Genomic DNA, 110,489 nt, shown 5'->3' with positions numbered 1-110,489 from the left:
TTTGTAAATTTTAGCTTGATTCAAGCACAAAAAGAACTGAAACACTTCCTGGCATGGTTGTTTAAGAACTTTTTCTATGTTTCTTGGGATTTAATTACTACCAAGGGCTTTTGGAAAACCGTTTGGACACAGTTAATATTGGAGTCAAAATATATGCCGATGGAAGAATATTTTCGTGAATATTGTTTAATTTCCGAGACTGTTGAGCAATGTCAGCTGTGTCCTGGCGAAGGGAAGCCTGGCGCAGGGACCGTGCGGCCCAGGCCACGTGCACCGAGTGCTCTGCGAGCAGCAGCGAGGCAGTTCCCGCGTGCGGGCGGAGCCAAGCGAGCCGCAGTGTCGGTGGCGGAGCGAGGCGCGGCGGGACCCGGCGGTGCCTGCCCGGCCCAGCACAGCGCGTGGTGGAGCGAGCCCCGGGAACGCCCGACCGAGAGGGGCGGCGGCGGGCGGCGGCTGGCGGCGATGGCGGTGGAGCGGAGCCGCGCCCAGCCGAGACGCGCGCTGGAGCAGGGCACGGGGGAGTCGTCACTCGGGGGCCCGGCCGAAACGTGGGTACAGCGCCTGGCAGCGAAGCTGCGACCAGAGGAGGCGACGCACGGAGAACTGAGCGGCACGGCACGGCCCGGCCCGGCCCGCACAGCCCCGAACGCGGCCCCGGGAAGAGCGCGCAGGCACCAGCAGCCCCGACAATTCCAACACGGGAGCGACCGAAAGAGAGAGCAAAGACGCAGCGAGACAGAAAACAGCAGCCACTCGGAAAAAGGAAAAGATCATAGTAACTAAGATCTTAGGGATAGTAAAATGGTATAATGTTAAGCAAAATTATGGTTTTATAACAAGGTGTGACAACCAGCAAGACATATTCGTGCATAGAACTGCTATTAAAAAGAATAACCCTGAAAAATGCATCCCAAGGTTGGGAGATGGAGAAGTCGTGGAATTCAAAATTATACGAGGTAGAAAAGGGTTACAAGCATCGCAGGTCACTCGGCCTGATGGTGTTCCTGTAAAAGGCAGTATATATGCAAAAAATCGTAGTCATGTTAGACAATATGTCCATTGTAAGTCCCCCCTACAGTCTCCCTTTCCTAATCCCACCTTTCCCTTTTACCCTATGTCCTATTACCCCCAGTGTATTCCTAATCTGTTTTTTCATCCATGGTTTCCCTCACAAAACCATGCTTTTGCCAATTGTTTCCCCAAAAATCCCTTTCCAATGCCGAGTGGGGGATGAAAAGGGGGAGGGAAGAAGTTAAACCCTCTCCTGCCTCAGTTTCCCCACAAAGCATGCCCAGAGAGTTCTGTCTCCCTTTCTGTCAGCCCTAAGATGTTCCACAGAATCTGATTGGACATTTAAAGACTCAGGAGGGTGGCTTGTTTTGTTTTGAAACTGTTCTTGTTATGTTTATCCAGTTGTTTTCATTCTCCTTTTATTAAAATAAAACGGGTGAGGTGTTGGGGTCTCCTCTCCCCTGCCGTGCAGCCCTGGCAGAGGGGCCCTGAGGGCACAGACACGGGGTTTCCCTGCCCCTGCTCAGCCTTGTTCCCCATGGGTTGGTTTGTGTTCCCTGCGCGGGCAGAAGGACCCTCGGGTCCCGTGACTGTAACAGTTCCTGGGCAGAGCCCCGGCCATGCGGCTGGAGAAATAAACATCTCTGAAACAGCTAGCAAGAATCCGTCCATATATATTTCCTTTCCACGGGACTCCTGGTTTGATATATGCATGTTGCAGTATCCCCACTGCAACAGCTACCTTTGCTTATCAGGTGGCCGAGATATTTTACTTCTGATTCCACAAACTGTAATTTCCTTTTTGATGCCCTTAGTCCCTTTTCCCCAAGAAAATTTAAAAGTTTTATAGTAGCTTCTTTAACTTTAATTTCAACTTCTCCTGATATTAGAAGATCATCCACATATTGGATAATTTGTATTCCTGGGGGAGTGGGGAAGGTTTGTAGTGTTTCTCCCAAGGCTTGCCCAAATAAATTTGGGGCCTCGCAATACCCCTGTGGTAGTTTAGTCCATCTTAATTGGTTCTTTTTCCCCGCGTTTGGATCTTCCAATTCAAAGGCGAAAATATTCCGGCTTTCCTCTGCCAGTGGGCAAGCCCAAAAGGCATCTTTAAGATCCACCACACTAAACCACTGATGTTGAGGTGGAATTTTGCTTAAAAGAGTGTAAGGATGTTGGGGTTTTAGTTTAGTCTTAGTTTTTTTCCTGTTAAAGGCATTTTCTCCCATATGCATGTTGCTAGAGGACAAATAGCTGTACTTAAGAAAGACAAAGAGGGAGTGGGGCGGGCCTGGCTACTCCTTTGTCTACACCTGGGTGTGGGGTCAGTTCGCTCTGAGCGTCCGGAGAGAGAAGCTGCAGAGAAAGGAGCTGCTGTTTCTTTTTGGCCGTTCTTTTCTTCCTGCTGGAAACAACGCCGGGACCCCAAAAGCCGCTTTCCCTGCCCTGCTGGAGGCCGAGCTGTGGCTGCCCTGCCCCGCTGCTGCTTCGAGCTTTCGCTACGCTGTAGCCCTGCTCGCCCTGCCTGCCTGGGCATCCGTGGGGTTCTCCCATCTGGATACATCTCGCCTGCCACCCGGGATTTGTGCTCGTCCCTGCCGCTCCAGCCTGCCGTTCTAGCCTGCCGCTCTAGCCTGCCGTTCCAGCTTGCTGTTCCTGAGAGTCTGGGATCGGCTGCCCAGGGGTTTGTGAAGCCTTTGTCCCATCCCTTCCCGGGATCCCAGGCCGCCATTGCCCGCGTGTTTCCCGAGCTCGCTCCGGAGCGCCCCCTGCAGCCGCGGGGGAACCATCGCACCTGCCCTGCTCACCGGGAGCCGCCAGCGCCCCTGCCGGCTGCGAGCGGAACTGCACCCGAGGGGAAATAGCCTGACAGCCGAGAAGGCTGGGACTGGGTTTGTGATTGTTTGCTGCTACTGCCATGGTTATTGTTACTTTGTTTGACTGGTTATATATATATATATATATATATATATATATATATATATATATGTATATAGTAAAGAACTGTTATTCCTATTTCCCACATCTTTGCCTAAAGGCCCTTGATTTCAAATATAATAACTTGGAGGGAAAAGGGGTTATATCTGCCACTTCAAGGGGGGCTTCTGCCTTCCTTAGCAGACACCTGTCTTTCAAAACCGAGACAAAGGATTAGGAACCATAGGGTAGCAGGCCCGTGTTCTTTTGTTTACTTCTCACTGGATGCTCAGTAAAAAAGAGACTCCTTGAAATAAAGGTCTCAAAGGAAAGTGTTTCCCTTTGGATGTGTTTCCCAAGGGATGTGTGAAATGCAGGATTGCCGAGTGACAGTGTGCAGAAATTCAGTCATTCTTTGTTTGTGGGAACTGCCCTGGAGAAGGAAGTGAGTGCAAAAGCCCCACAAGCCCTACAAAAGCAGATCCAAACAGGCTGCAGAGCAGGGATTGCTGGATGTAGAGTGGAAATTCTTTGTTCTTCTGGTGCATTGAAGCAGTTGCCATTAGGATTTTATTTGGTGATGCAGTCTCCTGAATTTCTTCTTGTCGGAGTGCCCTTTTTGGGGAGGGGGCGTCACTTGTGGAAGAATTCTCAAGTATCTTGGTTTAGGTAAAATACAGTAACTAAAGTATTTTTTATATTTTTTAGGAAAAAGTAGTGCGTAGACTTCCTTTGGAATAAAGTGTACTTATTTAAATGTTTGAAAATCCCTATGTTGTGTGTGTCTGTCTGTGAGCACTCCTGTGTTTTACAGAACACGTTGCAGACTGTAAATAAAACTGCCAGAAAGGTGTTTGAGTCTTGTGGACTGGAAGTACCATTGAATGGGAAAGTGAATAAATTATTAACCAGCAGTTGCTAAGTGGATGCTTACTGCAAATATCCGAAATCTTTGTAGTGCTTGTGTGCAGGTTTCAGCTGGAGTTGCCCTGGCATTGCCTCACAGAGGGGCAGGATTGCTCCCCAGCAAGTTCTCCAGCCAGAAGTCCCTCTGTATCCGGATTATTTTTTTAAAAAAGTTTCGTTTATCTTGGCTTTTTCTTTTTTTTCCCTGCCCTTTCTGGTTACTTTGTCTCTCCATGCTCTTATTTTACAGATGAAGCCCTCCGCAGCCTGGTCAGAGCCGCAGCCTCCTTCACCTGCCGCTCCCTCACTTGCTGCTCTCGTGCCGGCTTAGGAATGTGATACAAACCCTGCTAGGCAGGAATTGTTCCGGGCCTCCTCTGTTTAATCCGCGCCGCTGCTAGCAAAGCTGCCCCTGCTCCTTTAGGGGAGCAATCGCTGCAGCCCGGCAGCAAAAGAGCCCCAGGAAAAGCTGTCCCCTTTCAAGGAGAAGCGCTGGGAGCAGAGGGGAGAGCGGGAAAAGGGAGCGACAGCAGCTGGGCGGGCGGGGCCGCATCAGCGCTGATCCCTGCGCGGGCAGGACTGCATCACAAATAGTCCCTCCGGGGATCACTCCGCGGTCGGGGTCGCATCACCGCTGATCCCTGCGCGGGCAGGACCGCATCACAAATAGTCCCTCCGGCGGATCACTCCGCAGGCGCGTCGCATCAGCGCTGATCCCTCCGCGGGCAGGATCGCATCACAAATAGTCCCTCCGGGGATCACTCCGCGGCCAGACCGCAGCACCGCGGGTGCCTCCGGCGGATCCCTCTGTTATAAATGGTATTGTGATGTTGGCTTTTCGCATGTTACGTCATTGTTATGAATGGATTGTGATGTTGGTTTTTTTCATGTTCCTTAATGTTAGAAAAGCTTTGCCTGGGTTCTGTAATGTAATGCTGTAGAATGTCTGTAGTTTGGGTGGTCAGTTTGGGAACGATGGGGAGGGTCTTCTCATTCCTGGAAAATCTTATCAAAAGAAAAGAACTCGAAACCAGACGGAATGGAGCCAAGGAAAAAGATAAGACTGTTAAGATGATACTCAGCGACTCCAAAGAATTAATGAATTCTGCATGATGGTGATGAATACGAAATAAGCGATGTACTTTTAAAGTGTCTTTTCCGTTGTTTTTTCCTGAGTCCAATACAGAGCTGGTTTCTCAGGGACCCACCAGGTAAAAGTTCCATTAATGACTTTCTATCTCTTAAAGGGAGTATTTCCTGCTTCGTCGAGGAAATTGTTCCCGCTGCGCCAGAGACACTCCTCTCCTATCGCTGTTGAACTCAGTACCCACCCTGCTGGTCTGTTTTCTCCCCTTATCCTTGTCCGATTCCACTTAATGAGTTCCATTGGGCTCAAGCTACTGCCTTTCCATGGCCATTCCTCTGTCATCAGAGGCCCTCCACAGACGCAGCAGTTGGTTACATTCAACTCCTTACCTATCCTTTCCCCTAATTCCACAAGCAGTTTTTTTTTCTCAATTTTGAGATTTCATTTTCTAAATTTTTGTTTGAGTTTCACATACATGTCTTGAATTGGAGTCGATACAGAGTTAGATTGTTGTGCTGGCTTTGCCTCTTTATTTACTAGTGGTTCTTTTACTAAGCTTGAGACTTTATTCCCAACAATATATGTGAAACAAATCCATCTTTCTCCTTTTGGACATTTACTTCCCAACCTGCTGTGAAAAACGAGGTTCACTCTCCTGTGAGAATTTAAAAAGTTTAATATAAAGACAATAAGAGAGACACAAAATAAAGCAAAGGGGTAACGGCCAGGTGCCTTGGCGCTCTGCCAAGAGCACACCTGATGCTCAGGGATAGTCCTTTTTATACCATTTTTACTGTCTGTTCTTTATGCATATTCAAACTTTTCCAAGAGCTGTTCTGCATGGCCCCTCCTCGGTTCTGCCTTTTTAGAGCATGCGTATTCTTCTGCCTTGTGGTTTTATTTCTTTTGATTCTTGGGCTTGGCTTCACCAGGTGGGAGTTGATAGTAGTGTGGGCCTCTTAATTCCCCAGACAGTCAGGGCTGATTGCAGCTTTGGGCCTCTTCGTCTCTCCGGGCAGAGCGGTGATAGCGGCTCTCGGACTCTCCTGGCCGCCAGTTCTCCAGGCGGAGCAGCCTTTGGGCCCCTTTGTTCCCTGGACAAAGTGTTGATTAGCAGCTTCTCGGGCCTCATCCTCTGTTCGCTTGGAGGTTATCTTACTTGCTCACACTTGCTAATATTCTTGCTAAAAAGAAAGAAAACTACATCCACACGGCAAAAGCATTTCTAACATTATATAATCTCTACCTTAATACTTGCGAGAAGCCAATATTACGAGATATGTTTATAACAGTAGCGATGGAGGAATTCACAGACCAGATCATATCAAAGGTTTGTATCTTTGGGGTTTTTTCCTGGGGGGGGGGGGGAAAGAAGGATTATAAAGCATTAAAAGCTTTGCCTATAGTCAAATGAAAATAGGTATGGCAATAAGCAAAATTTAGGTAAGAAGCATGACCAACATGCAAATGCCTATCCCTACAACATATATTTGAAAACATGAGGAGAAGAAGTTTCAGACAAGCAAGAATCAAAATCAGGAGGCAGAAAGAGGAGCTGGGAGACAGCAAATTACAGCATTATGTGAGACAAAAGGAAAAGAGGGATGAAAGCGTCTTCAGAGCAAGGAAAAATGAGAATGAACTGATTCTGTCTTGTTAGCAATGAAAAACTATGACACAGAAACAGAGACCTGAATTTCTTCATCTGATACTGCCTCTGCAAAAACACATGAGCTGGAGGGAATAATATTAAGATAACATACGGGAGCTATGATCTTCTCGGAGAATATTGACTGCAAAAGGCAGGCAGGAAGGAAAGAAAGCAAGCATTAGATGAGATTAGGAAGGAAGGCACTTAAGGTATGTAAAAGGTGGGAAGTAAGGCATACGCAGAGCAAATATCACCAAAGGTAAGAAAAACTGAGGCAGAGGAGGACCTGGATGTGGAACTGGGATTTGTGAAAGTGGAAAAAGGGGTATAACAATCTCAGTTAGTGGAAGTGATTTTCTGCACAATATCTTGGGAGGCAAGAGTTAACTGTACAAAAATTTAAATGTCTGGGATACATCAACATCAATTGAAAGAAATTATTCTTCCTCATCTAGGAAGAAAATGGGCCAATTTTAATATCTGGCTCCAAAAGTAAAACGCCACTACAAGCAAATGGCAAAAATTGGTATGTATGAAGTCTTAGCTGTAGTCATGACCTCACTAACTTACTGTACTTTTTTTGTACATTTAAACGCCTTTTGTAGAATTTTACAGATTAGTAAGAAACAGAAACACACAAGCCATTTATTATCTGAAGAGGACCAACCACAGTGACTATCAAATAGTGAAAAAATAATTCTTCTAAGTGACATTTTTGAATCCGTTTAGCTAGAAGAGATCTTGCCTTACACTACAGAGTAAGTGGTTTTGGCATGTAGATTTAAGTAAGGAACAGCATTATCTATGGTTCTGCCCAGTTCAGCCTCCTTTTCCTCATGTGTGTCACTCTGAATACTTAGACTTGTATTTGATCCATAAATAGTTTGGTCTGAAGCCATGATACAAAAATTAATTTTAGGCTATACATGTTACGCCACTGTGTCTCAACACCAAATTGAAGCAGACCTTGACTGGAATTCTTTCTTCATTTTCATGGTATCATTAGGTAAATATGGAACAAATACAGCTTTATTCAGTAAAACCTCTTAGTGTAATGTGGATCTTTCCTGTGCTCAGACAAAAACCACAAAATATACTTTGAAAGAAGAAGAAAACTCAAAGTAACTAACCTCGTAAGGAGCACAGCCAAAAAGCAAAGCTATGAAGAATACAAGAACTTCGCCCTACATAGCAGATCAAAAGACCCAAGTTCCTTTCTGCACTAAACCTTACTGTATTTTATATAAATGCAGTCAGTAAAGCACAAAAGGGATAAGGAAGAGAAGAAGATGGAATGGGAACACTTAACTCTGTACTTAAGAAAATTATAGGAAAAATAATACTTTTTAGTATTTCAGGAACTAGTACTCCTGCATTTAGCTGCATCTCTTACTAAATCTATAATCAGAAAACAGGCTGAAAAGACACACTTATAAGAGAGAGCTGCATAATAACTTGCCAGACAGTATTTTTATATCTCATGAAAACAATGCCTTGCAATAAGCTGTATTTTCAGGCAGAAATAAAAGCCTGTAGAATCACAAAACTGTCCAGGTGAGAAGGAACCTTGTCCAACCTTCTGTGGGAAGAAGAGCATAGATGAGACTAGCACCCTGTCTAAACCCTCTTGAAAACCTCCAGCAATGTCCCCAGGGAGGCTGTTCCAATGAGCGGTCGATGCTTCCATAAAGACTTTCTTTCTTATGTCAAGATGAAACCTCTCCCAGTGCAACTTGTTCCCATTGCCCCTTGCCATGTGGCTCCTTGTGAAGGGGCCCCCCTCAAGAATCTCACCCCTCAGATTTCCCCTAACTTCCTCTTATGGTAAAAAAAAAAAACAAAAAACAAAAAAACCAACAAACAAAAACAACCAAAAATCCTGAACATCCTAGCTAAGCAATCTAGGTTACAAAACTGCTAGGCTGATTTTTTTGTTTTAACGAGGATCAGTACAATACACCTGGGTTTTTTGTTTGCTTTCCACTTTACACCTAGATGACAAACAGGTGCACACTTTCCTTAAGGGTAGAAAACACAGCCTCAAGGGGATTGACCATGACCACCTCTATCAAAAAGTGAGAAATGAAAAAAACCCAACCCACTCTGTTTTAAAACACCGCAGAAGCCCCCCTGGGCTGCACCTGCTCCCTTCACCCGTGACTGACAACGATGGGAGAGAAGGGATGGAAGAGAATCCAGGGAAGTGATTCTTCACCTGTACTCGGCACTGGTGAGGCCACACCTTGAGTGCTGTGTCCAGTTCTGGGCCCCTCAGTTCGGGGAGGACATTGAGGTGCTGGAGTGAATCCAGACAGACAAGGGCGATGGAGCTGGCGAAAGGTCTGGAGCACAAGTCCTGTGAGGGGCAGCTGAGGGAGCTGCAGGTGTTTAGCCTAAAAACTGGAGGCTCAGGAGAGAACTTACTGCTCTCTACAACTCCCTGAAAGGAGGGTGTAGCGGGTGGGGGGGGTGGGGGTCTGTCGGTGACAGGACAAGGGGACGTAGTCTTAACGTGTTCCAGGAGAGGCTCCGGTTGGACATTAGGAGGAATTTCTTTAAACGAAGGAATGATTTGACATTGGAATGGGCTGCCCATGGAGGTGGTGGAATCAACGTCCCTGGAGGTGTTTAAGGAAAGACTGGACATGACACTTAATGCCACAGTCTGGTTGACACGGTGGTGTTCGGTCACGAGCTGGATTCGATGATCTCAGAGGTCTCGAGGATCTCCAGTCTAACTGATTCTGTAATTCCGTAGTCCTGTAATCGCCGCCCCGCGCGCGCTCGCCCCTCACAGCGCCGCATGCAGCCGCGCGCCACTCCCGCCGCCCGCTCCACCGCCCCCGCGCGCCCGAGCACGCGCAGTGCGGCCCCGGGCGGGGCGGCCGCTGTCAGGGCGTGCGGGCGTGGGCGTGCGGTGGGCGCGGCCAAGCAAGGCGGATCGGCCGCGGTGAGAGCCCGTGGGCGCGGCCAGATGCGCAGCGGGGAGGGTACGGGGGCGTGGCCAGACATGGGGGGCGCGGCCGACGGGCGCGGTGGGGTCAGGGAGGCGGGGGAAGCGGCTGAGCGGGCGCGGGGCTGCCGGCGGAGGCGGGTACAGGGACAGGGTGGGCTTCGACGGGAGCTGCCGCCGGCACCGGGAGGGTGCCAGTCATGGACGCCACCACGCTGGAGCTGGACGCGGTGAAGTTCGCGCAGCTGGCAGTGCAGCGGGACCAGAGCGGGCGCTACCAGGAAGCGGTCTTCTACTACAAGGTACGGCGCCGACACGCCGGTTCCCTCGGGGTGCCGGTGTCCCCTTTCCCTCCCCGGGCCGCATGGTGCTCTTGAGCTGCCGGAGGGTTCGCGCTTCCTCCTTCGCGCCCGGAGGGCCGGAGAGGGGTGTTCAGCACCCCCGCGGCCCGGCACGGCCCTGCTGGCGGAGAGAGACGCGCTGGGTCAGCGCGGCCGCCCCCGCCCTCCCCCGGCGGGTGTGCCCCGGGGACGAGCTGCTTGGCCCGGGGAAGGTGAGGCGGTGCCCGCCGAGACGAGAGCGGAAGGCCGTGCGTGCGCGTCGAAAGTTTGTCAGTCTCCGGAGGAGCCGCGTCCTTCAGGGCGGGTTGTGAAACGCCTTTTCCCTGCGTCCTATTTTTAGGTGGGAACGAGCGCTGTCCGTGTGCTGATGTTTACCGACAGGCTTAGGGGTAGCACTGCAGGTACTCTGCTTGAAAAACGGGAACGGGTGCTTCTTCCAGCTGCTGGAGACACAGCCCCTTCAGTGCTTCTGGGAAGATTCATCGTAACCTAAATACGTCTCTGCCCCGCTGGTTCTCCACTTTCATTCCTGGCCTCTCCCCAGGCCCTGCCAGGCCAGAAAGACTGACCAGTTTTATGCTGGCAGTGTAAGCGCTGGGCATTTTGGAGAACCACAAGTGGGCATAGTGCTGCTCCTGGGTGTGCAGCTCGGAGCAACGCTGTTGTACAGTCATCAAGTAAATAGAGAAGTCTGTGGTGAAATACAAGATGCTCAGCAGTAAGACAGCTTCAGCTCACAAGCTGTCAGTGACAGGTTTTTAACCTCGTGTGAGTATTCTTTCCGTTAGGAATCAGATTTCATTTTTTCAGTACAGTTTCAGGTTGGCTTAGCTAAGGCTATAATGAGGTTGATTCAGTGTCTTGCTCAATACCTGTAGGCTTACTACTGGTATCTAGTGGTTTTTGTGCAACCATTAGGCATTTTTCACCTATGCAAATTGTCTCATTTTGTTGTTTTATGTGTCTTAAATTTACATTAAAGTTCCATATCCCATTAACTTCTCACCTGCGAGAAGGGATCTCTTTAAAGCCTCTGTTTGTCCTTATCACAGTAATCATTCCACAAATTCCATTATCCTGACAAAGTCATTCTCTTCCATTAACTTGTTAATGGATCTGTAGTTGGCCTTTTATTTCATACGTACAAGGTATCTGTGAAATGTTTAAAAAGCATAGTGTTAGTATCATGCTGACCTATGCGTGTAAGTGTGAAAGAATAGGAAGAAGTCTAGAAGAGTATTTTTTTTTTTTTAACCCAGTTTTTAATTTTGTGTGGGCTAAATTTATATATGTAAACCGTATATATGCAAAAGTTATAGTTACCCATAATAACACTGATAAGCTCTGTGTTCATCAGCAGCACTGTGTGTGCATGGTCTGATAATCATGTGCAGTTCTGCTTTAGTACTGTGTATTTCTGTGTTTATCTGGAAGAAATTGTTCAGTACTATTCAGGATAAAAACATCTTTTTGTGCAAATAGTCGCTCTTGTATGCTTTTGAGCAGTGCAGGGAAAACCTTTTTCACATACTGTATACAGGTGATATTCTTGCTAAGTGAAAAAATGCAGCCCTGGCAGTCTTGGTGCACTTGAAGCTACACGAGACGAGAGTGTAACCTAGATATGTTTGGCTTTCCAGATGTTGCCTGAAGAATCACTGCCATGTTAGATTAAACAAAATGGTTGCAAAATGTCATTTATTATTTCAGGGATATTTTATGCTTTTTTTTTTTTTTTTTTTTTTTTTTTTTTTTTTTTTTTTTTAGCACAGTGCAAGCTCTGGCCTGTCACCAGCTCTCTTATCAATCGCTCTAAGCAGTTCAGAGCCCACTGGTGCAATTACTAAGCATGTGGGGAAAGCTTGGGTGCTGAACTGGCTTCTGCAGGAACTTGACCTTAAGGACGAAATATGGAAAATGGTACAGTTGTTGCCATAGACAACTCCAGAACAGACCTGTGTGAATGGAGATCCTGTGGCTAGCAAGTGCTCTTTGCTTTCTGCTACCGTGTAACTTTGATAGATGCCGAGATGAGTGCTGTATGTGAACTAGCTTAGGGCAGCTTGCTAATTAATGCTGCTCTGCAGTAATGTCAGGATCATATTCGGACACCAATGACTTCAGAAAAACTGCTGAAGGCTGTTGCTAAGTTTGGCTGTTGACCAGCCATTAGCAGCTTGCAGACTGATGATCAGTAGTTAGTAGTGTGGGATGCTACTCATGACAAAGAACAGTAGTGACATTGGAGAGATCATAAATGCTAAGTCTGAGTGTCACATCCATCTGGTCACTGGAAACAGCTGGCACGCTGGCTCCACAGGCACTCGGTCAACTGCTTCAGTCCTTTGCAGGTTTGATTTATAGAAGACTGTTTCTGTTATGTTTACATCTTAAAACCAGGCAAAACAATTGTGCTTGAAATCACAAAAACAACATCAATTATACACTGGTTTTGTAGCACTGGTTTGGAAATCCACATTTGTTCTTTGCATCATATGTTGACCACATACCTTTGTGATACAGCACCTGTTTTGTCGGTCTGTACTTGCAGTATGTCACAGACAAATATACCCATCCCTTGAGCACGTAGCTGTAGTGCACTTTTTTCCCCTGCAAAAAATAGTTGTGTGCTAGACCTTAGTGGTAGTTAATTGCTATATATAAATGGTACTTCTGCTTACCTTTCAGTGGCTGTGGATGTTTTATGTGATGTAATATGGAGATGGATGCTGGCAGGGAGCATGCAGTACTTGGTTCTGTGATGTTTCTCAGAGAAAGTATATCCTGATAACAAATACAGGCTGTATCAGGATCAGTTTTAAGCCTGGACAAACTAAACAGATGAATATGCGACCAAGTTGCTAAGCTTGACAAAAATAATGGCCATAAAACATACAAGGGAACCCTGGCCATGGGTCTGTGCTTGCCCTATGCAGGGCAGCCTCTGAGCACCATCTCTGTGAAGCAGCTCTCTAGTTACTATTCTGCTTTCTGCATTCCCAGCCTGTCTGCAACACGACCACCTCCTCTCCTCTTCTGCTGCTGGGAAGGCGAGCACTGCCACAAAAGTGGGGGGTTTTCCCTTGTCAATAATGAGGACAAAACAAGGTTTCTCTCCTCATTTTTGTGGGGTGACAAATGTTGATTCTCCATATGGTTCTGAGACTCTGTCAGCTCTGGCTATTTATTGCAACCCTGCCAAACCTTACACGTCTTTCATAAATTCAGTGGAGGGGATATACAGCGCATGCAGCTGAAGGCGTTTTTTCTTAATAGATTTGTACAGTATGGAAAAAGCCTTAATGTGGGTAATGTACTGTGCTTCTGAGCCAGAGGCCTGCACTCCCTCCTGGAAGGAGACTTGCATGCAGTATTTTGTATACATGCAAACATTTAAAAAAACAAGTTTGAAAAGGTAGGAAACCTCACATTTGTAGACTTTCCAGATTTGATAGCTTTATCTGAGTAGTAATAACTAAAAAAAATACTTTCTAAACAAAAATTATTGGTGTCTGATTTTGAAAAGCTTTTATATTTGTTTACTTTCATTATTACCAGATTAAATGCAAATGACTGGAATAGCTACTATTTTTTCATAACCTTAAATCCTCGGCTTTAAAACCAAACTAATTTCAGTGCATGCTTGAAAAGTTTTACTTAAAATCTCCTAATTTCATACATTATGATAGGAACAGGCCTAAGATCTGGTCTTACAGAACTGAATGTTTTTATAGTCTTACAGGTTGTCCCAGATGGGAAAAATTAAACGTGATCTAGCTTATAACTTGAAACATTTTCCTTTGAGCAGAATTTCCTTGCAGCCACTGAGTATTTTTGCAGAAAGCAAAGGGCTTGCTCTCATGCAACTCATGGCTGCTGTAGACCCTCTGTTTATGGTAAGTAATTTTCTAGGCAGCAAACATTAACTTTGTCTCGATTCTTCTCCATGCAGGAAGCTGCACAAGCCTTGATTTATGCTGGAATGGCTGGGTCCAACTTGGAAAATATTCAAGAAAAAATAAATGAGTACTTGGAGAGAGTTCAAGCTCTCCATTCAGCAGGTGGGTAAGGAGTTTTCTAATTAAACCACTGCTTAAATTAATTGAGTGGAAAGTTGTTTGCTGCTGTGAAATACACATCAATGGTGTTTGCTCTGTTTTCATTATTCTGATTTTCTTGTCCTTTGTGAGGAACCACAAATACAATGAGCACATCAGTGCTTTGAATTCTGATACATCATAAATTAAGTGGAGACTGACTTTCTAAGGACTTGAGTGTGGGTATTCTTTGCTTTTAAATATTCTGAGGAGCCACATCTGCAGAGCAGACATGAGAAAGTAATTAAATATGCACCAAAAATTGATCAGGAACAAGTCAAAACTGGCATCTAAACCTCAGCTGCATGATGGATTTGAAGCAAGTGGGTTCTGGTATTCATGTAGAATTACTAGCTTTGAGAGGGCAAAGGAGCTCTCATAAAGGTTTCCTTGTTTGATCTAGTTTCCATGTTTCTACTTAGACCAAATTCTCAAATTTTTGCATACCTGCAATTCTCAGAATCATAGAATCACTTGGCCGAAAAGGGACTTCAGCAGGCCTGTAGACCTGTGGCCTGCTCAAGGCAGGGTAGACATTCATGGTTGCTCAGGTTCAGACAAGTCCTAAAAACACGTAAGGATAGAAATTTCTTGATGCCTCTGGGACCCCAGGGTACAATTGTATTTCTAGTGATTATTTTTTAATATATATGTAGTTGTAATCTCCCCTGGTTTCCATTCATAACTGCTGATTTCCATTCCCTTTCTTCACACCATAGTGCAGAGCCTGAGTTCATTTCCTTGACAACCTTGTAACTCATGTTGGGTTCCTATTGGATCCCACCCAGACCATCTTTCCTCCTGGCTGGACAAGCCATGCTCCCTCCGTTTCTTCTGAAAAGGCCAGGTCCTGCACCCTCAGCCTCATTAGGGACCCAAGATTAGATGCAGTATTCCAGACAGAGTCTGCTGAGTAGAGGGTAGCGGTCGCTTGCCCCATCTCCTGCCTGAGCTCCTGCTGACACAGCCCAGGGTGCTGGTAGCCTTCATTGCAGCCATGGGCTTGCTGGCTGTGGCTCATCCAGCTGTCCCCAAGGCCCTTCCCCACCGAGCTGTACCCTGCAGGGTGTGAGTCTGTCCCAGGCACGGGGCATAGCATTTGGCCTGGTTGAATTTCCTGAGGTTCCTGTCAGATCATTAGTTTAGCTTGTCTGTGTCCCTTTGAGGAGCAGCTGTGTGCTTGAGTGAATTGATTTGGTGGGGTCTGCAGTCTGTCTTCTCCTTCAGGTCATTAATAAAGGTATTAAGTGAGATGGACACCTAAAGAACTTGTATATTGTCATAGTGATGTGTTTTCACAAATGATGCAATATTTTACGTAATTAAGCATCCTTGTTCTCAGTGTAGTATGAAAGAGATTTTATTTACATTATTTCACATCTGAAATATCCTGAAAGCTAACCTCTGCTTCAGAGAAGTGTGATGGTGTTTTCTTGTCCGTGCATAGATGTTTTTAGCAAAATTTAGAAGGATTTTGTTTCCAGACAAGAAATAGATATTACCCATCTGATTAGAGCTGCTAGTGTTTTGGTGGCATGTTCAGGATGTTTTTACATGTCTGCTGCTGTAAAAAGCTAAATACTTTATTTTTCATTCAGTTCAGTCACAGAAGACAGACCCTCTGAAGTCAAAACAACAGTTGGACTTGGAGCGCGCTCACTTCCTAGTTACACAGGCTTTTGATGAAGATGATAAAGGCAATGCAGAAGAAGCTATAGAGTTGTACACAGAAGCAGTGGAACTCTGTTTGAAAACAGTATGTTAAGCTACAGGTTAACTTGGTGGAATTATGTGATGGTAAGAAATTCTTCCACTCTCACAAGTGACTGACCCTAAAAGGCTGGCTTGAAAATGGAGTACCTGTATTTGTAAAAACTACCGTTTAATTTTTTTTTCTCACTGTTTGTTTTTTTTTTTTTAGTGTTTCTTCCAGTCTTTATGTTACTACAGAGCATCGTAAATTTATGGGGACTTGTGATTTTAATGTGGTTTTTCTCTGAACTGGATTATACTAAAAATTAGAAATATTCTGGAACCTTTTTCATGTTGATTTTTGCCTTGGAGCAAATGCCACAAACAGAAATTAAAAACTGTTAAAAATGAAGATGACTTGCTAATGTGTCAGCAATACTACTTTCTGACTACATTAAAGGAAGTCATTTAAGGGAAATTTGTGTGTATAACATTTTCTGAAGATGTAACAGTCTACTGATGCCAAAACTATTAAAAATACTACTTGATTACTCAAGTGTTCAACATTAAAGCTATTATGAGTCAATTCAAGTCACACTGAAATTAATAAAGATGAATTGGCCATTACATAAACAATGAAGAATATAATTACAGGTACTGCTTTTCTCCCTGAAGTCCGGTTGCCTTAACTAACTCATTACAAGAAGAGCTCACCATCATAATGTAACTCCACCAAGTTTGTTTTTCTTTTTCTCTTCTTTTCAATGTTATAATGTAAAAATATTTGTGGGTTGTTGAGGGTGTTGTGATACTGTTGCTACATACTAGAGTAATCCTTTCCTCTGCATTATGTTAACAGTTTTTACCTAGGCTAAAACCCCCTGGTGATACAGTGTAACCAGACCAAGAGTTAGTAGAACTGCTCTAGTTTTTCGCTTGAGCTGTTGGAGCAGAATGTTTTCAGTATTACATAGCATTTACTGCAGCAGCATGCTGCTTTTCCTCTGCTGTGTTCTTCCTTCTGTTATGTCAGTGCATGCAAATATTACTGAAGTTAGTCTGAAAATATCTCGTATTAACAGCTGCATTTATTGGGTATTTCATTAGGTACAAGATACTGCTGAAGTTTCTTTTAATCTTGACTAGCATATTCTTTTGCTGACATGATGGTAAGCTTTGTCTCTAGGGATGACCCAAAAGTACCTTCTTCTTCCCAGGATAAAAGGAGAGTGAAGAAACTCTGCTATCTTGAAGCTTTACTTCTGTCTTTCTCCTCAGTATATTCAGGTGGAGAGATGTGTTTCTTCCTTACCCTTGAAGTATTCAGAGAGCAGCCATTACTCCTCTTCTGTGGCTGATTCCTAGATGAGTGTGCTGGTGTTCAGTCTTCACTACTTACCTTCATAAATCTTTAAAAGTCTTTTCCAACCAGGAACTCCAGAGTGTAATTTATTTGCAAATGAAATTAGTTGCTTATAGAGGGTGTTTCTAGTTTTGTTTCTTGGGGTGAAAGTAGCTTGCTTTTTGTATCCTCAGTTAACCTCCCTGATGTGGGATAATCAGTCAAGGCACAAAGCTAGCACCTGAGACCTGCTTGTGGGTGCCACAGGAGAAGCCACGCCTCACGTTGTGCCTCCTGCAGATTGTTTAGCTGCAGAAGCCATGCTTCATCTGTAAGGAAGACAAAAATATGAACTGTCATAAATGACCTCCCAAATGGGAACAGAAGTTAACACTCTTGGTGTCCGCTTTGTTGCCCCGTCATAGATTATTTTATGCCTTTGATTGCAAGTTAAAAACTTGGTTCTTGAAACTCTATCTTGTTTGTTTGTATTTTATGAAAGTAAACATTTTAAATTTTTGTTCCTAAGTTACCATGATCATTATAACACATTTGGGGAAAAGAATTTGAACACATCCAAGCCCAGCAGTATATGCAACATTTGGTTGTGTCTTCTTTCTGCCAATAGTGTTTTCATACAATTAATTGTACTGGCAATTCTTTTTGTGTATGCAGTGTTTTCCATGCTGAAGAATTTTAGACATAACTTCCATTCTATCAACATTTCACTAGAACAGCAAAATGGTATTTGCTTACATAGTATTTTTTTATGCTGAGCTTAAAAAAAGAAACAACAACAAACAAAGCAAAACATTTGCTCATTTCAAAATGAGAATTGGAAGAAATAGCTAGTTACTCTTTGCTCTAATCTAGAAGTATGACAACTGAGCTTATAAAATGTGTTGGTGGTTTTTGGATGTGTAGATTTTCTTTTTATTTTGCACTTTAGGCTACTGAAACTTCAGAAGCAGGCCTCCAGTCCAAACTGAAACAGCTGGCCCGACAAGCACTAGATAGGTGAGTACTGCTAATGTTAGTAAACATAATTGCTGTCAGGTCTAAGTGCACTCTCTGAGCTGGATTCTCAGTCTAATGTGTTTGTGTGGATTCTGTGTAGACTAAGCTCCTGTAGAGTTCACCTTGGAGCTGGTTGCCAGCTGCTTCACTGCTGAGTGTAGCAGCTCTTGTTCCAACCCTCTGGGAATCTTGGGACACGCAGAATTTGGAAAGGACTCTGTGCTTGTTAGAACAAATGCACTACTTCGGAGATATAATCCAGAGTACTGCAATTATTGGCCTCCATAAAGATGCTGAATTCAGGCTAGCATGTAGTCAAGGTGTCAGTGTCTCTTCATAAGGAAGACAGCTTGGAAACTGGGAAACTTACCTTGATGACAGCAATCTAATTACACAGTATATGTGTAGTGAAATCTCTGTCTGAAACAAATTACGTAAGTTCAATGTACCTCTTTTTAAATCAGCTCTATGATGGTGAATCACAGGCTATGTTGGGCAAAGTTTCAGTATAAGCTGCGTTTTAGCCCTTCTCAGTCTGTGTTCAGAAAAAAATCCCAATATTTTGCATGTATGTGACTATGCAGAGGCTTAATGCAGCAGTAACAAAATATGGCTCCTGCATACACGGTGTTCAAGCACTTGAAATGCTGGGTTGTGAGAATGCCCATGGGGTTTTACTACTATTATACCTGCTAGGCAAAATAGATCTGTAAGGTATGAGAGGAAGCAAATCAGTTTTCTCTGTGTTTCAGTGATGTTGTTCTGAGATTCCACATAATGAACACTTACACAAAATCTCCCATTAGCTTAATTTAGAGGCAATAAAAATCTAATGAGTTCTGTCAAAAGTAGCTTGTATGATTTGGAAATGCTGTATTTTAATTGATTCGAGAACAGAAAAGTAAAGAAGTACCAGCATCAGAAATTGATTTTTTTTTTTTTTTTTTAAGAAAATGTGATGTTGGTCAACTTGGGCATTTGCTCAGTCCATTTAACATATGTGGGAACATAAACAAAGAAAATCAATAATTGAACTGTAATTATATTTTTATCACTGTTGTAAAGAAAATGCATTTTTTATTTGCTTTAGAGCAGAAGCACTGAAGGAATCCATGTCAAAGTCATCTCAGAAAGAAAAGTCAACTACAGCTAAACCAAATCAGCCAGTCAGAACATTCTTTCCATTGGGACCTGATTTTTCTCTAAATGATAAACCACAGACAATCAGAGCAGTACAAGCTAGTGAATCTCAAGGTCAGAGATACACTGCAGAGGAGATCGAAGTACTCAGGTAAGTTGGAGATTTTCCAAAATTAGTTCATGAAAGATCTGGCTCGGAGAAACCAAAGTGCAAAGTTGTTTTTACAATTATACAACTGCTACTTCACTTGAAATTGAGGGAGTGTAATATTTTATAAGCCTCTGCCTTCTGTTGCATGCAGTTCCTTTTACTTTGATTTTTATTATAGGTGTAATAAGCTAAATAATCCATAAAATCATTAGCCTAAATTGTGGCTTTTGAAAACTATCAAATATATAATGTTCAAGAGGTAGTTATCTTGTTTTCAGAAGCAGTGTCTTGTTTTTAAAAATTCATTTTGTTATTACCTTCTGCAAGTTAGTCTTTGGAAGATGATTGATAGGTTTGTAACTCTTTTTTTGTTTGTCTTTCCTATGACTTGCAGGAAGACTTCAAAGATTAACGGCATTGAATATGTACCTTTCATGAGTGTTGATCTGAGGGAACGTTTTGCCTTCCCTATGCCTTTTTCGTAAGTATGCTTCAATTACGGAACTTCTTTTTTTTAGTTTTGTTTCTTTTTCAAAACTTTCCCATATTTGGTATTTCTGCATTTTTTTTTCCCAGAGTTTAAAATTGTTTACATAGGCTTTTAAGCATAATTTAGGTGGAGATATTTAAATACTACCACTTCCTTTTTCCACTCTGAACTTAAAATGTTGTTGTAAGCTGATCCTGCTCTGTAGTGCTTTTGCAGTTGTGTCTTCAAGCCTACAAGGACAATATTATATTTGGCTTTTTGGATTATTGGGCTGGACTTTAGTCTGTTTTCTGATGCTGCTCCATGCTAATGAGTTTAGCTCTGTTGCTTGTAAAATGCAGGTGATAGCTGTTTCCTCTGCAAAGGGCTATTCCAAGGAAGAGTGGTATGTAGCAGCTAGACCTTCATTCATAAGCAATAATAATAAGCTAAGATTATACAGCCATAATAGACAAAGACATTGGGGTTGGTTGAATTTTTTTTTAACATTTTTGCCTTTTTCCCCCCCTAAAAATCACAAACTTAGAAACAGTGTTCTTTGAACTTGTTTTAAAGCTTTGTAATTGTTCTATGCATGGTTTGTACCATCTATCAAATATATATGACTGGACATACCATGGAAAGCTTTTCTAAACTGCTATTGATTTATTTCTACTTTTTTTCTCTCTTAAATCTAGTGATAAGTGTGGGAAGCTACCATTATCCCCCAAACAGAAAGCAATGTTTGCCAAGTGGGTGCGACCAGATGACATAACAAATAACCCTACGATGATCTATACTGTATCAAGTTTCAGCATAAAGCAGGTAAATTGTTCCTAAGGAGAAATGTATGCTGTTAGTGGTTTATCATGGGGGACTTTCTTGTTCAAAAAGGAATCCTGTCAGATGTGAGAGGGCTTTCCTTGGCTCTCATGAGATTAAATAAATAGAAAAAATGTTGCTCTGTAGGGGCCTCATGTTGAGCAAGCATACATTTTCTGCCTCTTTAATAGTAGCTTTGCTTCTTTTGGTTTAAATTGTCCCATTTGAAGGGAATTACCGACTGACTGTTTTCCTGCCCTTCACACACTGCATTCATCTCTCAGTATCTGAGTTATTAGTAAATGTCCTCACTGGTTTTGTTTTCTTTTCTTTATAGACAATAGTGTCAGATTGTTCTTTCGTGGCATCACTAGCTATCAGTGCAGCATATGAAAGAAGATACAACAAAAAATTGATCACAAGGTAAGTAGCTGTTGCTTTGTAAGATCTTTTCAGACTTATTACTGCCAAGCTTTCACAGTATGTTCTGTGACAGCTGTACACAGTAAAAAACAGCATTTGTTTCACCTTCGTCTCCCTGGGACTCCTGTGGTATCAGCACTTCTAAGCTGGAAGCCAACTTTATATTGAAACAAGGGGTTTTAAATCTAACAGCAAAAAGCTGTTAGACAAACCTTCCTAATAACAATTTTAAGTCAAAATTTGGAACAGATTGGGAATTTATTCACCATAGACATATTCAAAGAAAAAACAATTTTCAGTCATTTATACACACTCCAATATCCAAGATTTTTTATAGATGCTCTCAAAAGCTTGCCCAATTTATTGCATCATGGTATAGGTGGTTTGTTTCTTTTTTTGCTGCCAGAACATCTCATCTGTCTTTGTTTAATGGATAACCCAAGTTTTATCCAGCTAGACAGGGCTTTATTAAATTCGCTGTCCTGGTTAGATAATTGATGAATTTTCTGGGGTGTACAAGCCTATGAAGTTGCTCCTTTACTGTACCTGCAGTGTATTAATCAGGTTTTCTGGAGTGTATGGGCCTTTGACTCCTTAACTTGCTCAAGATAGCTTTCTTTTTCTATGATATCTTATTCATCTCTAGTTATATGATAACCATTAAACAATTCTTTATTGAATTTTGTTCTTCAACTGTTGGTTAAGTTCTCTAAGGGGTACGGGTTCATGAAGTTGCTTTCTGCAGGTGCAATGAGGTAATTTCTCAGGGTTTTCTACTGATACTCAGCCAACACAGATCTAAATCAAAACCAGCTAAAATCACGGTCAAACATTCCTTAACTAATTAAACATAGTTCATTGCAAAATTTTTTAAAAATCACAAAACTCCTGGCTAACTAAGATATAACTCACTGTCAATATACATATGTATACAGACACTGGAGTCTAACTTCAGATGTGCTTTGAGGAGTAATAAATAGTTTGGAAGGATTCTTTATTTTTTGGGGATTTTTAAAATATAAATTTTATTTATAATGCTCTGTAGTTTCATTTTCCTACTTTGTTAGCTGCTGTGCAACAGGTGATCCATTTTACAACTTGCTGTGGAATTAATGTTAGCAACACTATCTCAACTCCACTCAACTGGCATCCCATGATAAATGTACCTTAGGTTTTCTGGACTTTTCTGGGAGGCTCTTGCCAGACCAGTGTGTGACTGTTCTTGGATTGTTTTGTTTTAACCTATTCTTGTGAGAAGTGAGTTTGTAGTCTTTTCAACAGCAGCGAGTTCTGCACTGCCTTCTCCTTCAAAAGTTTGACTTGTCATTCAGGCAAATACTGTATTTATATTATAGATGTGTAAGTACTGTTTGCTTAATAGTAACATGAATTTGTTTGCCTTGCTTCTGTTTGAGAAACAATTAGGTTACTTACATTCTTTTTGCTACTATATTAAGTAGAAAGCTGCAGCAAGAGCAGGACCTGAAAAATAAAACCTATTTAAGCATCATTATTTTTACTAAATGTGAGTTGCTCTTCATTAAAAATTCCATATTTGTCTTCAGTGTAAATTCTGAAACAGACTGTGTTAATCCATCTTTTATTGTTGTAAGTGTATAGCCAAGTAATTTATGTCATAATTTCCTCCTTTTCCTTTTTTTTTTTTTACTGTTAACAGTATAATCTACCCTCAGAATAAGAAAGGAGAACCAGAATATAATCCATGTGGTAAATACATGGTGAAGCTTCATATCAATGGTGTTCCTAGAAAGGTAAATGTTTTTGGGGAACCTTAGTACTGTTATTGCGTAAGTCATGTATTTTAAGGCTTGATCTGCTTCACTATGAAGTGCTTGCATAGCAAAAACTTTAGGCAGGTTTTTTTGGAAAGTAGTTTTTAATGGTCAAACCTTTTTGAGATTAATTTTTGGTTTTGAAGTATGCAACCATATACTACTTCTGTCTGTACTTCTGTAGATGTTCATAAAAATAGCCTTACATCAAATTCATGTTAAAAATGCCTTATATTACTTAGCAGAATTGTGAAAACCAAACAGGAACAAAACAGTGTATGCCCTGTTTATGAATTAGATGTACAGTATTCCACTCCATCTTAGAGAGAATTAAAGAATGCAGAGGGGGGTGTCAGGAAGAATATAGATACTGAATGACTGTAGAGGAATCACTCAACTGATAACTCAAGCAAGGCCTTGCTTGACTACAGATTTTTAGTAAGAAGAGGAAATACCTGAAGATAAAACTTTGCAAACTCACAAACTACTTTATTTTCTTTTCAGTGCAATAAGTAAGAACATAAAAAATTTATTTCTTCTCATAATACGTAACTGTAGCACAGATCGTAGTGACTGATGAATGTTTATGAGAGTTCAGAAGTTCATGGTGTGGAGAAGTAGGGGGAAACTCCTCAAAGGCTCTTAATTTTTCAGATATAACCTCTGGGTCAGGAAGTCCTTGAGCTACAAAATTCCAGAGTCTGAATGTTTCAGGAAAGTATCATTTTTGTGTCTGCCTTGCTCTTAAAAATCTTCCCAAAATATCTCCTAATGGCTGCCTTTTGTTAGGATGAATGGCCATTTGCTCTCCTATGAAAAGGTCCATTCATTCCTGCACAGATAGGATTTGACCAGAGAATGTGCTGTGTTGGTAGCCTGTATTTGTAATGGACTAGTGCCCACAGGGAACTGAAACATCTATTCAGGGAAACTGTTTCAGACCACTGCAGATATGCAGTAAGAAACTGTAATGATGATGAATATATACTACCTAATTTAAAGAAGAAATGTTAATACTGTCACAGCTGCTGTTTTGAGTTGTTTTTCCTTTTCAGAGAGAAGAAGCTTAAATGTGGAACAAGAGGCTGTGAAAGTGATACGACACAATTTGTTTCCTTAAAGATAAATAAATATTTATTTCTCTGCTGGCTACCAAGCATCATCCATGTTCTGATTCCCAATTAGATGAGGAATATTGTTAGGCTTTCTTTACTTTTTATGCTTATAATTGCACTGAACTTTTCTGCAAGTGCCTTTTGTAAAGTACTACACACTGTATAAGATTGTACTGTCCCCATCAGTCAAGGCAGCCACTTACATGTCACCCAGTTAGACCAGTGCAAGTAAGAGCTGGCAACAGAATTTCTTGTTCACTTGGGCAGGCCACTGCAGGATTGATAGAGGTGTCCATATGTGAGAATAATGGTCAGGTCTGGCTGTGTCTGAGAAGCTTTGTATTAATGAGGGTCTTGGTTTATTTTCTAATTACTTTCAAAATACTTTATTAGCTTTATGATGATTTTTCATTCATTTCACACAGGTAATCATAGATGACCAGTTACCTGTTGATCATAGTGGGGAACTTCTCTGCTCATATTCCAATAATAAAAATGAATTATGGGTGTCACTAATAGAAAAGGCTTACATGAAGGTCATGGGAGGATATGATTTTCCTGGATCAAATTCTGTAAGTATGAGGTTATTTCTAAGAGGAAAAAGTTTCACATAGATAATAATGGGTAAAATAATTTCCTTCTAGTGAAATCAAAGTGAACAGCTTGGGGAGACAGGTATTTAGTTTGACATTTTCTTAAATTTTTTTCTGTTTCTTTCTTTCACAGATATTCTTAGCTGTACTTAATTAAATTATTTCATTGAAATAGAATGAGCAAGACATCTTGATGGTCAGAGTTAATCTTAGTTCTCAGACTTCAGTATTGATGCTTGTGGAGGGGAGGTGTTTATATACAGTCTAGATGGAAGTGTTGGGTGAAATCATACATTCTCTTTGCCCATATCAATACTGCTGGTTTTGGTTTCTAACCCTTTCAATAAATAGGGCAGTTCTCCCTCATTAGGTAATGGAGTCAGCTAGGAAAGGAACAGTCTAGTCATTTAGAAGGTCTATATAGAGGGAACAAGTACTTTGATCTGTGCAAGTTTGTTTATCAGATTGTTCCACTCATCTCCGTAAATGCGCATTGGGTTTCTATAATGTGGTTACTGAAGAAATAGTCATCATACTGCAGCTAAACTGACATGCACGTTATTCTTTAAAGAAGGACACTTTGCTGAAATGAGTAGCCCACATAATTTCTTACTTAGGAAGCCTTTCTGACTTTAACTTAATACTATTAAACTTGTCAGTTTTGGTTTTTTTTTTTATTTCATGGTGCTAATTGGTGTCTTGACAATCACATTCTTGGTGGGTATACTTGGTAATCATCACCTCTCAAATTATTATGGAGACAAATGTGGCTTTGTGTAAGGGGTAAATGTCGCACACATTTTTATGTGTGTCAGTGTCAAGCTGCTTTGTTTTGAAGGACAGAAGCTGGTGAGAATAACTGTGTCTTATTCCCATTGTCATCCTCTAACTTGCTTTCTGGAAAACCAGCTTGACTGGTGACATTTAATCTCTACCCTTCCTGTTCCCTCCACTTTCCACTGTATTCCAGCTTCGTTCTGTAATCAGGGTTACTTACAATCAGGCTGTCTTGTACTTGTAATTTCTCAAGTTCCCACCCAGCAGTGCTGGTTATTGACACTTCAAGCATTTACAGTCTCTGCTTTTGCTTTGAGGAGTACAAAGCACAAGAATAGGAAATAAGCAATATTTCAAGGAGTGGGGAGATTAAAGCATCTTTTTATGGAAATACATGTCAGTGTCAGCTTTACCAAAAAGAAAAAAAGCCCAAACCCTGAGCTTTAGAAATAAAACATAAATTATTTAAAATGCATATATAGTAGCATGGTTCCAAATAGTGCTTCTGACGTGTGCTTTAAAAGTCTGTAAATCTGTGAAATAAATAGAACGCATCACACAGTTGAGCATGACTGATGATCCTGATATGCTTCCATTGCTCTGGAATTCCAGTTTATTTCATCAGTTCATTTTCCAGCTTTTTTCTTTTTTTTTTTTAAGCTACTTGGAAATCTTGTCCTTATCTAATCAAAGGAGTTTTTGTTTGTTAGTCTTAATCTTGACCCTTTTATGCATAGAGCTGTATTGTAATTTATGTGTGCTTGATCCCTTTCAAGGGGTTATAAGTTGTGTACAGACATCGTATGTTTATATATGGATTATCTGTTCTGATTTCTTTTGAATACTTGCATTTCAGAATATTGATCTCCATGCACTGACTGGTTGGATACCTGAAAGAATTGCTATGCACTCTGACAATCAAGCCTTCAATAAAGATAGCACTTTCAGAATGCTTTATCAGAGGTAAACACTTGTTCTTTCCTAAGTAATTAAAATGCTTGCTGTGTAGTAGCTGTGTTACCACTCTAAAAGCAGTACAGTCACCACAGATACTTCGGTACTGCTACAAATTGTGCTTTATAAAACCTCCATGTGCTTTCTGGAAGAAGAAAAATTGACATATTGATGGCTTCGATAGAACAGAAGATTAAAATACTGGGGAATTTTGTGTGAGGAAATTCCTTATGTATAAATTAAAAAAAATAATAACCCTTTCCTTGATAAAGAAAATAGAATACAGAGCCAGAGGAGAGCAGTTTGGAACCAATATACCAGTTAAGTGTTTAAAAAGAAGAAGGATATGTGTTCTGTGTTTCCACACAGTTCCCCAGAACTATATTATATCTGCTGTCCTTAGCAAGCAGACATAATTCAGTATTTCTAATCATATCACAAGATTATGCCCCATCAGTAAATCTCCTGGAGGAGCACCAAAAGTCTATCAAAACTGCAATACTGGTCTTCAGACCTACCATAACAGCTGGATTTGATGGCCTTAAAGGTTCAAAATAAATGATTCTGTTATTTTGCTTATGATGAAAGATATAGCTGTAATTTATAAATGCCAGGTATACCAAGTACTTGGATTTCTTCCAAAATGGTTTTGTGCAGCCAGTGTCTTACGTATTTCAATACAGTAGAAGGGGATTATTCTGTTGACTGAAACATCTGCATCCATGCTAAAAGAGCATGACACTTTCTCTACAGTGTTTTTTCAGTTGGTTAGGAGCTCTCAGAGCTGTCAACAATTTTTCAGATATTCTGGTGTTGTAATTCAAAGATGTCACTGAAGTTCGGATGGGATCTAGCCATTGCAGCATCACTGTTGTTCACCTGTGCTAGACTGAAAATGTGTTGATCCATAGTCCAGTGATCCTGTAATCTGTCTAGGGACACTGGGTATGTACTTGGATTTTTAGCGTGGGCTGGAAACATGTTAGTGTGTTTTCACAACAGCAGTTGTTGCAAAATTAACAACTGCTATTCAGAACACTAAACTTGAATATAAACATCTGCAAAGGTATAGAAGCATGAATTTCTCATTCTTCAGAATCCTAGGGGTGTGACAGACTTGATAATTTGCTATATACAGTCATTGACTAAGTGTTGATGAAACCACATTTGTGCTCAGCTGAAGATCTGTGAAGAGTATTTTAAAAGCGACACAGGCTGAGCTTCAGGTTGATAAATGCTGAATGTTGTTTATGAAATTATATTAAAATAGTAATTTTTCATTTAAAGCATGTACTTAATTTGGAAAGAAAAATAATTCCACTTTCTCAAGTTTTTTTCAGGAGTGATTTCTGCTGGCAAAAAACCCCCGTATCCCAGTTTTTGTAAAGCAGGATCATGTTAATGGACAGTGTACAAACATGCTGTTGCAGTGTCTGGCAAATGTTAGATTGCAACTTGCAAGATTTTAATTAAGCTATTTTTTTACCTCTTTTTGAACAGATTTCACAAGGGAGATGTCCTTATCACAACAGCAACAGGGGTGATGTCTGAAGAGGAAGGAGAAAAATGGGGTTTAGTTCCAACCCATGCATATGCAGTCTTGGATATAAGAGAATATAAGGTATCAAGTGAAACTGAAGGTGTTTTGAAACTCCTGTTTGAAACCTATGTGTGTTTCTAGGTTTACCCCAGATGGGTAGCTACTGATTTTTTTGCTCTAATGGCTAATATAGTTTATTTTGTCTTGGACCCAACTGGGAAATTTCAGAAAACTTAAATGATTCTGTGTTTTCTTGATCCATATAAAAACCACCTTCAATTTGTAAAAATTACATTGACAAGATGAATTGACAGTTTTACTTTGTGGTTTTCTAGGGACTTCGGTTTCTTCAGCTAAAAAATCCCTGGAGCCACTTACGTTGGAAGGGACGATACAGTGAAAATGACACAAGAAACTGGACCCCAGATTTACAGAAATACTTGAACTTTGATCCCAGAACAGCTCAGAAAATAGACAATGGTAATAAGGTTTAAGAAGTCACTATCTTTTTGAGTCGTATAGATCTTTGTGGTGTATCCCTGCAGGAAGGTGGAAAGGAATGCTTAAGCACAAGGAGAGTAAAACAAATACTAGAAACTAAATAGTCCAAAAATTTAGGAAGTACCTGTGTATTTAAATGTGTCATTTCAGGTTTGTCTGGGGTTATAAGTAATCTGGACTATTAAATATATCTCAAATTCATTGACAAGAAAGTACCTCCTTGGTAAAGTATGCTGTCTCAGTATGTGGGAGTTCAGTGCAAAGAGAATGTTCTGATAACAAGCTGTGTAATGCTGCTTTTTAATACGTGAATGGACTTTTTGTGGGTATTTTTTTCCTCTCCAGCATTTTCAAATACGTATCAACATGCTTACTGTAATCAGTATTTAAATCAGTCTTTCTGCTGCAGAAGCTGCATTTTACTTTCAGAAAGACATTTCTGCTTCTTACTGTCCTAGTTGCTGTCTGCAGATCTCTGAGAGAGCCCTTTTGTTCAGTGACACTGTTTTTACAACACTATGCCTCCAAGTCCATTAGATTATAGCATTTTTTGATAAGCCTTGTGCAAATGCCTGATGAAAACTTTTGATTCAAACATAAAAATAGCAGCCCTGGATTTGTGACAGTTATGAGAGAGTAGCTTGTTATTTATTTACTGTTTCATTTTGTAAGTAATTTGTAGCATCTAGTTGTTAAAATTTTATATAAAATTGCATTACTAATTTTAATGGAGTTATTCTTTCTAACTGGATTTACGCTTTGGTTTTCTTGTTTTAGTGTAGTTGTTATGAGTGCTTTTTAGTGCTGCAAGATCTGCAACTGCCTATGTCAGAGACACAATTTATAAGGCTGCTACCATTTTAAAAGTTAATTCCACTAGGCATCTGTTGGCTTGTAGGCACTGTTGTTGGCTGGAGTTGCAATTAAGGGAGCTACGGAAAATTGGAATAAATGCATGAGAATGTTGTAAAGATGAAGCAAATTTAGGGTGCAAAGGCAAGTAACATAGGTGTTGGATGAAGTATCTTAGAAATACATTCAGACACACATGTTGATTGAATACTCAATTGTGCTGGATGACTACTGAAGTAGGTTGTTGAATTGCAGGAACCTGTTTGACTGTGTGTTTTATTTTTTTGTTTTTAGAAACCTAGGAAAGGGGAAATCAGGTCAGAATCACCTAATGATGTCTCTTTCAAAATAGCAGATTTTCTTGTATCCTCTGCTTAATGCTTGAGAATGACAAGCATTCTGACAGCTTATCAGAAAGTCCCTGATAATAAGCAGAGACTAATTTGTTTTTTCTTGCTTTAACTTGATATGGGGGACAAGTTTAAATTTAGCAATTTAGGCAGTGCAGACATTACTACTACATTTTGCAAAAAAATAAGCTGTATCATTTGCCCACAAAGAGACTTCTGAGAAACAAGTGAAATCAAGATATCTGGTAAGAAAACAATAACAGCATTTCCTTTTCAGGCATTTTCTGGATTTCCTGGGATGACCTGTGCCAGTACTATGATGTTATTTATTTGAGTTGGAACCCAAGTCTTTTTAAAGAATCTACATGTATTCACAGGTTGGTCCAAAAGATAAAATTTTTATTTCAAAATCTCAGTAAATGTTCTGATGTGAGGTTTCCTTCCTTCCATTCTTCCAAGTTACAGCTAGGGGCCTGAATTCCAACCCTGTTCTCTTGAGCCTGACTACACTTTCCCAGACCAGGCTTTGTTTTTGACTGCGTCTGTAACATCAGTGGAGCTCAGTAACCCTTGTGATGTTGCTGTGGAACTGAAGTTGTGTAACCAGATTCTGATCTCAGTCCCACATCTCCCTGTCAGAATAAAAATCAGATTTATGTGCAGTCCATCTCTAAGCAGTGACCAGACAGTGCTTAAGTGACCTAGTTATTATTTGAAATTCATCTTTCTGGCCAGTTGCAAGTGAGCTGTGCAGCGTGTGTTTTCTTTACAGGGTGTGTTCACTGACATCAGGGTAGTTTAACCAGTTCTGGGGTTTAGCAATTGTAGTTATCATAAGTAATCTTCCTTGCCTGCTGATTTGTTTTCTGAATGTGATACCTGTCTCTTACCAAATATCCATTACATTCAGGTTTTTTGTCTCACAGTTTGAGGATAAGTGCATGTGTCTCTGTCTCAGTTTTGGAAAGCAAGGGTTTCTATACTTTTTCACTCCACTAGACTGCACTTTGCCACTGCTTCCACACTGTCTCTGCGTGTGTTAGCTCTGCACAAGCTCCTTCATTCACAGTGTGACTGCTGAGCTTTTCTGTAAAGACTCCTTCCATCTTTGTGCTCCAATTATTTCTAAAATACACTGTAGCAAGATGAGATAATGTGTATGTCAGAGCTCACCTACTGGTCTGTCTGTCCTTACATTATCAGTGATTGTCATCCCTCTGTGTAGGGAAAAGCCTTAGCACAGTGGCCGTTACCATAAAATGCAGAGTAACGACAGTGATAATTTGAAGCTTTGTTAATGCAACCTTCCACACATGCTGCTCAGTTGTACAAGTGTGAGAGGGACAAGGAGACTTAGGTATAGCTGTATACACTTCTGTTTCCAGTGTGCCACACTTTTTGTTCAGTCATCAGCACTTTTGTTTTTTCACGCTGTATTTTTCTTGTTTAGACAATTCACAAGGCTGCAGGCTGATTCTGCAGTAGGGCACCTCAAAGATCTTTAACACTTACTGCAGCACACCCTTCCAAGCATGAAACAGGGCAAATTTTTAAATAAAAATTGCCTCAGAAAAAAAAAAATGGAGGAAAACACTTGGCAAGCTTTTGAAACTAACCATAGCTGATAGATGGATGGATGGATAGATACATTGATAGATAGATTTCTACAGTTACAAAGGCATAGATGTTTTTCATTTAATATTGGTGTGTGCAATCATGACTGTGCTTGTGTAGCCTAGGCTGCTTAAATGGTTCCACTTTTTCTGTGCTTTGTGTGGCTGTAGTCACCAGGCAGGCTGTTTGTATTTAGAATTTTTTTGTCATCATACATGTATTGTGGTGAACTCATTTATAAAACAAGGTTCCAAGATAATGCTTCTGATGTGACTGTGTTATGTAACCACTGCCATAGATGCCAGTAGAAAACTAGGCTCTGGTAACTTGTTACTGATAATATCTTGCTCTGTGTATTGTGTAGGATTTGGAGTTCATTTCAAAGCATAAATTAGTTTCTTACTGGTCTAATAACATGTCTGTATCACTTTCAGTACGTGGGATGCAAAGCAGGGCCCGGTGAAGGATGCCTACAGCCTGGCCAACAACCCTCAGTACAAGCTGGAGGTGCAGTGTCCACAGGGTGGTGCTGCTGTCTGGGTCCTGCTCAGCAGGCACATCACTGACAAGGTGCTGGTTCTGCACTGCGAGCTCTGCCACAGCTTCTGTAAATCTTTCTGTATGGCTTTCTCTTATTACTATGTTACTGCCTATGTTCAGGTGTGTATGCCTGCGTACATGTAGAATGTTTTAATTCAGCAGGTATGTGTACCTGCAATTGAAACAGACCCAGAGTAAAATTTGAGCTGACTGATTCTATTCCACCATAAAGGTTCTGAAGTGACTTTGAATCCTGGAGCCTGAATAAGTTAAATTAGTGGCTGTTTGTTTACTTCAGACATTTTAAAAAGAATTCTATTGGGTATCCCAATAAATACAAATATCAGATCATACTTTGTGGTGATCAAAAGGGACAGTAGAATGTATACTTGACTTTGATTAAGCATTCATTATGTTTCACAGAATTGCACAACTCTGATTTGTGTTTGTTTGTGGGGTTTTTTTTTTATAGGATGACTTTGCACACAATCGGGAATTCATTACAATGGTTGTGTACAAGACTGATGGCAAAAAAGTTTACTATCCAGGTTAGTGTACCTTAATTGTCAAGAAGCTGATGTCACAAATAAACAAAGAATTACACAGAATTTTTTGGAGAGGAAAGGCACTTTTTCCTTTAAAACCTGATGCGTCAGTAAGAGGTCAGTCTTCTGAAATCGTTGTTTTGCTCTGTTTGATCCCACTTAAAGTCTACACTGAAGGATTAGGCCATTCTACGCATGCTGTAAGCACTCTTAAGAGGTCTACGTAGTCCTGCTGACACTTATTTTGATGCAGCATTTTCTTTATTTTTTCTGTTTATTTTTCAGTGCCAGTAGTTAATGCTTAGAGGGAACAGATGTTATGTGTTAGTTTCTCTGATAGCATATTTATTTCCCAAATTTGTGAAACTATTTAAAGGTCTACAGCTTCCACAAAATGAAAATAATCAGGGTTAATTGTCCCATGAACTTGGCTTAATAAAGTACCTAAGCAAGCTTATGAAATACAGGTGAACACTTCAGCATATTTCCAAGTATCAGGTATGGAATGTTTAAAATGTTAAAATTTTATCAAAATCTCACTCTTGGTCATTATATGTCAGATTCTCTTCACCTTGAGGAGAAGGGGTTTGGCTTTTGGAGCTTTGCTGTAGCTGTGAAGCAGCCATGTATGCTTTATTTCAAGACACATAGCAGATCTGAGACACAGGCTGAGATACAGGGTGTAAAGGTAATGCCCAGGTTGAGTGGATAGACTGAAACTTTAGGTCGAGCTAATAAGATCATATTTTTATTCATTCTTTCCATCAAGTTAGAGATTACTAAGAATATCCCTTGGAATAATTCAGTGAAGGTGCATCTTAAAACAGGTGGATTTGGCCTGTTGCTTTTACAGATAGGAATCTCTTTAGAACCAAGCTTGCATTCAGGTAGCGGCTCATGCAACAACTCCCTTAGTAGCTTTTAAAGCTTTTTTCACCATGGAGTGGAATTTGTGGGACTTTTTCTATTGGAATGGCTGGCAAGCATTGCATTTTTCACATCTGATCTTGTTCAGTCAACTCTGTTGACCAATTCCCCTAGATCCAAGCTTCCCCTAGAACCCAAGTCTTTCTGTGAAAAGAGCTGCTGATACCTGAACAAATCATCATCTGTTTTGGCAAGAGCTTCTCTATGAGGAGAAGCAGATGCCCAAGACTTTCTTCTGGTGTTGCTGGTAGTTGTAGCAGTGCTTATTTTACACGTGTGTCTCACTGAAAACGTTCTTAAGTGGCCAAACCCAAACACATTTGTATAATAGAGGGAATTGTTCAATTGTGCTTGAAAGAGACAGTCTAGCAAGACCAGTAGCAAAAACAGAGTGATTCATATGTTTTGTCTTGCTACACAAACTTTTTTAAAAACTTCTAATCTCATGAGCTCAAACTTGTTTAAAGCCTTCTTCCATGGAAATAGATTGGTCAAGCTGCAGTATTATTTTTAACCATCTGTTAAAATGAAATGAGAACAAAGCAGCTAAATCCTTTGGCAGCAAGGCCGAGATTTCCCATTCCTAAGCTTCTTATTGTTTTATATTAATCCTTTCCCCTCTCCCATGTTGCTTTGTGGAAGATAATAAAAGGACTTGATCCTGGGCCTATTGAAGTAATTGGCTAGACTTGGTCCTGCCTCACTGAAATTAAAAGAAGTCTGGAAAGAACCAATTAGAGGCGAAATAACAAATTACACTGTCTAATTGTAAAAGCAAACATTTGGGATCTTTCTAAGTACCACATGGGCATTGGTATTGGGCTGCAACTACATCTGTGTAATGATCACAGGGATTTGAAGAGACAGGGAGAGAAAGCCTGTGTGATTTAGTTAAAGGAATTAACATGTTTTGAAGTATTGTTTATGAGGTGGCCAAAGATTTTGGCAGCTGTCGTTCTGGAACTGTCCAGCCGATGGAGAAGGAACAGACACTTCAGAGATTTTCAAAGAGTGCTTAAACATTCATTACCTTTCTCTTGAAATTTCAACATAATTACAGTAGGCTTCTTTGAGTAGTGACTTTGGTGGGAGATGGATAAGCAGTCCTTACAAGTCTTGGGATTTAAGCTGTACTTTTAAGCACAGAATTTGTGTCTTTTCATGTGTGATTGTACCTCTCCTGAAAACAGTAGCTGATGTTAAGACTGTTCTTTTTATGGGTAAATCTTGAGGCTCTCCTCTGTTCAGAGCACTCGGGTCTGTTCAGTCTAATCTTAGTAGTAAGTTTACCAAGCTGGGAGATTTTTTGGTCAGGGAAACGTGTTCATCCTTTTCTTTTTCAGCTGATCCTCCTCCATATATTGATGGTATCCGGATCAACAGTCCTCATTATCTGACCAAGATAAAGCTGACCTCTCCAGGTTCCCATACGTTCACCTTAGTGGTGTCCCAGTATGAGAAACAAAACACCATCCATTACACCATCAGGGTATGTGCTGTTGTTTCATAATGAACATAAGCAATTAAACTGTAAAGTGTCCTTTGTTTTTATATTTGAGAAAAATTCTTCTCAATCAGTATTGCTATTTTGGGAGGGAAGCTATGAATGATGGAGCAGAACCACTGGATGAAGTGTTTGGTAACGTTTTCCATTTGTAGTTAAGATATTAGTGTGATTTTAGTAACAAAATCAGCTGAAAGATACTCTTATTTCTTAGAATAAAAAAATATCTATCTACAGGCAGATCACTGGCTCTCGATATATCAAAAATAAATCTATTTTAGATCCTGGTTAAGATGTAAAGTTTTTTTGACTTCTCTAGGTCTTGACTTAGGATTTGGGTTTTTCTCTTAACTACTGAGTCACATAATGATCAATGCTAGATTTTTTTTTTTTTCCACTGAAAAAGAGTAAAATGCAGGTTGTTTCCATTTTGCTTTTTTGTTGGGTTTTTTGGGAGGTTTTTTTTTGGTTTGTTTTTTTGGGCGGGTGTTTTTCTGTTTATTTGGTTTGGTATTTTTGTTAAGAAATTAAGAACTAAGTCTTAGTCCCAGCACTATTCTGAATTTTGAGTTGGACACAGGGTCATCTGATGGGTAATATGGGCATGCAGGGAACAAGTATCTAAAAATGTTGTGTAGGCAATTCTTCTTTTTTTTAATTTGTCGTGATTTCATTTAAAAAGTGCAAGATAATGTGTGACCTGCTGCTTCTTTTACAATGCAGGTGTATTCCTTGTGCAAGTTCACCTTTTCCAAGATTCCTACACCTTACACCATTTCTAAGCGGGTAAAGAAACATTTTCTTTTATGCATGACTGGTTTGGCTTTTCCATATTTGAGATGTACAAGGTTTTTAAATAGATGTTGATCCTAGTGCCCCACCTCTACCACAGAGAGTGTTGTTGCAGCTGTGCCATTGCAGATGTGCTGCAAAGCCTCTGTAGAACAGTCTGGCCTTTGGAACAACCCATACCCTAATAAATCATCACTGCGGAAATCAGGTTGTGCTAGGAATGATGCAGAGTGAAAACCCCCCAGAAGCATTGCTCATTTCCCCTTGGGAGAATTGCATGATTTTCTTGGAAAAGCTCTTGGTATGATGGGACAAAATCAGCAACGCCAAACCAAAGGCACCAGTAGCAAGACCATAAGAAACAAACTTAGGATGGCAATATCACAACACAGTACTGTTCCTAAATTTTGCAAAGATACCTCAAGGGTCTGTAACCATTGGAATAAGCACTCCCATTGTCAAACAGGATCAAGGAAGTATATCCATTGTACATTTCCAGTAGAAATGCTCCCTGGGAGTACAAGAACAGGGGTGAGAGTGAAAAATTTGACTGAAATTAAGTCAGAAGCTCAGACAGTTTTGGGACCAGCTGCTGTTCATATTTCAGCTGTCAACATGAGCTGCAGTTACACCTAAAGCTGAAGTATAAATATAGCCAAGAACTCACAGGATAAAGTAACTTGCATGTATTTTCATGTTTCAGCAGCTCTATCCTCAGGAAAGAGTAAGCCAGCAACTGTTAACTTTAGCTCTGTACCTACCATGCATACCCTGGGGAATCCTATTATAGTCAGAAGTCTTCTGTCCAAACAGTAACTTGTTAAGGAAGAGAAACAAAGGAGTTTGAGCCACAGTGGAACCGTCCATTTTCTAGGACACTCGTGCCTGAAGCCAAGGATTGCATTACTTTGTGTGGTCAGGGGGACATGCTGGCTTGCAGCTTGGCTGTTGAGTTCAGACAGTGTTCCATACCAGCTGTTATTTCTGGAACAGTCCCTTGAAGCCTGTTCTAGAGAATGCTGAGTGAATAGAGAGATTCCTGGGAACAGCGAGATAATTTGTTTGGTTCTTCCAGAAACCATTGTCCTATATAGCTATTAAAATCTGGGCTTACTTTGAGGAAGTGAAGAGGTCAAAAACACATTAAAGGTGAAAAGCCTGTTTGAGGCTTTCTTGAGGAAGGACATCTGTTTTATGTTGTAATATGTTTGAAAAGAAAATTAAGTATGTAGAAAACTTCTGTTAATTATTGAAGATGTCTGTCTACCATTCCAAAAAAATAAAAGGTATGTTCTATCTATCTAAGGCCAGTTCTGTCTTTAGGATTGAGTATAAAAAGTTAGTTGCCTGTATTTAATGCCTGTTTGGTGATTGCTTAGCAGTCATCACACTCAAAAGCAAGCAGAGAACTAATTCACAGTTTAGCAGTAAAACCAAGTTTTTTCTGGATGTCCTATACTGGAGTCAAGTGGTCACCTCTGGAGCTCACCAAGCCCTAATGTGATTCCTGAAATTAAGTGCAGCAGAAGTGGAAAAGGGCTAGAAAGCTCAACAGCACACAGCAGTTTCAGATTCCTGGGTAGCAGCATGGTAGGGGAAGAAATCCCCCTTGCTTCCACACTTACCATGTCTGAGGGGTTTGGGCACTGAGTGAAGAAATTAAATCACAAGGGAAAATGCTGCCCCTTGCTGATTTGACAGAGACAGGAGGGAAGTAACAGGAGAGATGGATCTCAGCTATAAATCTGTGGGAATGCCTGGCATGCCTTACAAGTCTAACCTTTCAGTTTAATGACTAGCAGGAGGAACTTGGAAACAGATGGTCTGTTTCTCAAAGTCTGAGCAGCATTTTTCCTTTTGTGTGTCTTTGTCCTTGCAGGATTTGTCCTTACTGTTATCTTGTCGCTGCAGTGCTGGTTCTCAGAGTGCAGAGAGGTGATGGACAGGGCTGGAGGCAGAGATCTTTAAAAGTAAAGGATACAACACTATTATTATTGTACTGCCTGCATCACTGCTGTTCCTCATTTAACCCAATGGAGGAGTGTCTGAGGAAGAAAAACTAACCTGTGTAGTCTAATATGTGTAGGATAGATGGGAAAGTGGGTCTTCTGTTAGCTCAGTTTGTCATAGTCACAGTCACTCCTTGCTTGTTTAATGTAAGCTGGAAAAATACAGTACATGTCTTAAGGGATGTAAGGCTTTGATCAAGGGGGTAGGGAACTACACAAGACTTAGTGAATGCACAACACAATCTTTCACTTCACTTTAAAAATTAGGAGAGGTCACTAAAGTAACCTCTAAAGTGAGAGGACCCTCTAGTCTTGTTTGTATATATATATATAAGCAATACAAATCCTTAGGATTTGTTTTCTGTACTTTTGACTTCTTTCAGGTTAATGGACAGTGGAAAGGTCACAGTGCTGGAGGATGTGGAAACTTCAGAGACACCTACAAAAACAACCCCATCTATCAATTCCAGCTAGACAAGAATGGACCACTGCTAATTGAACTACGGGGCCCGAGGTTTGTAGAGAGTACTTGTCCATCAATACAGTGAAGGCATTGCATGCCAAAGATGAAGCTTTGTCAGTATCCCTTTGGGGAGGGTGGGAAGCTCATGGAAAATCCAGAGGACAAGGTGTTGACTCAGATTTAGTACTATTTATGTTTCTATCTTTACCATCAATAGTGTTTTAAACCTGCATGTTAACTACTGTGGGAAATCCTTGACCTATAAGGAAAGCAGTTGCCTTCCTTTCTCTTTAGTTTTGGGTCTGAGCAGAGCTATGGAAGAAGGTATAAAGGACTTTGCGTCTTAAAACTAATTATAATCATAATTCCTTTTATTTTGTAGTAGAGCTAATATGCAGGATGCTAAACCCTTACAGGCTCTGAGTCTGAAAGTGCATTTACTCTGCCACTAGCAGGCCAGGAGAAGTGCTGGATGTCAATGTCCTATAAAGTAGACTTATGCAGGCCAAATTCCTTTGACACAATTAATGATTACCTCAAAATACCAGTATCCAGCACTTCTGAATAGCAGCATCTCCTGATCTGCAGTCAAGTGTTTATCCTTTGCAAAGCTATTTGCCCTTTGCAAAGTGGGCTCCACAAAATGGCAGAACTTTTCTATCTCTCCTCCCCTCTTTGAGGACACTCCTCATGAAATGAAGATGAAGGCAGAGGTGTGGATGTATAGTTCCATGAATTGAGCAGTTTTTTGTATGCATTTTTTTCTGCACTTGCACATCATATTTGAGTGGTTTGAATGACAGGGGCAGTGGTGCTGGTCACATGCATTAACAGGAGCAGACAAAGTGTCCCAAGTTGTATTGCAACATGAGAAATTCTGCTGAGATCACTGACACTGAGTCCTCTGATAGCAATCAGATCACACCCCAGGATCTGTCCCATGTGGCACGAGTGTGTCACAAGCTTAACTACTTGAATTCTGCTTGAGTGCACAGGCAGGCTTCTAGCAGGCATTTTCCCTACACTCCAGTTTAACCTGAATTGAGTTCTGTCTTCTTCCAGATGTCTTTCAGTTATACTGTATAGTTTTTAATAACTAGCCCTCTTCCTGGTAATCCTGATGACCCAAATATCTAAAGCAAGTCTGTCATGTCACTTGCAGGCAGTACAGCGTTGGTTTTGAACTTGTCACCGTCTCAACAGTGGGAGATCCTGGTTCCTATGGCTTTCAGAAAAAAAGCAGTGGTGACTACAGGTAACATGTAATGAAGTCTGTATAGAGGTTTGAAACACACTTCAGATCCCATTTCTAACAGGTAGTTTTCTTTGCCATAGGTGTGGATTTTGCTACTTGGAGGTGGAGAACACATTTGCTGGAATTTACAACATTATCCCCACTACATTCCTGCCTCAACAAGAGGGCCCTTTTTTCTTAGATTTTAACAGTACTACTCCTCTTAAGGTGTCACAGCTGCAGTGAGGAGACAGAACTGTCCAGTGCTGTTAAAAGAGATGGTTTTGATCTGTCCAACAGCCTGAGAACAGGTGAGGAACCCTTACTACACATGCACAAAAGAAAATTACATCCTGAGTTATAGCCAAAAGCATGGAATCACAGATTGCCAGTTAATTGTGGCAGGGAGTTAGCTGTAGGTTTGCTGCTATGGTCCAGGAGTGAGCACTGTTCAACAGGCTTGGGAATAGGCTAAAATGCATATATTCAAATGAACCAGCAGAACTCAATTTATTGCAGTTTTTCCATACTTTGAATCAAAGTCTAGTGCGTTACAAGAAAAAATAACATTGAAATTCCCTCCTCCCAACATACAGGGTATATGGGCTAAAGATTTTATTCTTAAAGTAAACATATAAGAAAAAAATATTCTTGTGTATTCTCCTTATTCAGTCTCAGGACCAAATAGCTTTTACTACATATTTGTGCTGCTATCTAAAATGTTTTCAGCACTGAACTGGTTCTCACACCTAAACATAAATGTACTACTGCTGAGCCGGTAGTATTTCACGTGTCAGCTTATCTGCAATATGTACCTAGGACTAAAGGAAAAGGAAGGTTCCAGCTTTAGCTGCTTCTGAAAGCAGAGCAATGGCTTTGCTCATGTGACATGTACTTTGAGAGCTGTTGCTTCATATCTGTATGACTTTAGTACACAATACAGCATGAGGTTCTATAGCTTTCTTCCTGCCAGGTGCCAGACCTAGGTTGAGCCCAAGGAGCAGGAAGGACAGGAGGTTATCCAGCAGTAGTGTCCAGGCAGTGCAGCACAGTTCCTTGAGTAGCTATGAAAGGTTTTCATCTAAACATCCCCTGCAAGATTCTCTGTATCTACTGAGAGTGGTCTCAGCTGCTGGTGCAGGGAGATGGGGAACTGCCCACCATCAGCAACTCAGCAAAGAAATGTTTTATTTTCATCACTTTTATAAGTATGTATCCTGTAGGGAATGATCATTTAAACCTCTCCCCCAATACACCACAGCTGCAAGGAATGCACTTGCTGATTCCGTTATACAAGACATCTTTGAAAAGATACTCTTTTCCTTGTAAGTTGAAGCCAGTGAATGAATGAGCACATGGCCAGTGTCATCAATAGAAGCACGGTCAGAGTTCTTAAAAAAACAGTGGAGGTGGGATTAATGCAGAACAAGGTTTTTTTAAGAAGCCTCTCTTATGTGCTCTTCCTCTAGATCTACATACATTGTATCTGAGGAGGATTCAAGATAAGAAGTTTTTATTTAATGCCAATTGCTTCACAGATCCTGAAACTGATTAAATTTTGTGATTTTTACAAAATTTACAATATTTGACAGTTGGGGGAGAGAGTATTTTTAAAACAGCCTTGGGAATTTTGCTGCCATTCAACCTGGTTTGGCAGTTTTCCAAGGAAAAAGGTAGCATTTAAGTCTTGCTTTTCAGCACAGGTGTCACTTGGCCATTGGGAAACTGAGCACACATTCTACAGGAGCACCAGAAATAGCTGTGGGCTAAAATTATTCCCACAGAAGTCTGCTCTTAGTCCTCTCCAGAAAGTCCAAGAACCTTTTGTTTCATTTCCTTCATCAGACAGCTGCATAACAACTGTCTAGCGCTGAAAGGGCAGCGATTGCTCATGCCTTTGAAAACACATGCCTTGTTGACTGAAGTTCTCTCAGAGACCATCTGGGTTAGGGAATTTGTGACAAGTTTGTCACAGAGTGACTTACCTTCTTATGCAGGAAAGTTTCTGATGATTATTGCAATAAAGCAGTAGAGGGAACAGCATGGGTACAAGCTGAGAAAAACAACAGATTAGGTTCTTTGTGATTATGCTTGGCTTTTGGAGTATGTGCCAAGGACTGCTTCATCCCTACAAAATGAAAACTTCATTCAACTCCCATTTTCCCTACAAGTTTCTGTTAAGTTTTTAGCTGAGGCTAAACCAGAGTAGCAGTGGAGTCCTCCATGTACCTTATCACCTCTAAAGTCAGAGGCAGTGAGGAAGTCTCAACTGAGTTCTCTTTTTGGCAGTACAAAAGGCAGATGCCGGAAGTGCCAGCTTTCAGCACCAAGCTCTTGCACATTCTCTCCTGTTTGAGATCAAGCTGGTAGGCTTGCCTACAGGAAAATCTGTTGTTGTTCTTCAGTAGTTCGTTTCTACTCGGCAGGAAAGAGTTTTTCTTTCTTTTTCTCCCTGAGCACAAGTTAGTGCCAAAGCTTATGCTGCATGAAACGAGCATAGGGCTCAGCTTCCATACTGTGCTGAACTTAAACTGAACTGAACCAAAAGTAAGAAATGTACTCACTTTCCTAATGCCAGGCAAAGGCACTAAGGACAAAGGATCCTGTCCCCACCAAGATACACCAATATTTCTTACACATTCAAAACAGTCAGTGGATTTGGCTTATCCCCATTGATGCACAGGACTTATGCTGTCAGTCTTGCATATATAAAACAAATTCTATTCAAATATTGCACCTGCATAGGCTACTAGAATGCCATCACTGCGCAGTTCCCTTCAGATATAGGTGTGAACACTCAGGTGGAGTATTTAAGAGGTACTACAAAATATCCATATAAATTGTAGTCTACAGATTCTGGTTATGGCAAATTCTTTTACAACGAAGTTTTCTTGCATTTTTTTCTTAAGAAGAAATGTTGATATAAGCATTTATGATTTGTTTTAATATTGTCTGTCAAATATATACTTTTATATTTTTTCCACAAATAAATCTGGAAAAATTATTGCAAAGGGAACTGATCCTTAGATTTTAACATTACCTCAGGCCACTAAGTTAAGCTTTTCTTTGTAGTGTTCAGCATTTTTTGAGCCATATGTCAGAGAACATAGTTTGTTCTGTTAGGAAGACACAGGTTAGCCCTTGGTTGACCCGATCCCTCAGTTCTCAAAGATTCAGTGAGATGTAGTACCGTGGCTGAATGGTATCAACAGTTTCTAGCCCAGCTGCCCCAGACTCTGAGTTCAGTCCTCGTCTCCTGCTGCAAGCTTCATGTATCTATTTTGTACAGTAATTATGCACTTAACCACACAATCTCTGCAGCCTTTGACAGCCACCTATTTAGAATTAGGTTTGTGTACATATAGTAGAGGTTTTCATCGCTTCGTCTTAAAAGGACACTGAAATTGTTTGATAATACCAAAGAGAAGTAGAACTCCTAGGTTAATGCTTTATACATTCTCATGTCAGGGCAGCTGAAGCACTCATGTATACTTTGATACACCAGAGGCTTATTTTTATACCCATGAAGGCAGCTACCATCATGTTACACTTCAGAATCCATGAAGAGCTTAAGTAAAAAGTAACTGGAGAAAGCTTGTTCATTTGCTTGTACTCCATAGCAATGTATGTTCATTTATGTCTGTCATATTTATAATTACAGCTTTTATGAATTTTAAAATAAAATGAATTTTCCATTAACTTATTAGACACACAGTTCTGCCTGTTTCCTTGCACATTTGAAGGGCGATTTACCTTCCAAGTCTGGGGCTCACCAAAGGAGGAAGGCTGCAGCATGATCTTTCAGCAACTCTTGCAGAAGGGTGAAATAAAAGGAAGGGCAGAGGGGGTTCAAGGCCCTTTCAAACTTCCAGAGCAATGGTTTTATCCCAATCAGGACATATGCAAGGCAGCACACACACAAAATTAACTCATTGTGCCCATGTGTGGGAAGTTTGGGTTTCCAGTCAGAACAAGCAAGATGAGAAGAAATTTGATAGGAAGAGAGGTTAAAAAAAAAAATCACCACCAAAACAACCATTCAAAGAACCCAGGAAAATGTAACAGGTGTTGACTGGGAGGTCTGCAAAAGTGAGATCCAACCACAAAGACTGCTGCTAGTTTTTGTAACTGAATGCAGCACAGACAACAGCTCAACTATGAAAGTTTAAGTAAAAACGCTTAATACAATGTGGCACTTCTGTACTGCTTTTCATATTTAATACTGTCTATCCCAGCTTTTCCCCAAGTGATGATCACATCAGAAAATGGAACCACAGATTTCTTTCCTAAGCATTTTCTGGGCGTGGGAACTGCTGGCAGTGAAAGATTTCAGCCTTAAGGTCTTCAGAAGATGTAAACATACAAATGTCTAACACAGTTACAGCTTAACAGCTATAATGTGATAAATCTATTTTATGAAAACAGGATTCTTTGCCTCCAATTCTGCATGGCTTTACAACCGATTTCAGCAGAGGTACAGAGGTCTAATGTAACAGAATACCTTCCTCCTCCCTCCTGCACACTAAGGGAGTTTTGGAGAACCTGGCTAAAGCTCTCATCTTGTGGCACAGTTCAGAATAAAAAGTGAACCATGTATGCAGGGATTTGGGAAGCTGGAAAGAGGCACCAGTTGCCCACATACCGCAGTGGATTCTAACACCAATGTGACCCCAGCCTGCAGTCTTCAGCTGGAAGTGGATATTTGGAGACTAAACCTGAGATAAACTTCACTTACACAGACTCAGAATGTGGAAAACAAAACTGTTTACTGTAGTGTGAAGAATTTTACATTAACTTTGAGAATAGATACACAAGCTGTGGCAGGGATGAAATACAACAGGACTGCAAAAACATAGAATAGAAAATACTTTGGGCAATACTAAAATTCCCATCAAATTAACAATATAAACTGATGTTTTAGATAAAATGGTGCTTTCAGAAATGTTTAGTCACCAAAACTGAAGAGTCCTAGGATTTTTACTACCACTTATTAGCATAATTATCAGACACTACTACTGCCTAACAGCTGCTGGCAAAACATGCCCCGTGCCCTTTCTAGTTTTATTGAACACTTTGTCTAGGGCATACTAAAATCCCAAGTCCCTTTAACAGTTATAAACCCCCACACAGTACAACCTACAGAGAAGCTTAAGAACACATTGTCAATCTACACTGGTAATTCCTTTTCTTCATGCACATTTCAAGGGCAAACCCCTTATCGTAATCGTCCTGAAAACATCTATGACTCCCATTTTTGAGGAAAAAAAACCAACCAAAACAAATAACACTTAAAGTGCTGAAAAATAATACTTCACTTCTCAGGGGAGCGGAAGGGCAAGGGGCCAATCAACTCTTTTTGGTCACTGGAATCAGCTGCAGAGTCCAAGCCAGACTCAGGAAGGTGTCTAGAAAGGGCCTCCCACTGCTGGGCATCACCATCCCCTTCCTGTCATCCGTCTGTTTTATAGGCTTTTAGAGGCATGACTCATTTTATCCTTTCTGTGAGCACCAAGGGAAGAGTGAAGGCTTTCAGACCCCACACATGCAACAGTCTTCCTGTATACAAAATATTTCTACAGTTTCAGCATAATACAGACAAATACAGATGTTTAAAGATTATGCCACTTGTACTCAAGAGATCAGTTGTATCTAAACCGCATTTCATTCTACAAAACCGAAGCCAAACCGCTCCCTGCAAATGTCTGGCTTGAATTTCAGACCCCCGACTGGCATGAATTTACACGGGAACATTACTAGTTATTGCTTCAGCCAGGCTGCTACAAAACAATTTACAAAGTCTGTGAAATATGAGCACAGCTTAAACATTTGATAACTCGTCCGGCCTACAAAGGATTTACTGAATAAAAACTTCAGCCTCCACATCAATTAAACTTCTTAGTGCATTTGTAAATTCTCAAAGTAAACGCTTAAGATTTGGCATATATTATTGGCACAACGTTCTTCAAACACTTAGAAGTTCATGTATAAATATTTAGACTCCCATTAATCAGGACGGGGCACGAGAAGGACTCAGCCAATCTGGGCAGCTTTCCTGCCCGCGCATATTCCCTCTTTGATTTTCATGCACTGAAGGGAGAGCTGCTTCATTCGGTTATCCAGAGCCAGCCCTTCAGTGGAGCTGCTCCTGGTGCTGCTCCTATTCTTGTTCACTCTGTCGCTTGTCTTGTTCTCAGCCCCTTCTGCCCTATCCCCTGCAAAGAAAGGATTAAACTGGATGTTAAACCCGGATTTCATTCTACAAGTTAAGCTTCAAGCAGGTGCCTCTGCAGCTTCCTTTGCCAAAGCACAGAAATCACAGGAGCAGGAGCAAGATGCTTTAACAAAACCAAGTTGGCCTTCCAAGCTGTGATTGTCTTGTGCATTGCATCAGCAAATTAGTGAGAACAGCCTTAGCATGGAGCAGACAAGGGCAGTGGTAATCCTCTAGGCTGAGTTAGTCAGCCAGGGCTGGTAGAGCCTGCAAGAAGCTCCTTCTGGCATGTTATTTTTTGTGGGGATTTTGGTTTTTTTTCCCCCTGGAAAGCAAGTTTTTCAAAAAGCAGGACAGTAATTTAAATAAATAAACTCAGATTTTCCTCCAAATAAATGTACCATGAGAATCCCACTGATCACTTATTTCATGAAAAATCTCAAACTAAGACAGAACTGGGGAACGTTCCCAGCCAGGAGAACAATACTTAATACATTACAGACATTGTTGTTAACTTTGAGACACAGGGCCTTCCACAATGGCCTTCCACAATTGCCTTCCCCAAAGAAGTGGCCAACAGGTCAGAGCATTCCCTGGCATATGCCTAGGGGATCTGGGAAGGTTTTCCTGCTCTCTTTATGAAGCTGAAAAACACTGGCCCAGAGCGAATCCAGCTGTGCATACCTCTCTCAGCTTCACATTCCGGGGAGGAGGCCCCACTGCATTCGCTCCGGGGGCCGAGGACAGGAAAGATTATCCCAAACTCAGAGAGGGAGACAGGGCTGGGCAGATCCAGGCTTCCAGGTCGTGTTGCAGGAGGAAACTGAGTTGGCACATCACAGGGACTCGTAGGACCGGAGCTGAAGCTGGACACTGACTGAGTTTCTGAATCTTCTTCAGACACAAAGCTGCTGCCATTATCATCCTCAAACACCTCTGAAGCCACTGCAATGTTCAAAGAACATTCCAGTTAGTAATTCAACCCCCCTCTCCTGCACCTTCCCAGGCAAAGGCAGTTTTTCAGGTTTGCATCTTCCATACACAGACACACTGCTAACCCATGGGCTGCCCACTCTGGTTTTCTGCCCCCTGTGCAAAGCCTTAGCCTGGTTCTGCCCTGAGGAGCAGCACACCTGCCGGCCAGGCCATGCAAGGGCCGCTCTGCAGCAACTACTGCTCCTCATGCCAAGAAGCTCTTGGATTTTTACTAGCCCTGCTGGCCTTGTTCACTCATGGTCTTCAGAAGACAACTTAGGTTACAGCCCCAATTCCCTGTGTCTGCCTCCCCCAGCACTACCTTGATCCCAGCACAGCCTCCTGGTTACTTAAGGAGCTAATTAGAAAGACATAGGTCCCAAGATCCCTTTTTGAATGAAGATCACCAAACAACACCAAATTTTAAAAAAACCCCAACATGTATACTTTTCCCTGCTTGTGTTTGCTCAGATCTGAATTTTAATTAAAGCAAACCTGCTCCAAACTGTCTGTCTAGATTAAGCTGCAGGGTCCTTATGAACAACCAGAGGAGAAACCCATTAAAGGCTTCATTTTGTGCAACACAAGGATGTAGATTTTGCTGAAATTCAACACACTTCAGAGGCACATTGCAGGCTGGGGACCAAAGACTTCTGCACACAAGCAGTCCCACTGGGATCAGAAGGTTCTCTACACGCATCAGCCTCTACAGCACACAAGTGTGTGCTGGAATCACACTGTCCTGAAGAAGTCCAAGACACAGCAAGACATCCACAGTGACCTGAGGTTATCTTCAATTCCTCCTCCTTGCAATTCCTGTCATTGTTAGCGAGGCTCAGAATTGCCTTGGAAGAGCAGCAGGAACAAAGCAGCAGCATTAAAAAAATGGCTCAAAGGAGAAGCTTCAAATAAGTTCTTCTGTCACCTTGGCAGCCTGGGGCTCACAGGTACCACCTGGACACGAAGGTGCCAACAGAGGCAGCTACTAACACGATTATGGCAGAGATGTTCAGCCTCCTTCTGCTGGACTTGCAGATTGCAGAACTGCACTTACACGTTGCAAAACTGACCTAAAAGGCTTCAAACATAAAATGGGTAACAACATTCCTGAGCCCCCTCCAGGGCACTTCATGCTCAGAGACAGCTTTTCTTGTGGTTTGGGTTTTGTTGTTTTGTTTTTAATGAAGTCAAATCCAAGACTGCAGCAGGGCCTTTCTTCTCACTTGCTGCATTTCATCAATATATGGTGAGCAGTACAGGTAACTTTGCAGAGGGCGAAAGCAATAAAAGGTTTGGCAAAAAAGATGTTTCCAATTAGAGTCCTCTGCTTGGCAAGAAGCACTGACATCAGGCAGTCTACAAGCAGCACAGTTTAAGCTGCAGCTTCCTTTTCACCATCTAAATTCACCATAACGCACAGGAGCATCTGCAAGGGCCAAGAAACTCTTGCTGATGACGAGGTGTTTTATCCAACTCCGGCAGACAGAAATCAAGATATAAAAGGACCTTGGTGGAAACCTCCCCCCATGTTATAATGAGAGTTTAATCCAAGCTATTTTAGCTATTAAGTCTGGCAGGCTGCTAGTCTTGCCTTGTCATAACCCAGTTCTGTGATGGCACCAGACACAAGCTGATGTCTTTCCACCCATGTCAGTCTGGGCAATTCAAAGAGAGGGATGAGCCCACACTGCTGGTCCTTGTCTGCAGCCTCAGCAGCAGCCAGGGGAGCCAGCAACTAATATTAATTAGTATTAACTTTCCTGGCTCTTTCTGCCCCTATATGCCAGGCCCCTGAACTCCTTCAGCACAAGATACCCTCAAAGTCAGTTATATCTAAGGCTTTCAGGAGGCCGCCTGCCTGAGGAGGGGGACTTGTGGGCATGCAAAAGAGGCAATTACTGCCTAGCTCAGAAAGGATCAACCTCAGGAATTCAGGATGGCAGAAGATAAGCAGCCATACCAAAAGCTGGCTGCATCAGCTGTCCAGACACAGCACTCGCTGCTGCAACTCAGGTCCCAACTGCACAGTACTGAGTGAGAGAGCACCAACACATCGTGCAGGAACTCCTGCCACTGCAGAGGGTGGAGGCCAGCCCAGGGCTGCTTCCCAGCTCTCACACAAGGCTGTACCACGGAGCTACAAGGCCTCAGTGCCAGTACACACTGGTGTCTATGTGGAAATTGCATGTTCTGCCTTTGGGCACCAGGGCTGTGCAATCGTGAACTCCTGCAATCCTGACCTAGACTTTTCCCTGCAAAAATGAAGCTGAAATACAAATTAAACTGGAATTTTTGGGACTGGGCAGCAAGAAGACTTTCTGCATCAAGAAGGGGAAAAAGTGTCCAGGAAGGAGGCAAAAGTAGGCCACATGCAATGCCCATCTATCCACTTTCACCCACAGCCAGGACAAATGCAAACTCGCCATGTAACAGGCCTTGCAACTCAAGGTCCCCACATGCCCCCAGAAAGCAGAGGTTCCCTTGCTTGCTTGGAGGTTGTTGCTGTCACCAATATCTCCTACAGAGCCCCTCAGCACAGTGCACCAGCATATTGCTGCTTCTTCACTTCCTTGTTCACAGCACACATGCTCTGCTGAAATCACATCTTGGCAAAAGACTCTGCAGCACCAAGGAGCTTATCCTTACACGCTTCCATGTGAGCATCACACCTTTCTGTACTACTGTAGCCACAACTTGAGTTCCCTCTGCCACAGGCCAAGCACTGGAAGACAACACTTGATCCAAAAAGTCTGCTCCCAGGCTGGCTGAATGATCTGCAACAGCCTGCGACCACTCCAGGCAAGTCACTGCCAGCAGCAGCACTGGCTTAAAATTAGACACATGCTTTGAAGTGCATTAATTTCGCTCCTTACACACAGCACTGTACAAAAAACTACAGAGATGTTAAGAGAATGGCTGATGCACTTTAACTCATTACCCTTTCCCTTGAAAATTGGCTATTAAAGAATGTAATCAACTCCTGCAATAACAAGAAGTGTCATAACTTAGCCACAGTCTCACAACAGCCAGCAAATTTCAAAACTGCAGAATACACAGAGCAACCCTAACGTCAGCATTCCTTACGATGCCCACGGGATATTCCCAAGCACAACAGTGCTCTGTACTCACTGGAGACGGTGTCTGACTCCGGTTTACTCGCTGACAGGTCTTCCACAGAGGTATTGTTCCCCTCGGCACCCACGCCACATCCTCGGGGCCCCATGGCAGTGGACCTTCTCCTCTCATGAATCTCATCTGAGATCATCTCCAGATTTTTCAAGGCAGTCTTATACTCTCCCTTTGCCAGGGCCAGTTTGGCCTGCAGGTCATCCACTGTTTTCTTCAGTTGCTAAACAAGGGAGACAGGTATTAGATGGACTTTCACTACAAACAAGGCACAGCACACAGTTCCTGTTATGTGTCCAGGTGCCCTGGCTCTGGACAGGCAAGCACAAACCAGGGCTGGTATCTGGGGGATGGCAGAGTTCAGAATTCAGAAGCACCCTGGCACAAGCAGTGGCACTTGTGAAGGAGACAAGAGCAAGGCCAACCACAGGAGCCAGGGACTGGGACTGCCTCTGGAGTGTGGTCGTGGCCCCTGGCTGAGCACAGAGCAGAGGCCCTGTTAACATGTGAACATGCAGGATCTCTCCTTAACAGGAATGCACTCTCAACTATGTCACTGCTTACCGCAGAACCACCCCAAGGTTTGCAGGGCACAGCAGGGCTGGGGGTAACCCCTGAGGGGGCTAAGCCCCACTCTCTGCTGAGCACCAAACCCATCACTTCTGCTCACCAGATCTGCAGAGCAGACAGCAGCAAACCTCAAACCCTGACAGCTGTAATACAGCAGTTCCTGTGTTCCCAGGCACAAACACCACCCTACAGCAAGGGCAAAAGTGTTGTACATCCTATTTCCCAAAGGGGAAACACTGATTGTGTGTCTGTGGCTGTCTCAATGCTGGTTTTTGTGTATTAATGTGCATTAAAAGCAATCTGTGCTGTCTTCTTCTATACAGTTTACACAATCACCTTGCTTCAGGAAGGCACTGAGCAGCTGCCATGGAGAAGCAACAGGCTCACAAACAGTGGGCCTTTGCCCATGGAAAAAAGGGAATTTCTCAAAAGATGCTTCTAGGCAGATGGGATTATTGGGCTGGCATCCAGCCCAGGGCAGGCCAGGGTTCAGCCTGAGGGAGCAGCAGCTGCAGGCAGGCAAGGCAGAGTAGGAGAGGGCACCCAAGCCTGTATCCTGGCAAGGAAAAAGGTGCACACCAGACTCTCTGAGGCTTACAAAATGCTGCTGAATCTCAGGCAGCCCAGGGAAGGACTCTCAAAACTGTTGTGGGATGTGCCTTGTACCCCAGACAAGGAATGGGAATACTTTTCTAGCTAGGCTCCTACCGACCCAGCACCCCACTGGAGCCTTCCTGCACCCATGGCCAGCAGTCCAAGGCAACGTGCTCCATGTAAACCCTGAGCACATCCCACACAACAACAGTACCGGCCACCACCCTGCAACTCCGAGAAGCCAAGCTCCTGGTTTTGGGGGCCACATGCAGCAAAAGTCACTCAGGTAGAGAGTGATTCTTGCATTTGAATTTGTAGGGCTACTCTGCCCTCACAGCTCCAAGACTGGCTGTAATAGCAGGGATTACCATCCCACACAGAACTGCCATGCCCACCCCAGGGCCACTGTGCCCTGCAAGGCATTTGCTATGCCCAAGCACTGGCCAGTCATCATTGCACCACACAGAATGCAGCACAGAGATGCCAAAAAGCCCTGGAAGCCTACCCAGCCAAATCCCAAATCCCTCTTATGCCAAACCCCAAATCAGAAATTCACATCTGTGTGATGTTTGAGCACTGCAAGCAGGTTACTTATTCTGTTAATTGATCCAACCAGTGAACATAAAAGAGCACCGCAAGCACAGCTAAACAGTCTGAAGCACAAAATACAGGGGGGAAAAAAAAATGAAACCCACGACAAACAAATAAATCCCAGATACATTAAACTACAAGAAGCAAAGATAGTCAAACTGTATTCTTTTGGTTCTGACAGAGTTCAAACACTCATATTTCACACAAGGAAACAAAGACTCTCTTAGTCTTTTATCTTTAAAATGTGCTTAGCAAATTGCTCAAGAGGTTTTGAATTGGCTTTGTATAGAAACACAACGCAGTTGTCGGAGCACTTTAGATGCAATTTCAATATTTACTGTAAGCAGTAAAGAGTTTCAGATGGATCTGAATTACATACTTACCTCTAGTTGGACATAGTACTTCGCCTTGAGTTCAAAATAAGGTCTGTGGAAAAACAAAGAACAGTTGTTTACAATCACTGGGACTGAATGCAGTGTACTGGCGTGGGAGTTGCTCTCTTTGTAGCATTAACACAGCTATTTTGTGTACCACTGCAATCCCAAGAGACCACTATTCAGATGATGGAACACCTACACACGTTCTCAGTGTCTCTTACTCTCTAATGCATCTATTTCTCATGGGTCTTTTGACCTAAATACAGATTGCAAAATTCCAGTTTTTGGAGTTGACAGCATAATTCCTCCAGGCCTAGATTCTGCAAGATATTTAAATGTAACATCCAGCTTCAGGCACAGGCATCCTCTCTCTACTCAGCTGATTTCTGAGCCCACAGCATATGTAAATTCCCACAGAGGGTGAACCTGCTCCATGTTCAGGTGTGGGGGGTAGAAGGGCAGTTCTTGGGTTTTTCAGTGAAGGGTGTGAAGGGAGCTCAGAGCACCACATACAAGGGCACAACATTTCCCAAGAGTGGCCACCAGGCACTACCCTAAACTTGCTTATAAGGTTGCAAGAGGACAGGGGTATTAAGAGGTGCAGTACAAAGCCTTGAAACCACTTTCCATGCTCAAAGTTTTGAAGCCCACAAGCCAGTATCATCTGATACAACACTGAGCAGGACTAAAAAAAGAAAAGCTCTGTTATTTCAGCAGGGCTCACTACCCTTCTCCCCTCTCAGAAGCTCTCCTGGAAAGTAGGGGAGAGATAAACAATTGGATATGGTTTTACATGAAATAGAATGTGAACTACCCTTGTTGTGTTTCTACCCTGACAGCAAGGCTCTTCTGAGCTGTAAGCCCTACTGCAGCTGCATTTGGGACTTCAGGAGTGTGAAGCTGTGGCTTTCTGATCCTATATTCTTTGAAGGGTTGAAATCACGACACAGTCACACACAAAATAACTGAGTTGTGTTTCCATTAGAGTAGGTAATTTCCAGCTCTGATATTCTTAAGCACCTTCCCACCATCATCAGGAGCGCACAGCCAAGTCTCCATGCTTCCAGGGACAAGATCCAGCGAAAATGCACCTCTGCCTTCCCTTACTGGGACATAACCCTGCCCAAGGCTACACAGATGCACCTGCCAGGCAGGATAAAACACTGCAGTGGAGAATTTGGATTCAACAGATAAAGGACTCCTACAGCCATACCCCAAAGCAATGGGAGCACACAGATAGTGACAGAATGGTGTTGCAGGGAAACATGCACAGGGAAAGCATTGAAACCCACTCACCTCAAATGACCCGATTCTCAACCTTCCTTACCCTGGAGCCAGCTGGGAGGGAACAACCAGGCTTGAGTCCTAACCTCCCACCAGCTTCCACAAGCCTTGGGAAAAGTCCCCTCTCTATCAGCAACAAGCACACGTGTGTTTGCATGGTGTGAAAAAACAACACATAAATGCACATGTGTGTATACACAAATGCCTACACGTGCACATACAGGCAGGAACACTTACGTGCAACAGGCAAGAAAAACCCCACCTCAGCCACCAAAAGGAGACCAAGACCAAACACTCCTGCTCACTGATGGCTCACACACAGCTGGGCACCTGATGCCAGCAGGAACCAGGGCACTGGCAGGGGAGGGACTCCCATGTCCTGGGGTCACTTCATTCCCTCACATCCGTGGCCCTGTAGCCACTGAGGGCTGGTCTGTAACTCAGCAGGGTGGGAGAATCGCCCACAGATGCAATCCTACATCACTGGCCAGCTGAGTCCAGGGCACTGCACAAAGTGCTTTTGAAGTCAGTGACAGGAAGAGTGAAAGGCACTTTGCCCAAGTTGCCAGAGCAGAAAGTGACTTCCAAAAACCAGCTAACACAGGCGAGTTCATTATCCTACAGCTCAGAGGCACTGAGCCAGAAGATCTGGTGACTGTTAAGAACATGCAGCCGTATGCATTTTCACAGCTTACAAGCAAATAAACACCCAGAAACTAAATTAAAAACAAAACCAAAACGAAACTATCCAATAACCCTTCGATCATCAACTTTACACGGTAAATCATCTAAATGACTTTCCTCCAGGATGCCCCAGTCTTGCTTTCAAAATAGTAATGCTTTAAGCATCTTAATCCCAGCTGAAGCAAGGAGCAAATGCAAATCATTTTCTGCCCAAAAGAGAGCAACTCATTCAGCACATCTATCCAAGAGTTTAAAGAGAAGATGAACAAAAGGCCAGAAAGGCCCAAGTGTTACAGCCAGTGCTCCCACACCACCCAGGGAGAAGGTCAGAGCAGGATGCTGGTGTTAAATCCTTCCTGAAAAGCAGCTAGAGGCCAGCTACACCCTACAATACAAACAGCCACAAATTCAGCAGCCTCATTTCCCAGCTTCTGTAGCCACTTGACAGCACTGATGTTTTCAGTTCAGTTGCAATTTTCCTTTATGTGAAAATTGCAATGCTGGGAAATGACTGACCTTTCCAACATCCCTATGTAGCATGACTTCAAAGACATCCGCAACTATTTGTGCCACCAGGCATCTTTCATGTTAATACTAGGTTAGAAGTGGCATTTCTGTACACCCTTTATTAAAGGAACTCCAAAACACCCTACCTAGATGGTTTATGCTGCAGTCAGCCCTGCTGTGAGACAAAGGAATATACTGGGATCCTTCCACAGAAGTGAAAACCAGCTTGGCCCAAGGAGAATGACACGAGACACCCCTCTGAGGGTAGTTCCAGCAAGGAAATGAAAACTCTGAGGCACATCACACAAGAGGCAGCTGGGACGCCAGGCTCCACACCATCATTATAGAAAGCTATGCACTGACAACTTAATCATGGTCTTTATTTTAAATCTTATTGCAAGGAAGGAACTCCTAGCAGCCAAAACTGTTCTCAGATATTGCCCTTATCCAGAGGAATCTGTCATTTGGTGATCTGACGATGGTTTTCACAGCCCCTGCACAGTGCTAGACAAACAGCATGCCGCTCCTTCTAGGAAGTCACACCACTACACTGTTTCGGCAAACATGCTTGGATCTTGCTTGGGAAGTGCTAATCCTTTCTTGAATTGAGCAAACCCCAATCAAAATAGATTTCTAGTTGACTGATTTCACCAAAAAGTCATTTTTAGATGGAGGGAATTAAATTCTAAATACAGCAAGCAGATTGTTTAGACAAGCCACAGTCTGGAAATATTTTTTTTTAAAAAATGTCTGTGAAATACAAAGAAGATTAAGAATTGGTTGTAAACAGGGCCAAATTTCACACAGGTTCTGAAAAAAAAAGCTGTTTCACTTCTCTGCAACAGAGCCAAACTGCACAGCAAATGCAGAGACAATTATTAATGACACAAGCTGCTTAGCTATGCCCTCTGAAAGGTGTTTCCTTCCCCAAGAATGGCTCTCACACAGCTTTGCCATGGCAGTGTCAGGAAGTAAACAAGCCTCATGTACAGTACGTTACACCCATGCAGACTCACACCTTTCAGCTTTCCGTCACTTGCTTTGTTGCTCTCCTAACTAAAAATAAGAACTGTGAACAATCCCAGGCTGCGAAACATCTACACACACAGCTCTGCAGACAGCACATGTGTGGATCCCATGAGCCTGCTCCTCAAGTCACACGCCACCAAGGAGTTCAGTGCACTAGAACAAGACCAAGATGCTCCTCAGAAAAGGTTTCTTACCCCATGTAGTTAGTTCACCAGTCTATCAAGCCAGGTGTTTCAAAAGACACTTAGAAGAACAACAAGCACAAATACCAGTACCAATTGTGCTGTGAGGCTGCTACACACAGAGAGGAACCCAAAGAGCAATACCCTTTTGCAAGTTCAAAACCCCCAAAGAACAGGTATTTCCCCCCCACAGTTTTCACCACTAAACTCCTCTCCAAACATAAAACATACTTTGATTTATTGATGGCTCTTTTCAGCTTCTTCTCCAGTTGTTTCATCCTTCCCATGGCAGCATTGTATTTGGCTGCAGTCTCCTTGTGAACCAACTCACTTCTTGTTTTGGTCTGCTCTGCCTCCATGACCTTCAAGAGGGGGAAAAGAACAGGTTGAGCAGCAAGACACAATGATCCACTTCTTATCATTTCAATTAACAGCAACTTTATAATCTCTCCAATCACCTCATGTCAGGAAAGTGAGGGCATAGAAAAAAATTACTTTTTCAGTGAACCTGCTTAAAAGTCTTTCCCGAAAAGAACAGCAACATGTCAAGTCTTCAAACACTGTAATTATGAGAGGTGTTACAGGTTTTCACATAATCCCTCTTACAGGAAGTACAGCAGACTGTCAGCTTTTGGGATCATCCATTATTTAACCCAGTTAGATATTCACAAGAGAAGCAACACTAGCAGAAGTCACCCAACTACATTCAAGAGCAATGTTTATGCTTCCTCCTGCTTCTCTCCCAGGAACTTGACTTCCCCAGCACAGAGCTGGCAGGTTGGTCAGCTCCCAGCTACAGCCCCATCACTCTGGAAAGGGCTGAACACCAACCATGGCAGCGGGAGGACTCAAATACAGTTTGGCCTGAATCACCAGTCACTAGAAGACTGTGTGTCTGAGATGGCTCTTCTCTTAAAACAGCTGAGATGCCTGAAAGCACAGTTTCAACACTGAAAATGCAAAGGTTCAAGCCCTGAGCTGACACCCCCACGACCCAGACAAGGGAAGCTATGATGATGACCAGCCCACTATCCTCATGTATCAAGATATCTTGAACACAAGTCTGATAAGGAGCAGCTGATGGAGCTGGGGTTGTTTAGCCTGGAGAAAGGAGGCTCAGAGAGACCTTATTGCTCTCTACACGTACCTGAAAGGAGGGTATAACCAGGTGGGGCTTGGCCTCTCCCCCCAGGTAACAAGGTACAGGAAAGAGAAAAGGACTTCAAGTTGCTCCAGGGGAGGTTTAGATTGGATATAAGGAAAAATTTCTTCACTGAAAGAGTTGTCAAGCATTGGAACAGGAAAAGTAAATGCCTCTCCATTAGCTGCACTGTTGGTATCCCATAGCCAAGCTTTGCCAGTAGCTCTATCCAGGGTACTTTTAATGTCCAAATTTACAATGTCAGAGGTGTCAGAAAATGTGTTTTATTTAGTGCACTAGCCGTCAAGATCCAGACAGGGAGGTGACTAATTTATTTAAAGTCACAAAAGTGGTGACACCTCTTTGTTGGTCTAGCTATTGAGGGGAAAGCAGGTGATCTTTTTAAGCTTCCTTTCTTGCAGCTAAGAAGGTATTTATACAAAAAATGGCAGGACTTCATTTTCTCCAGTACTGGATTTTGAAATGCCTCAGCTGTGATACCAACTACTCCGCAGCTTCAAGCATATTTGCTCCAACTGGCTCCCACCACCAGACTGTGCATCTGAGCTTGCAGATGCAGAGAGAATATTCAAGATATCTTGATTTTAAATAACCTCACCCACAAAGCTCTAGGTTTTGGAAAAAGTGTGCTAGCCCTCCTAGCCCTCTGGCTGAACTGAACAGGGAAAAGAGATGGTAAACTCTGACTTGCTTGGAGCGCTGCTCCTCTCAGGAAAACTCTCATGTTGTCCTTTCTGATGCCTAAATGAATGCGTGAAACTGCCAAAGCCAAACTCCATCAGCATCAACTCGTAGCTCTTGCTGCCACACCTGGAGGCCACTTCTTGCTCATCTGCACACACCACTCATTATTAAGGAAAGGAATTGCTACAGAACTTTAAACTATGAGAAATAAAGATTTTCAAAGGATCTTTTGATCAGATATAAAATAATACAGTCAACTCCAAAACCCTTCAACTTTCTCATCTATATAAGGCATCCATTTTTAAAGAAAGGGGGGGGGAAATCTATCAGGCTCATAACATACTATCTCCTGCATCCTCAAAAATAAACTGCAGCCTCTTATCTCAAGCAACTGTTTTAAAGCCAGTTGGTGCAACGACTTTCCTTAGTGAAACGTGTCAGACAAGGCTGGTTTTAACATGGAAATCTCCTAAATTAAACTGCAGTCTCCAAAGACTGCACAGAAGGTGGTTCATCTTCTTTCTAGAGTGGCAAGGAAACTGCAATTTAAAAACACAGTAAGCTAAAAAATAATGGAACAACCGGAATTTCCCAATGCTCAATTACATGTCAGTCTCTTGCATCCATTCTTGGGGCAAAATTAGCATGAATTTTGATAAATCACGTGCTAAGAAAGACCAGCACCAGGGTCATAAGCAGGTTAGGTGTCCAGTATCATGCTGATTTTTCAAATGTTTCATATCAAATATCACAGAAATGCTGAACCCTGCAGAACTGGGCTTTGAGGATGAAAGATTGCAAATGCCTCAAAATACCTGACAAAATGTGGAATTTGCTGCCAGCCATATGTTCATTACCTTTTCCAGCAAGAAAGGGGGGGAAAAGGCTATATACTTAATTCTTTTGAGAAAATAGTGATGTAAGAAAATCTCTCTTCCCACCCCCCTGCCCCACCCCCAACCCTTGTTTTCCTATGGGCTTTCTGTCACCATGCTCACATTGTCTGCACACCTCTGCAGAGACAGCCTGTCCCCTTTCCCTGGGACAGCAGCTCAAGGTGCACACCCAAGGCTCAGGATAATACCTGGGAGAAGGTTTAGAAAAAGACAGATAGGCTTGTGAAGGAAAGAAGTACTTTTTATTAGCACTAATAACACATTTGGTGAAAAAACTGCAGTGTCAGATGGACTTGTAAACAAGCTCTTGGTCACAGTTACCAAATAAGCTGGTTTGTCTAATCCAAGTGCTTCTACCACCCACCTTGCCTTGTAGTGATGCCTTAGGTTTTAACTTTTATATTTTTCAAATTCTGTACTGCTTAGTGTGTGACTCTGAAGTTTCTTGTAGCCTGGTAATTTCTGCTCTCTCGTGCTAGGCAGACATAACAAAGCCTCTCTGGGCCTGCTCTCCAAGGACACCCAGACTGTCCTAGGCCCAAAAGTATAAACCAAAGACCCTCTAAGGGGGGAAAGCTGAGGGGAATTACATCATTAAACCAAAGCCTTAACTGGAGAATTAACCCTGCTATGCAAATGAACCAAACCTATGAAAGTGTGAAGAACTCGTGACCTGTCGTCCATCTCGGGGTCCATCTTGGCAGTAGCCTCTGGCCCCCAGGGGGTACCTTTGAAGGCCTTTCAAATACCTACCTTATTCCCTTACTCCTGTCTAGCCTCTGTTTCCAGGAGGCCTCTTAAGGCATCAGCAGATGCTCCTAAGCCATCACAGATGCAACAGCATCACTTAGAAAAAAGCAGAGAAAGAAGTGAGGATAACATCTCTTTAAAGGCTGCTTGAGACACATCTCACCTCCTTACACTGTACCTGCCTTTCAGCTCACCCTTGGGGTGAACAGGGGACATACTCTTGGACAAAAACACCCAGAATGGATGAACTTCTAGGATACCCACACAATCACTGGACATTTCTGTAGCCCTTGCCTGTCCCTCACTACTGGATCACCTACTCCAGGCAGAACTCACGCTCCCAGGAAAGCACAGGCTGTAAGACACAAGTAATGAAAACAAAGCAAGCAAATACCCTCATCATTGGGATTGATCAATTCCTCTTCTTCCCTAACCCCTATTTCCTACCCAGTTGTCTGGAAAAGGAACGTCAGTGTAGAGTATATATTTTCCATCAATAAATCTGGACAAGTAGCTTTGTTCCACCCAAAGTATTTCCATAATCTGAAGTAAAAAATGGACTCCAGACAAAATTTCAGTAGTAACAACAAATGCAAAAGAAAAATTTTATCAGTGGAGTTGAGCAAAGTTGACCATCTAAGCCAGAGGATTACTCAGAAGGACCGTTTCTTTCACAAAAAAAATTAAATTTATTGTTCTTCTAGGGGACGACTTAAAAATAAAAGAGGAGAGAGACAATGCAATATTAGTAAGACAGGAGGAGAGAATCAACAATACAAAGGATTGCAAAAAATCACTGCATTTCCAGGATAAAGTGACAAAGAGATTAGGACAAGGAATGATGTGGTATTTTTGTTGTTACTTTCACAGACTTTTCTTCTCCCCCTTTTTCCTCTAAGTTTTTCTAGCTGCAGGAAGTATCTCTCCTCTCTACATCACGAAAGCACCCACACATTTTACACTGACAGATGGTACTTCATGGTGTAATATCAAAGGGAGCTTCACAAGCCAAATTAATCCAAGAGGGAGCATGCCTCCTCCCTCTTTACTCTCCCCTCATCCTCTCCTTTTTAAAATGTCTCATGATCAAGAGCCAAAACATTTCTTCTCCCTGCCAGAATTTATGAACTGAACATATCTCAGGAAAGACTGTAGAAGCAGAACCTTTTTAAGACTGCAGATTGCATCAGCAATTAGAAATTAGCAATTTCTCTTGAAATTCATGAAGGGTCTTCCGTTCTGCTCCAGCTTGTCTCAAACTAGAGGTAACACATCTGTCAGTACTTTCCTTTTGTACATCTTTATGAATTATTTTCAGTAGGAACATAAATGTGAAGACCTTTTTCCTCCATCCCTCCGAAATTCAATATCCTTTGTGTGCAAGTTTCCTTTCACAGGACCCTCTTTCATAGCCCTGCTCTCTGCACCCCAAACTGCAGCATTACAATTCAAGGTACTAACACGCTGGCATCCACTAGCAAAAACATCATCACCGAATTTTAAAGAGACACTGCAGTTACCACAATCCTGCTAAGCCAATGGCTAAGAGTGAACAGTATTTTTCCTCCCCAGGCAGCTTAAGAGCTCATCAAGCTTGTCTACATTTCCATTATAATCAACAGAGAATTTATCTTAAAATGACCTTGCCCCTCTGGCCACATGAATTGCTCTCCAGACACCACTTATTGATCAGACCGCCTTTCATCATAATGGAACTTTTGGCAAGTAATTGTGATACAAAGTCAGGCTCTAGACACCTGACACTGATGAGCTAAATTCCAATCTAAGCATCATTACATTTCTCAGATCTGTGGAAAAACGGACATCTAGAAAAAAACCACAGGACTTTACCCCAAAATGTGCATCAAGTTAAGAATAGAAATGGGCAAAGCAGCTGTCTGACTTGCAGGATTGAACCACAGTCCGGTGCTTCACTGTTGTGAACATTTAGCTCAAGCACAGACATTTGCAGGGATTAGTTCCATCTTCGCAGGCAGGTAGGCAGGAGTGAAGCTCCTGTTTATGCTCCCAGCCCCCTTTGGAAACATAGCTCAAACTTGAAGGTGCAAAGAAATTTCTGAGTGACAGCCTGTACTCCCTGTACCTGCTCATGCTGGTTCTGCCTGCTTCACGAATAGAAAGATTTTCCACACGTTATGCTTCCAGCTCATCCAGGAAAAACAAAATTTCGGTAACTCTCCCATTTCGCATCAGTTGAATTGTGTGATTTTCTACATCAGTGGCTACAAAAGTCGTGTTTACAGAAGCCTGAGAGATGGTCACATTAAAAATAGTGTTAATATCTTTTCAGACTATCAAGACATCAAAAAGCAATTACAACATACAACCCTTATCTCTATGTCCTCCCAGTGAGGGTCTGGAAACAGCATTTCCTGTTTGGTACTCTGGACACCAAGTCTTTGTCTATATCCATAGGGTCAAGTGCAAAAATAACCTGGCAGCACTTCCACACATAGCTGTATAAGAAATCAGTTTCTCATTTGTTCTCTTGCCTACCCTTTTTCTTTATGCTTTCTGTTTATAGTGTTTGTCAGCTACCAAGCTGCTAACAGGGCTTAGGTTTGGTTCCAAGTTACAGATTAATTCAGTGAAGCCTGCTGCCCGTGCCTTAGAACAGCAAATAAAAACACTTTACTCTTGCCTGACATTTCTATCAGTAGAGAAACAAATGAATTAGTAGCCCACTTCTAAAATCTGGCTCAGAGGTGCTTTTCTGCACTTGAGTCCTTGCCATACAAGGTTCAGTGCAAGATTATTCTCTTCATTTATAGATGACAACTGTCATCTATAAATACATGCAAAAAAAGCTAGAAAATCCAAATAACCAGACTGCAGAAGCTTTCTCCAAGAGCAATTTTATTTGTGCAAGTAGAAGGCGCCTATTTCTTAGTCCTCAGCCTTCACCCTAAGAAACAGTTTTTTCCATTAGTGATTCCTAATGTAATTCATAGTTAATGATCTGAGTTGTCAGCAACACTGTGGCAGTCAAGGAGAACTTTTGCTCTACAAGATCTCATCCTCTGACCTGTTTTCATCCATAGCTTGGTAGGGAATGTCAATGTTTTCTGCTCCCCGAGATCCTGATTATTCTGTTTGCCTCACTGAACACTAAACACTTCCATTAATTGCATGCACTGAAGCCAAGTGAAGTTTTCACTCCACTCATAGAGAAGATAAAAACTCAGTCAAGCACTCCAAACAAACTAATGTTGGGTGTGTTCAGCCAGGACTTCCAACAGCATTTTCACCCTTCTTGGCTCTGGCCTTAGCCTCAAGACCTCCACCATGGCCAATGAAAATCGTAAGACAAACTTCCATGCAACTCTCTCAAAACCTGCTGCACCCTGGAAAGGTACAGATGGCTGTTTTCTGGGAACTGAGCTTACCCAGACTATTTTAAGCACCAGGAATTGTTGGATAACAAGTTTTCCATTCCAGGAGCCCTCAGCTGCTCTATACAGTCCAGCCTAGGAGATTTTACAGCTGCAATACGTACACCTAAGTTCCTTATCTGCTGTTCAGCTCTAACAAATCAGAGGCATTATGGCTTGAATCAGCCCTCCAGCAAGCAGGTATCCTACAATCACTGATGGCACCTATCAACACCACCAGCGTGACTCCACCAAACACTGCCAGCAGCCATCTGCTGCTCTGAATCACTGGGTTTGCTCATCTCAGGTGCACACCTCTCACAGACTCACAGTCAGGGAATGATCAAGGGTTGTAGAAGGATACAAGGATGCCTTTGAAATAGCCAAGGAAAAGAAGAATTCATTTGTACTCTCAAATTGCCATTGTTTCCTTCCTCACCCACCCCAACAAAAGTTTTTGTTATGCCAGCTAGAGAGAGGCAGATTGCTGTCGCTGTCCACCAAAACTCAGCAGTTTCCCAATCAGGAGCTCTAAGCAACTCCTTTGATGCTTCCAGTTTTTCTCATCTATCAATTCTGAGAATCAAAAATTATCTATTTCTGGACTTTGTTCATACTGAGCAGGGATTACAGCTAGGAAAAATGTCAGCTGGCACATGCACACTGCAAAGGTGGGTCTCTCCTCATAAACACAGAGGTCACCAGATCTGCAAATACCAAATGATAACAGGGACAATAACACAAACAGTACCCTGGAGTTCATTTTCTCACTAATGTATACCAGGTTTTCTATCTCTCCCCTACACACAGCCAACATCCTTTCTGTTCCCTGTTTCTTCATGAGGCAGCTGGATTTTAAAATCCACTCTGAAATAGAAGCTTTCTTATAACTGAGAAGCTTCTGCAACACAACAGAGCTGTTGCATTGAGGACTGCAAGACAATATGAGCATTGTATGGCATGATAACATGTTTGGAATAGCAAGTTCAGCTTCACTGGCATATTAAGGAAATGACAGAACAAAGGTTTTTAATTTAGATTTTTGGTTCTTTTATGTTAAAAAAAAAACCTTTCTGTGCCTTTTTTTTTTTTTAACAGGAAAAAAGAGACAAGACAAATTACAGGAAAATTCTTCTTGACATCTGCTAGAAAGAATACTGCCTTTCTTTGTTAGATGGTTCATCTCTTCTGTAAGTTTAAAAAGACTTTACAAAGGAGGTAGGACCTCGTCTAAATTCCAAATTTAATTCAGGATAAAGCAGCATGCAAGCTTAAATGCAACACATAATTTTGAGTAATTCTACATTCAAACACACATTTCTGAACCAGTTACCTGTTCAATTTAGTCCATACTAAGAAGAGGTTATACTAAAATTGGAACATGTCCCTGTTTTTCCAGGGTAAATGCTCCCATAACACATGTATTCAGGAATAGGCATTCCCATGCAGTTATTCTGGCACAACTCCAAATGCAGACATGCCTTAAGACACTGTTTATCCCTGTAATATAGATGGTAATAACTTTTTTTTATTTTCTGTAGAGAGCTACTCCACTGCTACAGCACCACCATACCAAGAACTAGAGCTGTCCCAGAAGCAGCCCAAGGCCCAGATCATTTAACCTTAGGCCTCATAATTTTTCATAGCTTCATTTCCTACATGTCATGTACCTGGACCAAAAGAAAAATTTGGTCTTTTGGAAACTGGGCCTCATACACCACAGGAGACCATCAAGTATGGAAAAGGCAGACGCTGGGACAAGTTTCTATTACCCTCTGAGTAGCATGGTTGAGCATCTCTTGCCAGGCAGAGTCAAACTGACGCTTGTCATCTTCCAGGAGCCTCTGCTCAGCAAGCGAAATGGTCTCTTTGGCAGCACGCAGCACTTCAGTGGCCCTCTGAAAGTCCTGAGTCGCCCTCTGAGCTTCCAGCTGTGCCTGAAGGGGGGAAAAAAAAAAAAGTTGGGATCAGAGACAAAGGAACCCTCACAGTCATGTTTAGAAGATCTGTGACACTAATCCCAAGACTTCTTAAAAGAGCAACACCAGCGTCACTGTTTCCCAACCTTTTACTTGAAGTGACACATATTTTTCACTGGAGTAAGTCCTGCTAAGACAGCAGTTCCCACCCAAAGAGGTCATTTGCCAAGAAGTGTCTCATGGTGTTTGTGGACAAAAAACTCTCAGCTGATGGCCTACAAATAAGCACCTGGCTGACAGATAATACCGAATGATGTAGATTTCATCACTGAGAAACAAACCAAAAGAAAGCACAATGGCAAACTTGTGGCGTGTCAAGAACACACTGAGAATGGCACTCCCTGAGTTTAGTCAGGGTGGATTTTTATCTGATACACCATTAATCATGCTGAAGAAATATTTTGGAATTATTACCCTGCTATAAAGCATAAACAAGTTCTCTGAGATAGTGGCCGCTAATTCTTTGGACGTTCTTTTACTTTGCTATCGCTGGTACACAACTGGTGCAGCAACTCCCCAGCACACAGACACAAGAATAATCAAGGGAATTTAAAAAAAAAAAATTCTTTCCCTGAATTTTTCTACATTATATATTTCATAGATTTCTATTTAAAGGAGTATTTCTGAGCTTGGAAATACAACGCTTCCAATCTAAGCCTCACATTCAGTTAATTGAACATCCAGAACCATGAAGACAGTTTTCATTCACACTTCAGTGATTTTTCAAAAATAAACTGGAATTCCACAGTCTATACCTATGAGAAATGTCTTTGACCAGACATGACTGACAGAACAAAATAATTAATAAAACTAAGTATCATGATATGCACAGAAGGAGTCTTGAGAATCAAACAGGAGAAAGGACTCTGGCATACAGAATACTACACTGAGGAAGATAAAGTCTTATGAATAAAGGAAGAGGTTTTAGTGTGAAGAAATGGCGGTCATTTGGGAAGCAGCTAAAAATCTCTGATACAAAATAAATGGAACAACGGTGCATTTCTCCAGCAAACAGCTGGCTACACCCCCTCAACACCAGCTGCACCAAATACCTCCACACTTGAGACACCACAGTTATTTGTAAAGGTAATGGAAAAAACCCTTCCCTCCCTGCCCCCTGGCAGGGGAGAAGGACTCCTAATTTAAACACAAGTCTCAAAAGGAAATAAAGCACACTATGTTTCCCTCACCATGTCCTGAAATAGCAGCAAGCTCTTCTTACTTCCTTCCCTCTCTCACAAGGAGGTACTTCACTCCAAGGTAACCATGCAAAAATAGGAATTATGTGTCAGAGGTCCTTCAGTTACTAGCTAGAGAGGGAAATCAAAGTCATCACAATCAGAGCAGTAATTTCCTTCCAGCCAAGGTCCCTGATGCATTTCCTTCTGAAGCGGCTGGTGGTGTTTTCCACAGAGAAGTTCATCTAACCATGCCCTTCGCTGTTTTCAGGTAGTTTACACCACATCACCTTGCCTACAGCCTTTGTGAAGAGCCAGGGCACTAAAGTGATAATTCCCATGCAGAACTGCATATTCCAAGGCAGCACAGATCTTTGGGCCAAGGTTAGTGGGTGCACAGCATCCTAGGGTAAGTTCAATGCCAATACAATCTCTTTTCCTCTCTGAGAAAAACCCCCACACATTACATCTCCTCATCATCCCAGCCACCAGCTGCCTGTTTCAAAAGCATTAATACATTTTATAAATTCAGAATAAGCCTGACTATAAAGTATTTTTAGCCACTAACCTAAACCATTATACCCAGCAAGCACAAGAAAGCCATCTGAGGATCTTCAAACAAGGCTCAACCTAGGCTTCCAACAAAGAATACAGCAAAAAGCTGAATCTTAGTCCCCAAAGTATCTACTGAATTTTCCAAAGATTCCCAACTTTTTTTTCTGTCCAGTAAGTTTGACCTATGCTAGTAAAGGAATCAAATACAAATAAAAGCCAGAAGTTTCCCATAAAGTAGTTTGAGATGGGATTTTAAGACAGGAAATAAAATGCAAGACTCCAGTAAGAGCCTGCACCAAGTACTGCAGAACAATGCTGAGGACGTTTGGAGGAAGAACAAGACCAGTTTTCATGGAAGACTCTACAAGAGGGAGCCAGGTCCCAGCAACTTCCAGCAATAAGGCTGTGAAATCAGCTTCAGCTCCTTGGCAGCCCTGCTGCATGAGCAGGCCTGCCCATGCAAGAAATGACTTACAAACACACAAAAACAGACTGGAGACCCATTCCTAGGAACCTCAACAGCAGTTAACTGCTTTCGAAACTCCAGTAAAACCAGATCCCAGGGGCAATGCGAGCACCAAAGTACAGTTTTCTCACCATAACTGCATCAGCACTTGAGAGTTTCTGTTGGCACAGATACCTGGGTCAGGGATCAAGACATCTAAGCCAGCAAAAAGCCTGCAGAGCATTAGGAGCTGAGATACTTAATCCCCATGGAAAACAACATTTAGTGGTAGCTTGCAGTACAAGTAACTCTTCTGATGAAGACCTTAACAGATAATTGACTCCAAAACAGGAGAATTGTCTTTATGATAAAATAACCAGAATTTACAATTCAGTTAGATTTCTGCTTGCAGCTGGACCTGCAGGCCATTAAGAGCTGGAGCTGTTAACAGGCTGGCCCACAACTCTAGGCCCATAATCCATTCAGCTTCGTGCCCTGTAACCATGTGGGTAAATGGAAAACTGAAACAAAGCCATACTTAAACACTCCACGTCAGCGGCATTTGTTGAATACTGCTCTGCAATGGCAATTTGGAAACACTGTTTTGTTTTTAAGCAACATAGTTAGTCCAAATAGCAATTTAGCTTCAACAGTTATCTGAAGTCAGTCTACTGTCTTTATTTTAAGCAGCTTACTGAAAGCCTGAGAAAGAAAAAAGCCAAATGCTAGGGTAAAGAATGATACATTTGTCATTAGAAAAACATCAACAGGTTTGTGACTTTGCCAATGTGAAAAAGGATACTCAAAAACTTTTTTTTTGTGTTCTAGTACAGTTACTCAATAATTAGCCTTCATTTAGAACTCCCTCCAGCACGTACAAGTTCTTCTGCACCATCACCAACAGACTGCTCTCAGTCCCAAGCCCACAGGTCACTCCATCCAATAGCCATGTCCTTTGTGTACTTTTAAAACTACAGAGAAACCAGCAGGAACTCAGGTCTCCATATTAGCCTCCTTACACTGCACATAAACTTTATCACTTTAGACAGTGGCTGTTTCTCTCAAGACCAAAATCCAAAATTCAAATGAATGGCTGAAAACTAGGTTGTCTTTCATCACAAACTTGTGTTTGAGTTGAGAGAGGTTTAGCCCTGGGGTAGAATGAGAGAAAATGTACTAGGGATGAGGACAAAAATCACTGAGGGAGGTTGGAGGCAAGTGGGATGTCAACTTTCTGCCTGTCATTCATATCGCTGGTGCTTGATGGAGTCTACCCAATATAGAAGTGAGAATCTCTTTCACCATAGTCAGAAAAGCCCGTCCAGAGAAACATCTTTTTGAAAATGAGAAAGTCCTGACACCTTGGGAACTGGAGGACCTGTGCCCCAGCTCCCACTGCCACAGTGACACTGCTCATTGTGGCTCATGATCAGTGCTTTCTGCCAGGAAACTCAGCTGAATGTCTTCACCACTGCAGACCCTTCCCCTATCAGTGTAAAATATAAAATGGGAGTCCTTAAGAAACATGATTAGGTGGCCACAGAGATTGAAGCCAAGGAGAATCCCACTGTCACAGCACATCTGTCACATGCTGTCCACAGAGAGCATCAACTCTTCCTGCCACTCTGTCCCTCCTCTGCAACTCAGTTCCTCTACAAGCAGCCAGCTACAAACAAGTCTCCCACAACAGTAAATCCCTTCCCTACAACCAGCAGTACACCCAGAAGTCCTGCTCTGCCCACTCAGCCCCCTCCTCATGGCCAAGATCTTCCTTTTGCACCGCTATCCACCCTGTGCTGTTCTGCACATGTGACCTCTTCTCACCAGCTCACCTGCCTCTCTGATCTCCCTGGCTCCGACAGGCACAGCCCTGAACTTCCCAGGCAGCTCCCAAAGACTCAGAAGTGACATGCAGTAGCAGCATTCACAGAAGCAAACAGTGCACCGTGGTATAAAACATGTCAACTTAGAAAATAAATTATGTAAAATTAAAGGCGTACTGACAGGGTTCATAACTGTGAGTTATTAATATATTGCTGAACGGTGCTCAGCCCTGACGAACCCCTTTTGGGGGATAAAAGCTGCACCCTCTGGGCAGTCCCCTGCTTAGCCTACACAGGGCCTTGCACAGAAGGGAACCATGCACAACAGCCAGATTATGTTGTCAGCTAGAAATTAAAAAAGCGCTAGGCCATGGCACGCTAACAGAAGAAAACAAAACCAGGCACTTTTTAAATGTAGTCCTCCTGGAACCAGCAGCAGCATACAGACATCTGCTTGTCCACTTTCAGAGCAGAAAACTGTGCACTCTTTAATTATGAAACACAATTTTCTGATTAGTCCACATAGCTTCTGTTGACCCAAGCTCTCCTTGTAGTCAGAGCCCTTGCCCAGCTGCTAATAGAGGATTTTCCCCACCTTCCCATATATAGCTTGAACATATGACGTATCTCCATTTCATCTCATCTCTGATTTGTGTTTTTGTTTCTGCACAGTATCACTGACACTGAAACATGGTACAACACAGCTCTAACATTCCTCTGAGGCTAGCCAATATCTAACGTACCCTGGCAGGCACTGGTCAGTCTCTGACATGTGAACACACCTGCACACAGCTAACAGCCCAGCCAGGCTGCCCCAAAGAGATGCAGAGGGTTCATTTTGTGGAGACGAGCCTATGCAGGATTTCTCCCATTGGCCAGCCTCACCAGAGGACCAGACCACAAGTACTGATGATATTTAATGAAAAGGGCATTTTCAGAAACTAGAAAATTTCCCATTAGAAACGTTAGTCAGCAAAGATCAGATATTTTCAGAACTGGCTTCTCATTTATCCAGGTGAATCTATCTCATCCTGCACTGCCAAGGCCTTGACATCCACTTTATTTCAGCATCTCTGTGTTACTGCCAATGAAAGACATGAACAATCTCTGTTTCTGAAATCACCATAAGCTGGAGCATGAAGGGAACACACAGCTGCTGCTCAGAACAAGGCACCAGCACACCACGTGCTGGCCCAAGGCCTTTGCTCTAGAAAGCACTTGTTTGTTACTGTAAAACCAATGTTTCTCCCACCCATCAATCTTTAAAACAATAGTTTAATTGCTACCAGCAAACATGTACTTGCTTACTAGCAAATAGATAATGATTAACTGTGTTCCAGTCCCACTCTTCAGAAGGAAGCAAGTTTCAGATGTTTTCATTCTGGCCCCCTTTCCTCCTTTTATCAACATCCTACGTTAATTTGCTGTGCAAAGTACAACAGGGAACATGTTTTGAAACAGGAACACTACTCCATCCATCGCCCACCAGAGTTGCTGTAGCACTGCCTGTCTTCAGGGATCCCTGATCGCAGTGACTGCACCAGGGCAGTCTGCACAAGCTTCTGTAAGGGATGAGGACAGCAGGATCACCACTCATTGACCACAGCATCCCAGTCTTACCCACCACTGCAGCAGATGCAGTGATTCAGAAGACTACAAGGCAGCTGAGTGCTCTCTGCACCATTCACAGTAACCAGCCATTGAAGGCTGCTATTTCGGCTTCAGTCCTCCTCAACCTGTTTTAATGCAGCTGGCAGGCAGTAACAAGAGCAGCAGCCCAGATGTCAATACAAGAGCTCATAATGCTCAACATCCAAACAACTAACAACAACCTTGACACAGGCGCAACTCCATCCACAGCAAATGCACAAATGACACTAAGTCAGAGGAGGTGGTTGAAAAGGCAGAACCTCAACCTAGATGGACCTTGTTGAAACTTGACTGGGCCAAGAGACACTTTACAACAAGGAGACCTGTCGAGTCCTGCACTTGGGGTGGAATAATCCCATGGTCAGCCCCATCAAAAAGGACCTGCACATTACAGCAGGTGTCAGGCTGAGGAAGCTGAAAAGGTGCAGTCTCATTGGGAGTAATGCAAACCATGTCCTAGGCTAAACTAAGAGGGCCATGGCTGGCCAATCCTGCAGACAAGTTACACAGAGAGGTTTCAAATCCTTGTCTCTGGAGGTCTCAAAGACTTGGCAACGCCATGGCTGATGCAATCCAGCAATGTGACAGATCTGCTTAGAGCAGAAAGTTGAGATCTGATGACCTCCAAAGGTCCTGTACAACTAGTATTTCTATCAAATACCATCCTATTTTTCTTAGTTTCTCAAAACCTGAAGAACATTTTTGCAAAAACCTTGCAGTAATGCTGAATTTTCTCCTACATACTCAGATGCATTTATTTTCCTGAATAAACAGACTAGTGGTGCAACTGGGGGAGGGTAGGGCTTTTGTTTGCTTTTTTTAAGGACCATGACCTTCCCTTTCTCCCTATAGCCTAAAAACTCTGATCCAAACCAGAAATGAAAAGTAGTATAACCACCTCAGAAAACCCTTTCTATAGCTATACTTTCATAAACAACTTCTAAAATCCAAGGCCTTGGGAGTGACCTCATTTTAACAGATCTGAGGCCTGAGCTGTATAATCTGCAATGACTGTTTGCATTACTGACAAAAAATAGTCTCTCAAGAATCTGAAATACCCTTGTGTTCTTTAGGCAGTTTATTATAAAACTATACAATTGAACACGGGTTAGAATTTGTTTTTTCAAAGCATATTTAAAGGTTTTTAACTGGATGGAGAAGACAAAGGGGAGGAAAAGGCGAAAACAAGCCTTGTTAGAGTTTTGTGAAACACAAACCATTTCCTCCCAGCTGCATAACTAATTAAATGCCTGTGGAACACTGTAACCATGTGTCCCTTAGTCTCTGCTTTTGATTAGGTGTCTTATTCCTGTGCTGGGCTTTTTGGTCTCCTACATGCATCCACTCCTTCTCTTCTAACAGCCAAATTGTTGTAGAACTGACCTGACTCCTGGTTCTGTATTACATTCCTGCAGTCTATAAAAAGGCACAGGAAATAAGAGCAGACCTACAAAGCATGTTTCAAGAGACATCTAGCTCTGTGCTAAAGTTAGGTGGTATGTGTAACTCCTTTAAGACAGGACCACGAGTGTGTTCGAAGACCCAGAAGCTTCAGGGCACAACCAACAGCTCATTCATTAGCTGCTTCTGTTACCAGCACAAGGACAGCTGGACTCCTCAAAGGCAGAATCCCACCTCCCTTCTTTGGGAGCTGTGGAAAGAAATGAGAAAGAAAGTATCTGAACATAGAGTTTCCTTAAACACTGTTAAGACCAGTCCTGGTCTGGACTGAACTGAACAATCAGCTGCCAGCCCTCCTCTGTTCTCTGGCAGCTCCCATCTAGGTTGCAACCGGGATCTTGTGAAACGAGGGCAAAGATATCCCCTCTAAGCTGACCATTGCCACTGTGCAGTCAGTCATTTGAAACCTGCTGGTCTCCTCACTGGTTTTAATTGGTGTAGCTCTTTGCCTTACAGGAATAGGGAGGCCATGCTCACTTGGGCACAGAGATTGTATGGGAGACACTACCCCAAGCCTTTTGCCCCTCCTTTGTTTTTCACGAGTTTGTCGAGAGATGCTGGTGCGCTTGGAGTTAGTCACACTAATTAACGAGTCTATGGCACCAGAACATGACAAATTGTTCAGTCTACTACCACCCAGGCACAGCCTTCTTGGGCATTCACTGCCATCTGCTTGTTAGTTGTGCAATTGTTTGTGGCCAAAATTATTAAGCTGTTGCTTTCTGGAAGGGAGGGTGTTGGGGTCCCTTCCCCCCGCCATGTAGCCCTGGGAGAGGGGCCCTGGGGAGGAGACACGGGGTCTCCCTGTCCCTGCTCAGCTTCATTCCCCATTGGTTGGTTTGGTGTTCCAGGATAACGCCAAGGACCCTGGGGTCCCGTGACCGGAGAGTTCCTGAGCTGAGCCCCGGCCATGCGGCTGGAGAAATAAACATCTCTGAAACATCTACCACGAATCTGTCCATATATACTTCGTTTCCAAGGGACTCCTGGTCTGAAATATACTTGTTGCAGTAATCCCCGCTGCAACAGGAGGGGATGATAGAACATGTCCAGGTTTTGATCTCCAAGGTAAATGATCTTATTAAGAGAGAAAAACACCACGATAATCCTCCCCGCTCTATGCGCCTGCATTCTGAGAGCTTAGCCAGTGAGTCAGCAAGTCTAGGGCTTACAGCTGGTTTCTAGGTTTACAGAGGCTCTACATGCTCATCTGCACCTGGCAGCAGCCTGCTTTGCTGGAATTAAATATAGAAGCAAGGAACAACTCCCACAAATACACCCTCCAAGAGGTACACCGCCTGCTTTAGTGGCTTTTGCTAATTATCCAAGATGATCAACATTCAGCACATACAGATGCAACAGGTATGTTCAGGAGAAACACTAGATCGTTGTCTCATGTAATTGCCACCAAAGCAGCAAATGCTTTTAAGTAGAAGTTCCCAGAGTGTTGCAAGGGATTGGCAGCCTGGTTCTGAAAGCACATCTTGTGCATGCATACTGGCATAAGCAAAGACAAGGCATGTGGGTAGGAGTTTCACCTGGCTGATGGGCTGTTCTGGACATGTTCTCCCAGTTCCCAGAAAGCCTCACACCCACCAGCAACTGCCTATCCTCAATACCAGGAATATGCTCAGGAAGAAAGTTCCAGGCTGACCTTGTACACCTTTGCATGCTCACAGATACTTTTGAGGCAGTCATCTTCCTAAGGGACACGCTGAAGATAAATATTGACTCTTTGACATTTTTCCTAGTCAAATTACACAACTCCACAGCACATGTGAATAACAGGCTTGCTTCACTTAAACAAAAAAGTTGCGGATGGTGTCCTGGACTAATGAAAGGCTAAATCCATTCCTCGAAGGAAATAGTCTAGGTAGCAGCAGGAAGAGGGAATATGTCAATTCCACTACACAGCAATAAAATCCTCCTTTGAGAACAAGCCATTAGCACACTTCACCAAATTAAAAGAACCTACTCAGACAAAACAAACAATAAAAACAAAACAATAAACAAACAACCACCAGAAGCAGACACAGCTAAAAGAGGTCGACATTTCTTCCACATCCTGGCAGCAAACTCTCTTGTTTTATAGTACAACTTTTTGTTTGATGCACTTGAGATAAATTTCTTATAGAAATGAAGTCAACACGAAGCCATTCCCACACACTAATTTCCTAATACAGAAATTAGATTCTTCAGATAATCTTTTCCAGCAAGAGCAGACAAAAGCTCCAAAATTCATGCTGTTTTATTAGAAGTCATAACGAAACACACCCAGAAGGCAGCAACCAACATCCATATTACATCTGTTTGGGCAACAGACCCTAGCATGAACATTTATCCCTACAATATAGACTCCCACCTATTCAGATCACTGTACACAAAAAAGACTTGGTGGGCTGAACAAATTCCACAAAGTTGCAAGACTTGTGCTACCTTCAGCAGTCATCCCTGAGCAATTATCACGCCAAACAGGTACATAGGATATCACCCTGACCTCAAGCCACCCACCCAAGCTCAAATGCCAACTACTAGTTTTAACAGATTATCCTGTCTGTGGCTTACAATCTCTTGAAATAGCCTTTACTAGAGGCCAGAAAAAAAATCAGGAGAGGAAATAGTGAGAGACAACAAAGCAACCTTTCCTTTAAATTGGTTTTTCCCTGTAGATCTGTTTCGGCAACAGCTGTGCAAGTGCTACAGTCATGCTAAGGAATGCACAACCTTATCTCTCAGGTTTTTCCAAACTTAAGAGGATGCAAAATGATGTTACTCAAATCTTCATACAACAGCAGAGGAAAAAAGAGATTCTGTTCTATTTTCACATCCCACCACCCCTTGAGAGCTGCTTACACCTTCCTGCCAGTTCCAGCATCTGTTATTGCATCTGTGGCTAAATGTAGTAGCCAGATCACCTGTATCCCTTCTTTCTGCCTAAATCAGATGACATCTATCAAAAAACCCCAAATTTTTCTGCACCAGCCTTCTCCTTGTTACTGCAAAGAACTGAGGGTATTTCCACACCAACTCAACCCAGTATTCCATTACTTCAGACCTACTTGCACAATACTTTAAGTATTTCACAACAGAAAAAAAAACATTCTTGAAGGTTAGAAAAATAATCAGTTCATTTGATTCCTGACAATTAATGGAGAGGAGGTTGAACAGCTAATCTGGCTTTGAACTACTGCCATCCACAATGGCTGAGAACTGATGGAGGCTTTGTAGGGTTGGAGAAAGTGGGAGAAAGAGACACCAAAAGAGAGTAATTTTTTTTCATCTCTCCTAGATAAATTCTTCAAAACAGTTTAAACACTATTTTCTTCTACTACTGTGAAGAAAAGCAGAAGAGGGAAGAACCTCTAATTTACAGTAAAAAGTCAACAAATTTACATGATAGAGCCCTCCAAGGCACATCAGCAAATAACCGTAAGAAAACCAATTACAGTTTTTGTATCAATAGCTTATACAAACCAACCATCCATCAACAGAATAGTGCTCACACAAAACAGAAATGTAAGGTGTATGAATACCAACCCAAAATAACTAGATCTATTCACAGAGACACAGGCTCAGAGTGATTAACTTCTGGAGGGGGACACACACACATACAAACTTGTTGACACAGGTATTACAACAAGCAAGTGATTAAATTAGTTCCCGCTATCCAAATGTGCCAGGAACGTTGTACTTGCAGAGATACTGTTACAGATGCCGCCTCCTCTGCAGGAAATATAAGCAACAGAGCACTAAATTTGAACCAGGTAAGGATTTTTTTCCATTCGTCTGTGAAGTAGCAGTTGTCAGTGTTCCCAAACATGGGGCAGATTTGCACCTGCCCTGGATTAAGAGGGTAAAAACCTGCCAGTTGCACTGACCTACTGTCCTGCATTAGTAAGGCTGATGGGAAGACAAACACATTAAGGAGCTTTGCTTCACAGATCAGATCTTTGGCGTAACTTTGCCAATCCGACCAGGCAACATCTGTCATCTTCTCGGCAGTTCAAGGGCAGCCAGTTTGACACACTCCAATATCACACTGCTCAACCAGGTAACAGAGCCAGAAGACAAAAGTCACATTGAGTCAGTCTTTAAGTAAATAAATAATGTTAATAAATCAGCCAGGCAAAACCTAGCTTGTTAACCCAGGTAAGTGACTCTGAGTTCCCTGGTTCCTAGGCTTTGTTGCTACTTTGGCCTGAAGGAAAATGCAACAGAACCATGATTCAAAACTTAAAATACAGTTTTCAAGTTTTGAGCATTCAGGTGGAACACACAGAACACACCAAGCACAAGCTCTGTGCAGCAGCAGTGAGAGACTGAGCCCTGACTGCAGGGCAGTGACTCCCACACGCTGCTCACAGGCTTTCGGATGCAACTGTGCAAACATGACAGGAGAGCACAAGAGCCACTCCATCAAACTTTGAGCATTGAAAAACATTCGTTTGACTGAATCCAAAGTACACCCTGCTTTAGAAAAAACTTTAAAAATTCAGTGGATTCCCTGGTGAAAGTCCAGGAAGTGACTCTTCACCCTCAATAATAAAATTACAGACTCCCTTGCTTGGCTTATGCCTTCTTCAGCCCCACAGCCAGCCATGCACCATGTGGGAAGGGAGATTAATATACTGAGAATGCCCCTTGGGATCACAGCAATGGGAACTCCACATTTCACCAGAGGACTGACGTCATATCAACATGGTTTCCCCAAGATTTGATGAAGTGTTTTGTAATAAAAAAATGAAAACATTGGTGGGAAGAAGGAGTTCAGACCTAGAGCAGGCCCATAGGGAGCAAAAAGGAAAAATAGATACACAGAACTTCATAGGCAAGCACGTACAACACACGGCCTCAATGCTTCATACTTTCAGGCACTTCTTGCACAGCTCACCTACATTTCATTTCCTTATCACTTCTTCACAGCACTGAGCTTCCCGATTGCTCCCATGGCAAGTTCCATGTCTCTTTTCCCTTCAGAGCACATCAGCCATCTCTTTCCAGGTGAAATCTGGTGAAGCATCCTGGAAGATGCTTTCCAGGTGAGGCCTGGTCTGCCACAGCACTAACCAAGGCCATCATGTCAGCTTCCATCCCACAGACAGGTTTCTTAACCACCAAGGAAAGTCCCAGTTCAGGAAGGGAGCTGCTCCCCTGCCTCTCCACCAAGTAATCTAAAAATCACAGCCACTTCCATATGATTGATTTACAGACCCAGGGAGAGAGTCACCTCTCACACCATTCACCCCACCTTCCTAATCCGGACATCATTCCCGCCCATCTCCCACTGCCAAGAGGCTCCCCAAGACCCACCAGGGCAGCTGCAAGACAGCATCCTCAGTTAAAAGGGCAAACAGTCAGCACAGGCAGAGCACAAACAACACAACCTACACTGCCAGCCTAGACCGGTTATTGCAGAAGGCCGGAGCACCAACATCCATACAAAATACAAATAATACAAACTACAAAAAAAAAAAGTCCTAGTGATTGGACAAGGGGAACAGTTCTAAACTAAAAGAGGAGAGATTTAGATTACATGTTAGGAAGAAATTATTTACTCAGAGTGTGCTGAGGCAGTGGACAGGTTGCCCAGAGCAGTTGTGGATGCCCCATCCCTGGAAGTGTTCAAGGCCAGGCTGGCTTCAGCATTGAGCAACCTGGTCTAGTGGGCGGCATCTGTGCCCATGGCAGGTGGGTTGGAACAAGCTGATCTTTAAGGTCCCTTCCAACCCAAACCATTTCATGATTGTACGATCACCTAACAACAACAGCAGCACTGAACTATAGCCACCCAAGTGCTCTGGGTGCTTGGTTTCTTCCTCAAACAATTGGGAGAATTGTAGAAGGTTTGTGAAAGTTTATTCTCAAGATTCTGTATTCCTTCCTTTGAAAATGTGAATCCACATGATAGTTATTTGGTTTATGAACAGTTAACCAGAAACACTCCTTCAGCCAGGAAAGGTCAGCTGGTTGTTCCACTGTAACTGTGCCAATTTGCTTTTTACTAGCTCCATGGCAAGTTTCCAAACAGGAATGCAAGTCTGTCACAGTTCTGCTGACATTTAATTTTTGCTTCTCAAGTTCCCGAGTTCCTTCTCCCTCCACTTTTTTTTTTTTTTTTGTCAAGATAATCTTACCAGATTAGACAAATCAGTCTTAACTCCTTGCTGTCTTAAACATGAGCATCAGGACTTCAGCTCATAAAAGTAAGATAGGGAAGGAGATTCCGTATGACACGGGAAGTCAATATACTGATGGATAACACATTTAGTGTCTAGGAACCAGAGGGAAAGAGCTGGATATCTACCACTGTTGGAACTGGAGCCAGGAGCCGTCATCCACACTCAACGCCACCCTCCTTTCCCCAGCAGAGCCAGCTGGTGCTGTGATCCTATTAGCTCTCACTCACTGAGTGAATTTGGATAGGAAACTTGGGTGCTGCAGGAATTGACACTGGCAAAACCACCATTTCCAGTTCCTAATTAATTTTTAAGGATTATCGGCAGTTTTGAACCTCCAAGTTACATGAATTTAAAAAAGCTTTTGTATTCTGAGCTAAGGAAGTTACCATCTGTAACTTTCCACACTTGCCACACTACTTTCAGACATCTCAAGCTGCACACTTAGAGGCTGAGATGCAATGGCCACTTCAGAAAGTTTTGTTCATTTACGGGCTTGATCTCCACAAAGAAGGGTATCGGTCTCATCTGCTGAGGAAGACTCTTCCAGCTAGGTAGGTGTGCTCCTATCTGCTTATACCCCTCCCACCTTCACCACCAAGTGGCTCAGTTCCTCCTCCCTTCCTGTTCTGCAAGATTACAGCAGCTACTTTTCATCCTGATTCACTTTGAATACAGAATTCATCAAATCACATCAATATTCACATTTGAGAGAGGAAATAATTTCCCATTGGTAACTGGGCTCCCCCAAGTTTTGTGAAGACAAGCAGAATGGAGGAGCAGGATCTGAATATCTGAAAGCTCACCTCTAATAATTCTTTATTCTCTCAGCTGATTTCTTCACACAGATGTGGCAATCCAGTTATAAAATATTACACGAGAGAAAGATTATTAGTGAGGTGAGAGAAAGGTGCTCTACAACATAAAAAGTTGCAGTGAACAGATGTTCACAGGTGTCTCTGCTGAACAAAGTCTACTTGTCTATCAACTGCACTTCCTCTTGGGTATGCCTGGACATCAGTGGGGAAGAACCACTGTACACACTGCTTCCAGCAGGTTTTTCCAAGCCTCTTCAGATAAAAGCGTGCTGCTTAAGTATGTTAACAACATGAAAAAAAGAATTAGCTGTAAAATCTAGGAAGACTGACCCAAGAGCAAGCAGAACATTCATATACCTCCAACATATTGCTGTATGAACACATGGTACAGGTGGGTCCTTTAGTGAGAGATACAGACAGATATGACCTAGCATAGATCTTTCACCTATTTTTGCCTGAAGCAAGTTTTCTGACACTTTTTTGTAAAAGCTAAATGAGGCAGGGGCTGAGAGGGGTAAAGGGAGTATCACAAAACAAAACCATGTCCCTCCCAAATAGGCTCAGTACTAAAGATAAGCAAAGCATCCTCACCTACTCCCAATCTAAGCCAATAAAATGTAACCCCTCACCCTGCCACAAAACCAAACCAAACAAGCCCACTACCAAACAAAAAACCAACCAACAAACAAAAAAGAACCAAAAAACAAACCAAAAAATGCTGAAACTCAATTAAAAGCAATACTCCCAGGACTTTTAGTCAGGTTAGGGTCACTACAAATGCATGGATTGGTTTTTTTGTGGGGGTGGGAACACAGTTTTATCAGATTCTTTTTCCAGCAGAAACAAAGCAGAAAGGAAAGTCTGTTCAGTTTGTCTATGGGTTCACAAGTGATGATGTATGGATAACAGATTTTTAATGGCACCGCTCACCCAGTGACCCCAAAGCACTTTTACTTCCCTTAATGAACTCAGCTTCACATCAGCTTGACAGCTTCATTTTACATGGGAACTGAGAGAGAGATGAAGTCATTTATCTGTGCCATGCAGCAGCACAAAATCAGCTCCTGCCAGCCAAGTGATTTATGCATTAGACCACACTTGCTTTTGCACAGCATCCTGTCCCAGAGCATGCTGTCACCAGGGAGGTAACACACTTCCCAGCTCTGTCACTAGCTCAGACACTAATGTGAACACTATTGCGTAGGCACTTTCCAGCCCCAGCCCTGCAAAATGTTAAGTCAACAGCAGCTTAAGACACTCCTTACCTCAGAGGCTCAGGACTGCTGTTTACATTATTAATGTTTCCTGGCAACCTCACCCTTCTTCCCCATTACCGTTGGGCAAGAAAAGTCTAATTCTTCGACTAGTCAACTAGGGAAGCAGCTACCAGTGGGAAAAAAAATTAAAAGAAAAAAGAAAAAATCACCACCCACACCAAACAGACATGGGAAGTTTCATTTTCTGAACATTTAGAACCCGGGCCACCTTCTGGATTACAGGAATTTCATACTGCTGCCATGTGGGCCATTGCCTGTGTACATGCACAATCCCCTGCTACGTGCCAAAGTTCTTCCATTGAATGTGGGCATTACTGCGTAAGCTAAAGAACAACATGGAAAGATAAAATGCCAAACAAAAAAAAGTTCTCACAGCACAAGTACTTCAAAATTTGATTAAACAACAAATTGCAATCAAAATGCTCCAAAAGAGTAAGGTGTGTCTTCAATCAACACAAAAGGCCCACTGCTGTACCAAATGAGGAATCACAACTAACAGTTCTGTCTTGGCAGAAGTTACATGAAATCTCTTTAAGCAAGAATATTAGCTAGATCTCCCTTGAGTCTCAGCAAAAGCCAAATATTACTGCTTTGGTACCAACAGACAGCATCCTGACTCCCTGTGCCACCATTTCAGAGAGCAAAGCACTCAAGTTGTAACACTAGGGGACCAATGTTCAGGTAAAGCAAAGTTTCACTCTGAGACAGGCCAAGCTGAGGCTCTCTTGGCAAACATTCCACAAACAAGATGCTACAGGACGTCTGCACAGGAGAGTTAATTTGTTTTGAATTCCTTATCTTCTGCCAACACAGGATTGCACAAGATGGGGATAAGGGTGAGTAGACAAAAGGGCTCAAGGTTCTAAAGCTTCTCCAGTGTCATACTTCAGTTGGTGAGCCCACATCACTGCCCTCATACTTTCTTAATGGGTTTTATCTTAATAGGTAAGAAACACGTATTTCCAAAAGAGACCCGTGCTGGTGCCAAGTGAAAGCAAACTCCTCAATGTGACTTCAGACAGCTTGCATCAGGCAACTTACCCTGCAGCTGACATCTTAAACACAAGTAATTCTGGACAACTCCTGCATTTCTGCCAAACTAAACGTTATTAATTATGCAATTCTTTATTTCCAAAAGGCTTAAAGTTTATAGGTCATATTTTCACTTCCCTTTAGTGAGAGCAACAAACAGGAATTTACACTTCCCTTTCTCTTACCAACAGAGTCATGCATTTTTCCCTTATTGTTTAATTAAAGCTGTTTCAGCCCCCAAGAACCTTGTGCCTATATTTTTGGAGGCAGCCTAATGGCTGTAAAATAACTGTAGAGACAGGAGGAGGAACACAATTCTTCATAGGCTAGATGTTATTATAAATTTAAATGGAAAAAATAAGAAGCTGTTGCCATGATTTCTCTACAGTCTTGCAAATCAAAGTAGAAAGACAGATGCAAACTGGCACCTATGTTAATATTCTGGTACATTCTTCCAGTTTCATATTTCCCTACCTATTCACCCCTTCTCCCTGCTTTATCATAGTGGATTTGCTCCCAGTTAAGTGGAATTTTTCTAGATTAAATTAAAACTAGAAAAACTGTTTAGGCAGATGCTTAGCTGATGATTGGCATCAATCTTTCCAATCTCCCAGTCTCCAGACAGATTCACTGTCTTTCAACGTTTACACTCCTCTTGGCCCTCAAATTTTCCACTTTAAGATGTTATTAGACAAAGAGCCAAAGGGAAACCAGAGCCCATCTTCTATCTCTGTCTACTGGGCAGATGCAAAGCGGGAACTCTGTTCTGTGACCAGATTCGTAACACAAAATGAAAAAAAAGTGAAATGAGTGGTCAGAAGGACAACCCCTGCTTTAAAATAAAATGCTATCAAGGAATTAAAAGACAACCGAGTGTGTAGCAAATAAACAGATCAGGGATAAATAGCATGCAAACATAGCTAGTGACAGAATGGGCTGGGAGAAAAATATGGTTCTCTCTAACAAGCCAACTAGCAGAGCAGTGATCCTACTAATTTAAGGACTTTCAGGGGCTTAGGTTTCTTAGTGATCTTGCAAAGTACCTTTGAAACAGAATGACTGAACGGATTTCATGGGTAGCGAGACCTAACAATACAAAATTCCATTTCCAGAACATAATCTGCTGCCAGCTTCAGGACAGAAGGCAAAGTTCACTGCTCTGAGTGTGTGATGTTACAAACCTCAAAGTCAATCGACCTTTTGATATTGGTTTGGTTTTTTTTTTGTACTGCAAAGTGTGTGCTTCTACCACTGGCTTTTCCAAGTGTAACTCTTGAAGTCCTATGCATGCTGTGCCTTACACAGCTATTTATAGTAATAGAAGTGTGATATCATGCTCAAGGCAGGGCTGCAGGGATTTTTTTTCCCAAATTGCACATACTAGTTTACACAATTACTAGCTTCTCTAGCTCACCACTGGTTTATCTCTAGCACACACCATAGTCCTTGTGAGCAGGGATTGGTTTCAGAGCACTTACAGAGGAGAGGTAAATACTTCAAAGCACAGCAAGCAGGGTAGAGCTTACCTATTTGCCATACTGCTTCTACTCTGCAGGATTAAGCCTAACAGTCCCTACACATCATCCCCATTGCCTGAGACAATAGTGCCAGAACAATGCTATGCAATTTAAAGCACCAACATACTCACATATTATCTTGTATGCCACGTCCCATCAATCCAGCTCCTGCTTCATCAACTTTCAAGGGAATGAAGCTTGTGTTTGTGCCTAGCTTTCCTGTGTGTTGTTTTGAGGATGCATTCTCTTCTCTCCCCTTCTCTTACCCTGTTTACTCTCTGCCTCCTGGCACACACTATTCTACTTTTCTCATCCCTCTACCTACTTTTACGAACAAAATGCTTCTGCAATTTTCACGTATTTCACACATGCCACCCCATCTCTCACTCTCCCCTTGAGCACAATCACATCTCAGCTACCCAGCCACAGATGATACCCCACACATCCTTCCAGCCAAGCACAGAAGTAGCAGCTCTAGGCAGTTCTTCCTGCCTCAAGAGAAAACAGACATAGCAACCAGGAACAGGCTCCCCTTGGGGAAAAAACAAAAAGACTCACACACCAGCAAGCCCCACCACAGACTCCCAGCAGAAGCACTGCCTAAGCCACCACACACTCAACTCTCAGCAGCTTTTTCTTCATAGTGAGATGCTGCCTGACACATCACAAGCTTTCTGGCTTTCCCTTCATCCAGCAGGTCCCTTACTTCCACACCTCATCCCTCCCTGAGCTACAAAGGCCTATCAGTAACCAAGTAGTAGTTGGGGCATGGCAAGTAAGGCCCTGATGACAGAGGAAGCAGAGCTCAGTTTGTCCCCAAACCAAAACACTTTAGAGCCATGTTTAGCACGTTCCTGCTTCATCACAATCTAATCAGCACCAAACCCGGCAGGTTTCCCCAAGCCCACCCCACTCCAGCCTCTTTCCCTGCACTTCCAGCTGCAGCCATTTAGCTGCTGAGCATTTTTCTTTAAGAAGAAAAAACAGATACACAAAGTCTACACTGTATTTTCAAATAAGTACAACTACTGATAGGAAAGAGCAGGGCTCTGAAAGACCGTTTATAATGACAGAAGAGAACTAGTCTTTTGCTCGTGTCTGCTGTAGCTGTTCTAGATTTGAAGAGCATGTGCAGCTGTGGCTGTGAAGAAATACATTTTGCCATCGATTCCCATGGCTGACATGCAACTGAAGACCCAGAGCAGTGTCAGCCAAGTGCATATGCTTAGATGTTATTAATAGCAGGAAAGCAACACCATCAGTGTGTGCTCTCCAACTACCACCACAAGCTTGTAAGGCAGAAAGTTCTTACCTGCCTGGCCACCCTCCGAGCTTCCCAGTAAGGTTTGGAGTCTTCTACAGCTTTTCCAATCTTCTTTACCAGTTCATCCAGTTTTACTGTTGCTTCGACCAGCACAGAGCGGAACTTCTGGCGTGCATCCTTCAAAATGTTGCAGGAAGGAAAGAAAGGACAAAGGCAGATTAGAGCTCTAAAAATTATTTCTACCTGTTTGTTTCTACCTTCAGGTTCCTCTTTACATTCACATATGAGCTGGCACATTCAAAAGAGTTACTGGCATTTGGACTAAGCCAGAATTCTTCAGCAGAGGAACCCAGAGCCAAACTCTAAAGCTGGCATCCTGGACATTAAATCTTTGTCTTTCAGAGACAGCTTTTATACAAAACCTACAACAGCCTGTTGTAGATGTTATGTCTGGCATGGTTTCTCAGGGAGGAATTGTTTGTAAATTACTCACTCGGTGAGGAGGCAAAAAGCAGTGTAACAAGTTCTGACAGGGACTTCCAATGGCAAGGACATCTCATATAGGTAATGCTACAATGGTGCTAGCAGGTAGGCCAAATCCCCACAGCAGGCTGGCAAATCAGCTGGAATTGGCACAGAAAGCCAGTATTTTCAGCTACGGCTTCTATCAATGGAGAAGAGCACCTACATTCCACTTCATTGTTAATTTTTCTGTATTTTAAAAAAGTAAATTCCAGCTATTTCCAAATGGGATGAGCTGCCCTCCTCACACGATTAGCTAAAGCAATTAAAATATTTTCTCTACTCCACTGAAATTTCCACATATGTAAGCAAAGTGATTCTGATTTCAGTCTCAGAATCCAACACAGACTCTAAATATATCAAATTATTGCAGATTGATGCAAATTCAGGCTGGGACCTGGTCCAGGATTTAAGGAGATGAAGAGGAAGGGCCGTGTGAGCTCTCAACAAGGCTTGTAACTCTAATTAGAGAGCAGCATTTATGCAGACTGCTGGAGTGACATGTTGATAATCAGGAAGCAGCTGGCTTGAAGAAGTGCCCTAATTCAGGAGGGTTTTGTCATTATTGTTGAGGATTTCTAGAATGCAAAACTGCTTATTCACTGGAAGATTTAAAATACATTGCAAGCTGCCACTGTGCTCTCAGAAGTGGAAAAAAATGCAACAATACATCAATTTTTAGAGAAAAAGCAACATACTTCTGTAAAAGCTTCTTTGCTTCCTTCTTAGTGTTATGCAAAACCTGAACCAGCATCAGCATTATTTTAGTCCAGTGCAAATAGCTTTGGATTCTTAAGGTACTCCAATTTGTTCTAAGGAATTATTGAAATGGGTAACAAGGTCAAAAATGAAGAATTAAATGGACATTAACTTATTATTTCATTAACTCAAATCCAGTCAATAATCTCATTTCTCAGTGAAAGCCTGAAATGTATCATTTAAACAATATGTATCACATCAATGATTTTCTCTGTGAGAAGAATTTGAATATTTCCAATTAAATTACTGGACGATACATGGTTCACTGCTCAAAATGAGTTTCACAAGTAACTGACAAAAGACTCCAAGCATGATGACTATATTGCAAGAAAAATATTAAGTACTGAAGTATATTTAACAAAGAAAAAGATTCTTTGCAGGTGCAGGAACAGAATTAAAAGCTCATTTCTAAATGAATGAGCCTGAAGATTTCTTTTCACTCTCTTTGAGAAAGCTGCATATAAGGATATTAGTCATGCAAAGCAAATAGATTAAGTTAAAAAAGCCCTATGCAGTGATTCATCAAAAGGTTTGATTCCCATGTTTGTAAGATAAGCACTTGGAACAAAGAAATCATCACTACAAATCTGTGCTTGGAGACCAACCCCAAACTTATTCATGTAATAATTGTATACAGTCTCATCCAATAGGAAAAAGATGACTAGTCCCCACTTGGAGTTTAAAATAACAAAACAAAACCCAAAAGACACCAAGGACGAAGCAGTCAAATTAACAGCAACTTCTGTACCCATTCATTTCCCTCCAACTCCGATGAAGCAGATACAAATTACTGAACTCTAAGCACTCCTCTAACTGGTGCCTGAAGCACAGGTCTTACAAATGGTGAAATATGCATTTGCCCATGATCACAACTCCACCCAGGTGTTAGTTACACAGAATAGGAAGCTTCAGCCGAAAAACACACTGCTGTGAGATTCCAGTTTATCATTTTCCTCCAAAGACGACTGGTTCCTCCTTTAAGGCTTTATTTAGGTCTGACTACCCTCATTGTGGCAGTGAAGAACAATAACAAAAACCAAACACCCCAGCACTTTGTATCTGTATAATCTACCATGCGACTTACTTTAAGTGACATTTATTCTCAGACTCCTGACTGTCAGGAACATAAGCCTGCAGGCTCCAACACCTTCTGCATGACAGAACAAGCAGATGCTCATTCTCTGCTGGGATCAGTCCCCCTACCAAAGGTTTCCAGCCATCCCCTTCAGCAACAGGATGCTGACATCTCTGAGGTGAGATGCCAAACCCACGCCCTCTGCTGCACTACATGCACCACTTTTACTCTCCACCAGCCCCAACTACACTACAAAAGCCAACGATCCCACATTGTGTATCTACACGGTGTGTGCTCCTGTGGCAAACCCAGTGCCTCCACACCAGCAAGCCTCCTCAACTCAAACTGACTCAGCTCTCCTGAACATGCCTCTGATCTGGGAGCTATGGCAACACCTCCTGAGAGCAGGGTCACAGCTCCCTCCTGCAAACACACAGCCACACTCTGTGCCTCAGTACAGCGTGTGGGCCCTGCCACACGCTGGCAGAGCATCTGCAAAAGACATCACCCTTGGGACAGTGCAAAACTCCCCTGGCAGGTAATCCTCAGGAAGTCTGAATAAGAACTACAGGTGCAGCAGCTATTTTTATGCTTCACGTGAAAATGGTGAGGTCAGAAGCACCAAGGCAATTGCACCAGTAGGGCTGGGCTTGGTACCCTTACTCCTTACATGACATGAGAAGCACATCTGTTGTTCATGCAAATGAATGGGATTATGGTCAAGGCAGTAACTTGGGAATTTATTTAATTCACTGCTTTATGTCTGGCTTCCCATGTTACTGTCAGTGAGACACTGACCCACATGTGAAGTGGTTCAAAGCTATAAATCCTCCTAATGGTGTTTCCTGTAAGGACACTCACATCAAAAACTTAGAGGCTCAGAACAGCACATCACTGCAGTTCATCCATGGTGCCCACAGGGTAAGTCCTACATCCATGTTAGGAAGACAACCACAACACTTTCAACCTACTTATCAAATCCTCTGGCATGACTTGCCCCTCCATACAAGTGTTACTATTTCACTGCCAAACTCTTGCTTCATTTGGACCTTTATCTAGCATATATGGATAACAGAGAAAGGAAAATATGTCAATTCCTTCAACTTGTTGTCATGAGCAAAACCAAGACAGAGCAGCATATGCCACAGAAATTTTCTAGCACAGTCCTTAATCTCTAGTTTCTGCATTTCAGTTTCTTGAAAGATAATTAATTCCAGCAGAAATGCTATTAATTGATAACAGCAAGTATGCAGCCTTAGGTACTATGTGAGTTGCATTCACCATTTCTGGGTAGATTTTTATGTTTGGGGTTTTTTGTTTTCTAAAAACACATTCTGTTTTTCTCCTCACTGCACTGAATACATAGTTAGACTCTAACAGAAGCAATGCAACTGACATGAGACATCTCAAACATCCCAACATTTTTAAAGCATGTTTTCCCCTCTGCTCACTCCTAATCTTCTGCGATCATTTTCAAGAACACCTTGCTCCTGATTTTAGAAATAGAAAGATGACATTGAAAATGTTAGCCAGTCAGCTTTCAATGTTTTTTCCCTCCTGTTTGCTCAAATGAGATGACGATAAACCTTCTCCAAGCTGGACAAAAGCTGATTAAGGCACTTTATCCTCAGTGAGTGTTGCAGGGTGTAAAAAAAAAAAAAAAAAAAAAAAGTAGCAGGAGAAGCTTCTCACTTAAAATACAGCCTTAATAAGTAGACTCTCTCTAGCTAGGTGTTTGTCATACACACACTCAAGCAGGCAGAGCACTTAGTGCACCATGTGAACAGCTGCAGCTTACGTTTCAACATCTTGTTCTACGGCTGCAAGAGCTCCACTCTCATCAACTTTTAAAACAGATTTCACTAGCACTGTCTTAGGGAGCATGCCAGACCTCTACCCCATATATGTTTTTGCTGCAATAGCTCATTATTAAAAGCAGACTTTGTTTCCAGTGACTTGCTGTTGGGCAGCTATTTGATACTGCACCAAAAGAGGGACCACACTTAAGGACAGGTCATCCATACAGCAGCATTTTCAAGATCCACTCTTAAATGTGGGGGGGAAACTGAAATACAACTTTCAAGCCATACTGCACCTGTCAAGAGAAAAAAGCACTCTTGTTTTCCTCTCTCATGAGTGATGGTGATGAGCTGGTGTTAGATGCCAGATGACAGGCAAATAACTATTTCTGCTCATCAAATGAAATACGTATTCTCAAACAATTTTATTTTAAAAATGAGCTTATCAACCATGTCTGAAGCAACTTCGTACCAAGCACATCTAAATTTCATTTACAAAGGTTGTGCCATGACCATTCTGCCAGTCTGGTGTGCAGAACCTCTGACAAGTGTGGGAGGTGCATGGGAAATGGAATTGATGACTGAGAGACAGGCTTCATCTATTTCCAAGAGGCTGACAGTATCCATCCCCATCTTCTCTGCTACAAGGACCTACCAGCTGCAAAAGCTCATCTCCAAGTTAAATCAGCATCAGTATCATCCATACACACCAAACAGATGCACAAGGTGTGCTCAGAAATCTACCCTCAAGCAACAAACCAGTTAAAGACACTTTTAACATCTATTTGGCACCTGAACAGTTCAAGTGAGCCACACTGGCGACCAAACCTTAAAAACAAAGTGCAAGGTAGGGGATAAGTAGTATCTCAATTTTTAAGGGATAGGAAAAGTCTTTGGTTTGGTTTTTTTTTTGTAGACAGCTACTAATGTGCCATCTAAGAACAATTAAAAAATCAGTACCTGACAGTTGCTCTAACCTCCTGCCTGCAGACAGTTACAAACTGAGACTACCAATACTTTTTACTACAAATGTTTTTAATTCTCTTAGAAGAAGAGAGAAGAAAGCAGGCATGGGCGAGCACTGGGCGCTCCTTCCAAAGCAAGACTTCTCCACCTAACCTTTGCCCTCTCAGGCTGGAAACACATCTCTACTTCAAGAACATGAATCAAGTAAAGCCCTTTGACTCACTTGGTTGACAAAATCCTTCCAGAGCCAAAGCAGAGGAAGAAGCCTTCCCTAACTCATCCTTGGATGAAAGCAGAAGGCAAAACAACAAGGAATTCACACACAGGAGCCATTTCCTATGGAAGCAAGTAGATCATAGAGATGTGGAAAGATTTGTCCTGATAGTGACAAATCTGTCACGCATGTATATCCTCCTCCAAAAGCCAGCAGGAACACCAGCCAGTGAGCTGCTTTTGCCCTTATCTCTGCATTCTTTTGTGAACACTGGAAAATGCTGCACAGGGATATGATAAGGTGGCGGATGTTTCCACAGATAGATGTTTCCTCAAGCCAAGCAGGCATGCTCAGAATAAGATTCCAGCCACTGAGAGGTCATTTTTCTAAAACCTGAAAGATGGAGGATTTTTTCTTAAGATCTACTTATATTTTTTATGTGTGACAGCATCAACAGCTCAAGTTCTTTTCCTAAAACCAGGTATTTTAGTGAAGAAGTAAGAAGCAATTCTAAATAACTGGTGAATATCTGCCTGCCAATGGGAAGCAGTGAAAAATTCCTTGTTTTGCTTTGCCTGTGCATGCAGCTTTTGTTTTACATAACTGTCTTTATCTCAGCCCACAGGTTTTCTCACTTTTACTCTTCTGGTTCTCTCTCCAGTCCCACCAGCAGGGAGGGAGTGAGGGGCTGTGTCATGCTTAGCAGCCAGCTGGGGTTAAACCACGACAAAAAGTCCTTCCCCTTCTGAGACGGTTTCAAATGCTGACATGGCTCACAAGTGAAAGAGCACCACGGCTAATAAACCCCTGACCTTCTATCCAACAACAACCCAGGGTGACCTTTATGATAAATCCAGGACTAAAAGTAACACAAACTCTTGCAGATCAGGACTAGAGGATCTAGGCAAGCACACAAGAAGGATCCCAGCCAGGCCCTCTAAAATAACGAGCATAGCTGAAAGCAGCACTGTTTAGCTCTAGTTTTCCTGTGCAGTATCTCTCATGAACAAACATTGGCAAGCTCGTAGCTCCAGCAACACAAAAACTCTCTCTAACAAAAACCACATTTGGGATAGCTGGGATTCCAGTGGTAATTTTAGTGGTATGTGCTGCATTTCCCCTCCCCGCAATGCTGCTAGAGGGTCCCCGGGTGAATTTGTTACATCTGAGCTGAACTTTCAGAGCCAGTCCAAGCTGTGTATGAGCTGGCTGGACAGGCAAGTCATGCACATTTGTTAAGTACATTCACAGCTCCTGATGTGAGTTCAGATGGAGATGCATTTCCAATAAACAGGAAAAAAGCTCTTGCATTTGGCCAAAATACACTTGTATCTCCCCTGCAAGATGTTTCCCCCAGCTCTTCACAGACACTTCAAACATAAACAAGGACATTAGCGAAGCCAAGTGTTAAATCCCTCAGAGAACCCTTATCATCCTTCTGCTGTGCCAGTAATGCTCAGTGTTGCACTTAGTATGAGCAGCATTATGGATTTTAAATCAAGTCTAATCAAAGATTCATTAACAGGCAATACATTAGCACAACATATAACTACCAGCCACTCAGTGCCCTTCAGCAGCTCCACAACTCCTGAACAGTCTGTGAGCGTCAGCAGGTCAGGATATTTCTTCAGGGTTTAATAGGATAGGTCGAAAGAGCAAAAAATGAGTAATTCTTCCAAGTAAAAGAATAGATGTAGCCAACTTCAACCTACCAGTTCAAGTCATGCCATGCATGTATAGCCAGTGCTCTCACAGGCAGTATGGGTGCAGAACTTATTTTAAAAGATTAATAAAAGCAGGCTGTTCATCTTAAAAACAGATCATATGTCAGTTTCAGTGCAGAACTTAAAAAAAAAAAGAAATGGCAACCTGGTCAACTTAAAACAGAATTCCCCATTTTATCCCCTCTGTAAGCAGCAGACACCAATATTTTCAACATTGCTCAAACATGGACATTCCTATGGCTACATCAAGACAGTGTAGTCTCAAAATCCTAGAAGCCTCTACTGAATTCAGCCCCATAACATTTTCCACTGGGTAAAGCAGCATTATTACTTCCATTCTGCAGATGCAGACCTGAGGCACCACAAGAACAGAAACAGAATGGGTTTAGAAGGATTTAACAGCCTTTTTTTTCCAGTTAATGGGAACTGGAGACAGCCAGCAGTCCCACTTTGAGAAATTCACACAAAGCTGCACACAGGAAGTCCAGAACAGTCTTGCAGAACTCAGATGCCACAAGGTTACCCTTCCTGCTTATCAGAGAGTACATCAAGTCACAAAAACATGGGTGTCTTTTTCTGAACTTCCTTCAAAGAAACATACCTTCTACTCAAACACTCCCATTGCTTTCCCAGATTATTCTGGGAAAAAACCAACAGTGGGAATGTACAGACCACCAAGTAATGCTACAAGAACCTGGCAGTCAGCATCTTGTGCTCTAAATAATGTAATGATACATCCATGCTCCCATTAAAGATATTGAAAAGATGAAGAAAATGATACTGGCAACACAGGATAAATATAACTCCATTGTCTGGTTAAAAAACACCCACAACACATCTTTCTTCCAATGAAATATAGCAGGAACACCACAAACTAGGAAGGGGTAGAAAGAGGGACCCAAAGCAGCTAATAAGAGCCAAAAGAGCAAATCTTCAAAAGGAAACTCAGCATGAAACTCTCCCAGAAGCCCACATTTTCAACAGCATTCATGGATTTTGGAAGTGTTAGAAGCAGAATGATCCCAGTTCCAAACTCCTCCTTCCAAACTCTGGATTTATCCTATAAGGCTGCTTGGCAAATCTTTCTTTTCTTGTCCAGAGTATGCATGCAGAGATTTTCTGCTAACCACAAGTGCTGGGTGTTGTGGGATTTTTTTTTATTCCTTTCCTCTAGAAAGCTTTTAAGTCCATCTAAAATGCATTTATCAACCTGTATATAAATTAAGCCTCTCTTACATCATCCAACTGCATTTGTCCTCAATATTTAAGTAGATCAAACGTAATGAAAATCTCTACAGATTAAAAATAATGCAGTTGCATGATACCACAAACTGGCATCCATCCAGTAAGATTTTTGGATGAAAAGTGAGGAGGAAGCATTCAAGAAAGCATACTGTTGGTGGTATTTCACCTTAATTCCATCAAAGACTGCTTACAGTGAGTACTACAGACAGACCTGCAGTAAACAATGGCAAAGTGCAGAGAATGATTTTATGATTTCTACCTATCTAACACCTGGTACTTATTATGCTAAGTAAGCAACCATGTAAGACCAAGCTAATGTGGCAATTCTGCTTTTTTATTTACAATTATATTTCCAGGAGCCTTTCAGCCTCTACAGCTCAGCATGTGTCACACACACAGTAGCTACAAATCTGCAAACTCAACAAACACTTGATCACATGAATAATTTTAATCAAAATCCTATCTTAAAGTCACTGGGACTTATGAGTATGCCTTTGCATTACTATTACTATTCCATCTGCTTCGTAATACGTCCTCAGTGCAAGGTTGTGACAAAATTAATGGAATCCAGGCAACTATCCATAACACCATCTTTCAATTTCAGTACCTCAGCATGAAATAAGGAGACTGAAAAGATACATATAATGATTATTTTTTTCAATATATCTATATGAAGAGTCCTGAAGTCCATTTAATTGCTGCTGTTACAGACTAGAATACTGATTTTTAAAGTTCCTCATAAAATTTAAATCAACCTAGAGACACTGAACAGTTTTCACAGCAAGAATATAATTTAATTTTGCATAGCAAGTAGTTCCCCATTTAACTAAGTTTATTTACCAATAAATTCGTGATCTACATGCCACAAATGACAGAAAATGCAAACAAGTGGGGAGAAGAAAAAAGATACAAAGCTTCTTTGTTTCCTAAGATCATAAACCTATTTTCTGTTCAGTGCACTCAGTGGATACTCCAGTATTTTAAAATTCTACCAAGAACCACCCCATGCTCGAGGTACCCACCTCATTAAAAGACATGCATGAGGAAAAAATTTTTTTAAATTTTAAAACCAAACAAACCAGACTTTGACATTTTGAAGGTATAGACAGAAATCTATGTATGTACTTTTATAGTATGTTCATCACTGCAATCTCAGCATTTTTTGATTCAAAACTTTGTAATGATATCAAAATTATCTAGGATGTAAAGTCATTTTTTATGGCAGTTTTTCTTCAGCAGCATATTCATCTTACATTTCCACTGGGTTTATCCTCCTTGTTTTGCAAACAAAAGGAAATTTAGACAGACAAATAGGCCAGTTTGTTTTGCTTCATTATTAGATCAGTAATGTTGAGCTTTCCAGAACAACTACCAAGTAGATGAAGCTCAGATTTGGGGATTTAGAAATAATTTCTTCAGGACTTGCTATTAGATTTTTAAGTATCCACAAAAACCTCTCTGTATAACCAGGAAGTCTTTTATTCCAACTTTCCTTCATCACCTTCCCTGCGCAGGAAGTGATGACAAAAATAGGCAAAGATAATAAGCTAAAAAAAACCCAAATAGCCACCAAAGAGAAGATCCTGGCAGACAGCTGTATGGCAAAAACCTCTTAACCAAATAAACTTTCCCTGCCTATAATCAACAAACACAAAACAGTGACTTGTAAAAATAAAACTTGTCTAAGCTTAGTGTCAAAACCTAAAAATAAGTCTGGCAGTGGTGGTGTGTGGTGTGGAGGTTCTCCACACTGGGTTTTTACACTGTCAACATACCTCTACCTTCTCCCTTTCTGTTTCAGCTGTTAGCTCAATTCGTACCTTTAAAAAAATCATCACCAGACTCTTGCTGCAAAATCACCATTCAGGATGCACAAATTCAGGAGGCAATCTACTCAAAACCACTGCCCTGTTGTTCACAAAATTCCACATGCACAAAAGGAAAATGCAAGGATAAATTCCGTACCTCCAGCTCCGTCTCTCTGCGATTGATATCATCTGTAGATTGATTCAGTTTTTCTAGCTCCCCCTAGAAAGAAAGAAAGCCAGATGCATAGTAAGAAATCAGGGAAAAAAACATGTCTGAGAAGGCTCATTCAGCATCCCCACTGAAAGCTCACAAGGGCTGTGGCTTATGAATTTAGTGAAAAGAGGAAACCTTGAGATGGTTAGCTTAACTTTACCACTGGTCTTCTACTTTGCTACTTAAAAGAAAAAATAATCAGAGAAGCTCTATGGTTCTATGTTAAGACAACACATTTCCTGCTCTGGCTACTTCTTCATTATTACAAATAAACAAAAGGTACAGTAAGCTCTGTCTTGTTAAACAGTATAGTCAGTATCAGCGAGGCACTACTGAGACTGACACACCCACCCCAAAAGATTAGCATAAAGTTTGTACTATCACAGGAGACATGCATCGAAAGGACAGAACTGATAAGAAACACGTCTTGCCGCACCAGAGGAATTTTATTATGGATTTTGGCAAACCATTTCGTAACACAATCAGTCAATGGGACACACAATTATGTTTACATAGTTTGCCTTCCTGCCAACATTTTGATCCCTTAACAGCAAAAACAAAGTGCTAAATCCCTTGAATAAATATGTAGTAGAAGTGGTGTTGGCATGAATGAAGTTACTGTAAAAATAAAGCTCATTCTTAATGACTTTCTTACCACAAAAAGCAACCCTCAGGAGGAGATCCAATAGCTTTCTTTATCTGAGCAACATGTTCCTTCATGCGAGATCATAAGATTTTTAACAGGAGTGTTCTCCAATTTAAATGTTATTTAATTGTCAGCCAGTGTAACAGAATATGCCTTGAAATGTTTTGCTGTACGTTGTAAATTGATTGTCACTTGAGCAGTTTCCCACTAGACTACAGGCATGACTCTGGTTACAACCAGAAAGGAATTAATTACAACAGTTTAGCTTTCTTATCCTCAGAGGTCAGATTTTGTTTCCCACTCCTAGGATTTGGAAAACACCTATTTGTGTATCCATGTTGTCTGAAACAAACACTCATCCAAAAATTACCTAATTATCTCTTACTGTAAGGCTAAAAACCTTATGGCTCTTGCGGAAGCAGCCACAGCAGCCCATTTTTCAAACCAAACAGAAAACTTCACAAAAACAATTCTTTTGCCAACAATTCACAAATTGTCTATATGGAAACGTGTTGCAAGCTGAAGAACCTAAGGCCAAAATTAGATCAATAGACACCAACTGAGCTCAGCCTCTTAAAATCAGGGCAGTACCAGGCTAGCTTTTGGCTGAGGGCCTTGCTCTCTGTAACCATGTTTTGAGAATTTTGCAATTGCTCTGCACAGCCCTGGAAAGTGAAATACTCACGATGGAGAAAAGAATGACAATTACAGCAAGCAGGGACCTACGCCAAGGATCCTCTCAGCAATGTACACACATTATATTCATTCATGACAAACAGTCCCAACAATGCTGGAGGCAAAAGCCGTAAATCTGTAGAGACCTAAAAATACATTTCATTTCAGGGACCACAGCATGCTTGAAGTTTGCACCAGGCTATTGGTCCAGCCGTGATTTTGGGGAGAAAAGCTTTGTTTAGAAACCATGCAAGAATAAAAAGCATTGCAGAAGGCATGCACAGAGAGGAAGCACCATATTCCACTAAAGCTCCTTTCTAAAAGGAATGAAAAATAATGATCAAAATAATGAAATAAAATTTTTATATCTACGTTTTCCCGCATTTATGAATTTCTGAGCACCAGCCCCGCTCCACGAGCAAGGTCACGCTGTCATGGTCAAAACTAAAAAGGGGAGGGGGGATTTCAGCAGGAGGAGGAGGAGGAACGGCCAACAGAGCCCGGCGCGGAGCGATGCCCGGGGTAACAAAGGGCTGGGGCGCCCCGGGGCCGCTTCCCCCCGCTCCCGGCCGAGGCACCGGGAGCTGCTCCGCCCGCCACGGGAAGAAACATATATACATATATATATATATATATATATATGTGTGTGTGTGTGTTTATACATATTTATATGCGTGTGCGTGTACGCATGTATATGTATATATATATGTGCGTATGCACATACGCAGCAGAAAGCAGTGAAATAAAAGGCAACCATTATTACATACAGCCATAACATACATATTAAAATAACCTTAAAAAACGCGGCCGGCCGTGGGAAGGCAGGCCCTCACCTGGATGCGGGGATCCACCTCCTCGTCCTCGGGGCGCGGTGGCTCCTCGGCGGGGCGGCCGCGCCGGCCCCCCGGCTCCATGGCGGCGCTCCCGATCCCGCTGCTGCCGGCGTCTCCCGCTCCGCCGCTCCCGGCTCCGGCTCCGCGGCCCGGCCTCGGCCCGGCCCCGCCTCCGGGGGAACCCCTCCCTCCCCACAGCGCCCCCCGTCTCTTTGTGCCTTCGCACCGCAAGGAGGAAATCAGCGCGAAATTGCGGGGTTTCCTTTTTTTTTTTTCTCCTTTTTTTTGTTCTTTTCCCGTAACCCTCCCTCACGCCCCGTTTTTCTGATTCCTGGGGTTTTGCCGTGCACGGTCCCCCCCCGCAACGGCACTGCGTGAAACCAGCATGAGTAGTTCCAGGTGTAGGGAAACGCTAAGGACACCTTGCTGGCTTTTTAAATTTTTTTTTCCCCCTTCTTTTCTCTTTTTCAAGCTCTGTTAGAGGCTGACATGCCTATGCAGAGAAAAAAATTAAAAAGCATGGAGAAAGGGAGAAGAGAAAAATACTAAAGGCACTTTCGACAACCTTGAAAATTCAAATGAAACCCAGATTTCTATTGTGTGGAAGCTAAGCGGGCAACTATTGTACCTACTGCATGCAGCAGAAAAAGACATACTGAAGACACATCCTTTTGTTGTCAGTAAAAAGGAACTTCTTACAAAAAGTACATACATGCATGGCCCATGTCTAGCAGAGCACTTCAGATTACTGTCTCCCTAATCACAGGGGTGGATAACAAGTAATTTTGAACAGAGGAGGAACATATTTCCACCTTTAAAGTATCACTACTAATTTAATTCCATTTTTTGTTAGGAAATTCCTCAAAAGATAATGAAAAAAATGAAAAGTTTAAATGTGGTGAAGAAAGAAGCTTCCTTTCCTCGTATCTCTTTATAAGATAAAAATAAGAAGGAGATAAAATAAGAAGATAAAAATTAACATTGCTAAGGTAACTAAGGTAAAAAAGGAGGCAAAAGAAAAGCAGTCAAACTCTTCCAAATGCTATAAAGCAACCGGGGAAAAAACAAAATATGGGAAGAGAGTGACATAAACATTTGAAAATAGTATAAACATGCAAAGTGACACCAACAAACTAAAATAATCAAGGCACAGAGGAGGTGTTGCAAAAACGCAGATGGGTTGTTTGCAACATCTTCACTTCTCAAGCAGAAGAAATCATGTAAAGGGGGGAGGGCAATAAAAACAAACCAAAAACCAAATCAGCCAAAGCCAAGCGTTTACTCTTACTGCTGTCCATTAAGGGAATCCAATGTGTACACACAGCCAGAGGTTCCCAGGGTCTTGGCATTTCTCATCCCTGGTGTGCTGTGGCTCATGCCAAGACTGTAGTGGTCAAATGTCCAACATTCTCATCATCCTAAAACAGCACAGAAAACACAAAGCTGCGCACGGAAGATTTTATGTGGACAGTCCTGCTGTTATCACTTTTATTTCTAAAAAACAAGGCTATGTGAAAGATTTACTGCACCTATGCCATGTTCCTCCTAAACCCACACAGGCTGACCCGTTGGCAATGTCACAAAAAGCACTGCCCACTGCTTGGGGTGCAGAAGTGCTTCTGCACAGACATGCTCTCCCAAAGGGATTTGTTATGTTTGCACAAAGGACCCTGTTGTTCCATTACTACTATGACAATCCCCATGATTGTTGCAGCTCAAAAAACCTCCAGCCAAACTCATCAATCTGCTACCATTAAGGCAGAGCAAGCTGTCTCTCTCCTCAGTAGCACAGTGGATTTAGAAAGTTGGGAGAGCTGCCTGCAGAGCTTAGCGCTGTGCAAGAGACGGGTATGGATACACAAGCCCCTTTTCCCATGGATCTGAAATCTCTCATAGAGCCCTGAGGCCACTGAGATCATTTTATATCAAACTGATACATTGGGAAGATCTACATGTAATAAAATCAGTGAAGAATGCGCATCTGTCATTACTGCAGACATCACTAAAGCATTAACAGAAAAATGGCCTGAAGGAAAAGATTTGACAGAACAGGGAAAGGGAGACTATTCAGTACACATAAAGATCGATAAAAGACTCAAGGCTATTATTTACATGTTCATTTTCTTCTCCTCCCCACGGCATAGTTTTTGCTGGAACCGCTGTCCCATGCAAAGGGTAGCAGGACCCGAGAAGTACCCGAGGAACAAACCTGTGTATCACATAGGCAGGCCTCACACGTGAGCCCGCTCTCCACAGGTTTGTTGGTGACACCAAGCTGTGTGGTGTGACTGACAGGCAAGAGGGAAGGGACCTTCACAGGTGTGAGAGGTGGGTCTGGGCCAATGTCCTAAAGTTCAACAAGGCCAAGTGCAAGATGCTGCACCTGGGCTGGGGCATCCCAAGCACAAATACAGGCTGCATGGAGAATATACTGAAAGCTGCCCTGAGGAGAAGGACTTGAGAGTGTTGGTGGATAAGAAGCTCAACGTGACTCAGGAATGTGTGCCTGCAGCATAGAAAGCCAGCCACATCCTGGGCTGCATCAAGAGAAGCATGAGCAGCAGGTCGAGGGAGGTGATTCTCCCGCGCTGATCCACTCTGGTGAGACCCCACCTGCAACGACATATCAGGATTAAGCTCTTTACTGTGAGCATGGTGAGGCACTAGAACAGGTTGCCCAGAGAAGTTATGGATGCCCCATGCCTGGCGGTGTTCAAGGCCAAATTGGATGGGGCTTTGTGCAACCTGGTCTAATGGAAGACATTGTTGCCCATGGCAGGGGGATGGAGCTAGATGATCTTTCAGGTCCCTTTTAGCCCAAACCATTCTATGATTCTGTGCTCTGCTTAGGTCAATATCATGCAAGAAGTGAACTGTGGTAGATGGCATTTGGGTATTACTTTTGCCAACTCATGAGTGATCTCATCCCAGCAAATCCCTCCTACACAATCTGTTAAAGGCCAGACCCTTCCCCAGCCCCACCCCACCCCCAGAAGGCCAGTCATGCTGACCTTTTCGCTTCCCCCACAGGCCCTCCACGCGCCAAGGCGTCTGAGCAAAGCTTGCACGAGGCCTGACTGAGACAATCTGTACTTTCTCCTGTATCAATATTTCAAAACCCTAGTCCCAAGTATTCAATATTTGAACAAAGCACTCTGAAGTTAAGGCAGGAAGAAACCGCTTGCTCTTTCACTAATGGGATTCCAGAGTGGCCACAGCAGAGAATTAGCCAAGACCTATCAGGCTGGGCTGCAACTTAACATGAGCTATGCTGAAGATGGTACAGCTCAACTAAAAAGCACAAGGAGAGGTTCTGGTGCAGGAAAAGCTTCAGCAACCAATTTCAGTGTACCAGGCAACACCTCTGTCTTGTGGCATTTGGAGTACAAGCCTTATCATTAACATCAGACCTTGAAGCACATAAATGCCTAGGCAAGGGTGATGTTCAGGCTGAGAGAACTGCTACAGCTCTACTTTTGGGGGAAGTTGCTACATAACCTCATTATGTGTCCCACAGAAATCCGCAGTATACAGGCAAGGGAAAAATTTGGGAAGGCAAAGATTGAAATATCTGTACTTTGAGGGAGGAATACAGAGAAGAATTCTCTTTCTCATTGTGGAAGATGGTTTGTAGATTCATTATTACATTTCTGAATAGCCATCAGGGAACTAGAAGTTGCATTTTAAATAAAATCAGCTGGGAAGAAGTATGCATCAGTGAAGACTTGCCTAAGGAAACATCCTAATGACTATAGTTAATTTAGGGATAAAATTCAAAGGGAATGGATAGTGTAATTTTACATATATTTGATAATGGTAGATTCTGAACGGATTTTAAGGAAGAGTTGGGTTTTTTTCCAAATATCATCTTACATTCAAATTTCTGCTTATACTTGCCCTCAAAGCTTGCTTCTGCCCCAGTACTAGAGGCAAGGGCCTAAAATACAAATCAAAAGTTTCACTTCCTTCCTCATAAACATGTATCTTCTCTTTTTGAACACTGATAGCAAACTGAGCAGAGTTCAGGACTAATTAATGCACATTTGGTAACTGAAGACACATTTCAGCTTATGGAAATGTTCAAGGAGAAAACAGCCTAAGAGACAGAACCTTGCTTACAGAATACTGCTCCTTTCCGCAAGGGAACAGGAGAAACAGTTCTGCTCTGAAAAATTCTTCTGCTTCCATTGATGATGATGCTAGAGGCTAACTGCCAATTTGCTTCAAATGTTGAACTGCTGTTGCAATTTGGTTTTAAATAATTTACCAACAAGTGAGCACAGAAGTATAAACAGTCCAATCTAAGGAGAAACAAACACAGTCCCCAAAATACGTTTATGAGCATAAAATTCACCATGTAACTTCTTAACTGAATTAACCCTGAAGACCAGTTTACTACACTGACTTTTGCAATGTTGCATCAGAAATTAGTTTAGTTCAGGGAATGTCTCATTTAAACACAAAGCCACCATCTCTGTCTTCCAAGCTGCAGCAAAGACATTGCTCTGTCAGTGTCCAAATCCTGTATGCTTTCCTGGTTTTCAGAAGTATACTGCACGTGTTGGAGACATTTTTAAACATTAAGTGGGATCTCACCCACCATCACGGTACATTTGAAGATCTGGGCCTCCATCACTTAATCTTTTATAAGAGGCTAAGCATAAAAATTTTTCTGAAGATATGCACTGCATATCTGAAAGATTTTAAATTTCTTGGAGGCATATGCAGGGCATTAAACTCTTACAAAGTGGTCAGAATCAAAACTTCCCCTGGCTTATTTCTCAAGCAGATTTTCATGCTTCCATACTCACAATGGTTGTGGCATGTTTGTGCTCTGCATTTTAGAAAGCACTGAAAATCAATTATCTCTCCTACACCAGTTTGTAAGATGGTATCGCCTTATGAACTTGTGCACAAAGACACATTAATGGAGCTTGAGCATCTGTGGTACAAAAAACTTGTAGATTTCCCCACCTACAAGGAATGTATTTAAAGAAAAGGCTATATTCCAAAATACCCTTTGATTTCACTTCTCTTTAACAACCACCATTTAAAATTAAAAATAACCTCCAGGCTTCACAGGGCTACAAAGAAAGGAGGCTTATTTCAAAGAGGTACAATCTATTTTCAAGCCACACTAATCTTAGTATCTTCCATAAAAACTAAAGGCAAAGATTATTAGCAAAATTAGCTGCTGGGCCATTTTCTATTGCACATACATTTATGTCCCATCATATCATGAGCTACTTTTCTTATTATTTTGAAGCCTGAAATTGATGATGCTTCATGCAGAGAGTGTGAGTGCAATATAGTTTTTTATATACACATATAGACACACTCACATGCACTATGCTATATATATATGTGTGTATAAAATGCATGACTAACAGCTTGATGGATTTCCCTACTTGTTCTTATTTCATTGGGAAAGAACCACCATCATCACAGGAAATTTTCTCCTCCTCCAAGCTGACTTTTGGCAAGGCTGGTAGTGGTGGAATTTCCCACTGGAAAAAACCATCCATGCAATGACACTACATTTGCAGCAGTCCTGCTGCTCCTCTGGCCAAAATGCAGTGTGCTGCTTTTGCAGATTTAGAAAATAACAGAGTAACAAGAGCCTCTTCCTCAGATCTGCTGCTGAATGATAAGGAAGATCCATTTTACAGTGCTTGCTTGATACTTGAACAGCGAAAAACCCTATACTGCACCCTTTTAAGTTGAATATATCCACTCAGGTTCCCAGTCCTGCGATCTGCTTTCCTTGATAAGCAGTCTCACATCAGTTTCAGTGGCAGCAGGATCAAATGCAAAGGTGGTTGTCTGTACTCAAAATGAGGCTTTAGACAAGAGGTATTGCCTCATGAGAGCCAAAATGAGATGCAAGTGCCATTCTCCTCTACCCATCGTGACAATTCACTAATGCTTTGCAGCGATGTGGATACATCATTGCTATTCAGTACAAAACCACCCACCCTCATCTTTTATTCTTTATACTTAGACATCTATGCAAACCACATTTAAAGCAGTTATTTAAAGAACCACCTCTGACTCTCAAATAACATCAGCCACGTGCAAGAATACATCTCCTTTTATCAGTAGTTTGCTTAATGTTCAGACCTGTTCCATATTTGTGGCTATTTAACTGTATCAGTAGATTTCTCACTGGTAAATTTAAAGGATAAAATCCCTTCACTGGTCTCTTGCCACCAGCCCACACTGCTCATGATACCAAATGCAACACTGACAGATGAAAGCAGGAGTCCCTATGAAAATGTAAGGACAAACAAGAAGCTCCAGGTAGTGAAGTTCCCGTGAGTCTGGTTCAGGGTATTCGTGTGTCTGGTGCACCTTCTGTGAGAGAGCCACAAAGGGTTGCTTAAAGGTGGCAATTTCCACAACCCTTCCCTCACGCAGCAGGGCTACTCTACACACTTGGCACATTCCAGCTCACCAGGAAAGGGTCTCAGTGTGCCTCCTAGTCCCAGGCAATGCTCCTGACAGATGCTTTGTGACACCCACTCCCTGCAGCGAGTCATCTCCTACGGAGCAAAGGTACCTGGTGCGTGGAGGCTGGAGCACAGCTCTGTGCAAAGGCAACCAGGTGACTGCTGAAGGCTCTCTGACCACAGGCTTTGCTTCTTACTAATCTTGTTATCAGGCAGGAAATTCACCCATACCCTATTTTAAGCTGCTGAACACACAACATGAAAAGCTTGAGCTTCCATCAGAGATCTCAGAGCATTCCTTCAAGCATCATCTATCCAGGGAACCTTTGCCTTTAGTTTCCAGCACAAATCCCATTTCTTACAAGTGCCAGTTGTTTAATAGAAGGAAACAGCGTAGACATTTCAAGTAAAAGCATGGCCCAGAGGATGAGGGAAACAAATACCCATTCAAAATGAGCTTCCAAACAGGGCTGATTAGACCAGGCAGCTACAGAAAGATTTGGGACCTCATCATCATCATGAACAGCTCAAGTGCCAAGAGAAAAGGCAGAATCATGGTCTATGTCTAGAGAAACAAAAGATGGGGATGGGTGGCCAAAGGGGAACTCCTGCCTCTGAGTTGTGAAGGCAGACTGGCAGTCAAGAGGGAGGCAGCTGGGAAGCCCAGAGATGGGGACAGGCCCTTCCACGGCCAAGTCTCATTAGCAAGATATTAAGAAAGGTCTTTGCACAGTCTATTTGCTTCCTAACCACATAGGGAAGCCTATAAGCAGGAGTGACAGGAGAAACAGGACATGGTTTTTATACCTTCTTCTTTAGTTTCCTTTCCAGGCTGGTTATAGTCTAATTTACCTTGTGCCAGAAAATATGATCTTATGAAGTAGCTAGATAATGAAAAAGTTGTCAGTTTAACAAATTTGAGTATTATGTCTGCAAGATCCTAAGTGTCCACACTTCAAGTGTGCCCTTTCATATATGTAGAAAATTCAAACCTTTACAATATTTGAATTAAAAGTATCTGTCTTAGATTTGTACAAGTGAAATGCTTCCTGTGTACAAAGCCCCTTTTCCCCTCTCCCAGCATTAATAGCTAGATTTTCTGCCCTGGCAAAATCATACTTTTCAGTGCTTCCTGTTGCACTAAAAATGGAATGATTGAGCACACTGTGTGTAGGAGTGAAGCAGAGTCTGTTTTAGCACCCAACTTTGTATGTCAGGAGAAGAAGTAGTGATTAACTGTGATCCCTCTCCTGCCTTCTCCCATGCCATAACCTGCAGGAGCATGCTGGTGCAGAGCCACATCCCTGCAGTTCAATCTTGGTGCTCAAGAGCAGCCCACAGCAGCACTGAGGCTGCACAGGGCAGGTTTTGAAGCCTCCCTGCCACAACCATGCTGCAGCGGTATCTGACCAAATGTCTCACATCTCTTAGATCTTAATAAACAATTTGGATTGCAATGCAGACCTCACTCCTGTTCTCCACTCCTCAGCTCTCTCATCTCTACTTCTCCCTCACCAACCCAGCTCAGCCTTGTTTCTTCCCCAGTCTCAATACCTCCCCCTTCTTTCTACCATTGCAAGTGTCGTTTAACCCATTGTTTCTCTCCTTCCTTAATTTGTCTTTGTCCCTCATTTCTCTTTTTCCCTTCTTTCATGTATAAGCTGTTACATAGCAGTTGCCATTAGCTATGGTTCAACACCACTATTTGTCAAAATGATGCAGCTTCCTCATTTCACCTCCCACTTTGCGGCTGGGTTTGCTCATCTGTTGCAGAGACTGAAAAATTTTTGCAGTACCACTTGGAATATGTTGATCTTCCCCACAGCAGAGGAGTCTCTTTTGCCACAGCAAACATGTTCAACCCTAGCTGCAACTTCCTCTCACTGAAGCCTCTCCAATATGAAGGCAGTTTTGCAATTCCAATGAATAAGGGGTCATAGGGACAGAAATGAAACATTTTACTTTGAAAGTCCCTGCAACTCCCCCAGCGGTCAGAATTTTTTTTTTTAGATGCCCTCTAGACCTCCAGAGTGGGGTTTATTTTGTGCAGGTAACTGGATTTAAAAGCTACTCGCTTTTATCAAAAAGGGCATTCATTGTTTTGTTTTCCTTGTTCTGTTGACACAAGAAGGTAAGATGACAATTCCTTTATTCTCTTCCAGTGACTATATCAGAACAGCACTTTTCCAGCTCAGATTGTGGGTATATTTCCTAAATGTAACAGCCACTACATATCTCAGGAGCAAGTTCCACAACAGCAGGAAGAGATAAGGGAACACATTTCAGCCCTTTGGAAAATCCTGCCCAAAAGGATCATGTCGAGTCTGACAGATTGTCCTTTATTAAGATGCAGATGAACACAAATCACTCCACACTGGGGACTGTATTCCTCTGATCTAAAATGTGACCCCTGAGCCTCCCTTTCAGCTCCTTGGCCTTTCCTCCAATTTCCTCCCATCCTTTTATTTCCTACCCTCGCACAGGGTAGCTCCTTTCAAGTGAGCTGTTCACAGCAGAAGCCACGTGCACACCCCTGCACGCACACTTCTGTCGAGCCACCAAGCACAAACAAATCTCCTGGAAGTGGTAGGTACACTGAATATCTGGGGGAGATTCTGGGTAGAACAGTGGGATTTTATATGTCCAAAATATTATTTCATATGTCCAAAAAAAGGGTACCTTCATTTCTCTTAAGTTTTTCACATTACTTTTTGTAGAAAAAGTGTTCAGGTCTAGAAAAGGAAAGGCTGCCTAGGTGATTTGCTGCCAAGACCATTGACTGAGGAAATCAACGTGGAGGAAAGTAGTTGAAGGGATTTGCATTTAATGGGTGTGTGAGGATCATCTAGCCCTTGTTTGGAGAAGGGTACACGTATTGCCAAATAAGCTGAAAAGACATTTGGCATATCAATCTCCCAACAGCAAGCCTACCAGAAAGGAGAGGGATCTGCCTCCTTGGTCACGAGTGGTTTGGTGTGCTCAGCAGCCTGGGGACCTAGAAAGCGTCTGTCAGATTTCCCAGGCAAATTGGAAAAACTGTCAATAATGCAAATGAAATGCTGATGCACAGGGACAAAAGCTGCTCAAACTCAGTCTGATATCCACAGTGCTCCCCAGTCCCAGCAAGCAGGAGTGGGAGGGCACCCCAGAGTAACTGCAGGGGCAGACTCAGTACTCCCACTGCCTCTCACACAGCGCCAGGATGAGCAGTGGGATACCAGCACAGGAACACCCTCTCCAAACAGCAGGAGATGAAACTGATTTTCAGGTGCAGGCATTCTGCAGGCAGAGCAAAAGGAACAAAGCAGATGTCAGGCAGTCTGCAGCACAGCTCTCCTCTTGCAGGCGCCCCTTTCAAGCAGTAATTCTTTCAAGGGGGGAAAGGGAGAAAAAACAGCCACCCAGCAGTGTGCTAATCTTCACAGATGGAGCAGCTTTAATGCTGTCTAATCCTCCAGAGGGAGGAAACAGCATTTTCTTTGTGCCAAGGATATCAAAATGGTTGAAGATGGCAACCTCCACTGACATTAACTTTATTAAAGGAGGCGTATTTCCACGAGCTCTGAGACGGCTTGGTCAAGAGCCAGCTGGAGATGCACTGCATGTAAACATGTACTCGTAACAACAGAAAATAGCAGGCAGTTGGGAACTCCTGGAAGAATACACAGGCACCAAGAATGCATGCAAACTGGAGATTGCATATGACAGCCACACACATCAACTATACAGCTATCAAACAATTGCATAGCAGCTGCAACGTGAGCAGCTACTTAGTGCTTTTTACTCTTTTTAAATTTGGCTCCTGTATTACTGTGCTGCAGCTATATAAACAGCTTGTACTCTGAAGCAGGAAGTGGTACTCCTGGGTTGTCATAACAAGAATACCAAAACTTCTTGAGCCACTTCCTTGGCAGTGAATGATTTTTACATGTAAATTAGATGCAGAAGTGAAAGAAAGGAAAAGCATTCTCAGTAAATTTTGAGTATCAGGAGCCAGCACTTTATTAAACCTCACTTTAAATAAAAGTAGTATTTACATTCTACTAATAGATGCTTTCTTGCATGTAAATATCATACAACTGTCACTTCACAATGGCATTGCATATAAAGTCAGTTCCTAAACAGTTTAGATAACACACAGTTCAAACATCATCTTGGATTCACATTGGTATGTCAGTACATCTCACCCAGCCTGCTTGGGAAAAATGGAAAACTAAAGCTCTGAATCGAGGATCTGAAATATAAAGCTCTACTGTTGTAAGAGAAGCAGAAAATACCCACGCATTCATCTCCCCTTCCTGGAGGACAGTTCAATTATCATCATGTCCCCAAGCAGATTTTGCACTGAATCACTGTGACATCTGCTAGGGAAATGAACACAACTCTCTATCTGCATGCAGCAAATACATTGGCAAGGTTGCAATGGGGGGAAGGGAAATAAGTGTCACTTTTCACACAAACTAAAAAATGACAGCTTGTCACATCCATGAGTAAATACTAGCAGAAGTGAGAGGAGGCAAGATGCTTCTTCACCTTTTCCCCCCACTGTAGCATTACAGATAGAGATTAAGGACAAAACTGTGGCTTCTTCTTCCCTGCCTGCAGTAACAGCATCTGGACACATTTCACTATCTAGGAGCACTAACAATAATGGATCATATCTGCCACTTGCACAGGTTAGTAGAGCTCCCCTGAGTTTAAGGGAACTGTGCCTCTTTCCTTCCTAGCTGAAGGGCCAGTCCAAGATGCCAGAGCTGGGGGAACAGAAGCCGGAAGAGCTCCAGAGAGTGAGGGTGCAGAGCAACCTCCTTCAGGTCACTTATGGCAAAGAAGATTTGCCCATTGCTTTGTCAGCAGCAGGGACAATTTTATGATAAAGAAGGAAGGGGTTTAGTCATGACTTGCTTATGTGCAAAAATCATGATGTAATGTAGTACAACCCTCTTTGTAGAGACAAAAACAAACAAACAAAAAAAGCAACAAATCCTAGAAGAAGGATGAAGTTAGCTTGAATACACCTGTATTTCCCCAAGGATAGGAGTATGCCCATGAACAATTGCTTCCAAGCCACCTACACATTACAGCTGGTCTGTCTGAGCCCACGGGCACCTTTCCCACCTTCTTTCGGTCCAGTACGTAAGGCTTCACCAGTTGCATCACATGGCAAGGCACAAAGCTGACTCCCAAGTGCAGGATGGAGGAAAGCTCATGGTATGAAGTTACTGAGAGAAAATCACCTTCTGGCAAGAGGTCCCTTGGCCCCAAAACCTAACACAGGTGCACCATAACACTGTGACCTCTCCTCTACTGCAGTCACACACAAGGCTGGAAATGAAGGCAGCACAGCAGAGCACACCTGAGACTCAAATCCCTAAGTCTCACGCAGGATGTGCATGATGGATCTGACCTTACATCCATAGAGGCAACAGCAACATCATTCCAAGCTCCTTTTAAGCTAATGACACCTTTTACACGCAGTTACAGTAACTGCAGCTGGTTTAGATTTTCGTAACAGGCTCTACCAAAAATGCATAAATGGTAGAAAACCTCTGCATATCACACCTTCACCTGAAACAAATGCATTGCATTAACATTTAACAGCATCTCACTACTGGAGATGGAGTCTCCATGGCTCCCAGTGCCTCCGTGAGAGCTGCAGGACTGGAGACTGGAGGAAGCCACTACTGGAGCAGAGCTGTTCATCAATTATGGCTTCTTTTCTGGTGCACCTCCTCCACACCCAAAATCCTGTGTTCAGACATCTCTGTTCAGATACTCTCTGATTCAAATGCCAAGATTAACATGACTGTAAAAGAGTGTCATTTCAGTTTCTTTTTAAAGAGATGTACAGCCTTCTGCCCGCTCTTTCTTGTGCTTTTGCAGTGAGAATTTCTTCCTGATTGGTATCCAGGTGTGCAGAGTCAGATCAATTTCTCTTAAAAAAAGAATGCTGCTTTTTATCCAGATGAAAACAGATACTACAGACTTCACTTACAGGCTCTGATTTTAAAAATTACTGTAATCAGACTTGATAGAACCACTCTGATAACAGATGTGTGACTAATGTGTTTTCTAATGTTACAATAATTTGGCTACAAAATAAATAAATGGTTTAAAATAAGAAAAACTTTAGGAATTTGGGCAGTGGCAATGAATGCCAAATTCAGAGCTCAGAAGTCTCCTCTGAAATGTTGTTAGTTCATATACTGCTACTTCTCCACAATCCTGGTCTTCAAAACTTAGTATAAAGAAAACTTTGAAATTTGGACTGTTGATTTGAATTTGCTTTCTCATGTAACAAATAAACTTTAAGCTTTCAGGAGTTACATACTTAAGAGTCTGGTCTCACAATAAAGAACATTGATTTTTCTAGTCAGTAGAAAAATATAAACAGTTTCTCTTGAAAGTTGCATCACACAGTTTACAACTAGGAACTGTCTGGGAAAAAAAATAAAGTAGAAAAGAAAGACTAGAGGGTTTTTTTAAGCTATGTAAAGCAAGGTTATTATTAGAACTGCCAGAATTCTTTACATTGGCATAATGCAGTAAGAACACTGAAATACTTCTCTACTAAATTATGGTTTTCAGCCAGGCACTTTAAATTGCTATTTTCACAAATCCACATGGTCTAACTGAAGGCATGTTGGCTAGAGCCATGCCACTGCCTGTTTCAAAACAGAGGTGGAGAACAAGTGTATGATCTGCCAGGTACCTCCTCGTGTGCTTGCCACAGCCTGACCCACAGCCAGGCTGCTGCTGCTGCTGCCCCTGCCCCAAACACTGCAATGGAAAATTGCAATATGAGCAGGTACAGAGACAGCAAAGGAACACCTGTATGCCCTGAAGGGGAAAAATAAATGCAGCAAGAAAGAAAACTTCAGGCTTAAAACTGCTGTTCCTTCCAAAAGATGCATTAAAATGGTCTCACAGCTATCTTACAGACGTACAAGCAATAAAAAAATCATCGAGAAGTTCAAAAGACAGCAGTCACTTTTATCTGCCACACATTTTGCTTTTGAATCTGCAGTTCTGTGGGGTTTCTCAGATGAGCAGACCACTCTTCTAAGTGTTTCTAACACACCTACTGACTTAGATTCCTATCCTGCAAATCCAAGCAGTCATTACATGCACTCATTCTTGTCTGCTGTATCCAAAGTGTATTTTATACCTATCTATCTACTTTATATTATATCTAGGACATCTTTTAAAATTACTTGCACATGAAACACAAGAGAGTTTTGTAAAGTATTTCTGTCACAATACAAAAAGCCCAGCAGTTTTTAAATCAAGAAATCCTAGATAGGTTTCTCCCATCAACTCCAGGTAATCTGGTACATTTCCCACCTCTTCATCTACAAGAACTGTAAGTGGGGGAAGAGAAGGAAGAGAATTCTGCAGCTTCTGCATAATATAACCAAATATCCTCCTCCTGTCAAACCCCCCTCCTCCTCCCAAAATGGCTTAAAATAGATTCACAGTAGACTCTCCATTTGGGAGTGTTACTATCATGCCATTGTTCCAAGCTTTGTACCTCAGAGGACTGGGAACTGAGGTTGTATTTCTGCTAACGAGAACTGAGTCTTCAATACAACAGCCTGAACCAGGACGCCAAGAAGAAAAACAAAACAATGAAAGTGGGCTGCATATTGGGAAGACAGCATAGAGAGCTGACATTGCACACAAAGCCTTATTTCCACACTCCTTGCTTACTTTCTCTTCTACTGCTGTCCAAATTGAGTTTTTGTGTTTCTTCTACTCCGTGTGTTCCCTACTCTAAGGCCAGCTGAACAACTTTTCTTCCGTAGGAACTTGAGGAACTTGAAGCAAGGCAATGAAAGCTTTCTTGAGAGCTAAAGCCAAGACTTGCCAAGTGAGCAATCCTTACTATTTATACTGATTAGGAGTTTGAGCTTCACTCTACTGTATGGTATGTTATATCAAGAGCCTTGAGCCAGACAGAGATGCTTGGGAAAAACAAGAGAAGGAAGTCACCTCTGACTGCCTGAAGCTCTCAGCCCAGTCTCACACACAGGCTACGCTCTGCCTGAGAGCATAGAGAACAGAGCTGAAAGCAAGCAAACACAGCCAAAAAACTCCAGCCTCAAGGAAAACCAGAGCCTACCTCCCTCTGGTCCTCTTTTCATGTCCTAAACAGACAGCAAGAGTGGCCAAAATACATCCAGAGCTGCTTAACTCAGCATTTTATTCTTTGTCTGTGCCCTTGCAGCCATTTAGCCCTAGCTAGTCTC

General features: G+C 42.3%; 2 protein-coding genes across 4 annotated transcripts; one reads left to right on the top strand and one right to left on the bottom strand.

Annotated features, from left to right (window-relative positions):
- Positions 1–9,697: 9,697 nt before the first annotated feature.
- CAPN7 (calpain 7) lies at positions 9,698–39,753 on the top strand. 3 transcript variants are annotated; one of them, XM_082302919.1, is made up of 21 exons: positions 9,698–9,827; positions 13,819–13,927; positions 15,562–15,719; positions 17,947–18,014; positions 19,105–19,305; positions 19,700–19,786; positions 20,473–20,599; positions 20,934–21,019; positions 22,698–22,791; positions 24,353–24,499; positions 26,154–26,260; positions 27,752–27,872; positions 28,127–28,271; positions 29,772–29,871; positions 31,543–31,678; positions 32,121–32,196; positions 34,464–34,609; positions 35,348–35,410; positions 37,809–37,939; positions 39,051–39,143; positions 39,224–39,753. In XM_082302919.1, exons 1-21 carry the CDS (start codon positions 9,726–9,728, stop codon positions 39,366–39,368), a joined length of 2,442 nt encoding a protein of 813 aa, XP_082159045.1. In that variant the 5' UTR covers positions 9,698–9,725; the 3' UTR covers positions 39,369–39,753. The 3 variants fall into 3 exon arrangements, with proteins under 3 accessions (XP_082159045.1, XP_082159044.1, XP_082159046.1); XM_082302918.1 differs by having other exon boundaries at positions 31,543–31,768; XM_082302920.1 differs by lacking the exons at positions 9,698–9,827; positions 13,819–13,927 and having other exon boundaries at positions 15,581–15,760; positions 31,543–31,768.
- A 4,116-nt stretch (positions 39,754–43,869) lies between these two features.
- On the bottom strand, positions 43,870–95,926 carry SH3BP5 (SH3 domain binding protein 5). The gene is made up of 9 exons (XM_082289896.1): positions 95,792–95,926; positions 93,581–93,643; positions 83,360–83,488; positions 63,909–64,073; positions 55,484–55,614; positions 51,573–51,615; positions 49,438–49,657; positions 46,018–46,278; positions 43,870–45,334 (listed from the first exon to the last, which is right to left on the bottom strand). Exons 1-9 carry the CDS (start codon positions 95,870–95,872, stop codon positions 45,153–45,155), a joined length of 1,275 nt encoding a protein of 424 aa, XP_082146022.1. The 5' UTR covers positions 95,873–95,926; the 3' UTR covers positions 43,870–45,152.
- Positions 95,927–110,489: the final 14,563 nt, after the last annotated feature.

The sequence above is a fragment of the Coloeus monedula genome (assembly GCF_965178545.1).
Source record: "Coloeus monedula genome assembly, chromosome: 1".
NCBI lineage: Eukaryota > Metazoa > Chordata > Aves > Passeriformes > Corvidae > Coloeus > Coloeus monedula.
Note: the sequence above shows the minus strand (reverse complement) of the source record. Positions and strands in the feature narration are given on the sequence as shown.

Bases quoted from the DNA above. Each gene is read 5' to 3' on its own strand.
- CAPN7 (XM_082302918.1), top strand. From the start codon at position 9,726: ATGGACGCCACCACGCTGGAGCTGGACGCGGTGAAGTTCGCGCAGCTG. The intron at 19,787-20,472 runs GTAAGTATGCTT...TCTTAAATCTAG, and splicing joins GCCTTCCCTATGCCTTTTTC to TGATAAGTGTGGGAAGCTAC. The intron at 32,197-34,463 runs GTTAGTGTACCT...TTTCTTTTTCAG, and splicing joins CAAAAAAGTTTACTATCCAG to CTGATCCTCCTCCATATATT.
- SH3BP5 (XM_082289896.1), bottom strand. From the start codon at position 95,872: ATGGAGCCGGGGGGCCGGCGCGGCCGCCCCGCCGAGGAGCCACCGCGC. The intron at 64,074-83,359 runs GTAAGAACTTTC...TCCCCCCTTCAG, and splicing joins CTCGGAGGGTGGCCAGGCAG to GCACAGCTGGAAGCTCAGAG. The intron at 51,616-55,483 runs GTATGTTTTATG...GTTTTTCCACAG, and splicing joins AGAGCCATCAATAAATCAAA to ACCTTATTTTGAACTCAAGG.